Genomic DNA, 130,961 nt, shown 5'->3' with positions numbered 1-130,961 from the left:
TTTCTTTTGTGGGTGGTTGTGCGGCTCTCTTGTGGGTGTCNTTCNCCACCTTAACCCTTGCCATATTTGACCACTCGCCCTTTGTCCAAAACTGTGGTGGACCCGCGGCTTTTCTCCAATTTGTTGGCGAGAGTTTCACAAGAGACCAAATTTGGATCCGACATTCTTTCCGTGGAGGGTAAACTGTGGAACACAAAGTCTTTGGCATAAAGGTATTTAAAGATAGAACCCTCTTAATAGTTCATCAGGTTTGATTTAATCGGAATCTCTTGATTCCAGGTAAGGTTAGAGATTTTTGTTAGAAGGATTCCTTATTTTTTATGTGTACAATGACCAATTTTTAATTATATTTGTTTTGTCAAGGGTGGACTTCAGATATAGATGATGAGATGGTTATGATTCTCATCATGGATAGCTTATTAAAGGGATTTTTTGGATTATGATATGGATTGGTTAAGGAAAGCATGCCTCGGTTTAGGATACTTGAAACCATAATTATTTTTGTTTGTATTGGTGTAGGCTTCGGAGTTGGTAAAAATAGAGAATAGTTAATTTAGTTTATAAACTAAGGACTTATATATTTATAAAGGTTTGTAATATTAATCCATGTAACAATAAATTATAAACAAGCATGTGATAGAAAAGGGGAGAATTGATTTCGGCAAAATATGATTAAGTGATGACAAGATACGATGTACTAGTGACGGAGAGTTAAAGACGACACATAAATAGGTTTTGGGAGATGAAAAGATTAGATTATGTTTAATATTAGAGTAAGTTAAAGGTACAAGCTAAATTAACTTTGTATGTTAATTAACTAGTTCTTATAATAGGGATATTTACCATCTGTAGAGATAATCAATCAGTTTCAGTTTAAGTTTATGTTTATTAAAAATTTAATTGATCAGCTTTATTATACGCTTAGGGATATAATAGTTTGAGAGAAAAAGAAGTTCTTCTTCAGCAAAACACCAATAATTTACAATAAATTACATCTCTAGAAGATAGGTTAATAGAACTTAAAGAATCCTGGCACAAGATTGTGGATTCATCTCAATTATTCATTGTAAGTGAACACTAAGTTTATTTGGTTGGTTATCCTCATCAAATTCGGTTTTTAACCAATTACAAGCCCTGAATAAGGGACAGTTTAGGATAAAATAAAGAACAAAAAAAGGCACTTCAAAAATTTAAGTATTGCATTAATATATATTATATATAACTTATAGTATTTTATGAAAACCTTGAATCATTAAACTAAGGTCTTGTTTGAGGAATTATATAAATCATTTAAAATTATCATTAAGGTTTAATACCGTGCTTAAGCCCTAACTTTTTCTTCGATCATACTGAACAAGGTGACGATATCAGCAGAGAACTTTCTGATACCTTCAGCCAACTTTTCAGTAGCCATAGCATCTTCATTCATTTCGAATCTGAAAGAGGATTCATCGTTAATGAAGGTGACCTTTTCACCAGCTTCCTTCTTGGCGGATTCTGGGTCCAAGATTCTTGGGACTGGTTCGGTAGAGTTCATCAATTCATCCAATAAGTTTGGAGAGATGGTCAAGTAATCGACACCAGCCAAAGCCTTTAATTCAGCAGAGTTTCTGAAAGAAGCACCCATGACAATGGTGTTGTAACCGTACTTCTTGTAGTAGTTGTAGATAGCTCTGACAGATTGGACACCTGGGTCTTCTTCACCGGAGTAAGTCTTACCGGTCTTGGCCTTGTACCAGTCCATGATTCTACCAACGAAAGGAGAGATCAAAGTGACACCGGCTTCAGCACAAGCAACAGCTTGGGTGAAAGAGAACAATAAGGTTAAGTTACAGTGGATACCGTGTTCAGCTTCCAAGATCTTAGCAGCATGGATACCTTCCCAGGTAGAAGCGATTTTAATTAAGATTCTTTCCTTTGGAATACCTAAACTCTTGTACAAACCAATAATTTGCAAAGCCTTCTTGACAGTGGCATCGGTGTCGAAAGATAATCTGGCATCGACTTCAGTAGAGACTCTACCTGGGACGATCTTCAAAATTTCTTTACCGAATTCAACCAACAATCTGTCGACAGAGATTTCGACTTGTTCTTCGACGGTCTTACCGTGTTCCTTACCATAGGCAACAGCAACATCCATCAACTTGGCGTACTCTGGTTGCTTGGTAGCAGCCAAGATCAAAGATGGGTTGGTGGTAGAGTCTTGTGGGGTGAACTTAGCAATGGATTCGAAATCACCAGTGTCGGCGACAACGACGGTGTGGGTCTTCAATTCTTCCAAAGCGTTAGCGACCTTTTGTTTCTTTTGGTTGGCAGACATTGCGTGTATGTGTATAAAGTGTTTGTAGAGGGGGGGTTGGTTTGTAATATAAGAGTTTATTACTGGTTTTCTATTTCTATGAGAGAGAGAGAAATGAGAGAAAAAAAATTTAAGGGTAGAATATAAGAATAATTAAACAAGGGAAAAAAAAGATCTAGCAATTGGGATAAACAATAAGTCAATTGAACCATCCTTATATATATATATAATTTTTTTTTGGGTTCTAAAACGAAATCAAAAAAAATTCTGATTTGATTTGTAAAAATGAACAGAGAGAGAGAGAAAAAAAAACGGTGGTTATTAAAAAATTCCCTTTTCCCTATTCCTTGGTATTAGAATCCAAGTGAAGAATTGAGTTGAGTTGAAATTGTATAGTTGAAGCTAAGTCTGATTGAAGTTGAGTTTGATTGAAAGTTTGGACTGCGACTACATGAAATCGAGGAAAAGCGCAGACGCAGAGTAGAGTAGAGCAGAACAAAGCAAACGCAGATAGTTGGCCGTGAAAAATTTCGAAATTCGAAATTCGAAATCCCAAATCCCAAATCGAAACCGAAAACAAGACCAGGCCAAACCAAACCAAACCAAATCAAATCAAATCAAAGGAGGCAGAGAGATACCTCTGAAGGGAATATTCAGTTAATACCAAGTGGTTGTATTATAATGCTGGTGGGTTTGGTTGGATTTGGGATATAGGGAGAAGGAAGGGGTTGTTTGTGGAAGAGGAAGAGGAAGAGGAAAAGGAAAAGACGGTAAGAGAGAGAAGGAAAAAGGGAACTAAAAATGGGAAATGGGAGATTGGGAAATGGGCCATTATGGCATTGCATGCATGGCACGTAATATAGTGAGATTGGGAGGGAGTGTATGACGACACCGGGAACATAAAGCCCAGTGTATATGGATGGGAGGCAGCGAGTTATACAATTTTAGTAATTGCAGGATGGACTGCCACCCTTAAAGCTGTGAGCTTGTGTCTGGAGGGAGGGAGAGAGAGAGAGAGAGGTGTTTAACGTGTCATTTGATTAGAGAAGAGAAGAGTGTATATGGTGGTAGTTTATTGCATTAGGGAGATAGGAGATGGGATGGAACCGAAGGGAAATAAAATAAAACGAAACGAAACGAAATGGTGGTAGTTGGCTTGATTCTGCCTCCGTTAGTAATGTAATGTTGTGTTGTGTTTGTACACTGTGTGTGGACTTGATTTTTGATTTATAATATAACAACTAATGGCCAGTAAGCCAAAGTAAGAGCATTTTCAGTTGCAGTTGTGTGGACAAGTTTTCTTTTACACTAGTTGAAAATGGCCTGTAGTAGGTAAACCGTTAGTCACTTTGCCTTAATTTTTCCCTGAGGCGAGGGAACAAGGGGAGTCGATTCGGAGGGGATACGCAGGTAGTTTGAAACAGACAATTTGCTCTTGTTGGGAGTGAAGTGGAGTGAAGTGGAGTGAAACTGAAGTGAACTGACTGGGCGACGATTTCAGAAGAGGGCTACAGATCGAGAGATCTAGGGCTACAAACTTCTCTCTCTTGTTCTCTGGTGTTGGTCTTGACTTTCCGTGCATATGTGCAAGAGGGTACGGTGCGTTTTCTCGAAACCAGAATTACCGCATCGAGACAATACCACCACTGCTATTAATAATGCTGCGAATTACTACAAGCGCATGCATTAGTAAGGGGGGGAAGGAAAGAAATGCAAAACAAGCAGAGGCAGTGGCTGTTATTATGATAGAACACCACTTTTTGGTTTGCCTCTGTCTTGTCTCCCCGTGCTGATTGTTCTCTTCTCGTTGTTGTTGTTGTTTTTCGTTTTAAGGGCAGGCACATTGCCGGTGCCAGCTTTCTTGGTATCCCCGCTTCCTCCTCCGGTACTTCTTTGCACCTATCTCTGTCTCTGTCTCTGTCTCTGTCTCTTTGTCGTGTCTTGCCTTGCCGTGCCGTGCTTGTTTCGAAACCCAAATTTCCAGAGGTACTTGGATTGGTGTCTGCGTCTTTCTCTCAGGATGAGAGAAAGAACGAGCACACATTTCGAGGGCTTGTTCCCAGCGATCGAACCACCTCTACTCGCCGTCTTCGTCCGGCTAACCACACCCACATAATAGGGGTCACGCGTATACCCTATATCAGGGCGAACTATAACCCTAGGGGATGGGTCTTTGTTTGTTTGTTTGTTTGTTTGTTCGTGTGGCAGTAAAATTCACTGCTCGCTCTGGGACTCTCTGAGTGAACGGAATGGAATCGAGTTCAAGTTCAAGTTCAAGTTCGAGTCTCTCTCCTTGACACGGGGGAAAAAGGTCATAAACGGCATATGTGTAATAAACGTATGGTTCAGTAAGGGGGGCAGGCAAAAGAGAAGCACACACACACGCATACACAAAGGTTGACATACATGCGCAAAAAACTCAAAATATATCATTTTTTACTATATACCGCCGATTCAATCGAACAATTAACTGGAAAGACAAGACAAGAACAGAGACCAGGCCATATGCAAATGGAGTAATAAGTTACGATTCCACAAAAGACACACAAACAACTAAAATAAAATAAAATAAAATAAAAAAAAGATGAAAAAGAAATACCACGCACACACACGTCAATAAGAAAATTGTAATATTTCCAATTGTAACTGGAAAGGCTGGCCTAAAAGACTTCTTTTCCTTCTTTATGTTTCTATTGTATTCTATTCTGATCGCATCACATCACATCACATCACATCACATTATTTCATTGTTAACAATGTTAGGTCTTGATAAATATCACATCGTTGTTATAGTAGGTGGTTACCCTCGATCCTCCTCTCGACCTTTGGGCGCAATTTACAAATAGGTGCCATGATGAATTAGGGGTGTATCCCTAATTCATCATATCACACACATTCGTTAATGCTAATAATATTTATCTCTATTTAACTACATGTGTCTGTGGGACTAAAATCTAGCGTTGTCATACTTGCTTGCATAGTGGATAGGTGTCAGTAGTAATTGTGTTGGCCAAATGTTTAAAAATGTGAATTCTCTCTTGTTCAAATTGCTATTTGGACGATGGAATTCGGTTTCAATGGCGGATTCGAATATGGAACAAGGGAGTAATTATATTCATTTGCTTATCTGCGGTTACGACAAGAAAAATATAAATATTAAAAATTAAACAAAGGCTCGTAAATGGATTTATTCATTCATTCGGTAAATTATAAAAATCAACTTACCTTGCAAATACACACTCACGTGCTCACACATATTTTTGATTTATTTATTTCTCATTTTCCTACCACCTAAAAACCTATATACTTTTGTACGATCTTGGTATTTTGTATCACCAGTCAAGTGTTCGTTTTATTTTCACAGCTGGTCACGTGATATTGGCTGGTGAAGTAAAGTAGAGTAAAGATGGTGTGACCGGGTCACCTGACTGTTCAAGGTTGAGCTATCAGTAGGTAATTTTTTTAACACCAAGAGAGTGTGCTTGTGTACGTATGATAATTAATTTAAACGGGGGGTGAACATGTCTGTCATCCAAGATAAGCACCTCTCCAGAGATCGTATACGCTGCCATATCTTTTCCAAATCGGGTAAAGTCTTCGGAGAACGACAACCTCTGAACCAAGAGAGGAACCCCGTCTCTTTTCCTCCGCTGCCCCTTCTCTTCCCCTCTCCGCCGCTGCCCCCTACTTCCAGATATCTTCTAAATACATTTACATTGTCTACTTTTATCTCTCAATGTGTCTTGATTCTACCAAAACCGAAATAATTCTGTACTCTTTCTATGCCCAACCGTCTCTGCATGGTCTGCGCTATTTTTTTTGAACCAAACATGTCTATCTGAGTGAAAAAAAAGGATATCATATCATATCGATCCTACAAAATAAAATAAAACAAAATAAATACGCTCAGCTCAGATGGTTGGCCACATACCTGCCAGCGGACCGGAGACATGCACTACCTTACGTACGCATCTCCCATCTTCTCCCTGATCTTCTCTGTCACATGAGATGCTATTTTGCGGACTAAATGTACGGTGTACGGATTAATAACCCCTTTGTCTCCCAAATCCAGAGCTATACTTTTCCTAAACAGGTAAACAATATATATTCTGTCTCGTTTTTTCAAGCAAAAAAATTAAAATGTATTGTGTTCAATCAATGCCAATGAAATACAAAAAAAATAGCTAATACCCGTGCAGTCATTAGTCTGCATGTCTCCACCCACCGTTGTTTCCTCCCTTCCTCCGTTCTAGTTCTAGTTCTCTTCCTCGGTCAAGGGTAGCCAATTGCACACTGCCGCGCGCGTTTAGAGTCCAGACCGAGGTTTTCGTCGTCAGCTCTCGCTTCTTTTCTCTCGCCGAACTTTCTGTTGCCACCAAACATTACCCGCGCAGCTCTCGAGCACGCCGGCAGGGAGACCAGAAACAAAAGTGAATTAATTATATTCTTGGTATTTTTAAAACAAGGTAAAATGCGAGAGAAAAATAAGAAAAAAAGAAAAATTGTGATGGACAAGAAGTAAATTAAAAATAAACTAACTACGCTACATTGTCTGTTCAATCCCAATTTTAACTGAATTTAATTGATTTTAGATGAAATTAAAATTTCTTGGAAATACAGTCCTCCAAGGGTTTCTCTGCATCTGACATGTTATTTTTTTTCTTTTTCAATATATTTTTTCTACACATTTTTCAAAATTTTCATTTTAAATTTTGCAAGTGCACCTCTCTGTCTCTTTTCTTAAACGCTCCTTGTTTTTGTTTCGAATTTTCCATTTTCCATTTTTCATTTTCATTTTCATTTTATGATTTTTCTTCCTCTTTCCTTCCCCCATCTCTCTGGCAATCAATCTATCTGGCTATCTATCTATCTATCTATCTATCTTTCCGCTCTCATTACGTTACAATAAAATTCAAAACTATCAAAATTGATAGCATTATTAATAATACTTCATATATTAATTCGATTCGTCGTACTGACAGTTATCTCAAGTCTAACTTCTCCCTCTCCCTCTCTCTCTCCCTATCCCGATTACCCTTTACTCTCTACGCTATTTTTCTACATGTTATCTAGCTAGTTAACGTATTCCTAAAAGAACACTCTCACTACATCTACTACGTCTTCCCACTAACCGAAACTAAAAGTTTTCCTTTATTTCACTCTCCTTTTTCCCTTTTCGAACTTAATTTTATTATTGGCTATTAGTTAAACACATATATATTTTATTTTTCTCATCCCGTATCCCTACTCTTGCTTTCTCTCTATCTCTCCCCAAGTCTCTTCTCTCGTGTAATTTAAATTTACTATCCTTTCAAGATCTGTCCTACGTACTGCTCACTTAAAACTGTTATTACTTTCCCTTTTCTGTCCTATATTGGTTGGCCCTTTCATCTCTCTTCGGGCCTTATGCCAACAATAAGGTCGATTTTAATCATACACTACCTGAACTTCAACTTCAACTTAGTTTTAATTATACTTCTTTTTTTTTATTTAATTTTTTTTTTTAATTTAATTAATTAATTGAATTAATTTTGGTTTGGGTCTTCCTTAAATTGTAATATCCATTTATATATAAGTAACAGAGATATATTAATTAACTGGTCATTATGCCTTTCTCGTTCGTTTGGCAAGCCATCTCAAATTAAAATTATAAATATTGCTGGTTTTCTTGTCTTCATCTTCTCTAGATAGAACAGCGCATCATCGATCAAGCAACTACAAGTGTCTGGTACCCTTCCTATTGTCGATTCTAGAAAATTAAATTTATTTTTTTTAATTTTAACCAGCATTTTGTTTTGTCATAACTTATAACTTATAATTAATAATTCTAATACTAATTAATAATACCAATACTAATAATAATAATAATTTACCAGCAATGCTTTGTAACGAATACCATCAAACTCAATCTCAAGATTCAACTGTCATTTCCACCATTTTCAAGACCATATCGAACACAATTAAGCATTTGAGTAATGCCGCAAGAAACACAGCATCCTCAAACACAGTTATCGCAGATAATGAGTATATGCTATTGCAAGATTCTTCAAATTTGTCACTCTCAAACATAGAGGAGCCATTGGATAACCTAATTGCAGTGTTCATCATTTGGTTCATTGTTTTCTTCCTTCTATTATTTGTAATCATGTTGATCGTCATACTAATATTGAATTATAGAGAAGAAGAGCCATTATATGATGAAGAGAAACTATCAACAACAGCATACCAAGAAGAAAAGACCAATGATAATTGAATAGTTTCTAACACTGGTTTTTTTCCCTCTCAATTATTATTTTCCTAAGGCATCATCATAATATTTAACATTTGGCAGGTATACATTCATCTACCAATATTAATGATTTATTAATATATACACCATCCCGTTCATTCAAAATTTCATACTCATTTCTATATTTTAACGTTAATGTTTGCAAGGGTGGTCTCTCCCACGACAAGTCAAGTCAAGTCCAATCAAATCAAATCAAACTTTAAAATTGTTTGCAATGCAAGTTAATCATATTCAGTCATTTTTTCATTATATCATCTATTTAATATCTAATATCTAATTTTAATTTTTAATTATAATATTTAATTTCATCCAAACTATTAATTAATACTTCAATCTGTTCTGTTCTGTTCTACTCGGATATGACATAATCATCTAATTGTCTGAGAATGGGTATCTTGATCAGTAACAGTCCATACTTAAGTCCTACTCGATACATGAAAAGGTAGGGTAAGTGTAAGGGTTAGCACTCAAAACGTATTTCAGAGAGAAAAAAAGGGGGGCGGGTCAATATACTACTAGGAGAATGTGTTGTTCCCCCTTTCCCACGGTAGATTTGGGCGGCTAGTATCACGTGTTTACTAGAAGATTCATCCTTAGTTAAAACAGTAGAATCCTTTTAATGGTGGAACAACTTGCTACAATCTACATTTCTTGGCTCTTAAATGACACAAAGAAGAACATCATTGTTGCTGTTGCTGTTGCTACTGTTCTATCCTTGTTGTGGTCACATTTCTTTATCTCAATCGTATCTCAATCGTATCTAACCGCCCCTAGAAAATTTGAGGGAAGGAAACGAGTCAGGTTGGAGAGAAGAAAAGAAAGGGTCCATTGTCTGAATTGAATCTCAAAAATATTCGTCACTTTTAACTGCAAGTATTCAATATATATATATACATATAAAGGGGGAGGGGGTTTAGTTTCTTTCTTTGTCTCTTCTCCCTCTTTATCTCTCAACCCTCCTTCTCTTCATTAAGGTTTATGTATGTTTGCAACTCTAAGGGGAGATAAATCTTAGAAAAGAAGGAATATATATATTGTTCTGGGATTTTGTTTTGTATGTTTGAATATACGTTATATGTGTTACAAGAAGAATCAATGTTCTACTGTAGCTTTTCAATAATTATATTACGATCTGAAGACTAACTATACTGATAACCATATCTTCTTAGATGGGGGATGATTGGATTACGTACAGATTAAAAATGAAAAATAAGAATTGAGAATTGAGAAAAAAAGGGATGATTTAGTATATTTCCTTGGCGGCTAATATCTTCAGAGATAACACTACTATCTCTATGCGACGAATGGGGGGATTGTAGTTGACAGCAACAACAACAAAAAGGTTCTGACGTTATCAGAAGTTAAAGCGGTTACTAATTATACACCAAGTTTGTTCTGGTGAAATGTTACCCTGGATTTAGATCATGTGACTGGATTTACAATTTTTTGTTAGGTCACGTTTTTGAGCTTCTATGCTTTTTTTCTTTTTTTTGCCTTTTTGTCTCTTCACTTCTTAAGCACATCTAAACGGAGAGTCTCAAATTTATTGATCCAAAATTGATTATGTTTTTTTTTCACTCTCTATAGAGTAAAAGAAAAATAAAAGAATCTTTGCTTAAATTTTTGATCTCATCAATTATCATTGATCCATTTGTAAACATTACAATAAAGGGGAAAAAGAAGAGCTCTTTAACGTGGCAATCACTAAATAATATAAGATATAGTACAACTGCTACTGACATCAAGTAAATTAATTAAGATTGATCTAATAAGTTGAAACCTGTGTTACATATAATAAAAATTAAGATGTGTTAAAAGATGTCAAAGCAAATAAATAATAATAGTAAGAATAGTGCAAACACCGATGACGATTTCGAATTTTATCATGAATTTTCAAGAGAAAAAGTTAAAATTATAGTTCATATCATTACTGATGAATTAAAGACAAATGGTGTAAACGTTGAATACCTTTTTTTGCCATTTAGACCAGAACAAACAAATGAAAAATTATTAAAATTATTAAATAAATTATTCCCATTAGGTAATGAAAAAATTATCACTGATACGAAATCTATTAAAAAAACTATTTCGCATGCAGATTCTTTCACTTTATTTCAAGTCCTGAAATATATTTGGTGTAGATTACCCAATGGTGAAATTATTGGCTGGAAATCTTATTTAGAATTTAAAGCAAGGGAAAAATATGCAAACTATCCTCAAAAGGCTTTCTTGGAAATTATGCCAAAATGTTTATCATCCTCAAATCATGCTTCAATTGTATATGATTTCTTGGATTTAATAGTCACAATAGCATCAAATTCAAAAATTAATAAATTAAGTGCAAGAAAGATTTCAAAAATGTCAGCAATTTGGGCATTCAATAATAAAGAATTTCCAAGAAATCTTAGTGATGAAAACATAAATCTACCAGAATTTAACGATAATTCCATCCAAGATGGTTTCCAACAATGGATTCCAGCGTCAGATGCAATGTTTCATTTATTATTAGCCTTTTTGAAAAGTTTCTTACCGGATGATGCAAATGAAACTGATACATATAATAAACTGCCGCGTAATTTGAAAAGCTTACTGATAAATAATGAATATCCTCCAGTATTGAAATCAACTGCATACACTTCCGAAACAATATTAACTATTCCATTAGTTACATTATTCACAAATCAATTTTCCAGAAAACCTTGGGAATTATTAGAAAGATGTAATAATCTTTTGGATTTTAATGATCACAATTCTTTTGAAGCAAGGGAAGATTACGCTTTGTTGAAATCTTTGTTCAATAAAAAACATAATATAGAAGGAATAAGTAGAAAAATGTCACAAGAATCAAGAAGAATTATGAAGCTAATTCAAACCAAACATTCAACTTTCCAAGCAGGTTGGGGAAAAAGATCTTGCAGTCCAGATTCTTCAAAATCTTTGAAAGAAAACATTGAAGTTAGTAGGGTAGATATTGATGATTATTTTATATGGACTTGGCTATCTTCTTTATCAAACGAACAAACTTCTGAGAAAAAAAGACTATTTGGTAGATCATTAATAATTGAATTTGAATTCGACGGTTTGAAAAAATGGGTGGTGTTCCAAGAATGTGATATTAATTTAGTACCTAATTCTGAATCAACCAGAGGCAGATTTGAAGAAGAAGCTTCAATTCCTAATATAACTCCAGTTCAAATTATAGAACCAGAAACAAATTCAAATGATACAAACTTAATTCAACAACAGCGGGATGCATCGTCGTCTTCGGGCATCTCGAGTAATTCCAATAATAGTATGTATCATACTGTAATTAAAAAAGAAGCATTAAACAACAATAATAATAATAATCATAAAAATAATTTGCATGTATTAGAACAGAAAATTTCAAAATGGAACCCACTGAGTAAACTAAGGAAAGAAAGCAGTAATAATACCAGTTCAAGTAAAGAAGCAGGGTCTGGTTCTAACTCTTCTTTGGAGATACATGAACCTATAAAGAAGAAGGAGAAAGACAGTAATAAGACAAAGAATAAGCATAACAATAATGTTAACCCATATGTTGCAAACTCACTACCTGATAACAATGATAATATGCAGAATAAATCCCAAATTAATGTTGGTCAAACTTATAACAACAATATTGGCGATAGTTATAATCCCCCACTAAAGAACGAAAAGAGAAGTGATAGAGTTATTAGCCAATACAGCATGCTAAACCCAGAAAAATATCAGTTGCCTAATATTGAAAGAGATGAAGACGGGTTTAAAATCGATTTACCAGAAATTAATGATTATGATGAAATTTCGAGATTAGTTGTGGACCAGAAATTGAACTCAAATGCCAAGCCAAATAGTAATAGAAACTCTCCAAGGAAATCAAGATCACCTGAAAGAAATGGTTATCAGGTTCAAGAAAGTTATCAAACTACAGGACAAGATTCTAGGGTTGTTAATACTGCTCGTCCAAATACTATGGATGAGTTGAGTGTTATGGTTGAACAAATGATTGAAATTGAGAAGACAAATATTGAAGACAGTATCCCTATTTCGATCTCTAATGGTGAACCCTCAGGAGATGAATCTTATGGTTCTATAATGAAATTTGATCAATATAAGCCATCGGAACCTAAGAAGCTAGAAAGTTTGAGGAGTAAGAATTCAAGTACAAGTCTAAGTTCAAGGCCCTCTCCGCAACCTGTAGATACATATAATATCACTGGGCAGACAAATTCTTCTTTATCAGTGAACAACCCACAATACGTAACATCTGGAGAATCATCTGAATCTCCGGTTTCAAGATCACCTATAAGAAATGAAAGAGAAAGATCTCCTGTAGAGGGTGCTATTCGTGGATCTGCACAACAGAACACTAGTGGCTATTCGATATATTCTGATAACTCATCTAATCAATATTCAGGTCGTGGATATATTGACGGACAATCTCAACCTAACTCATTCACTAGTGATGATTACAGAAACCATTCACCAGAAAGAATGCCTCGTCAAAAGTCTCCTGTTAGGGCTGGTAGATACCAAGATCCGTATGTAAATGAAAGACAAGTGAACTATCAAGAGATACCAAACCTTCAAAATAATAGGAACCAAAATCAAATGGACGTCAACAGTAATAACCATAGAGAGACCTCTCCAGTGAGAAATGGGCAATTGAATAATCATGTACCTCAAGTCCCAAATGATACCAGAAAATTTCCTAGTGATCCTAGAGTAGCCAACCAACCATATAATAACGGTGAATCTAATTCTTCCAAAACTTATCTGAATGAAAGAGGAGATATCGAAAATAACAAATATGATGAGGGAAAGGGAAGGATTGATCACGTTCAACAGCAAGGATTTAATCAAGTTGGCCAACCTAGGGTAAATAAAGGACCAGTACAAAATCCTCCATCTGTGCCTGTGCCACAAATGAATGGTTATACTGGTAATACGGTAGGTGAAAGTCCTAGACAGACACAAGATACACGTCAAGCTATTCCGAATCAGAACTATCAAAATCAAGGTAGAACTCCAAACGTGGGGCCTCAACCAAATAATTTTGTACCTGGTGTAAATTCACAAATTCCAACTCAACCTTCTAGAAGTCCGCAACCTATAAACAATCCTCCAAGGCAACCTAACATGGGTAATCAACAATCGTATAATCCAAATATGATGCCTCAGGCAGATTACACACAGCAAAATTTTCAAAAGCAAGGATATCAGCAACAAGGTTTTCAACAGGCAGTACCAAATCACCATGGGCCTCCAAAAGGTTATCAACAACCTGGGCCAAAATATAATGTTCCTCAACAGGGAAATTATCAAAATGGAGGTTATCAGAAAGGCAGCTATCAGCAAGGAAATTACCCACAATCTCACAATGTACAAATGAAACCTCCTAATAACCGTCACAGTATGAACATGGCTGGAGCTATGCCAGGTCCACAGATGCAATTGAATGGAAGCCCTGGTTTTCCTAATAAAGGAGTGTCACCTCAAATGCACCCATCTCAGCAAGGAAATTTCAACCATCCAAGTGGCCCAGTGAGACAAAACCAGTTCCAACAAATGCACAATAATCCTCAAAGTGCTAACAATTTCGATGCTTACAATATTCCAAGTAATGCTAATGGTCACAACAAATTACACAGCAATAATATCAATAAAACCCAGGGTAGGAAACAGTTGTATAACGACATTAGAAGTGGTAATTTTGGAATTTAAATAATGTTACTTATTTATTTTAAATTTATCTATCTTTAATATGAGGCATGACTAGGTATATGACAAAAGGTAAAGGAGATTATATACTTCCTATTTTTATGAACAATTAAAGATCTCAAGACTTTAATGTTGTTTGATTTCTTGATTTTGTATTTTAATCTATGAGATATTGTTAGGGAGAATTATATATAATGAGATCAAGATTCCGGTATGATGTTCTCAAATGCAAAAAGCCGATGACATATTAAATAATTATGGTTGACTAAATTAAAACGAGGATGATTATGGATAGCGGCAATATCTTGCTAAATTTACAATTACAATTAATATAAATATATTAATAGGATTAAACATTAATTATTTATCTCCTTCGACGTTGTTTCTCTTTATGATTTTAAATAAGGAATTATTGTAAAATAAACCAATTAGTATTTTGAGACCTTTAAGCCCAAAAATAATAATCAAGTCTCAGTTTGGTATTAGAAGAAAGCTAATAATATTCTGGTGTTAAGTCAAATAAAACAGGAATAATATGAATGAACAACATTGTATTTAGTTCTTTAAAATTACTTCCAATATAATACCAATGATTATTTATTTAGATTTAATATTTAGATTTTTAAAATTCGTTTCGAGTAATAAAAGAAGTACAAATCATAAATTTGATAAATAAAAAAAACATCTGTAAAGTTGCACAATTGGTAAGATTATCAAAATGTTGAAGGTATATACGGGATTAACTATGTTTATCGATAAATAGCTATTCCAAATATCCAATTGGTATATTACTCTAGGCCTTGAAGTAGTAATGATCCAAAAATGAAAATCATAGACTTATGAATCAACTTGTAGAAATTATCAAGTGTCACAATTAAAAGAAGGTAGTTATCTTCAAGAGAGGACATGATGTGTAAATAAGAAAACGATTATGTATAAGTAATAATGCACCGTATTTATAAATTTATATACATTACCCAATTACATTTTAGCAATTTGTTGTTAAGGAACTGAACTAAATGATGATTAAACTATTTGGTGACTAAAGAGACATGATTGAAGAGACATTGGTATAGACAAATATTGAACTCTGGGGAAACAATGCATTCGATTGGTTAAATTATAGTTTTGATGTTCCTGCTATATTATGGATATGTTATATCATTAAGTTGGATTCACATCAGATGATGGTAATGTCACCAATTGGTGATGAGACTATTATAAAAGGAAGTTTCACCCTTGAAAACTATTTATAATTGCTAAATTCATGAATAATAAATCAAGTATGGAAATTGAATTCCTTTAAATACTTATCATCTATTATTGATAATTCATCTTTTCCAAGCCACCTTTTGTTTAGTTTCTTCAGTTTCCTACGAATCTGCGGCAGTCTTGATTCAAATAGATATATCCAAGGAATTTTGAATATTCAAACCAATTAGCTCACTATCTGTCATGTTATTGAACAATATCATAGTACGATATCGATTATTTTATATTTTTTAATAAGATATGTAATTTCAAGATCCCTAACCATATTGCACGTTAGTATGGCTTCCCTTAACCTACAATGAGAAATTTAGATAAAATCCTCATTATTGCTGGCATTTATTCCCAATCGAATTAATACAGTCTTATTATTTATCAAACTGATAGGAAATATATATTGAGTTTCTGACACGTCAATTATTACTAAGTTACTTTTAGTTATCCAAGTTGTCTAATTGAAATCAATCATTTTGTTTCATGGAAAAACTCAGGATCCATCAAGTACTCTATATCATATTATACTTACTCAAGCTATTGATTATCTAAATCGATTCGTCATACCTCCATGTACGATGACTAAATACTATGATACTATGTGTTTGAGAATGATTTGAAATCATTGCACAATTCCTTGAAACAAAATGTGTTTAATACCGTTCATGTTAATATCCCTTAGCAGAGATCACGAAATCATAACAAACTACGCCAAAATCCAATATTTCAAAACCCAAAGGGGTTTAATACTTGTGAGAAGGTGTGCTCTGTACCAAAATGGTTAAAATAAATCATCGACATTAATGATTAAAGTCCACGAAACTTCAATTCATGTATGTGATTAAAAAGACGTAATACAACATCATGAAAATCATTTTATCCTATAGTAAAGGGACCAACTAAAGAACGCTTCAAGTTGAAATTAGTGTTTTGGAAATATTCCATCCAAATGGTTTGGTCTGATCTAACTTAATCTAGTCTGATCTAATATAATCTAGTCTAATCTAGTCTAATCTGATCTGACACTCCAAATGTAACATGTGTTATTTAGTCATTGAATCAAGTTCAAACTATGCATCATCACCATCACACATATCCTTTTGTATGGCTTCGATGATTCTTCCTAAGTGAACGAAGTAGAGAAGGTTGGATCAAAACCCAAACGATTTCGTCATTTCTAGCAATTTATCATCAACCACCATCACATTAAGCTTTACCCAATCTCAAAAAAATTCCTGATCCAGTAAAAAAACCATGCAAACGCTTTTCTGTCCAAAACTTCACAGGCATGAACCCATCATCGATACTCATCACGCATACTAGAGCTAACGTTACAGCTGAATCGACCAAAGATCCAACCATTAATAAGAAATTGCGTTAAAAGATGATAAACTCAAGATCTAATAGTTCCAAAATTAGAACCTATAACCCACTCACTCATCGAAATTCGTTTCACCCTCATTAAGGAGAAATACAAGCACAGAGTTACAATATACCAATTACTGAAATTCAATGAAAGATCCTGGAAACACAGCGAGATTAAGAACTCAACTCAACCCAACCTTTCCAATATTCCTCAAAATAGAAGCAACAAGCAAGCAAGTAAGCAAGCCATTGGCGATGATATTACGTACTCAAGAGGAAAATAGCAGCAAAGTGGAATTTTAAATGAATTTGCTATTATTTTTAACAACTTAATCCATTCGAATAACGAACGCATAATGATACAAGGAAAGATAGAGAGATGCTTGCATTATTACCAACTAGGTCTTTTTCATTTTTATTCAGTTGAAAAGAGTTGCAGGGAAAGAGGGAAGGAAGAGCACTGGATTTCTTTTAATAGTATCCTCAAAAAGAGTTTTACCAGTAGTTTCGCATTGAATTCACATCGTCATAAAGAAAAAAAGAAGATCGTGGACAATTTTTCTCACAATGGTTGCTACAACTTATTTCGTTTCATAATCAGTTTTAAAATTTGTAAGACGTTTGCTTAATTTTACTTAGAAAACGTTGGGAATAGATAACTATTTTTAGAAAAAAAAAAAATACCTGTAGTTGTTGGGTCGAATTTGAAGTATACTTGAGGACTATTGACAAGCTAAGCATAACCTTCATGATACTACCTCCATCCCTTTCCATTTAAGGAGGGTCCTTTTTTACTCAAAAGGGGAATAAGAAAAGGTTTTTTTTTTCTTTCGATCTTTTGGTGAATGAATATAGGTCATATCCTTTCTTGTACGTGTGTTTCTTTTTATCTCTTTGAAATAAAGTTTTGGAGTTTGGCGTCTGTGTTGAGATGAGGAAACTGGCATTAAAGTTAAAGATCATATTGTTACCTGCATATATCCACACCCATGTCATCTTGAATGTTTCGTGTGTGTATCTTCCTTTGTTTTATCAGTTTGCGCTACAAATTCTTTTACTGAATGTCTTCGAACCGAATGTATGCTAAATTAAGAATGCTGGTACATGCCAACTGGAATTGGTTCTCATTTATTTTTTGATCTGACACCAGTTTAATAAAATTTTCGATAATAAAATGTTGCCATATATAATGGTATGGTATCTGTCACGATCTCTTGATAAGTTATTCCATTTTCATTACTTATTAAATATTGTTAAACTTTCTGTTCCGAATAAAGCAACATCCTGCTGTCAACTGATCCCGACTATCATTTAAATATTAATTATACATTAATTAATTGTTAGGGAACTAGATTTGGATATAGGCACAAAAAATAATGATTCAATTACTTCCTCTAATTTTTCTGCTAACTGCATTGTTTGATGCGGTCCTATCATCACCAATACCAAAATTAGGTGATGATTCAGTACAGTTTGTTCATGAACAAAATAAAAAACGTTATTTTGATTATGGTAACATGGGCGAGCCAATCCGTGGTGTTAACATCGGTGGTTGGTTAGTGTTAGAACCTTACATTACTCCAAGTATTTTCGAAGCCTTCCGCACAAATGATTATAACGACGACGGAATTCCTGTTGATGAATACCATTTCTGTAAGTGGTTAGGTTATGACGAAGCTCAAAATCGTTTGGTTGAACATTGGGACAGCTTTTACACTGAAGACGATTTTGCTAATGTTAAAAAATTAGGTTTCAATATGGTTAGAATTCCAATCGGTTATTGGGCTTTCGAAACTTTATCTTCTGATCCATACGTAACAGGGCTACAAGAAAGCTACTTGGACAAAGCTATTGGTTGGGCTTCCAACAATGGTTTAAAAGTCTGGGTTGATCTACATGGTGCTCCAGGTTCTCAAAATGGTTTTGATAACTCTGGTTTAAGAGGACAAATTGAATTTTTACAGGATGAAAACTTAAATGTCACAACCAAAGTCATCGATTATATTTTGAAAAAGTACTCTTGCGATGAATACTTAGACACTGTTATTGGTATCGAATTAATCAACGAACCTTTGGGTCCTGCTATTGATGTTAATAAGTTAAGAGATGATTATTATTTACCTGCATTTGACTACGCAAGAAACGATTTGAAAACTAATCAAGTTTTGGTTATCCATGATGCATTCGAGCCATATCACTTCTGGGATGATTTCTTAACTTTGACTAACAAAGAATGGGGTGTTGTCGTTGACCATCACCATTATCAAGTTTTTTCACCGGGTGAATTATCCACTACTATGGATCAAAAGATCAATATTGCATGTAACTGGGGGTCTGGTACCATTAGTGAATCTCATTGGACTGTTGCAGGTGAATTCTGTGCTGCATTGACCGATTGTACTAAATGGTTAAACGGTGTTGGTGTCGGTGCTCGTTATGACGGTAGTTATAATACAGCTGCCGGTGGCTCATACTACATTGGTTCATGTAGCAACAATGAAGATATTGACAGCTGGTCAGATGAAAGAAAGGCAAATACTAGAAAATACATTGAAGCTCAACTTGATGCATTTGAATTAAGACAAGGTTGGGTTTTCTGGTGTTTCAAGACAGAAAATAGTATTGAGTGGGATGCTCAGAAATTAGCATCTAATGGTTTATTACCACAGCCATTGACTGATAGACAATATCCAAACCAATGTGGTTTCAATTAATATATCACAAATCATATCTGAGTAATTGATACTCTTCATCACAAATTTTACCAATAATGCATTGTCTGGTTTTATTTTATTTTACCTCATTTTTTTACTTCATTAACGCATACATTTAAAATTTCTTTTTTTCACTACGTCATCATTTCCGATCCATTACATTTAAACAGAATAATGACATATCTGGGCAACTTATCGTTTTGCTAATTCATATTTTAATTACCCATAAACTTCAATTCTAAAAGGATACGTCCTTACATTGTCCAACGGTCAGCGTTGATAAAAGATGTTATAATTACATCAATTTCAAATAAACGCTAAGTTTTAAAGACGACGACGACAACAACAACAACAACAATAATAATAATATACATAAATTTGATAAATTTTTTACATAGATTTTATTTTAATATAAACGTATCATCGTTTTATCCAATTCATTACTTTGTTTACTGACGCCATTGAACTTAAATATGTGTGAGAATTTCTAGTTCAAATTTGAAACGTACCTTATGATTACGCTAGAGAGATCGGTTATTAACAATCCGAACGAGGTCTTGTTGGTAGAGAGAAACCATTGATTGATTGCTTGTTCAACCAAACTTGATTACAAATCAAAACTACAATCACTAAACAAATTAATTTGAGTTTCTTGAAACCAACACTTGTGCCTTTCAAATGATTACTAATTAGAATCTCGCTCCAAGCATATAAGAAGCAGTACTTTGGCAATACAATTAGATATATAGAAATTATAGAATATTATATCCCCCCTTTACTTGAATCTAAAAACAAACACACACACACACACACACAGTACAAGAACAAGACAATGCCAGCATTTTTGAAAAGATTAATTTTCCAAGTCGGTGATCAAGCCAGTGAAAGAACATACACATACACCTCAGTATCGAACGATGGCCATTATATTTCATTGAGACCATTGATCAGACCAAAGGACGACAAAGAAAGGGAATTCCCAGTGGAATGGGCGTTTGCAGGGTTGAACACAGACATCAGAGTTACCAAGATCGATGAATACACAGTTACACAAGACTTCAACTTTTGGATTGATATCAACAGATACTTAAAAGTACCAAACATTCATCAAGGTGAAGTTCATACCACTTGGAAGAGATGGGAATCTGAATGTCTTGAAGAAACCGGTACTGTGTATCCATTTGGACCTGACAAAGAAGGAGTGAACTTCATGGAGTTATGGCAACCATTGGACAGCAACCGAGTTGAAGATGTAGTGGCACCAATTGGAATGGACAATTCGAAAGACAGAAGCGTTGTTCTTAAGATTGATGATTCTAAATATGAAGGTTTAATGATAGTTGTTGGCAAATGGGCACAAGGGTTAATGACAAAGAAGGGTGAGTCTTCGACTGATGGAATCAATATGATCAGAAGTGTTGAGACCTCTACAAACAGTTACAAGACATTATTTAGTCAAGGTTCGAACGTTGATAAGTTTCCAAGCGCCTTCGAGAACTTATCGAAGGGAACCAAAGTCGACGTCAATGGATTTGAATGGGAGGTAATTGAATCAACATATTAGTGAAGAAGCCATTCCCCAGACTCTCGTAAGCTTATACAAACATATACATATATACATATAGATATATATACAAATTGAATAAGCAATAGTGGTATAAGTTAGTAGATGAATGAATAAGGTTGACCAAGAGTACAATAGGCCATCACCACACACGAACAACCACCACTGTCCCAAAAGGGAAAAAATTCGAAAAGACAAAAAAAATTTCGAATTCGAAAAAATTTCGAAAAATTTGGAAATTTCGAATTCGAATTTTTTGTCTTTTGTCTTTTGGGAGAGGAAGAAGAAGAAGGATTAGATGGGAAGTTGGGAAACAAAATACAGAATACAGTTTTAGAGGAGTTGTTTTAAGGATTTCGAAAGTGGGTTACGAAAGGGTAGGTTGTAGTTGTAGTTGTAGTTGTAATTGTAGTTGTAATTGTAGTTGTTGCAGGTGATTTGCTACTTTGTTCTTATCTTAAATCAATTCCACTAGTCTCTCTATTTTTATCTATCTGCTGGTGTGGAATACTTACATACTATACACACACACGCACTAAACACAATTGTATATATATATATTATTTATATATATCATTGATATTTCGGATAAGTTTTGAAGATTAAATAGACAAGACCAGAAGCTTCCATAGCGCTATTCTTTCTTTGCAGTTGATCTTTCTTAACATCTAGGGACAGAAACTGGAATACATATATATACATTGTATACATATACAGTAGATTAGGATAGAATTGAATTTACTACATTAAACAAAACAAAGCAAAAATTCATAATGGGAGACGTTTTTGTGTTCATCAGTGCAGTTGTGATCAACTGTATTAATCTATTTGGACAAGTCCATTTCACCATATTGTATGCTGATCTGGAAGCAGATTATATCAATCCAATCGAGTTATGTTCAAGAGTAAATAAACTAGTTACTCCTGAAGCTGCTATCCACACTTTGCTAACAATGTTGTTACTACTAAGTGGTAACTTCTTCACATTTTTGTTAAATTTACCATTGTTTGCCTATAACATCAAAAAATTCTATGAGAAAAACCAATTGCTTGATGCCACTGAAATTTTCAGAACTTTGAGCAAACACAAGAGAGAAAGTTTCTTGAAACTGGCATTCTACTTATTGATGTTCTTCGTCTACCTATACAAGATGATTATGTCTCTAATTGGTGAACCATAAATTCAGATTTAGTCCAAGATACATTCACATCCCCAAACACCAAATTAACCATCCATCATTACGGTAATTGATGGGGAAGGAGGGGAGGGATAACAAACACCATACAATAATCAAGCAAAATAATACAGTATTAAAATAGAACATTTAATAAACCATATAACCCATATATGTATTTGCTCTCATATACCTAAAGTAAATATATATATACATACATACATACATATATATATATATATATATATATATATATTGTAATTTAATTTTAATCTTTAATTTTACTGGAGTTCATCACTATGGCTGTGATTTTGTAATTGGGAAATGTGTGTAGGTTAGGTCAGCCTTTCACAACAATTCACAACGACGTAACAAACAATAAACTTCATGATGTCAATTTAACCTTGATAGATCGATTGCCTGTTTAATCTTATTAAAAAAACACACACACAAACACACAACCAACAAACCATATATCCATCGAACATGACACCACTATTCCACCCCCTTATATGGGATGGCATTGGGGGCTAGCCCATTGTTGCAATTAAACCAACCAACCATCCAACCATTATTAGCCAAAACGACGTTTACAGCAGTTGGTTGTTGATGTCTGCAGAGGTTTGCCTCGGTTTCATTCAAATACTTACCTGGTGGTGAACACTACTCACAAAGTCTCAGTTGTTATTCTTGTTCTTGTTGCTGCTACTGTTGCATCCATTCATTGGATTGGTCAGATAGAAAAAGGATGGATAGCTTGACAGCAGCGAGTTTGGTGGAATATCAACTCACAGTGTTCGATATGTCAACTGGCAACAGTAACTTGGAAGTCATTGTGTTAAAGGCGAGACAGATATTATGGTAGATGTCGTTTTCTTTTACAACTCCACCACCAATATACAGTCCATCCACCCCCTCAAGTGAGCTCAACTAAAGAGGCCTTGACACCATCGTTATTGTCATTGTCATCATCATTGGCATCGTCATCGTCATCAGCACCACCATCAGCACCACCCCGTATCACTCTCTTGAATTCCTCCTTTGAGGAAACCAGGTTGGTTATTTTAATGAGGTTCACTAGACTTCCAATGTGGTTGGCCTAATAGTAGGGTTAAACAAAGAGACAAACACACTCGAAAATGGAAGTGTCTGTTGTTGTCTGGACTCATTTTCATCCTCTCTTACTGGTTATGTTGCATCTATATTTCCTACCCTGCAGCCAGTATCACATAATAGGACAGAATAGCTAGATTTGGTGATGGAGTACAATACAATATAAAACTAACACCACCTACCACAGCTTGTTAAAATCGAATCCCCTTGTTTAATTAAAGGTTGAAGTTACAAATAATACTGACTTGACGAGATGTAGAGATAGATATACCGTTATATGCTTGCTTAGCGTTATTCTTAGTCTTTTTAATGTTCGATTAAAACACCACTGGCCACTACACTAACAACCACCAACTTGAGCTAACCCAATCACCCCCATCCCTCATAAGAGTTTCTTAGTTTCCATTGTCGAGGGGGTGGGGGGAGGTCTTGACTATATTGATTTCAGCATTTTAACTATTACATCCAATTCGATAATAGCACTCACTACTAATAAGTATCGATACCATGAAATACGATAATATCACCATAACGTACATTGCAATTACATTTTTGTCAGCCCTTTGTTTAACATTCTAATTGAAACCACTTCCATCTAACAATAATAGTTGTTTTCTATGTCTCTCTTTAATTAACCTCATTCCCTCTATCACATTCAACCTAAAGGGTTCTTTATATTCTCTTATTCATTAAAATAACATGGTACTTTTAATACCTTCAACTTAAAATTTATATATGTTTTGTTTTAATTTAAACAATGAAATGATAATATTGTGTGTATCATTGGGATTTTGGGTACTTTTGATTAATTACCTTAAATAAATTTGGTATATAAACAACAATAGTATCATCTACCATCAACTATTTACTAGACTAATTGTAAATTTAGTTAATTCTGCTTTGGTGAAATCTCTAATCTAAAGACAGGTTAGGCAAAATTAAGTTTAAGAACTGTTAGCTGGTACTGATTAATTAAATTAATATTTGGTTTACTTTCTTTCCTTTGATTTTTGATTTTGGATCGTTGATTTATTATTTATTTATATATTTATATTCAACAATTTAAAACATTTGTATGTTTCATACTACATAATATCCTTCTTCCCATCCCTCTCACATCTACCATCCACTTCAATAATATTACGAACAAGAACGATAACAAGTGCAATTCCAAGAAATAAGTTTTTAGTGAATAATCATAATCATAATGTCTGATGGAAACAGTACAATACCATTACCACCTTCTTCAACTATAGAAACTTCAAGTGAACCTCCAAGAACCCTTTGGATGGGCGACTTGGACCCATCGTTTGATGAGTCAACCATACAACAAATCTGGAAGTCTTTAGATAGATTAGTTACTGTTAAATTAATTAGAGCAAAGAAAAATCTATTAATACCTTGTTCTTCAACAATAAATGATTCATTTTCTAATTCCTCAAATTCATTATCACCAACCAATTCTTCAACAAGACTATCTTCAGCTGGTTCTTCAGCATCACCAACAACAGTATCCTCATCATCAGCAGAAAATAAATCTAATTCTATTACAAATAATTTGTCAACTGATCAAACAGAAGATGCTTCTATTACCTCTAATTTAGATGACGATACCAACGGTGGTAACCAAAACCTTCACAAGATTAATATTAATGGCGTCTCATTTATTGACCCTTCAACTGTGCAATTGCATCATGCTGGTTATTGTTTTGTAGAATTCCAAAATCAAGAAGATGCTCAGTATGCTTTATCTTTGAACTCAAACCCAATCCCAAATATCTTGTCTGATTCAAACAATCTATATACAAATCCTACTGGTAAGAGAAATTTTAGATTGAATTGGGCTTCTGGTGCAACTTTACAAAGTTCAATACCTGTTACTCCAGAATTCTCTTTATTTGTAGGTGATCTATCCCCTACAGCTACCGAAGCTGATCTATTATCTCTGTTCCAACAACAATATAGATCTGTTAAAACTGTCAGAGTCATGACTGATCCAATTACTGGCGCATCAAGGTGTTTTGGATTTATAAGGTTTGGTGACCAGGATGAAAGGAAAAGAGCCCTAAGTGAAATGAATGGTGTCTGGTGCCAAGGTAGACCTTTAAGAGTTGCCTATGCTACTCCAAGGAATAATAACAATATTATTTCAAATCAACAGAATACTGCTACCCAATTGTCTCATCACGGCAACAGTTACCATAACAATAGTCATAACAATGGTAACAATCGTTCAAGAAAAAATTCATCTTCCATATTAAATTATCAGAATAATTATACTGCTAATACTAATCATGGACAACCTCCACAATTATCCAAAAGCAATAGTCAAAACGAATTGGTATCTACTGTTTTCATTGGTGGCCTGTCACCCAAAATCAATGAGAGTCAAGTTAGGTCATTATTCAAGCCTTTTGGTAATATTGTGAATGTAAAACTTCCTCCTGGTAAAAATTGTGGATTTGTAAAATTTGAGAACAGAATAGATGCAGAAGCTGCAATCCAAGGGTTACAAGGCTTTATCGTTGCCGGAAATCCAATTAGATTATCATGGGGTAAAGCCTCTTCGATGACATCCGGAAATGCTAGTAATAATCACAATGTCAACGGAAACATAGATCAACTAAACAATCAGAACAATGTGAATTATCATGTCAAATCAAAACCACACTTTCAGTATCCTATGGCTAAATCTGTTCCACAACAACAGTATGTGTTATCAAACCAGCAATATCCTCAAGATGGAAGTTTTCCTTCCAATAATTATCGACACAATTTACAGCAGAATCAACAAATTCAACAAGAGTATTGGAGGAATTCTAATGGATTTGCTCAACAAACACAGAAACAACCTCCATTGCTACAACAACAATTGTTGCAACAGTCATTGCATTACCAAAACAATCCATCTGCTTTAAACCAAGTATCATATATGTACGATCCAAGCATGAACATGAATTACAGTTCATGATAATATATTGACCATTACAGTATAATAATAATAATATTATTATTATTATTTTACTAGCAATGAATGAGAGATTCCTACAAAAAAGTATACGTTTTCCTATCAACCTTTTACCACCATCTGCCTCTTCTCCACCAGTTGTTTCTACCCATTATTCCAAGTTTCAAATTGACTTTTAATTTAACTACTTTGGCATTTACCTATAGTTGGAGCAAGTATTGTTGTTGCTTTAACTAAGGTATCTTTACTTTCCCCAGCTTTTGTTTTCATTCTAATTATTCCAAATCTATTATGTTTCGTTTTTCCATTCCTTTAATCTAATATCAAACAAAACACTTCACCAATCAATTTTCCTTTTATAATTATAATCATCCTCATCCTCATCACCATTATTTTTTTTACTAATGTGTTAATATTCAAAACTCTTAATTTTAATCTCAACAAATGTTTCTAATTAATCCCTGTTATTTTAAGAATACATGATCCAAACAGTACATTCTCCATATATTCACCGACAAGTGGTATTTACATCTCCTCCAAATAATCATATCATAGTCTGTTTCTATTCTATTCTGACTTACTCTATTTTTTTATTCTATCATACCAAGGTTCCTTGGCACATTTTAGTTTTCTAAGTTTCCCCTCTTTTAATTTTAATTTACATTATTTAGTTACCTAAAGCTATAGCTTATCATCTGTTCTAATTCTTAAATATATATTCTTTTCAATCTGCTTTTCCATCAATTCATTTACTGTCATTATCATCGTCATCACCTTGTTGTATCGCTGTCTGGGCCTGATCTCTCGCTGCCTTTAAGTATTGGCTCCGAGCCTTTAAATTAACTATGACTAAAAAAATCCAGATCATTTATATAACAAGAACAAAACTGTTGCTAAAGATGCTTTAAGTGATGGTTAAAGGTGGTCAGAGGGTCCATTGAATGGAGTAGTTGCTAATATCGAGTGTTGTTGAAAGATTCTTCCAAAGAATGGTTTTGTCTTTACAACTGGCTCATAGATTAGAGGATAAAAATGTATTGCTAATTGGTGCAGGTGAAGTTGCCTTAACTAGATTGTTTAAGTTAGTACCGACAGGATGTAAAGTTACATTAATTGCTCCTGAGATCAATGCTGGTATTGTCGATAAGTTTTGTCCCTATATTCGGGATCTAGATATCGATTATGATGTTGAAGAAGAGATTATTGATCCAGAATGGGATTTATTTAAAGGGAAACATGCGTTTAAAGTTATAAAGAGTGAATTTAAAGAATCTCATTTATCAATGTATAAGATTGACCAAGACAGTGGTATTGCATTTATCATGACATGCATTCCAAACCCAGAATTAAGTGAATTTATATACCACAAATCAAAAGAATTATTTGGATCTCAACAAATGGTAAATGTTGCAGACAACCCACCGTTATGTGACTTCTACTTTGGTGCAAATTTGAACCTAGGCTCATCAATAGAATCAAATTCAACATTACAATTATTAATTTCATCAAACGGATCATCTCCAAGATTCACAGCATTAATCAAAAATGAGATTGAAAAACTGTTGAAAGACATAGACATCGAATCAAGTGTCAAAAAATTAGGACAACTCAGAACTGCAATAAGAAACAAATCAAACACTCAACAAGATCTAAAGTATAGAATGGAATGGATCAAAAACATGACAGACATATTCGGAACCCAACATTGTCACCAAATCAATATAAATCGTGTCGTAGACCTGTATGACACCATGTATAAAAACAATAAATCATTGGAGTTCCCTTCAAATAAAGAAATGATAGAACTTTACACTTCACCATCATCATAATCACATCCATCAAACTGTAAAGTATTAAATATAAACCATCATTAGTTAGTAGTATATACCATTTAATAGTTCTAATTGTTATTATTCATTACTGACATGATCTGACGGAAAGTATAAAAAGCGGAAGGATTTTAAAGGACTGGAAATCTTCTTTCCTTTCCTTTCCTTTCTATGACTTACTGGATAAGAACAAAATTTATTTTAAACAAGAATGGATGTATGTTTCATCTAGAGGCTATGATGCTTATGTATTCAAGGCAAACAGATGGTTGAAGTGCTGTTGTTTGGATATTTTTCTTGTTTTTGACAGCTTGATTCTTTATTTACAGACAGTGAAAAGTAGGATCGGCGGTTATTGTTTTTATTGGTGATTATTTGACTGAAACATATGGTTGGTTACTTTACTCTACTTTACAAGAACCGACGTGATTAAATTTACTCAACTTGACGATAGGGTATTGTGATAAAAATTGTCTCAATTTTTTATCTTTTTTTTTTATAGTTTGTTTTACTTATAAACATATTAATGAAAGAATAGCGATCATATCAGAATCTACGCATTTGCTGGTGACACCGTAACCTCAACAATAAGAGGTACTACTTCTATGAAACCTATTCACAGATTGTGGCAGTTTTGAATATCTCAATAAGACTCGCAAGAATCGTTATAAACACATTTTTTTACAAGAGCCTGTCCTCTCCTGGTGGTAGCCATTAACGCCTATACAACAATTTTGCGGTTCTGGTGGGTAAAGCTCTAGAGGTAATAACGATACATTACTCTCTTTACCCACTGGTTTAAGCTAAGTTAAAGTGGGTTGTAACATTTACGTTTGTCCCGCAATTTATTTTTATAGACCTTTCCTTTGAGACTGGTTGATATTATGTGGTTCATACACGTACGTACATGCTGAGTTGATGTTTTTTTTAAATACTGCCCTCTGTTTTCTGTTGGCTGCCACCATTTCAATCGTTCTAATTTGTTTGTTTGTTTGTCTGTGTCCGTCTGGTTTAACGAATGCACTGCACACACTCACTTCAGTTCGTTATTTGATGTGCTTTTTTGAGCTCAGCTCAGAGGAAGACAATTTAAACACATAGCTTTGTTTCTATGTGTTACGGCTGTCCGTCAAGACTAAGTAACATCCCCAATCCACTCCCGCCTTTTTTTTTTTTATCATACTTTATTGAAATTTTAATTCAAAATTGGTCTAATTTTTTGCTTACTTTCCTGATTGATTCAGTTTTGCTTTCTACGAGATGGTGCGTGAATGGCCAAGGGAAAATTTTTTTTCCCTCTTCGACTCGACTTTCCCAGCCAGCTGGCGAGTGTACGAAAATATAGCCCTTGGCTACGCTAACTTGCTATGATTTGATTTTATGGGATTAGAAAATTGATTAATGTGATCCTGAGCGAAAAACGTTTGCGAGCAAGCTGCGGGAAAGCATATGGTGAGGAATAGTAGTAGTAATAGTAATAATAATAATAATAATAATAATAATAATATCGATAACGAAAAAGATGATGGTACAAATTAATGGAACAAAAAAAAATCAACATTCAAAAATTTGATATTTATTCTTTACCCCATTATTTGTTAAAACTGTGACTAAATCAATTAGAAAAATTTTTAAGAAAAAGGAACATTATTTCGATTGTTGTCAAGTGAATAGGTTACTCCCATTTTATATATCTATAGTCCCCAAACCAGCAAGGCTTCATTTTAGAAGATTTGTTTGTATCCAAAAGAATAACTTTTTTTAAACAGATTGTTGAAGTTTATCCCTTATTCACCAAACAAAGAAAATATAGATAGATAATTTGTGTGGTTAACATTATAAGTTAATATAAAACTTTTTCTGATTTGAACTTAATCAAGAAGAAAAAAAACATGTCAACAAACATATCAAATAAAAACAGTATGTCAACTTCAGGTTCAAATAATAATACTAATAACAATAACAACAGCGGTTGTAGTAGCTCAAATTCTAGCCAGAGACATAACTCTATCGTCGAATTATTATCAACACCACCACAATTACCACATCAACATCATTTTAATAAATCACGTCAAAATTCTAATTTAAATGAATCAATGTCTGATTCTGGTGAAAGTGGTTTAAGAAGGGTCGATTCCTATTCTTCAAATGATTCTATTTCAATCTTATCAATCAACTCAGCCCACAACCATACAGATGTCGGTGATGTAATTATAAATAATGAATTGACCGCCTCTACAACTGCATCAACAGTCGGTTCTGGTAACTCAAATCAATTAACACAAACTACTTCCCAATGTATTTCATCTACCCATTCTCAAAAATGGCAACATATCCAATTAACTCAATTAATTGAACAAAACAAATTAATTACTGTCCAAGGGTCAATCTCAATTGAAGAAGCTTTCAATACATTAATGAAATATCATTTAACATCTTTGCCTGTTGAATCATATCCTGGTGATATGAATTGCTTCACATTTGATTACAATGATTTAAACTCTTATTTACTGCTAGTGTTAAATAAAATTACCGTTAATAACAGGGAAATTACACAAGACTGTCAGAATGGGAAACCTGTGCCAGTAGGTGAAATCATTAAATTGACTCCAAAGAATCCATTCTATAAACTTCCAGAAACAGAAAATTTATCCACTGTACTAGGTATTTTAGGTTCAGGAGTACACCGTGTTGCAATTACAAACACTGAAATGACAAAAATAAAGGGTATCCTATCTCAAAGACGTTTAATTAAATATTTATGGGATAATGCAAGATCATTTCCAAGTTTGGAACCATTGTTTAATTCCTCACTGCAAGAATTACAGATTGGCGTTCTAAATACTCACTCAAAACCTACCTCCAAACAATCAAGAGTAATCTCAATCCAAGGTGAAGAACCTTTAATAAATGCCCTTTATAAAATCCATGAAGAAAGAATATCCTCTATCGCAGTTGTTGATCATCAAAATAATTTAATTGGTAATATTTCAGTCACAGATGTCAAATATGTCACGAGAACTTCGCAATATCCATTGTTGCATAACACTTGTCGACACTTCATTTCTGTCATTTTGAATACTCGTGGTTTAGAAATGGGTAAAGATTCTTTCCCAATTTTCCATGTTTACCCAACAAGCTCATTGGCAAGAACCTTGGCAAAATTGGTTGCAACCAAATCTCACAGGTTATGGATTGTTCAACCTCCTGAACCATCTGACATCAACACTGGTAACACTTCAAACCCTGCCTCTAGCCATTCTCCTATGATGACAGCGGTTGATCATTCCCCATCTCAAACTCCAAACGTTTCACCAACCAACTTATTTGAAAAAGAATATAGAACTGGTAAATTGATTGGTGTAATCTCTTTAACAGATATCTTGAGTGTTCTAGCAAGAAAGCAAACTGATAATAAACAGGTTGATCCTTTGAGTGCAAGAAGACAGAGGGGTAGCGTTTCTATGTAATAATATCAGTATATAGTTTCATTACATGTATAGTTCATCATTATTGTCATTATTCAACATTTGATTTGATTTGGATAAATCAAATCAAATCAAGTCAAGTCAAATCAATCTATAAAGTGATAAATAAATAATCGTAAATACCTTCAAGTGATTTTAATCTTAATGAATTTTTTAGTTCTATCGTTACATAATATATCTAAATATAAATATATATTGGCATTAAATTGTATACTATTTCGAAACAGTTTATTCTTCTTCTTCCTTTTTAACTGTTTCATCTGTAAATAAGAATATTTTACCGCTAGAATTACCACCAGCAATCCAATTTCTTAATGGATGCCAACTTATAACTGCAGGGACTGTGGCAGTAGGTAAATGGGCTAATTGTTGACCTTGGCTATCGTAAATATCAATTGCTCGTTTCATATTTGCAATGGCAAAAACATCTTGATCTTGTTTAAACCTGGCCTTAAGAATACTAGTCCATCTACCACTCTGACAGTTATGTTTTAATGTCAATTTCGGTTGAAGATCATCAGGTAAATTGTCTGATCCAACATCAAACAATCTAATAGTATCATCATAACCGTTACAAACCAATGTGTTATCTGTTGGTGAATAAGATACAGCAGAAACACTTAATCTGGAATCATATACAGATACTATTTCACAACTATCATAATCCTCATATTGTGACCATTCAGGTTTTTTAACTAATTTCCTAATATCCCATATCTTTAAAGTTCTATCTAAGGAACCTGTCGCAATTTCATAAGGTCTATTTGGATTAATAGAGAATGAACCTATTTTTTTGTCAGATAATCTTCTTAGATTTGAGCTAATCTGTTCGCCAATTTTTTCTCTTAAATCAATATTTACAAATTCACCTGATAGTGTCGTCATTAAAAGAACGTTTGGATTTTCATAACTGAATTGGAAATCACTGATCCCCAATGGATCATCGTATTCGTTTCTGAGAGTCAAAATATCATTACTTTGTAAACTATTCAGATCTATTGATCTTAAAGATCCGTCATAGGATGCTGTTAATAATTTTGAAGTATCTGAAGTGAAACAATCAATTTTCCCTACATTTTTAGTGAAAAATTTCACTTTTGTAATATCTGGTTCAACCATTTGATCTTCTCCATTTTCAGATAATGGTTCATCTCTGACATTCCATAGACCTATATTACCAGATGTGTCACCTGCAACAATCAATTTTTTATCCAAAGAAGGATGGAAATATGTCGCTGTAATACGTTCATAAACTAATTTTATTTCATTTGGTTGGAAAACGTCATAAAGTTGAAGATCAAAATCATCTTGTAACTTTTGTAATTCTGGAGCTTTATTTTCCATTTGGCGTTTTCTAATCTCTTCAAAGAAATCACCAGAAGAGAAATTTTTATTGGCAAAAGATTTAAACTTCTCTATTAAATTCTCTTCTTTCTCATCTTTAATCAAATCGCTCAATTTCACATCACCAATAACCGGAGTGTCCTTTATCTCATCCACCAGTTCCTTATCATTAACAGAACTACCAGAAGTCCCATCCAAACTCATCTTCATCAATTGAGTGTCACTTACATTTGGTATCCCCACATTGTCAACTTTCTCACCTCTCAGACGCATCGATCTCCTAGTAGCCACAGGTGCAACCTTAGGAGAAGCACTCCTCCCTCTCGAAACACTAGGAGACTTCTTCTTCTTCACCACTGTACGATGAGTATCATCAACTCCTGCCTCTCTTTTTATCCTCGAAGCTGCACCTCCTAAATGCAATTTCTTCAAAAGATCATTATTACGTTTAATATTCTCTTGACGTCTCTTTTGAAACTCAGTTAACTCAACCATACTATAACAAAAACAGCACAATCACACAATCCCTTCAAATATATCCTACTGACCTTTATCCTAAACTCAAACCACTTCATCTCGTTGATCTAAGTTCACCTCATCTCATCTCATCATCATCCTTTTTATATCTTGATCTGTTTGAAGATACCTTCGAAGTAAAATTCCAAAAAATCCTTTACGCGTTTCGTGTATCGCTTTTTTCAGCACTTGTCAATGAATTTTTCACTTTTACAGCTATTTAAACTCTTACTAATAGTGAATGAACAGTTTAAGAAGTGTTGATTAAATGTTTTAAACTAACCTTTATCAGATCAACCATCACTTATCTGTGATCTATTTATTGATCGTAAGAAAGTGTGCTGTTGAATTTACTTTGATTTTCGTATGTCAAGCAATATTTTGTCTGTAGTGAATCCACCACCTCAAAGGGATTTAGACAATGAAGAGACTAAGGATTGTATTCCATGTCAAATTATGAGCACTATGTTCTCTATTGGGTTTGGTGCTTATTTGGTTTCTGGTAAACCATTTGAGTACACTGAGGTTGAACGTCGTAGGGGTGTGACGATGGCAGAGTTTGAGAAGAGAAATCCAAAATGGTGGAAAGGTTCTTTACGAGGACTAGGTGGTACTTTGATCATATTAGGATTTGTTAGAGGGACTGAAGGGTGGCTCTGGAATAAAGAGAAGGAATACAAAAAGTTTTAAGCCTTGTACATAGATAGATAGATTGATAAATAGAATTTGAACTTTTCTGTTTAGTGTCCCTTTTCTTCCAATAAAAAAACTCCTGAACATCTAGCAGGAACAACGATGAAATCATAAATCTAGAATTTGTATCAATATTTGTCTCTATATACAAACATACATACATAAATAGATACATACATACATTCATATAAGGATAATTATAATAATGTCATATACTACTTTAACCTGTATTTTATAAAAAATTTTGAACCAAATTTATTGCCTCGACTTGGTTACTCGAAATGTTGTTTTTATTCACCTCTTTGATACTGCAGCTGCAGCAGAACGTTCTAATTGTTTCTTCTCAAACTTCATCCTCTCGGTTTCTTCTTTCTTCAATTGCTTCTCTGATTTTATGTAATTCTTCATTTTTTTACACCAATGTTTAAATTCTTTATCATTTTCTGCTGATGAATACTTAGTAACAAAATCATGACATAACAATTCTTCTATCGATGATCTTTCTCTTTCATTTTTAACACAGCATCTATTCACAAAATCGGTGATTTCCCTTTTATACCTAGTTTCATCCAAATTCGATGGCAACCTTGGAGATGGTTCATTAACAATTCTCTGTAGTAAATCTAATATACCATCTGGAGTATCGTTAATACCACCTAATGGGAATTCACCAGTAACTAATTCTATAATCATCAAACCCAATGACCAAACGTCACCCTTTGTGGAGTATACATTACCTTGAATACGTTCTGGTGACATGTATGTAGAGGTACCGACAAAAGTGTCAGCTATTGAATTAACCATTTTCTTTGATACACCAAAATCACATATTTTCACCTGTCCTTTACTGTTAATCAGAACATTAGATGGTTTAATGTCTCTATGAATAATTTTATAATTCTTGTATAGGTAAGAAAGTGAGGTTAGAACTGCATACGATATCTTAGAAATCGCCAATTCATTAAACCATGATTTATCAGGAGATGCTTTATTCCTTTGACAAAAAGCTTTGTGTACTGATAGTATTTTATCTAACGAACCACAGTTCATATATTCTAATAGAATGACCAATTCATTATTCGATGACTGATCATAATATGCACCATAAAATTCAACTATATTTGGATGAGCCTTTACACTTCTCATAATCGTTAATTCTCTTAACAATTGATTTATTACTAATTCATTATTTGTCTCTACGGGTATCGTTTTCTTAGCAATAATTCTTGAATCTGGTACATGCAATGCCTTTATAACTGTACCTGAGTTACCTGAACCTATTTTCCCCAGTTGAACTAAATTCTGTAGTTCGATTTTGTTGTCATTAATATCCTTTTGATGTAGTAGTAAGGAATTTTTCAAATTCGATACTTTTTCTTCTGGAGTCGTTATAGAAGAATTATCATTTGTAGAACTGCTAGAAGAAATTGGATCAATGATTTCATTCTTTTGTATTATGACATTGTTACCGCTTATATTTATTCTGTTATTATCATTTGATGATATATCCAAGGTTAAATTTCGTTTGAAGTTTCTTCGCAGTGAAAAATTATTATTGTGATTTTTATTCTCATTATCATTATTATTATTATCTTTATTATTGGTCGTCCTCACATCACCGTCATTACTCTTAAAGTTGTCAACTTTGTTAATACTAATACTAATATTGTTGGCGATATTATCATCATCATTATCAATACTATTTGGTAATTTTAGTTCTACAACATGCCCAGTTTCATTTGCCTCATGACTATTATTTTCATTATTCGAAATATTAATAGTAGATTTATCCGGTATCGATGGTAATGGCATTTTCAAACTTGCATCGTTAAGTCTCAAGTGTTTCATGTTTCGTCTTTGAAGAGTCTTCTTCTGAAACAACGGTTGTTGTTGAGCCTGTATCTTTTGCATTGTCTCTCCTATTATTAAACAACCACTGCGTCTAGCGAAATAACAATTAAAATCTAAATTATATAAGCTTTTTTCTCTCGAAGTCTCAGTCACTGTCTTACTCCACAGGCAACTTGTATATTAACTATTTCACTACCAATAAACCCAACCCAAATGTATCCAAAACAATTCAATCTCTTGTACTTCTTGTTCCTATCAATACAAGATAAAGAAAGACTTAAGAACTAGTCCAAAAAAGCCAAAAAAAAAAAAAACTCAATAAATTTCTCGAAAAATAAAAAATTTATACCAACAATAAATGTTTCAATATATCCAATATTAAAACAACAAACGCAACTGTATCAGAAAACCTAACCCTTTAGTCTGTATCCCAAACTTCTCTCACAACCCAAACTCTTTAATCAAACAATTTCTGGTTCGAATTAGCTATTCAAATCTTCTTGGCCTTATTCTCCAAACCCAAAAGGAACCTTGTTATATGAAATCACACGAACAAACGAACTTATAAATACTTGAATCTAATCAACCTAATCAAATATACTAGCCATAAGCCTTCCTTCCACTATCTTGATGTCGAAACGTTTTAACATCAACTTTACTAACTGTCTATCTGGTTCGAAACTCGAAGTTCGAGATTCGAATTGTCTAAAGTTTCAGGTACTCTTTTAGGATATATTTTCAATGTCCTTCCTTCTTCCTTGGAAGATATAAGAAGAGTTGAAAAATGAAGGTCTTCCTTGTGTTGTGTCTGTACTTTGTTGTTGATCTAGCCAGAAAATGCGTCAAACAAGTTTATAGTTTGTAGTCAGTACCACTGAGCTATTGGGAATATTTTAAATTGTGGACCAGTTCCAGTTCCAGTTCCAGTTCAATGGATGGATAGATTCAATTGTAATTTCTTATTAAAAATTGATGATGTTCGCTACTATCTTTGTAATAAGATAAAATGGGAATCGATAGTTATCTTGGTCTGGTCTGTCAAGTTTACCTGACTACGATTCAATTCACAATTGATAGGCAGAGAGAGAGCTTAATCCAGTCTTATCACGAGAGTAGAGGGAAGAGGGAAGAGAGGTCTTTTTGGAAGCAAAAGCTTGGAGTTATAATTGTGTATTGTTGTCAGGTTTACTTGTCTCTTGCTCCTATCGATTGCTGTCACTACGGGATATCTTTTTTCTTGATTTTAAAACATTCTTGGACTGGTTCCCTTCCTTCGAGAGCTCTTTAAGGAGCTGTATGGAAGAATCTGGGTATCGAGATGCCATAAGAAGGGATTGGGATGGGACTGGAATCTATTTGATCCAGATTAGATTCCTAATTTGGAGTTATCTTCACAGTTTCTCTTCATTGAAATGGGATCTGTCCCTCCTTCTTCTCTTCTCCTGCTTCTAACTTTATTTGTTGGCATATAAGTCAGTCAGTCAATTCAAGAGGGCACTGATTATCTGTCTGTCTGTCTCTCTCTCCCTCTCTCTCTGAGATTGGTCAACTTGACAGTAATCAAAAACACAACACCTTAGAGACCCCGTTGTCAATTATAGAGTGGAAGTGACTCTATTTATGCTTTCGAGAAGTAATCTCTGCTTGATTCATCGCATTTGCAAATATGTACCTTCTTGATATTAAAGGGTGGGCGCCCAAACCTAAAGATCCAGGTTTCCTATAGATAACATCAACATACCTATTGTAATTCCCATCACACATTGACCCCACTACCCACCTTATCGGATTCAAGAACCCAATTCTGGCCAGTGTTCCTGACCATCTTCAACATCTTGATGATCTATCTCTTCTGTTTCTTATATCGAATGTTCCTCAAATCAAAAAACATCCTTTCCCTTGCAAACTAACTACTTTTAAGAAGCTTTAATATCAGATATTAAGAAGAATATGTTGATATTGTCCCAATACAGAGAGTCTATAATATCTTATCGGTTGGCAAGAAGGTCCATCCATTAGCTACTTTGTCTTTAGTTCATTGCTATTATCCACATCTCTTTCCAATCCAACGTACACTTTTAAATGATATTTGAGTTTGATATTGATCAACAGAGGAAATCTATCCAATTTGCCTCAACTTACTTAAAGGATAGACTACATGAACATTTTGGTGTTGATAAGTTCAAACCACGTACTTTGATTATCTGTGGTTCAGGTTTAGGTGGTATTTCAAATAGAATATCAAAGGATACTATCGAACCTTTAATTATATCTTATGCTGATATTCCAGGTTTCAAAGAAAGTACAGTGCCTGGCCATCATGGATCTATGGTCTTTGGTATGATGAACTCATCTCCAGTTGTCCTGATGAGTGGTAGATTACATGGTTATGAAGGTCATAATCTCTTTGAAACCACTTTCCCAATAAGGGTTCTTCATCATTTAAGCTCAGTAAAGAATTTGATTGTTACAAATGCTGCTGGTGGTGTTAATCCAGACTTTAAAGTATGTGATTTGATGTGTATTTATGATCATATAAATTTCCCAGGTCTTGCAGGAAACCATCCATTAAGAGGTCAAAATTTTGATGAATATGGTCCAAGATTTTTAGCATTAAGTGATGCTTATGATTTAGGCTTAAGGAAACTTTTATTCAAGAAACAAAAAGAATTGGGTATTGAAAGACCTATACATGAAGGTACTTATACCTTTGTTTCTGGTCCAACTTTCGAATCTAGGGCTGAAATCCGTATGATGCGTGTCATTGGCGGTGACGCTGTCGGTATGAGCACTGTTCCTGAGGTTATTGTCGCTAGACATTGTGGTTGGAAAGTATTGGCAATAAGTCTAATCACAAATGAATGTGTATCATCTTTACCTGCTAGTGCTCATGATCCAAATCCTGTCCCGATTGACAATGGTAAAGCCACTCATGATGAAGTCCTAGAAAATGGTAAAAAAGCATCACTAGATGTTGAAAGACTAGTTGAAGGTATCGTTGGTGAACTTTAATAAAATCATGAAGGGACATGCTTTCCCATATATATAATTGTGTAGATAGTTTAAATAAATAATAATATATTTAATAAGAATTAAACATAACTCTAACAAACTTAATGGATCTTCTTTCGTTTTTTCTTTGAAGATATCTATTATATTATATTATACAATAATTTATAATTTTAAGATTTTAACACATTTCAATTGACAGTTCTAGATAGATTAATGCATTTAATGGAACAAAAACTTGTCATCAGGTTAAATAAATTTTTCATTATTGTCCATTGATTTAAAGCTTCTGCAATATACGTATATATTGTTTGTAGTTTTGAATTTTTTTATCTTTTTTAATTTTTTGGTAACTCTTTTTACTAGTAATTTGCCAGATAAGAACCTTTCTGATGCGAAATTAAATTAAGAACGAACGATCTACTGAACTTCACCTGCAGATTCCCAAGTTCCTGCCAAATTTTCTTTCCATAAGGTAACCTTATTGTCACCACCGGAGATAGCCAAAATGTTACCTGACAAAGACCAACTAGCTCTCCATAAGACATCAGGATATTTATCTTGTTGTAGCAAAGTTTTCTTCCAAGGACCTTTATTATTTTCTTGTGTCCAGATGATACAAGTACGATCTTGAGAAACACTTGCGATGTATGAGCGCATCAAGATAGATGGAGACCAAGCAACATCTCTTACCCAATCTGAATGGCCTTCCAAAGTATCTTCAATGGTATAAGTTTGAGTCTCTGAATCATATTTCCAGATCTTCACTAAATTATCAGCACCACCGGTAACAAATCTACGTAATTGTTTTGGATTACCATTGTTATCTTCTACAGTAGCAGGGGCCCAACAGGCTGAGTTAACACCAATTGCATGAGCATCAATTAAAATTGGAGAGGTAGTACCATTCTCTTTAAATTCAACAATTGAAACTTTACCATCAGAAGAAGCAGCTAATAATAAAGCACCGTATTCATGTGGAGCCCATTGAACAGAATTAACAGATGCAGAGTGGACAGCGTGAACTGCAATTTGCTGCCATTTACCATTTTCTTCTTTCCAAATCAAAACTTTACCATCATAAGAACATGAAGCTAAGATAGTACCAAATTTTGGATGTGCCCAATCAACTCTCCAAACAGGACCTTCATGGCCCACTAAAGTTTCAACTAATTTATGAGATTCACCTTCGATTTCAAAAATCTTAATGGTTTTGTCTGAAGAACAAGTGGCCAAACGTTTACCGTAGTAATCCAAAACGGTATCATGTATTAAATCAACATGAGCATTAGCAATGGTAACCATTTTTATATTATATTATTCTTGATTTTAATTTTGGAACTATTTTTATACTGCAGTATTTGCCTTTTGTTCTTAAAGTATTATTTTTTGAACTTTAATATAATATAAAATAACGAAGTAATTCTGACTGATGAGTAAAATCTAATCAACCGCTTAGCCCACTCAATTGATTCTTTAAACCTCAACGATCACTCCCCAGATCTTGGTGTTTTAATTAACTGAACTAACCATTTTTTCAATTGAAATTAAATCAAAAATCGTTAACCTAACCCAAAGTTCAGTTTTTGAATTGATAATAATCTAAATTAAGTCACGTATAACGTGATTTAACTTCTTTAAATGATTAGGAATGATCACGTGATACAAACCCTAATGTGTACTGAACGAGTAGATGAATGTCAGCGGCAAAAATCACATGATCAAACAAGTTAAATAAACAATAACCTTTGTACTTCTTTCTGTTGCTTTAAAAGGGCCATATCCATTTTATTCAGCATCTTCTTACAAAGTAATAACTCAATACCTTTATAAATTCAAACTAAATTAACTTACTTCACTCCATTCCATCAGTAACTTAAGCCATCATGACCAACCAAAGTATACAAAAAGCTACTATTGAATTAACATAATATCATTTGAATTAACCAACTAAGACATATGTGTTTTTTGAACACTATCAATACCCTCGTCATTTATAGTAACTGCTGTTTAATCTTGTTGTCATAGGAGAAGATTGAAATCTTATTTGCTTATATACCTGTCTTCTATCTGCATTTTATGTCTTTATTAATAATTGAGGGAAGAATACTGGTAGCGTTGCGTTCTGTTCACTTGAATTAAAAGGAGGGTAACATTATTCTCTTTTAAAGCTTTAAAAGAGAATGATGAACGTTAACTAAACCTGGAAGGGTATGGACCCTAATTATTACATACAACTTACTTATTCAATTGAAAATATGGTTCGTGGTATTGTTCTTAATATATACTTTATCTATCTGTTTATCCATCTATCGTGATTATTTTTGGATAAGTGTTGAAGTTATTTTATGCATTCAAAAAAACATGAACAAATCGAAAAATGGGGACTATATCGATTTATGGAAAAGGAGTCATAAGGAAAGTTATTGAAAAAAAATCCAGATTCACCTGTTCACTCTTCATTGATATGAGCCGGTTCGGGTTGCTCAGCCCTAACATGTGCTCTTCCTTGGCGGATCGCTAACACAAATCTGATGACATATTGGATACATATTACCGTCACAATGATAAAGAGACTAGAGAATCTACCCAAAAATGCGGTCTCTGCAGATTGTTGCTGGGTATTTGAAGTAACTTTATCGACTTTATCCTTGGAAAGACTATCGCTACCTGAGTATCTGAATAAATTGATCAATTGTTTGTAGAATGGTAAGACCTTAACAATGCTTGATGACTGAGCACCGGCAATGGTAGTTTCTTCAGAACGGATTAGCCAATAATACCAGGATTTAATTTGCAGTTGCAGTAGACTGAATTTTACACCCCATAAAATATTAGGGTCAAATGTCAATGCTTCATCATAGAACCTCTTGGCAAGATGATAATCTTTCTCAACTCCTAATGCATTCTCATACATATATCCTAGATTCCATAATGCCATTGGAGAGTACTTCAATGCTGCAGATTGGTATGATGTTAATGCCCTAGGATAATCACCCATTTCAAAATATAAATTACCGGCAATTACACCTGCATCAATATTTAGTTGTCTAAAAGCTCTAGCATAATACGTCACTGCTAATCTTTTTCTTGTGGCTAACAATTCAGTAGATTTTCCATATAAATTTGGTTGCTTATACATGATATAAGCTGCTGAAACTTGAGCCGATTCATAACCTTGTTCGGCTGCTACAGCATATCCCCAAAGTGCTGATTCAGTGTCACCAAGTAATAGTCTGGCGTATGTATCCCTTAATCTGGGTGCCATCAACCAATCGTTGGATTCCACAAATAACTTATATACCAGAGCAGTATCTTCAATGTTATAGTTGTCATTAATACCATTTTCTAACATACTGGCAAATTCATAGGTAGATGGCAAATAACCTCTCATATGACCCTGTTGCATTAAAACCAGCGGGTTTCCTAGTTTCATCTCCGGATGTTCTATTGATAGTTTTGCCAATTGATAATCGGGCCCACCAGCACTTCCCCATTTGTTAAATATCTTTTTATAATATTGAACAGCCTTTGTAATATTACCATATTTGTACTGATGAATCAATCCTAAATCTTTATTCGTAGTTGTAAATATAGAGCTTAGGTTTTCCACAACTTGTAAAGAGCGATTCAAATATGTTTCAGCAGTATTTGCATCCGACGATGGTAAACCTTCACCAGTTAGATATATGTGGCCTAAAAGATCCACACATCTTCCATAAAAATGTGCCTGTAGATTATCCATCGAAGCTACACTTGAATCAAATTCTTCAAAAATAGATTCTAATAACAATCTTGCCATTTCCGGAGTCCTTCTAGTGTTGTATGTTCCTTTGAATAAATCCAATGCAGTGTAATAACTATCAACCAATTTATCCAACACATCGTCATCATTTGAACCTAGGACAGATTCATCTGAATTGAAAGATAAATAAACTTTCCCTTCGTTCATTTGAGTATAGTATATGGAGAACAAATCAGGTCTCTTTGAGGCTGATCTTTTGATTGAACTTGTGATCCTATTTAGACCTTCGCCTAATAAACCGCCATCCAAATCGGATACCCTAATATTATAGGATTCTAAAGGAGGGAATTCAATTGACCATTCTTCTGGAGTGAATCTTTCAAAAATATGTTCTGCCAATTGCCTATATAAAAACAAAGCTTTGCCACAATCTTTTGGTACATTCATCCCTACTAAATATCTATAAGCTAAAGCTTGTTTAGCTCTTAAATCACCTGAATCAGCTGCTTTCTCAAAAAATGCTAAACCCTTGGGTATATCTATTTCGGTTGTACCCAGCAAACCTGTTGTATAAAGTACACCCATATCAAATAATGCAGTTGCATTTTGATAATCTGTTAAATTATTAAACTTGTCCAAATAATGGAAACCTAAGGACTTATTATGTGGGAACCCATAATCACCATATAGATGGATTTGAGCCAACATATAAGTAGCATTTGGATTTTGATATTTATCACTAGAGATTACCAGATCATTATAAAAACTCGAATGTAGAGAATCAGGGTCCAAGGATGCCCAAAATTTATCAAATTCTTGTTTCTCTCTCTCTAAAGAATAACTCCTCCTTATATGCAATTGACACTCATCTAAAACAGTATTATTAACGTGGAAATAATCAGGCTGAAGCGTGTCTGAATACAAGTCAATTGTATTTGTGATATTATTCCATGGATCGACGTCAACTGCTAAAACCTTAATTAAATTAGCTAAAAAAATGCTATAAAGCCAAATAATCAACATATTGAACGCAGTCACTTATTCTTAACCAACTCCAAATAAACGCACCCAACTCAACTGCGACCACAACTGCGATTTCAATGAACTAACTCTATTAAAATGGTTATTATTTGTTGAAACATAATCAATCAATGTTTCCTTTGATATATAATGTTATAAGAAAGCGATTTTAAATAAAAGTCAAGTTTTTAAGAATCAGTAAATATAGACAAAGATTGACAAAGAACAGAGAGAAAACAGGTTACGGAGATCTACAAGTGTATAATAATGGATGATAATGGACCTATTCCCAAGGAGACTATTGCTAGATTGCTTGAAACCAGCTCATTTGAACATTCTAGCACACGTATAACTGAAGATGTTGTTGAAGGACTTCAGAAGTATATGGAACTATTTGTAAGAGAAGCTATTATGAGAAGCATTGAAACTAAAGCTAAACTAGAAGAAGAGAATAGTTTTACTGGTGTAAGAGTAGAGTTGACACATACAGACCTTGAAGAAATTGCAGGTTTACTCTTATTAGATATGAGTTGATGATACAACGAAGATTTGGCAACCACTGGATTGTTTTTAATGCAATCAATTGATCAGTAGTCTGTAATTTTTAGGAACTAGTATTGCTGGTGTGGACAGCATTGTTCGAATCGATGCCTTTAGTTTACCTTGAATATTGCAATTGTATTGTTTGATGCATTGTGAAGGTGAGTGTGGTTGTTATTATATGTCTTGGTTGGTCAGGTGGTTACAAAAATAAAAGTTACACGTGATTGAGTTGCAGTTATCGGGAAGATAATCCGATCCTGTGAACAGAAGAACCGTTAGTAATGGCATTGTTGAGGCTTATGATACATTCCTTAGAGGTTTCGATGGTCCCTTTGGTGTTACCATCACCAATTATTGGCCTTGTTGTCATAAAAATGTTTAAATTTGGTGTCATTTTTGCAGCTTTATTAAGAACACCTCATTTAAACTAACAAACGGGTGCAATTTAAATCAAGATGGTTGAATGAATTTATAAAATAAATGTGTCCCTTTGTACACATTTATTTTGTATATAAACAATGGAAGTTTCCCAATTGTAATTGTTTTTACATTCAAAAAAAAATATTTAGGTGCATTTCTTGGTCTTCTTTTTGAATTTGCAAACACATCTTATCGATCTCTGCTACAACAGAAAAGACAGCAAATTTAATAACGCCACATCGCAATGACATCCACTATACCTTCACCTACAGATGTTGGTGCATTAGCCAACAGGATCAATTTTGAAACAAGAGACTTCCATAATAAGGTCAGTGCCTTTATGGGGATCAGACTGGCGCTTGCATTGAAACATGGGTTTATATACAGAGAAGGGTTAGTCGTGTTCTACCATATCTTCAATACCATAGAGACAGAGATAGATTTGGTTTTAAACAACCAGGACGACTCTCAAATGAAACTTATATTATCAAGTTTCTATTTAGACGAGTTTAGAAGGAAGGATAAGATTTTGAAAGATTTGGAGTTATTGTATTATCCAGAATTTCAAAATGATAGGCCACAGTTATTAGAATTTATCAATTCAGATCGATTCACCAATGATTCAGAACAATTGCAAAACTTTGTTAAATATATACAGACGAACGCTACCGAAGATCCATGCACTCTACTAGCATATTGTCATGTTTTGTACTTGGCATTGTTTGCAGGTGGTAAAATAATGAAATCCAATGTGACGAAACACCTTGGAATTTTCCCTAAATTCGAACACTTGTCACACAAAGAGATCATTGCCAGGGGTACAAATTTTTACCAATTTACAGACTCAACAAATCCAGAGACCACAGACGTCAAATTGCGTTGGCTATACAAAAAAAATTACGAATTATCGACAAGAGATGAGCTCTTGGAACAACAAAAACTAACGGTAATCAAAACTTCAAAAGATGTTTTCGTAATGTTAGAAAACTGCATTGCAGAGGTAGGAACAAGAAATAGAAACGAATTAATGAACATATTCAGCTACAAGCTGTTTACATTCATCGTGGAAGAGTGGAAATACAATAGTTCGATATCACCATTCCTAAAGAAATCTCTAATGTTCATTCTCATTATAATCCAGTTCACATTAGCATCAGTCCTACTAAACAGATACATATAAAATAATTATAAGTAAAATAAAGTAATTCTACAAAATATAACTAATCTCTAATACATATTCTACCATCACTAACCATTTGCTGTCATCAAAGCTGACCATCAACCAGGTTAAAAGTTCCTCACCGTCATCTTAATTTAGAGGAATCACCTGACGTTACCCGGAGTTCATGAAGTTTCGTTTACTCGCTTTCCCATACAAAAGATTTCGAGCAAATTGAAGAACCTAACCAACATGCCAATACAATACTTAAAGACAATGGATCTGTTTTATAGCAGTCAGAAACATTGATTTGGCAGAGGTTTATATCAGTTAGGACCAGGCTAGACGTACAGTGGGTTTAGGACGTTATTTGGTTTATCATTGGTAAATTTAAAGGAATTTCCAGTGAACTTTTTTTGGTTTGGATTTAATTTTTCTCCTAAGAGATTATATTACAGACAGGGAAGACCTATACAGATCTAAGTTTACGAGACGACCTATACGTTGAGGAATATAAATTTATATATATACTAAGAGATAGATATTCTGGACTTTGGTTTAAAGATGTCTACTGCTGTGAAATTGCCTATGAGGCTTGGGGCGGGCAGTTATAGCCTGATACAGAAGAGATCTTTGATGGGTTTTGTTAGAAATGCTTTGGGTTTGGATCCTCCTCCTTCTCCAGACGACCCAACTCCAGAGAATAGATTCCATCCTTGGGATCAGTCACCTTGTGTCGACTTGCGTGAACGTGCTGCGAAGATTAGAACTTTGGCTAAATGTCCTGTCACTCACAAAGATATTAACTACACTTGTCCTTTATCTGGAATTCCAACTCATCATGACAAAGAAGCTTGGTTAATGGATAAAGATTACCATGAATCAAAGAGATATGAAATTTTGAAGAAGGTTAATATATATGAACATGATTTGAGAAGTGGGAGACCATTCCCTGAGTTTGATTTCCCTCAAGATCAAGATTACGATCGTTTGATTAATTTGACTAATTGGGATTTGTTCTTTTACACACGTTCTTTCTATTCAATGGATACAGAATTTCAATTAGCTGCTGTAACTAAGATGTTGAGTTACCCAATTACCATTGGTTCTTTGTTACATCAATTCTCGCCATATTCTTTGAATCCAAAGGGTCCTGTTACTTTGGAAGGTTTGAAATCTTTGGCCGCTCTTCGTTATACTCTATATCCGTATCAAAATAAATCACAAAATGTTAAAGTAAATACAAGGGATAGACCAATGAGGATTTTCATCTTGGGGGCTAGAGCAGAAGCTCAATTGCCAGGCCATGTTTGGAAACAATTCCAATATTTGTTCCCTGAACAAGAATTCGAAATCCATTTCATCGGTCCTGAATGTTACTTGAACAAAGAAAAGAACCAATATATCACATCATCTACTCCAATAGTTAAGAAAGTTGATGATACTTTGAAATTAGTTTTCCATCCTGACTACTTTCATGTTTTCCATGAAGCTCAAGATTTCTTCCCTTACGATCCATTTTTAGATGTTTTCTTTACTTTCCATCCTGGTTATGCTTACCCTGAGACTACAGAAATTTGGTTAGGTGAAACAATGAAAGCTTTGCTAGACACCAAATGTGCTATTTTCACTACTGGTTTCAGCAAACAAGATTTGTTACGTGATATTGATGTCGTCAAGAATAGGTATGGTAACGAATTAGATATGTTGATGGATCCAGTCAAGAATGTCTTTGGAAGCACCAAATGGGAATTAAATGATATGAATCCACAAGAAGTTTACCAATTCAATATGTATATTGCTGGTTTTAGGGGTAAGAGGTATCATGCAATTGAAGTTTAAATGGCATTTCCTTTAATATAAACAAATCTTAATGCTCTTTGTGCTCAGTACCTACAAGGATTTCTTCAATTACTATTAACATTCGATTAATGTGTTTATAAATACTTTTTAATATCATGTAAATAAATATCATAATGATATCGTATTCAATTTGAAAAATTCTGTAATGTTGATTAGAACTCCTTCATTCATTCTATTTTCCTTTCCTATTTCTGACATTGTTAGCCCTTCGAAACCAATGAGTTTACGGTAAAACAACATAAATAGGTAGAACATGAAATAGGAACAGCCTTACCATTCGATTGAAATTAATTTATCCATTATTAACATACGATATTAAATAATTCTAATATTTATTTTATTACATAATTGCATTGTAAAATAATACAAATTCCCTTTGACACTTTTCCCACCTTTGAGGATCGAAAAATATATAAGAACCTCTTTCACTCAACCCATCACCAGAGACTAACGGTTCTACCATTGGATCTTTAGTTAACCAAGCCTTTAACGTTTTGTGATAACGCCAATTACGTTTCCTTAACTCTAAATAAGTCAACTCTTGAATAACAGTACCTGGATGTTTATAAAAAAGATAAAAAAGAGTCTCATCTTGGAACAACGTCACACGTTGTTGATCGTTCTCTATCGAATTGAAAACAGGAGGTGTAACTTTAGACTGTAATACATTTGGAATATTTTTAAAAGATTCTGGGGTGAAAAATCTTGGTTCAACCTCACTCCTAGAGGTTTCTGCCCAAGGAGATTGAAACGTATCCAATATACGATACCTCTGATTGTCTCTAGGTATCCCCAAAGAATGTAACATTGACGACAAATCAGTACCAATTGTCATTGCATGATTATATTTTTTTGATAATTCTGTATCATCTTGCTTAATCAATGGGAGCAACGCTTCTAACCCAAATTTATCCATTTTAAACCCAAACAAGAAGTAAACCAACAACCTCAGACAACCTCAATCCAACAAGATAATCCACTTACCACCAATATAGATACCTTTGCCAATACAAATACCTTCCAATTGACATCGTTGCTTCATATACAAATTGTATATATATTTAAGCTTAAGCTAATTTTTTTTTCAATAGTGAAAAACTTCTTGATAATGAACCGTATAGCATCGAAAGATCAAAGAAAGGAACTAGTTATAAGAACAAGAGATGAGATGAGATGAGGATATTTGTTCGTTCAAGATGGTTTGTTGGTTTCTATAAGGTGAGTTAAGGTTAGTGCACGATGTTATCTCGTAGATTGAAACCTAATTTGTTAATTACAGGTACTCCTGGATGTGGGAAGTCTACTAGTTGTGAACTTCTTCAAAGAAGGTTATCAGATTACAAATATTATAATATATCTGATTTTGCTAAGGAGCATGATTGCTATGAAGGGTATGATGAGGATCGTAAGTCACATATTGTTGATGAGGACAAGTTGCTAGATGAATTGGAGCCGTTGTTGCGTGAAGGTGGCAGTATTGTCGATTGGCACGTTAATGATGTTTTCCCAGAGAGATTAATCGATTTAGTTGTTGTATTAAGATGTGATAATTCTATTTTGTACGATAGATTGCATGCCAGAAAGTATCATGATTCTAAAATCCAGGAGAATCTAGATGCTGAGATTATGGGTGTTGTTTTGCAAGACGCTCAAGAATCGTATGCTGAAGAAATTGTAGTCGAGTTACAAAGTGACACTACTGAACAAATGGAAGCAAACGTCGATAGAATAGTGGACTGGGTCGAATTATGGCTGAAACAACACAAGAAGGGTGTCACTAACGAACTGGAGGAGGGTGTGTCAAGTGATGATAACGAAAGTGATTAATATATATAACGTCATCATCCTTTGTTGTAACCTCATCGTCTAAATTATTTAAAAAAAAAGGACCCTCCCTCCAATCGTCAAGTTTTGGTGTCCTTTAAATTCTGTATAATATAATATAAATATAAAACATAAACCTGAAGGATATAAATCTATCGATATACCATTTTTCAATGGAATAAACAGGTTTCTAATCATTATAAACAATCAATTTATATATATAATTTGTTACTGTCTCTTTTTCTTATGTCTCTCTTTGTTCCTTATGTATGGCACCGTTCTCAGCTTATAAGCGATGCGATCGATGCTTTTAAAATATTGAAAAATTTTTCACTGATCTGATGAGATGAGTAGTTATAAAGATTGGTTTGGAAGGGATATAGGAGTCTAATTCGAGTTATACAGTGGTCTGTCATTGGTATTATAAGGTTCTGTACGGCTTGTTTTGTTTTTGAATATTGAAAATAGCATTGAAATTGGTTGAAAGAGGTTTTAATCGGTAGCGAAATTGCAGGAACTAGGTCAAAGCAAAGCAAAGGGCAATAAAAAAGAACATATATTTACCAAAAGGTGGAGAGCAATGTATTATATAGTGATAGAGACCGATACATTGCATAGTGTTGAGACACCTAAGGATCATACTCGAATTTCAAAGTTGTCATATCAATTTGTCGATGCAGAATCACTGGAATGCTATTATGGTAAAGATGAAGTTAAAGTTATCTCTATAGATGATGAGAGTGCAATTTCTTTTAAAGACATGATTAAACAATTGGATGAAGATATAAAGACAGTTGTGGGTGATGATGAATTTGTGTTTTGCTCGTTGAATTCTGTTTGGGACCTTCGTGTGACAATTCCAAGACAAGCTCGTGATGAAATTGTAACATTACCAGACTATCTTCAGGAGGTAAAAGTCTTCGACCTATGGAAAGAATTTAATAGATGGGCAAAGAATCATTCAGATACAGTCACTGTTAAGAAATCAAAGAATCTGAGAGATTTAGAAGAATTACTAAGAGTACTAGAGCTCACCGCTGAAAAAACGACAGTGGAGACAAAAGAAATAGAAGAAAACTCTGACAAAGAAGATGAAGTACACGCCAATACAGGTGCTGAAGAAAGCGGAAATGCTACCATAACTACCGCTGCTGATGACGATAATAATGAAGATGATTCAAAGGAAATGAAAGAAACTCCATTGGAGATTAATAGAGTAACTGAAATCTTGACTACCATCCACAAGAAATGTACTACCGAGGAAGATATAACACTGGTTTTAACAAAGCCATATGATTCTAATTCAGATTTTAAAGCGTTTAAAGAAGAGGCTTCAAAATTGTTATATATGAACAATCTACCTCCAGACACAACCCAGAGTGAATTAGAATCATGGTTTGCTCAATTTGGGTCTAAACCAGTAAGTTTTTGGACTGTTAAAAACATCGTTGAAGAAACTTCAAATGTTAATAACAATTGGAGTATGAATAACAGTCCATACGTAGAAGAACAAGATAGTATTTCAGGTTTTGTATCATTTCAATCGCATAAGGAAGCCACTGATGCTTTACTCCTAAATGGTCGTTCAATCTTATCTAACATGGCAAATACAAAGCAACCTAGAGTGGTTGAACATATTGTCGAGATCCAACCTTCTTCCGTGACAGTTTTAGAAAGAGTGCAAGATATTTCAGCACCATTCCCCCAAAGTAAGAATAAACCAAGACCTGGTGATTGGAATTGTATGTCATGTGGCTTTTCGAATTTTCAAAGAAGGACTGCGTGTTTTAGATGTTCATACCCTGCTGCTTCTAATAATTTAAATTCAAGAAAATATGTTAACAATTCAAATAATATGCATAATAATCCACTAAATGATAATGGATCAAACTTAAATATTTTGAACACCACGCCAAATCAATATAATTTTGCATTAGGTATGCAACATAATTCACAACCTCAAGGTCTACAAGCCAGGTCAAGTCCGATTAATGGCTCAACGGGATACATTGGTATGATGAACAACAACAACAACAATAATAATAATAATAATAGCAATGGCAACAATAATAACGGTAGCATGAATATTAATAATAGCATCAACAATAATAATTCATACAGATATAATAACAATAATCATAACGGTAATCGTTATAATAATCATCAAACAAATGGCAATAACAATAGTGGTTCTAATGTTCCATTCAGAGCTGGTGATTGGAAATGTATTGCATGCAGTTATCATAATTTTGCCAAAAATGTTGTATGTCTTCGTTGTGGTGGACCAAAAAGTCATATAAATTCAGGAGATATCAACTCTCCTACTATGAATAACTCTAATGGCCTGAATAATCGTCATTACTATAATAATAATAATAATAATAATAATAACAATAATAATAATAATAACAATAATAACAGTAGCAGTGGCAACTACAACAGTAACGCTTCCAAGAGTACTAATAACTACAATGGAATTGAACTACCGAATATGTCAGTGTCTACAGCTACAAGCAATGCCAGTTATAATAAGACTAGCCAAGGACTAGTTGGTAATGTTGTCGCAACTCATATCAACAACGGTAGTATCGATAGTGTTAATAATGATACTATGGTCCCTTTGAATTCTGCATAATGATGTTTTTATTTATATTGATGTCAATTTTGTTAATATGTTATACAAGTGAGTCGTTAAGATAAAATCTATATAAGATGGGTTATTAGTTTTAAATTGGTGTAATTTTATAAGGAACTAGTGGAATCTAGTTATTAAGTATTCAAATATTCAAATATTCGAAATGATATCTTAGATTATCTGTTTATGTCAGTATTAGCCTTGTCATAAATCCGTCTTATTAATATTACTTATATTTATATACATTTAGACATGTATTATCAATGTTTGGATAGAATTATTTGAAACTCAAGACGGTTCTTAAACAGTTACCGTGATGTAGCTCTTCGAAAGCATCATTAATTTCAACAAAAGGTCTTCTGTTTGTAATAAATTCATCAACTTTCAAACTACCATTTTGGTAATCTTTAATTAAACCACCCATTTCAGATCTACCTTTAATACCACCGAAGGCAGAACCTTTCCATACTCTACCAGTGACTAACTGAAATGGTCTAGTAGAGATTTCTTTACCGGCAGCAGCGACACCAATGATAATGGACTGACCCCAACCTTTATGACAAGCCTCTAAAGCATCTCTCATAACGTTGACGTTACCAGTACAATCAAAAGTAAAATCCAAACCACCATCAGTCATTTCAACTAATTTAGAAACAATATCTTGGCCTTCTGGCAACTCTGATGGATTAACGAAATCAGTTGCACCAAATTCTGCACTCCATTCTTTTTTGTCGTTGTTAATATCAACAACAATGATTTTTGAAGCACCTCTGGATTTAGCACCTTGAACTACCGATAACCCAACAGTACCAGCACCAAATACAGCAACAGTGTCACCCTTTTGGACATTTGCTGTCTTGATAGCTGCACCGTAACCGGTAGTGACACCACAACCTAATAGACAGACACTGTCTAATGGAGCTGTTGGATCAATTGCAACTACTGAAACGTCTGCTACAACAGTATATTCTGAAAATGTAGAACATCCCATGAAATGATACAAAGGTTCACCTTTCTTATTGTGAAATCTTGGTGTACCATCTGGCATCACACCTTTACCTTGAGTAGCTCTTACTGAACCACATAGATTAGTCTTACCAGATAGACAAAACTTACATTTACCACATTCTGCAGTGTACAACGCAACGACATGGTCACCAGGTTTGACAGTTGTTACGTTGTCACCTACAGATTCGACGATACCTGAACCTTCATGGCCTAAAACACATGGGAATAAACCTTCTGGATCGACACCTGATAAAGTGTAAGCATCTGTGTGACAAACTGCAGTGTTGATGATCTTAATACGAACTTCATGTGCCTTTGGTGGATCAACAACGATCTCTTCAACGACTAATGGTTTAGCTGCTTCATAAGCAACTGCTGCTTGACAAGTGATTGGTTTACCAACTGTAGACATGATTCCCAGATTTAGAGAGGTATGTGATGATGGATAGATGGGTTATGGGTTGTGTGGTAATGGAAGGTATCTGAGATATACACTTCTACAAGTACTTGATTTCATTGATATATTTATACAAGTGAGTGGGTTGTGTGAATGGGTGAGGGGGTGGAGACCCAACAATGTCAAGATGGAATTGAAACTAAATCATTGCTGCCATTGAGCAAGAGATTACATTAGTAATCATTGTTGAAGGTAAAATTGTACGGAATTAGTTGGAATTAAAATTGCGATTGCGAATGCGATTGCAATTGCAATTGGACTTGGATTTGTAGGTTCTGGGTTCCATGTCCTAGGTTCTAGGTTCTTGCGTTCTGGTACTTGGTTGGTTCCAGGTTCCAGGTTCTAGGTTCAGGTTACAGTGGTCTCATTGCCAAAAAAGAAAAAATTTTCTTGAAATTTCACTCATTCTTCTCTAGGTTCTTTCTCTTACTGGCAAAGCAATTTCTGTTCAGTTTTCAGTTCCGAATGTTCTTGTAGCATGAGTAGGAAGGGTTCTGTTACCTGTTGCGTTGTTATAGCTGCTTCCAGTAGTTTGCTCTGTTGTGCTCTGCTGTGCTTGGTTCTGCATGGTAGTTATTTCACCACCATACGATATTAATGGTAGCGCCAGGTCTATTTGTGGGACTAGCGTTTACAGTTTATAATGGATAGGAGATAGGTAAGTGTTTGTGTGTTAAGGAATATATCAATCGATCGATCCATCGAACCACAGTAATAGTATTTGGTTAGCTGGCACAGAGGTCTGTTGCATTGTCCTACTTTTAAACCACCATCAATCACATCAACCCATTGTCTCTTCTTCCACTGTGTAGAGAGACAGACACCTTCTAAACTATATCATGATGAACGACAGATGGCACACCAAAAATGAGAATTTATATCATTTTAGAGATATGTCTAATAAAACAAACCTAAAGATGATGATGATGATGATTTAACAAAGACACACTTGATTAATAACTTGGATATTCTTACAATTTGTAGTTGTTTAGAGTTGGCAACAACAAATTCTCTGGAGACTGTTCTGTTGTTGTGTCTGCTGAAATATTTGGTTTAGTTTGATTTAATTTAGTCTTAAAAAATTGGTTGGTCGTTTATACTGGTTTCTTCCCTTTAATCATTTGATATCGTTTGTTTTACAAAGACTATCCTTCATTCTCTGAATATTTAGTTCTGGTTTTGGTTCATTAGTGTTTCTGTGCTTCTTATTTTTTTCGATTGGATTCAGTTAATTGGCAACTTTATTTATTAATCCCCAGATATTATTCTGTTCCATTTTTGTTTGATTTCACAATGCTAAAGAATTTCGTCCCAAAGAGAACTGCTTTTGGTTTAACTCGTTTTTATCACCCAAATCCAAAGGAGTACGTTCCTCAGCTTACTTTACCACCTTTGCTATACGGCAAGGATTCAAAACAATATAAAATACTCTCTCATTCTCTAGATGTCTCGGTGCCAGAGTTTGGCTTTAATGAAAGGGCTATAGTTAACTCAATTAATCTATTGGGTTACCCATCTTCCATACTGTCAGTCATAGGCTCTTCAAATACTCCTTCGTTCTTACACTCTTCCACTGCTTTAATGGAATTGTTAAAATTCAATTTAGTAGCGAAGAGATACCAATTATCGGAGGATATACCTTTAGACACTCCTGTTGAGGAATTACCTTCTCTAGAAGATCTATTAATTAAGAGATTGAAAATGGACGTCCCGATCGGACCTCATCTATCTCAATTGATCGCTCAATTATCCATTCCAGGTCCTTTCTTGACTGACACTTCTTTGCCTGAATTACATAGATTAGCTGATGACATGATTTATTTCTCAAGTGAAAAAGATCATCCTGACTTTGCCTGGTACGCTAAAAGAATGGGAGTCTCAACCGCCTACATGTCAAGTAAATTATTCATGGCTCAAGATAGATCACCAGGATATGTCGATACTTTTGAATTTGCCAAAGATAAGTTAAAACGCATTATGAAATTAGGTGATTATTACAATAACGCCGAAGAATACGCTTGGTACGTTTTAATGAATTCTATTAACATGGCAAAATCAAAAGCTGCTAGAGGTTGATCCACCACTGGAAGCTGCCCCATCTCTGATCTCTTTTAATGTCCATTTCTCTTTATTTCTCCCCCCTCCAGTCCTGTTAATTTTAATGTGCTTTTTCTGAATTAAAGAAAATAAAATTTCTATTTCTTGCCATATATATATAATTTTGATGCTAATGCTACGAGAATACATACGTATATCTATATATATGAATACATATATTTAGGTAATAACATAATACTGGTTATTATTATTTTTTACTAATTATCGTCTTTTTATCTGTTAGTAAAATGCCGTCTCTTCTTTCATTCTTGCTTGTTTTCTATCTATTCTTCCACATCGTATATCTATGCTCCACCACGTCCCTTCATCAACTCATCCCTAAGCTTGTTCAATTCGGTTTGCTTGCTCTTTATATTATCCTCACATTTCTTAATCTCTGCTTCAATAAATTCCAATCTTTTCTCTACATTAGAACGAGCTTCAAATTGTTCAACAGGTAATAAAACGTTACCTGTCAACTTATAAACTTGGGTGTCTTCTTTCAACCCTTCAAACTCTTCATTGACAATCTTGTTCTCTTGTAATTGAGTCTCTAACTGTCTTCTAGCAACAATCACTTCCTCTAATTCACCTTGAATCTTTTGATACTTATTAGCTAAATCAGACATCTTGTAATATCTTGAAATTCTTCAAATCTTTTCACTCAAAACTTCAACAATCAACAGAATAATCAATTAGTTCACTAGAGCAGTCTCTGATGTCCCACTTATATAACAAATCAATTGAAATATGTATCAAACAGCTGCTCATTAAAGTGCTTTCACATCATCATCTTAATTTTTTAAAGTATTGAAAAATTAATTATCTTAACAGAGCTTAAAAATTTAAAAATCATCAATCTATAAGCACTATTAATTTAAAGGGAAGCAGAGTTATTTTTGGATAAAAGTATCATAATCACACTTCGAGACTGCTGTGATACGTTATTAATACTCTAAGATGCTGGTATGTTTTATTATAGAAGTTTAACTCTTAATTTTTACTTTGAAGATACGAATAATTACTAACTAGCTTTATTTTAACACTTAAATTTGGTTGTTTAAAATTAATTGAATAGTTTAAACAATGGAATGAATTTGTAGCTCCAAGACATGAATTGGATTCCCCAATCATTGCAAGAAATGATGATTCATTACAATTATTGAGCTTGCCTGAAGTTCACATGCCAGAAACAGATTTGTCAAAATATAAAAATGTGGTATTGACTACAAAGATTATGGATCCTTTATTCCCATCAAAATTACTATCCGCTGAAAAGATTGCAGATATTACAACTACTTTAAAAATAGATGAATCACAGGATGTAGGTGAATCAGAAAATCATTCTTGGGATTATGAAGAAAATTTCCCTAATGAAGTCGGATTTAAAAGAGACTCTAATAATCGAAGATTATTGTCTTTCTCATCCCCAATATTTGCATTTAAAGATACGATAATTATTATGATTGAAGAAAATTTTATTAAGATGTCGGCGATCTTCAGTAACGTCATTGCTGAGCAAGTCATAAATCATCTATTGATCAATGGTAATCCAGATTTAAACTTTATAGCTATTGGTACATCTGATAGAATACTTAACATTAAAAAATTAACACAAGACCATTGCTCATTAGAGCCACCTGAATTTGTCACAGGATTTATTGGCAGTATCCTAACTCAATTAATCTCTAAAGAAGTCAATGTCTTTACAGGTATATTAGCTCCTAGTGAAGGTCCGATAGGATTTGAGAAAATGACACTAGATGTGATAAAAGAATTGATTGATATTTGCCAGGAACTTTTAGATATCAAAAGTACAGAATATTCAGTCGATTGTCAGCGTATGTGGAGATTAGATGGTGCAGCCATTGGAGCTCAATCCGGTTTATATATATAATTTATAAGTAGCATTAAAATTTCTTCAAGCATTTGTCAGGTGCATAACTGAGTTTAAATATAACAATATAATATTTTAATATAAAATGAACACTTAGTGCAATATAAGTGAAAATGGGAAAAAATCTAGATCTTTATAAATCCCAATCCACTATTATCTAAATATACAGTAAATAAAATTATGATGATGGTTTTATGGATGTAGAAATCATTTTTGTTTATTATTTTTTTTTGATACTAATCTATCAGAATCGAGATGAAATTTTATTAGAATTTGATTGTTTAATCCTTCTTCTTTTTATCTTTTTTTTCTTTCTTGTCCTTTTTGTCCTTCTTTTCTTTCTTTTCCTTCTTCTCTTTCTTATCTTTCTTCTCTTTCTTATCCTTCTTTTCCTTCTTCTTTTCTTTCTTGTCTTCTTCTTCATCATCACTATCTTCTTCTAACTTTCTCTTCTTAGATGGTTTGCTAGATTCAACTGGTTCTTCAGTAGCTGGCTTGTCCTTATTGTATAGTTCCATAGCTTCATGGATAGCAACTTCGTTCTTCAAAGTTGGTGTACCAGTAGCATAGAATTCTAATCTTTGTTCGACTTGTTTCTTCAAGACAGCACCGAAAACACTAGTTGGTTCATCTGAATAGTTATCGATTCTAGAGGCCATCGAACACTTGTTAGCCAAGTATCTGGAGATTCTACCCTTGTTCTTAGCAGAAGCCTTAGAGATGAAACCACTGTGATAAATTAAACCATATTTTGGAGTGTTACCCTTGGTTTTCAAAGCTCTAAACAAAGCTTTTTCAGCACCTAAGATTTGGACGGTAGAAGCAGCTTGTTTAGATAAGTTGGTCAAAGAACCAGCGTGAGAGATCAATCTAGCACCAATAACTTCACCGATCAATTCAGATAAGTTAGGAGCGACAGTGTGCATCTTTTCACACAAGTAATCGTATAATTGTTTTCTGTAATCAGCTAAAGAAACGACTCTTTGAGCAAAGATACAGACGTTGTCCATATCAGTTTCGGATAAATCTTGACCCATGGAGATACGAGCGTTATCGATGACTCTTTCGGCGACACCAGCATCGTTGTCCAAGATAGCGGATAAATCATGTAAAGAATCTTCATTTAAAGAAGCCTTATCTTTAATGAATAAAACCAATTGAGCAAACTTGTAGTTGTCTGGAACCAATTTTGCCAATTCAGGGAAGTGCCAACCGTACCATTCTTTAACTCTCATAGCAAAAGTGTTGATATCTTTGTCTAATTGATCCAACAAAGCAATAGCTTGAATGATATGGTTATCGTTCTTTTGGACGGAGAACTTAACTTTAGCTCTTGAGTAAGCGTGACCCAAACCCAATTGAGCTCTTTCTAAATCACCGGATTGTAAACCTTTCAATAGTTTTTCACCATGCAATCTAACACCACGGATCAAATCTTGAGCTAATTCATTTGAGATACAGTCAACGTATGGGAAAACTTCTTTGATGGAAGGACCCAAGTTCTTATCAGAAATAGCCATAACAACAGATTTTTTCTCAGAACCTTTTGGTAAGTTCAAGTCCAAGACGGCTTTCAAGCTGTCGGAGACCAAACCTTCAGAGATGTCGTTAGCATTTTCCAAAGCTTCAGCAGCACCTTTGAAAGGAGCAAAAGAGACTAATTCGACCAACTTAGTGAATGAGCCGAATTCATTGATCTGTTGTTGAACTTCTTGTAATCTAGATCCAATATCGTCTTGTTGCAACTTGACCTTGAAAACAGCGTAACCAGTTGGTTCTTCAAATAATAAGTATTCGATTGGAGCCATTTTTTCTTATTGTTATTATAGTATTTTGTGTCTGTCTCTAATATATAGATATAATATGAGAATAGGCACCCACTTTCAAACTAACTTAATCTATCTGTTACTGAAAGAAAAATAAAAGTAAATATTCAATCCAAAAACAATGTAAAGATATCTTTGTCGAATCTGAAGTAATGTAAGATACACTAGTAATCGATCCAGAAGAGAATATTAAATATATATATCTATATCTATATATACCTGGTTTTGTCCGACAACTTTGAAGCAAAATACCTGATAGAAAGCGACTAGAGTAACTAAAATATAGAATGTTATTAGAGATACACTAATATCAATTGATCAGACTAACTATGTTATTGAATTAATTAGTTCACTATCCATCAAACTGTAATAGTAATAACTACCATTAGCATAACCATAACCATAACCAAAATCAAAATCTTGATGAAATTTTTCAGACCTCATCGCATTTCAAAATTTTAATTGATAGATGAGTTTTCGAATTTTTCAAATCTTTTTGGCCTGAGGTTGTCGAAGTGGAGCAAGACGAAGACGAAGAAGAATTGTAAAAAAAAAAATTTTCTTTATCTCTTCACCGGCAGTTTGTGTGGAGCTTTCTTCGCAAGCCAGTGCGAGATGGATTTTTCATTTTTTTGAACTTTTTGAATTATTTTCACGTTTCTTTTTGTGCTTTGAGCAGAAGCAAAAAAAATTTTTTTTAAAAAAAGAAAAGCGAAAAATTTTCGTTTTGTCTCATCGTTTTGTACGTGGATGGGATGGTATTGTTCGTGGATGGTGATCCTCGATGAGGATAAAAGTGGGAAAATGGGTTTTACCGGACACGACCATGGTTATGTGCTGTTCCTGGGAGATTCTGCCGGACACACTCCGATTTTTTGTCGTTTTGGTGCGTGCCAGACAACTTCCCCCTCCTCCCTCCGGCAATGCGCTACTACAATGCGCTGCTTCTCTCCCTCTTCCTTCAGCATTGTACCCTTAATGCACATACATATGACAAACTGACAACCTGCTAAACTACAATGACTAAAATTTAAACTCATCTATTCTAATCCATCTATCTATAAAACTATATATATATAACGATATTTATATATTTATAGAAGTGACTGGATACTACGGTATACTTTATTGTTGTTGTTACTGACTGCATCGACTGCCATCACCCTCATAGTAAAATATATCCACTTATCATTAAGTGGTATCTAAATCCTCGATTTAAAACTACTCCAAGACCACTCTGCTTGCTCATCTCTCTTACACTAATGTTGAACAGAAGAAGAAAATACATTTCTGAAAGTATGCTGAATAGCGAAACTCTGGTGGCTTATTCTTTTGCTGCTTCAGGCTTCACCAATTTAGAAAATGACCATTTTATTGTGTCACTGTCTCACTCTCAAGGTTTCGCCTGGAATCAAGATCTATTTGCTTCTCAATATCAACAAATGTGTAAAGTAGTCTACGATGGGCATAATGATAACATGGATAAATTGTTGGATTATATTAAATTGAAAACTGAAGAAGTAAAAAACTCCTCTACTCCAATTGAAAATACCAATCGTGAAAATGATCTGAAAAACTTCTATCATGAAAATGATAATACATCAAGTGATGTTATCGATTGTGCAATTGAAGATGATTCAAAGTCATTGGAAAGTAATGAAGTAGATACCAGACACCGTAGAAGATCAAATTCTTTCTTGATTTCAAAGATAAGGGCAGAAGTAACAAGGCCCAGAAGGAAATCAGGAAGAAGTGTGAGTTTCGTTTCAGATTCAAAAAATGGGAATTATTCTAGAAATAAAATAACTGAAATAGATATCAATGGTGAATCAAAGGAAAATTTGAAATATAAATGGTTAGCTTCTAAAAAGTAACTTTCCCCAAACTAAATATATAAAAATGGTTCCACCAATTGAAAAAAAAATACTTTAATGAATGCTCTGATATACAATTATCGAATAATATACACTTATTTGATCCTTAATGATTATACAAATTTTTAATTTATACAAATATCTATATTCTAATTTAATTTGATTTAATTTAATTTAATTTGACTCAATTAAAATTTCTTATGACTATCTTTTACATTTTCCCTCAGTCATCACCTTCATCGTCACCTTCCTCTTCATCTTCGTCGTCCCCTTTATCATCAACAGTAATAACAGTATCAGGGTTATCATTCTTGACATATTTTCTTGATATTCTAGAACTCTTACCAACTTTTTGAGCTTCACCTCTTGCTTGTTGTTTTAATGCAGTTAATTCATCAGAAAAAACTTTACGAACAGTTCTATTGGTAAAAACATCCCATAGTTTTAACCCTGTGTTAACACCACCGATAACCAAATGGCCCGCAGTTTCCATATCTGGAGCAAATGAAGAGGTTAAAACATTACCAGCATCAAAATCTCTAGACAGAACCATATTTGGACCCTTACCATTGGAAGTAGATTCAACTGGGAATTTCCACAATTTAACTGCTTTTTCACCCATTGCACCAGTACTCATCATGCCTGGAATAAACTTGTTACAATTCAATGTTGAGATACCAGCATCGTGTGCCTTTAATGTCCATACTGGTTTAGAACCTTCATTGTTTCTAATATCAAATGAGTATACATTACCAGAGTCTGTACCACACAGTATCAAGTTTTCACTTGCAAATGTGGCAGCTTCAATTTCTTCACCACCCATAACACTCCAATATTTAGACATATTACTTTCATCTGAAATTCTAACATCAGTTAATGCCAAACGACTGTCATAACCACCAGTTAACAAAATTGAACCATGAGACATGTGCCATTCAGAAGCTGAAACATTTTTGTTACTGTGAATTGATGCAATAGAACGAGCTGCTGTACCAGAGTTCAGATCCCAAAGCTTAACTGTATGATCAGCGGAAGTAGATGCTAAAACGGAACGGAAATGCTTATTATGTGCTAAAGATAAAACGGCATCGGTATGGTGAGTTGTGATATGTTGTTTACCACCCTTTGATTTCTTCTTCTTCTTACTAGATAAACTTGCCATAGAATTTTCCAATGGTTCTCCCAAAATCATATCTGGGAAAGCCTTTTCAATACAATCCAAATTCCAAATCTCGATATTTGGATCGAAAGTACCAATGGCAGCAAAATTAGCTGCATTGTCGGAGTCAGAACCTGGTCTGTAGTTCAACCATTCGACACATAATGGGAACGCTGGCAACATTAAATCATGATGAATATATAAAGAACTGTCACGAACAAAACCACGAGCAACATCTGGGTCTTGTTCATCACCTTGTTCAGCTGGAATTTCCTCACTGTGGAAACCAGCACCATCATCATAAACATATACATCCAAATAAGAAATATCGTCCTCAGTTCTTGTTGCTAAAATCATATTATCAGTTGGATAAACTTGCAATTCTCCCTTTTCTTCATTTGTATCTTGTTCAGTTGGCAGAGAAATATATGCATCTTCACCATTCTCACCTTCATGGAATTTAACATCTTCATTTGCTAAACCTGGAAACATAGCGGCTTCAACACCTTTACTACCAGATTCCTCTTCATCATAGTTTTCTAAATCATATTCTTTCAAATCGTCATCGATATCAATTTGATCTTTCAAACCATTAGTATTAACGTCTTCAGTAGCGATATCTTCATCAGCTTCTTCACCAGCTTGTTCTTCGTCGATATCAGCTTTGGCATCGTCAATATTCAATTTAGCTAATTGGTTAATTCTTTCCATTTCTTCATCATCTAGCTCGTATTTTTCTGGAAACTCAGAGGCAAATCCTCTTGGAACCCAACAAGTTGCTGAAATCATTGCTTATATACTTTAACTTGATGTAACTATTAGAGTGTCCTTCCAGATCGGTTTATAAATAGCAATCTAAACCTGTTATAACATCAATTTCAACTGCCTGATTTCTTCTATCTCATCTCATCTCATCTCATCTCATCTCATCTCATCTCATCGAAATTTCATAATTTTTCACTGAAGAAAATTTTTTAGTATGTCGTATTTAATGAGTTCCGATTTGATAGTTATAAGTGGAAAGATACCTATTAATATATGAAACTTTAATGTTGAAACACCTTTAAACTATAAAGACAAGTATATAGAAGTTATAAGGAGATATCCTGGTCCAGTTTGATTCGGGTTTGCTCATTTTTGTATTGCTTGAAGGTTACCTGGATATTTTATAAGGTTTTGAAACTCAAAGATTAGCCATGTCAGACGAACAAAAGAAATTAGAAGATCTTTTAAAGCAGTTACAGTTAAACAACGGTAATGGTCCTAAGATTAATGCTGAACCTGTGAGGGGAACTAATGATTTTAAATTTTGGAAAACGCAACCTGTGACGAGTTTGGAGGAAGAAGTTACTGAAGAAGGTCCAATTGATAAACCTAAGAAACCAGAAGATATTTCTGATAAGACGTTACCAATGTTGGCCGAGTTTGAATGGACTACAGTTGATATTGAAGATAACGAACAGTTAGAAGACGTTTTTGTACTATTGAATGAAAATTATGTCGAAGATCGTGATTCAGAATTCAGATTTAATTACACAAAAGAGTTCTTCAAATGGGCGTTGAAATGTCCAGGTTGGAATAAAGATTGGAATGTTGGTGTTAGAGTTAAGAACACTGGTAAGTTAATTGCATTTATTTCCGCAATTCCAGTCACTCTTAGAGTTAGATCTAATATTATAAAATCCGTAGAGATCAATTTCTTGTGTGTTCACAAACAACTAAGAGCTAAAAGATTAGCTCCAGTATTGATTAAAGAAATCACAAGAAGAGTCAACAAAACTGATATTTGGCAAGCATTATATACTGGTGGAGCAATTTTACCTTCTCCAATTGCAACTTGTAGATACACCCATCGTCCATTAAATTGGAATAAATTATGTGACGTTGGTTTTACCGCATTGCCAAGTAACTCTACCAATGCCGAAATGGTAGCCAAATATACTTTACCAAAAGTTACTGCCACACCAGGTTTAAGAGTAATGGAGGAAAAAGATATTGAAGAAACTTTGAGATTGTTTAACAGATATCAAGAAAGATTTGAGCTAGTTCAGAATTTTACAAAGGAAGAATTCCATCATTGGTTTTTAGGTGGCTTGGATTCTACCTCTTCAAAAGATAGCAACGTTATTTATTCCTACGTTATAGAGGATAAAGATGGAAAAATTACCGATTTCTTCTCCTTCTACTCTTTACCATTCTCTATTTTGAATCATAGTGTGCATAAAGATCTTGGTATTGGTTACCTATTTTACTATGCATCCGACGCTGATTTCAACTATGCTGAGAGATATAACGAAGAAGCAACATCTAAATTGAAAAAAAGGTTAGATTTAATCATAAGAGATGCATGTATATTAGCTAATAACTCCAAAATGGATGTGTTCAACGCTTTGACATCACAAGATAATGCATTATTTTTAGATGATTTGAAATTTGGTTCTGGTGATGGTTTCTTAAATTTCTACTTATTTAATTACAAAGCTTTCCCAATCCACGGTGGTCTCCTGTCCAACAAATCCAACGATGTAGAAAAACGTAGTAACCTAGGTATAGTAATGTTGTAAGACTTTCAAAAGAAAGATATATACATACATATTTAACTATTTTTAGAACTTAAAAGTGAATGACACCCCCCATATATCATCAAGCCTCGAAAGAATGAAATCAAAATCAAAATTTAATTACATTGCCTGAATCGTTATAATAAACAACCACAATTGCAACATTCAATCATAGGACTAAGCCCTTCCATTCGATTATTTTTTAAATTTTTCTACTTTCTACATACTTAATTTCTATATTTTTCTAAATTGTGTCTGGAATCTCGAACCGGCCTTCCATCGTTTTTAAAGGATTCATCGCGAAAAATAACCAGCTTGCTGGTCAAGTGATTATTCAAATGGATATTTTGTTCAGCAGGCTTGGCAAAATTAATCAAGGTGGCAGGTATTGCATATTTTAAAAGATGATAGATGAATGAGTTTTGTAGTTGATGTAAGTTTGTCTTTAAGGCAAGGAAGGAGCTTGGGTAATGACAAATAAAGGGTCCTAGTAATTTTTTTTATGGGTGTAAAGAATTGAGATGGCGATGATTATTTACTTCTTTTGTAGATTTTTAATTAAGCTAGGCTTAATAATTTCAAAATTGCCTTAAACTTGAATTTTTAAATGTAATGTTAAAAGTTAAAAAATAAATATATAAATACTGGATATATTTGTAAAAAGACAATTAGTTTCTTGGAAAAGTTTATTTCTATTTTATTTTACTTTAATTCTAAAATTTATGAATAGACCATCCAACAAAAGATCTAATCTATTGACTTTAATCTTCTAGTTTAAACATTTACCAACCTCATCACTTTTTATAAATACAATGAAATTTTCTACATCTGTTTTGTTAGCCAGTTCTATTGCTTTAAGCAATGCTGCTTCTGATGTCGTTTCTTCCAACACTAAGACATTGAACAACAATTTGGTTGCTGCCAGTGCAGTCGAAGGTTCAGCTGCTGTTGCTTCAGCTGCTGTCTCTGGTACTACTACAACTGAACAATATGCCATAAAGCCAAGTACTACCGTTACTACTACCGATTACTTAGGTAGAACTACTACTCAAGCATTGTGGTATATTCCAGAAGCCAACTCTGCTAAGGCTGTCACTACTACTTCTAAAACTTCTTCCAAAGCTCTTGAAACCGAATCTGCTGAAGTTACTGAATCTTCTGAATCTGCTGAATCTGCTGAAGCCACTGAAACTTCTGAAACTGCTGAAACTGCTGAAACTATTGCTTCTCAACCAACTACTACCTCTAGCACATCCACCATTTTATGGTGGACCCCATCTACTTCAACTACTTCTACTGGTAGCACAGACACCGAATCCACTAGTCCTACTACTTCTACCACTTTATGGTGGACTCCATCCACTTCATCCACCTCTACTGACAACAAAGATACTGCTTCCACCACTTCTACTAGAAACTGGGATGAAGCTATTACTACTGTTACCACTACTGACGCTGACGGTTCCTTAACTACATCTAAAGTATGGTGGTTGCCATCTACTAGCTCCAATTCTGGTGCTTCATCCAACAGCGTTAGCGTTTCATTATCCACTTCTACCTCATACAGCAAATACAAGACCACATACACCACCACCAGTGGCTCTGAAATCAAAACCATCACCACCTCCTATAGTTCTGCATACGCCAGAGTATTGTCATCTAACAGCACTATTAGCGTTTACAAAAACGATACTAATGCAGCTGGTAGATTAGAAGTTGGTTTGGGTGCTGGTGCAGTCGCATTAGTTGCCTTGATCTTATAAGATTTTTAAAATAAGAGAAGATAAGATAAAGGAAAACCAAAAGAAAAAGAAAACAACAAAATAAGTATTAAGCATTTCATTCACTATTCATTAGTTTACAATCTAAACTATTTAAATTTCATTTATAACACATTTTATAAGGCATTTTATGTACAATAGACAGTTTATTTAATAAAACAATCCATTAATTACTGACACTTTAACATTATTAGAAACATCAATTTTATTCACCTTATACGAATATATCCATTTATTTCCTGAAATGGTCGTTTTTTAGTTTTTTTCAATCAATTTTCCTCCTTGGGCCAACCTCCCTTCTCTTCCCCTATGGATGGGAGATAGAGAGGGAGATATATAGATGTAGATATAGATATAGATATTTATTTGTATATTTTTTCAGTATGTACGGGAATAAGACGAAGAAATGTGCATGGAAAGTAGTGTATAGATCTTAGTTTATGAACAGAAAAGTGACAAATTTCAATTTCAAATCTCTTGGATATAAGAACCACTTGATTCTGAATTAGCATCAACTGTTCACCTCCAAAGTATAGTGCTTAATCCAGACCAAAGTGTTTTATTCGTGATTGTGTTTGCAGGGAAGAAGATCTTTGTTCTCGAATAACGTTTTAAAAAATTTGTTTCATCATATTTTTTTCAAGTAAATTTGTGAATTGATTAAAGAATGGTACTTTGGCAAAAGAATGCACACAGCTACCCCTATGATTTCAATGCGGTATCGTTAGCCTTTTTCAATCGATATCCAAATCCGTATGCCAACCATGTAAGATCTATTGATACATTAAGTCGAGAAATCGATCATGAAGGTAATTTGAGAAGTGTTCGACTCATTAAAAAGACAGGAAAGATGCCAAGATGGGTTAAACCTGTGTTGGGAGGTATTAGTGATTCATGGATCATTGAGTATTCTGTAGTTGATTCAGCTAGACAGACGTTAAAGACGTATACCAAGAATCTTGATCATACCAAGATATTGCAAATTGAAGAGTATACCGATTACGAGTATGATTTTAACAATAGTAGTACGAAGGTCAATAGTCGAGTCAAGTTTACAAGTGCATTTCATCTTGGTATCAAGGACAGGATTGAGAATTGGTCGAGGAGTAAATTTGAAGAAAATATCAATAAGAGTCGATTAGGAATGTCATTTGTGATGCAAAGGACCCAGACGAGAGACAGGTTGAATTGAATAGATATATCTCGATGGATCTATCTGTATATTCTCACAATACTGGAAAAATATGGGGTGGAGTGGAATGAAATGGAATAGAATGAAATCAAAAGAAGAAATAAGGGAAATAGACGCAGAGACATGTGGTAATGATGCTTAATCGCAATGAATCTCTCTCTATTCAAAAATGGGGCAGGCACAGGTATATGTATATATGTATATAAAAAGACAAGAACGTGACTAGCGATATAGTAGTAAATAGACAAATTTACCCAGCCATATGTAAATAATCATAAAAGTATTTGACACTCACTAACCACGAACAAGAACAACGGTTTTGGAACGCAACACTCCAATCCAAACCTTATCTTATACAAGGGCTAAAAACGAATTAAAACAGGAAAACATAAAACAGCAACTAACTTATCGATCAGTCACCTAACAGTTGTCCGATTTGTTCCGCAGTTGAACCCTACCTACTGCTTCCTGTCTCCGGACAAAACTTTCCTTATCGGAAGCAAATTTGAACCTGATTGGCCAAACCACCACCCCGATCCGAGAACTGCTTCGAAATGACTGCCTGATAAGATTTATACATCAACATGTTAGCGTTATCAGAATAGAAAAACGTCAAAATTAACACATACCTACATACAAGAGCCACAAAACAACAGCAATAGTAGAACTACCCTCTCTGTCTTTTGTGAGAGTTACCGCAAGCGATATAGAAGTACAGAGCTACGCTACCATTTCCAAAGACGTCCTCTCTATTTCTGCGCACGGAAAACTTGCCATACGTGGGCGCCTCTGCGATACGACCTCGTTCAAGATATTTCTGCGTACGAATGGTCTTCTGTCTCTCTCTGTGTCTATCGTTTCTTCAAGGTCAAGGTCAAGGCCAAGGCCAAGTTCGGGTATTGTCTCGGTATCCCCTTCTTGCTCCTTGGCTTTGTCCCCTTCCTTCCCCTCTCCAGTCTCTCAATCTCTAGAAAGTGCTCTGAACCGAATTGCAATGAGATATGCATGTTGTGTCCACGGCTGTGCATCACTGCACACGATTCAGTTGCGAAGAGACTCTGGTTTCTGTTCCGTATGCCATTTCTGAATCACAGATGCATGGGGGACATCGGCGCACCAAGATACACACAGAGACAAGGAAGAGCAAACCAAAACAGAGCAAAAACTATTCAGAGATGAAGCTGTAGCAAACAAAAGATTAAATAAAAAAGGGGAATTCACCACAACATGAAAGACAACTATTCCTTCGCAGTGCAGAGAGCACCGAACAGCACAGTTAGGCGTATTACATACATACATACATACTAAAAGGTGGTTTCTCACTATACTTCGGTTTAGTTTTGACAGAGTACAGCGGAATTCGTTCTTCTCTTCAACTCAAATCAAACTCTGCTGCTACACACCAGAGCATATATTATAGTATTAGTTAGTACCTTGCGGCAGAAAGCTAATCAATCTTCTGTTGATTTGGGCTTTTGGATACCCATCCATGGCTTACATCTATACAAACTATACATATTAATATATATACATTTATATATATACTTTGTATATATATAAATATAGTTATTCAGTTATATAGTTATATCGATACCTTTCTCTCTTCCAAAACTTAATTTGATTTCGGTCTTTTCTCCCATTTCTTTTCTTTTCTTTTGTCTTTATCTTCTTCTGTGCGTTTCACCGTCTGTGTTATTTTAAAGTTTCTTAATTGCTGTTAATTACTGTTTGTTAATATATAAAAAGGGAGTGAGCTTAGACCCACTTTCAGATTCTCGGTCTCTCTATCTCTAAATATATACACTTGTTTGGATCGCAAAACAAACCCAAAATCACAAGATATTAAATATATATATATATATATATTATAGTATATCATTACTATACTATACTATACTATACTATACGATACGATACTGCAATATATATTATATCGAAATATTCAATACTACAAATCTGTCTTCTATCGTGAATTCTATACACTTGAGCCTGGTTATATACTTACTTAGTGTTACACTCATTCATCTTTAAGTGGTAAGGCCTGTCCTAGATACCTTTGTACTATTCTTTCTCATTTTCAGTATACTTTGATCTGTATTTACCGTTGCATTACATTACATTACATTTTATTTTTTTTATTTCTATTTTTATCAACAGTAAAGTACACATCCCTCATCATCTCCTTTTCACTATTCCTATCACTCAACTCAAAACTCAAATCTCAGAACTGACTGTTTTATCATCATCATTTATTCATTTATTTACTTATTTATTTACATCTTCATTACCACTCTAGGATTTACAAAACAGGAATTACCCGCACTTGAGTTTCTAGATTTTTTTCCAGGTTTTCGAATTTGTTTCATTTTATTTTTTTTGAATTTTTTTGAATTTTGAATTCTTCATTCGCCTTTAATTTGGATTTTTCGAATTTTTCAATTTTTCGAACTTTTTATCCTTTTTTATTTTTGTGGTTTTTCATTTTTGCAAAAGGCTCGGCGGTTACTTATCCATCTACACCGCTCTCCTTTAACTAAACTAATCTAAGCTAGATTAAACAAGAAATACAAGAACTAGAACTAGAACAACTACAATTACAACTACAACTACAACTACAACTACAATTACAATTACAATTACAACTGCAACAACACCATGACTGTACTTTCTTCAGAACCTTTTGATCCCTTACAGGAGTCCTATGAAGGTGGTGCTCCAATGCAACTAGACTCATCGGTATCCCACAACAATGTATCATGGTCAAACGTTATCCCTGATAAAGTAGGTTTATACGACCCAGATTATGAAAAAGATGCATGTGGTGTGGGTTTCGTATCAAATATCAAAGGCTTGCAATCCCATAAAATTGTAGCAGATGCAAGATTCTTATTATGCAACATGACACATAGAGGTGCTGTCTCTTCAGATGGCAACGGTGACGGTGCCGGTATTTTGGTGGGCATCCCTCACGAATTCATGAAAAGAGAATTCAAGTTGGATCTCGGTATAGACATTCCAGAAAGAGGTAGCTACGCAGTGGGGAATGTATTCTTTAAAAAAGATGCCCCAAACACTTACCTATGCGCAAGCAAAAAAATCTTCGAAGATATGGCTTCTCAATTGAACTTGAAAGTCTTGGGTTGGAGAAAAGTTCCTTGTGATTCAAGCATTTTGGGTCAAGTTGCATTATCTCGTGAACCTACCATACTACAACCTTTGGTGGTCACAAATGACATCGATTTTTCTTCTTCCTCTTTGGATTTTCAAACTTCCCTATATTTATTGAGAAAAAGAGCAACTTCATCCATAGGAATCTCAAATGGGTTTTACGTTTGTTCTTTGAGTAATACAACTATCGTATACAAGGGTCAATTGACCCCGGCACAAGTATACAATTATTACCCAGATTTGACTAACGCCTACTTCAAATCCCACATGGCTTTGGTACACTCAAGATTCTCCACAAATACTTTCCCATCTTGGGATAGAGCTCAACCTCTAAGATGGTTGGCTCACAATGGTGAAATTAACACTTTGAGAGGTAACAAAAATTGGATGAGAGCAAGAGAAGGTGTCATGTTCTCAGAAACATTTAAAGAAAAAATCGATCAACTATACCCAATTATTGAAGAAGGTGGCTCGGATTCCGCCGCTTTAGATAACGTATTGGAATTGTTAACCATTAACGGTGTACTTTCTTTACCAGAGGCTATCATGTTATTAGTACCAGAAGCTTACCATAAAGATATGGATTCAAACTTAAAAGCCTGGTTCGACTGGGCTGCTTGCTTAATGGAGCCTTGGGATGGTCCTGCATTGTTGACTTTCACAGACGGTCGTTACATTGGTGCTATGCTAGACAGAAATGGTTTGAGACCATGTCGTTACTATGTAACCAATGATGATCGTGTTATTTGTGCTTCTGAAGTTGGTGTCATTCCAATAGAAAACTCTCTAGTGGTCCAAAAAGGTAAATTGAAGCCAGGTGATCTATTCTTAGTCGATACCCAAGTTGGTGAGATTGTTGATACTAAAAAATTAAAATTACAATTTTCCAAAAAGAAGGACTTTAAATCTTGGTTATCTAAAGTTATCAAATTAGAGGATATATTAGAAAAACTAACCGATGTTATTCCTACACAATTTTTGAGCGACAATGAGCTAACCGATTCCTTGAAGGTCAATTCGGATCCACGTTTGTTAGCTAATGGTTACACTTTTGAACAAGTTTCAATGTTATTGACCCCGATGGCTCTGACCGGTAAAGAAGCCTTAGGTTCAATGGGTAATGACGCTCCATTGGCATGCTTAAATGAAGATCCTGTATTAGTTTATGATTATTTCAGGCAGTTATTTGCACAAGTCACTAATCCACCAATTGATCCTATTCGTGAAGCTAACGTTATGTCTTTAGAGTGTTATGTAGGTCCTCAAGGTAATTTACTAGAGATGAACTCCTCACAATGTAACAGATTGTTTTTAAAGTCTCCTATTTTACATTGGAATGAATTCAGTGCAATTAAAAATATTGAAAAAGTTCATCCATCTTGGCAAATTGGTAACATCGATATCACTTTTGACAAATCATTAGGTTTATTAGGTTACACTGACACAATCGAGCGTATTACCCAAGAGGCTACTGATTATTTGGATGAGGGTAAAAAAATCATTGTCATATCAGATAGAAGCTTGGGACCAAACCGTGTTGCTATTTCTTCTCTAATTGCAGTAGGTGCCATTCATCACCACTTAGTAAGAAATAAACAACGTTCTCATGTTGCATTAATTTTAGAAACTGCTGAAGCAAAGGAAATCCACCATTTCTGTGTTTTGTTAGGTTATGGTTGTGATGGTATCTTCCCGTACTTGGCAATGGAAACCTTGGTCAGAATGAATAACGAAGGTTTAGTTCGTAATGTAGAAAATGACAATAAGGACATTGATAACAGAACTTTATTAGAAAATTACAAACATGCTATCGATAGTGGTATTTTGAAAGTTATGTCAAAGATGGGTATATCCACCTTGGCTTCTTACAAAGGTGCCCAAATTTTTGAAGCCCTAGGTTTAGATAACTCAGTAGTTGATTTATGTTTTGCTGGTACTGCTTCAAGAATTAAGGGTGTTACTTTTGAATACATTGCTCAAGATGCCTTTTCTTTACATGAAAGAGGTTGGCCATCTAGAAGCATCATTTCTAAATCTATTAATTTACCTGAAAGTGGTGAATATCACTTCAGAGATGGTGGTTACAAACATATTAATGAACCAACCGCAATTGCATCACTACAAGACTCTGTAAGAAATAAAAATGAAGATGCTTGGGCTATGTACGTTAGAAAGGAAATGGAAGCAATCAGAGATTGTACTTTAAGAGGTCTATTAGAACTAGATTTTGAGAATTCTTCCCCAATTCCATTAGAACAAGTTGAGCCTTGGACTGAAATTGCAAGAAGATTTGCAACTGGTGCCATGTCTTATGGTTCTATTTCTATGGAAGCTCATTCTACTTTAGCAATTGCTATGAACCGTTTGGGTGCCAAATCAAATTGTGGTGAAGGTGGTGAAGATGCTGAGCGTTCTATCGTCAGTCCAAATGGTGACACAATGAGATCTGCAATTAAGCAAGTTGCCTCTGCAAGGTTTGGTGTCACATCCTTCTATTTATCAGACGCTGATGAAATCCAAATTAAGGTTGCTCAAGGTGCTAAGCCTGGTGAAGGTGGTGAATTACCTGCTCATAAGGTGTCTAAAGAAATTGCCAAGACAAGACATTCAACACCATATGTAGGTTTAATTTCGCCTCCACCACATCATGATATTTATTCTATTGAAGATTTGAAACAATTAATTTATGATTTGAAGTGTTCTAACCCAAGAGCCGGTATTTCTGTGAAATTAGTCTCAGAAGTTGGTGTTGGTATTGTTGCTTCTGGTGTCGCTAAAGCAAAAGCTGATCATATTTTAGTTTCTGGTCATGATGGTGGTACTGGTGCTGCTAGATGGACTAGTGTTAAATATGCTGGTTTGCCATGGGAATTAGGTCTTGCAGAAACTCATCAAACTTTGGTCTTAAATGATTTAAGACGTAATGTAATTGTTCAAACTGATGGTCAATTAAGAACTGGTTTTGATATTGCCGTTGCTGTTCTACTTGGTGCCGAATCATTTACCTTGGCAACTATTCCTTTAATCGCTATGGGTTGTGTTATGTTGAGAAGATGTCACTTAAACTCTTGTGCTGTTGGTATTGCTACTCAAGATCCGTACCTAAGATCTAAATTTAAGGGTCAACCAGAACATGTTATTAACTTTTTCTACTATTTAATTCAAGACTTAAGAAAGATAATGGCTAAACTAGGTTACCGTACTATTGATGAAATGGTTGGTCACTCTGAAAAGTTAAGAAAGAGAGAAGATGTAAGCACAAAAGCTATCAATATTGATTTATCTCCAATTCTTACCGCTGCTCATACCATTCGTCCGGGTGTTCCTACAAGATTTACAAAGAAACAAGATATGAAATTACATACTCGTTTAGATAACAAATTGATTGACGAATCCGAAGTCACCTTAGATCGTGGCCTACCTGTTAATATTGATGCGTCAATTATTAACACTGATCGTGCTTTAGGTGCTACGTTGTCTTATAGAGTTTCAAAGAAATTTGGTGAAAATGGTTTACCAAGAGATACTATTGTAGTTAACATTTCTGGATCTGCTGGTCAATCATTTGGTGCATTTTTAGCTTCTGGTGTAACCTTCATTTTGGATGGTGACGCGAACGATTATGTCGGTAAAGGTTTATCTGGTGGTATAATTGTTATTAGACCACCTGCCACTTCAAATTACAGAAGTGATGAAAACGTTATCGTTGGTAACACATGTTTCTATGGTGCTACATCTGGTAAGGCATTTATTTCTGGTAGTGCGGGTGAACGGTTTGCTGTTCGTAATTCAGGTGCTACTATTGTCATTGAAAGAATTAAAGGTAATAATGCCTTTGAATATATGACTGGTGGTAGAGCTGTTGTTCTATCTCAAATGGAATCGTTAAATGCATTCTCAGGTGCTACTGGTGGTATTGCTTACTGTTTGACTTCTGACTACGATGATTTTGAGGGTAAGATCAATAAAGAAACGGTATGCCTAGAAACTTTGAAGGACCCAGTCGAAATTGCATTTGTTAAGAATCTAATTCAAGAGCACTATAACTTTACTAAATCGAAATTGGCTTCTAAAATCTTGAATAACTTCAACCATTACTTAAAAGATTTTGTTAAGGTTATTCCAACCGATTACAAGAAGGTGTTAGAAAAAGAAGCAGAAGAAAAGGTTAAAGAAAAACAGTTGAAGACTGCTGAATTTTTGAAAAGATTCGAAAGATCTCCAAATGAAAATATCGTTGATGCCACTAATGGTGAAATTGACGAAATTCTATCTGCTAAACAAAAGAAGTATACCGTTTCTCACAAGTCAACCTTACATGAACCTAAACTATTAGATCTTGAAGATTCTGTCCCTGATGCTAAGCAACTAGAAAAGAATGTTGAAAAAGTCGAAAAGGTTCGTGGTTTCATGAAGTACAAGGTTCGTCATGAAGCTTACAGAAAACCTTCATCTAGAACCAAGGATTGGAAAGAAATATCCGATTCTATAACAAAGAAAGATGCCAAATATCAAACTGCAAGATGTATGGATTGTGGTACTCCATTCTGTTTATCTGATACAGGTTGTCCAATTTCCAATATTATTCCTAAGTTCAACGAACTGGTATTCAAAAACCAGTGGAAGTTGGCCTTAGATAAGTTATCTGAAACAAATAACTTCCCTGAATTTACAGGTAGAGTTTGTCCAGCTCCTTGTCAAGGTGCTTGTACTTTAGGTATTATTGAAGATCCTGTTGGGATTAAATCTGTCGAAAGGTTGATTATCGACAACGCATTTAAAGAAGGATGGATTAAGCCATGTCCACCTGAAGTTCGTACCAATCGCTCAATTGCTATCATTGGTTCTGGTCCTGCAGGTTTAGCTTGTGCTGACCAATTAAATAAGGCAGGTCATAATGTAACTGTATATGAGAGGGCTGATCGTTGTGGTGGTTTACTAATGTATGGTATTCCAAATATGAAATTAGATAAATCCATCGTTCAACGTCGTGTTGATTTATTGGCTGCTGAAGGTATTAATTTTGTTGTTAACACTGAAATTGGTAAAGATATAACCACGGATCAACTAAAGCAACAATATGATTCTGTAGTTTATGCAATTGGTTCTACAATTCCAAGGGATTTGAATATTAAAGGTCGTGAGTTGAAGAATATCGATTTTGCAATGACTTTATTGAAATCTAACACAGAAGCATTATTGAACCAAGACTTAGAAACTATTCGTAAGACTATCGAAGGTAAGAAGGTAGTTGTAATTGGTGGTGGTGATACCGGTAATGATTGTTTGGGTACTGCTGTTAGACATGGAGCTTCATCAGTATTGAACTTTGAATTATTACCTCAACCTCCAAAGGAACGTGCTAAGGATAATCCTTGGCCACAATGGCCTCGTGTTATGAGGGTTGACTATGGTCATGCTGAAGTCAAAGAACATTATGGTAGGGATCCACGTGAATATTGTATCTTATCTAAGGAATTTATTGGGAATGAAGAAGGTGAAGTAACTGCTATTAAGACTGTTCGTGTCGAATGGAAGAAATCTGAAAGTGGTGTTTGGCAAATGATTGAATTACCTGGATCTGAGGAAATTATCGAGGCTGACATTGTTTTATTATCTATGGGTTTCGTTGGACCGGAATTATTCGATGATCCAAATGTAGCAAAGACTAAGAGAGGTACTATTGCCACTATCAATGATTCATCGTATTTGATCGAGGATAATGTTTTTGCTACTGGTGATTGTAGAAGAGGTCAATCATTAATTGTTTGGGCTATCCAAGAAGGTAGAAAATGTGCTGCATCAATTGATCAACATTTGATGGGAAATACATACTTGCCAAGTAATGGTGGTATTGTTAAACGTGATTTCAATTTATTGGAAGAACTAGCATCAAAAATCAATTAGGAAAAAGAAATTATAATTATTTGTACAATATTATTGTAAATTATTTATTTATTATTTATTTATGTATGTATTCACTTATTTATTTATTAATGTTTAAACATGTAATTTTATTCGTTTAAATTAATGGAACAGAGTAATGAAATTTTAGAGTACAATATATATTAAATATTACTTATTAGAGGATGACTAAAATAAAATAAAATGCAAAAGACTTGTTGGATGGGCGTTTAATAATCATGAAATTTTAGTTAATAGTTTTTGAGTTGTCATTAAGAGAATACATTTAAGAAAGAATACCATTTCTTTTTCTTTTTCTTGTTTTTACTTTCATTAGCAGATTTTCTACTATTCGAAGGAGATAGAATATTACCAGCTCCACCTCTACCGATGACAATAGTAGGAGGTTGCCTATCAGTGTTGCTAGTTCTACTAGAAGATCTTGAAGTTACAGATTTTGACAATTTTGGCATTTGTGGATTACTCATACTTTTTGACCGTATATTCGAGATTGGAGCATTTAAACTATCATCATTATTAAGTTGTAAGGGCGTGATCCCATGTTCTTCCATCAAAGCACTATCTACTTCAATTTCATCTTCAAATTCCAAGATTTCATCAACATCTTGTGCACGTCTTGTTAATTTTGGATCAACATTTTTCCTCATGTTACCTGCACCACCTCTACCAGTACTGTAGACCGGTTGGATAATACTTGGGGTTTGAGAACCTTGAGGAATAATTTTGGAGATGCTTTAGAATCCGATTTGTGAATGTTTCCAACACCACCTCTCCCTGTCGAGATAGAATACTGTCCAGTCATAATTTAATTATGTTATTAAGAATAATGTTTTGTGTATATTTCTAGCAAAGTGTTTTGCAGGATATCCCACGAATGTAATTTCTTATCAATTTTTAAGTTGGTGGGTGTCTCAAACTCAACCTGCTTTTAATAGCCCTATAGTATATCTATCTATTCCTTCTATTTGCCTTTCAGTTAACACTGATTGCTTCCTTTCCACTAGCTTAAGCTGAAAAATAATTTTATCTGAAAAGGACTACTACCACTGACCAGTATACTGGGGATCACAGAACCAACAAAGGTATAGAATTCTTTAATCCTGATGCAATGATATCTACTAAATCCAACCATAACTATATCCATGAGTTCATATTTTCAATTTATATATACATATATATATATATGAATTATAAATCGAAGATGTTAATTACTATGCATCATAATCAAGAAGCGGTATCCTGGAGTGGCAGTTATAAGAAAACTCAGCTGGACCTGCAGTCTGAGTAATAAGGTTAAAGAAAAATTCAAAATTTCAAGTCAAAAGCAGTACAGTGGTAATATCCACACACTTTGACATAAAATAATACCAAAAACGCTGTTAGTCTCCTAAACTAAAGAAACTGAATACGAACAAAGAAGTGAAGCTGAAGTCTCTTCCAATAAATTATGACGACTACTACCACCACCACCAAAGCTTTTTTTGCAAATTGCATGACCTCTCGATCATTCATTTAACAGCTTTGCAATAATACAATGACCCAGGTTCTTGGAAAGCCTTGCGCATAGAATAGCAACTATCGCATAGCAGACATATGGTATTAGTACCATTAGTATTTAGTTACAATGACCGTTGGTTGTCCATTGCGTTGTATAATGGTTAAGATGTATTTGGTGGTTGCTTAAAAGTTTGCTTGCTGTAGAGGGAAAGAGGAGGGGGGGGGGGACAATTGGGCAGCGAACTGGATGGGTCGACGGTAGTGGGGGGAGGAAGAGAGAGGGAGAGGAAAAAGAAACGGCAGCAGTTGATATTTTGTTCTTTTGGTGTTATTTTCGGCAGTTTGCATATTTCCCGTATTAGGAAACTGAGACAGTTGGGCAGCAACTGTGAACATACTGCAGTACAGATCTGGTCGACCTACATTCTCAGCAAAAAAAAAAATAAAAAACACAAAAAGAAAAATTTACACAACAAAAGAACACGTGAATATGTTGCACGTGCATACGTCAAAGGTGATAGTATTCTAAGTAATTTCAGTTAAAGGTTCTTCTCTAGGTATTTTTTCTTTGATTTGGAGAAAGATGAAGAATAACCACACAGAGAACAAGGGAAGGGAAAGGAAGACACAGCATATTCAAGTGTGTACTCGGTTTCTTTCCCTTCCGTTTTATCTCTGGTACATCCGCGGCTAAGAGAAAATGAATGTATTTATGTAACATACCTGAAAAGCAAAGTTGGACGATTTACATCTTGTTTCAAAAAATTGGATGATTTTATTATTTGGTGTAAAAAGGAGGATACACTAGGAGAGATGATTACAGTTTCCTACATTCTTGAATAAAAGTAAAGTTGGGAATGTTTCACCGTTTCTTTTGTTTCTGTTTTTGTGTCAGATAATAAACTAATTTAAGTTAAACTTGAAATTTTTTTATTTTTATTTTTGTGTCTCTTACATGATAAGAACAAACGTCAGAAAAGAAAAGAAAAGAAAAATTACAGTACAGAAGAATGCATTAAGAATTTTTAATACTTTTAATAAATACAATTGTGTCCGATGCATCCCCTTATGTATCACCTCAGATGACTTATGAAGCAGCTGTTAATGTCATTAGCCTATTTCTCATGAAACTACGGATTCATTTAAGACTCTCTCTCTCTCTCTATATATATATGCTGATACAAACGCCTTTTTGTTACTATAGTTATTCCGAATTCGGATCGTTTTCTATATTATTAGTCCAATCACGTCATTATAATCCTCTTCCCTCTTCCCTCTCTCTGTATCTCCAGGAATCATATTATATAAATTATATTTATCAACATTTGGAACTTTTTCCGTGCTCTTTTACAATGAGTGATTTATTATTCGATTTTTTGAAAATTACTTGACTCTTAAACCTTAGATTTTAACTGGTCAAGACGCAAGCGTGGATCCCTCCTTTCCCTACCGTAAACTAGATTCGCATACCAATCTTCCGAACAAGACAAAACAAGACAATACATTACAAAGAGAAAACGACTAACAAGCATTCCAAGAAACTTTGATGTGGAGATACAGAAATCATAATACATTCAATTACACAGAACAAATTACATCATTGTTCCATTAACTAATTTTACATATATATCGGGGCAACAATTGTCACTTAAAGCTTTCCTTGAATCATTGTCAATCTTCAATTTTTGCTTTATTTAAATGTGGGAATATCCATTGTGCCTTATTTTTTCTTTATCATTTGAATCTTACTCATATCAACTGATAAAGTCTGTATCGATATGTTCAAATTGAACAGAAATTCTATTTATAGAGGTAGTTTGCTATTGAAGCATTTGAAAAATCAACCAAAGAACAAATTATGTCCGCCCAGGTTTTACGCAACGAGCAATCAACCATTGAAAGCCAATAAACCGAATTCTAAATACTGGGAATTAATCAACTACACTATTATAGCCTTTGTTGGTATTGCTGCGGTGAAATTAATCATTAGCAAAGAACCAAAAATTGAAAAAACAGTTACTGTATATAACAGTTTTAATAACGATGGTTCAACATTGTCCTTATCAGATTTGAAGTCACCCGAATACTGTACTGATCCAAAAAAATTAAAAGAGGTTGTTAGTCAATTAAAACAAATTTTAGATAACGATGCAAACCATTATTCTCAAACAAAATCCGAATTAGATGATCATTCTGATACTTATTTCAATACCCACCATCCTGACAAAAACCAAAGACCATTTATTATATTATATCCAAGAACCACTGAAGATGTTTCAAAAATAATGAAATTGTGCCATGATAATGAAGTACCAGTTATCCCTTATTCTGGTGGTACTTCATTAGAAGGTCATTACTTACCAACAAGACCCAATTGCTGTGTTGTCATTGATGTATCAAAATATATGAGCAGAATTGTAACTTTACATAAGGATGATCTAGATGTTGTTGTACAAGCTGGTTTACCTTGGGAAGATTTAAATGCTTATCTGAATGAAAATGGTTTATTATTAGGTATCGATCCAGGTCCAGGTGCTCAAATTGGTGGTTGTATCGCTGATTCTTGTTCCGGTACAAATGCTTACAAGTATGGTACTATGAAGGAAAATATTGTTAATGTAACTATGGTCTTACCAGATGGCACTGTCGTCAAAACTAAGCGTAGACCAAGAAAGTCCAGCGCTGGTTACAACTTAAATGGTTTAATTGTCGGTTCTGAAGGTACTTTAGGTATTGTTACTGAAGCCACTTTAAAATGTCATGTCAAACCAGCAATCGAAACTGTTGCCGTTGTCTCATTCCCAAGCGTTGGTCATGCAGCTGCATGTGCATCCAATATTACACAATCTGGTATTCAATTAAATGCAATGGAACTGTTAGATAATGATATGATGAAGTTGATTAATGTAAGTGGCAGTACGTTCAGATCTGATTGGCCTGAATTCCCAACTATGTTCTTTAAAATTGGTGGCAGAAATCAGGTTATTGTAGATGAATTGATTTCAGAAGTGCAAACAATTGCTCAGAAACATCAATGTAAAAAATTCGAGTTTGCCAACGATGATGATGAAAAGGTTGAATTATGGCAAGCGAGAAAGGTAGCGTTGTGGACAGTCATAGACTCAGGTAAGGCAATCAATAAAAATGCAAACGTTTGGACTACAGACGTTGCCGTCCCATTATCTAAATTCGCTGATGTTATCGAAGCCACCAAACTAGACTTGAAAGAAACCAATTTGTTGAACGCTATTGTAGGCCATGCTGGTGATGGTAATTTCCATTCATTAATTGTCTACAATGGTGAGGAAGAAAGAGCAAAATGTGAAGATGTTGTTGCCAAAATGGTAAGACGTGCCTTGGAAAACGATGGTACATGTACAGGTGAACATGGTGTTGGTGTAGGAAAAAGAGACTATTTAACTGAAGAATTAGATGAAAACACTATTGATTTAATGAGAAATATCAAGCTTGCCATTGACCCTAAAAGAATCATGAATCCAGATAAAATATTCAAGATAGACCCTAACGAACCTCATTTGTATAAATAATTTGATTGAAAGAATGTGCCATATTATGTACATTTGAATATATTTTTTTGACATAAGTCAACACATATTAAAAATTTAAATAAGATGATAAATATTCATATAAACAGGAGGGCGATAGATGCATTATGCTTTTATATAGTTGTAAATTTCTTGCTGAGTTTCCTGACGACAACAGAATTATGCTTTATATTTCATATGAGAATAATAGAATGTTAGTACAAGATCATGGATACATTATTACAGATTCATTGAAAAGAGAAAAAATGTAAGATATAATTATTCTTGAATGTTTTCAATCTTATTTTTTCTCTCAATGATTTCCAAATAATTACCTGGAACATATCCAATCTGTCCACTTTTAGTTCTAACTTTCCACCATTCAGAATCATTACCAGAAGGATCCTTTTTACTAATAATGGCCATTAATTCCCCTTTTTTTAACATTACTTCAACATTTGGATTTTCTGGAGTAAAATCAAACATTGCTCTTGCAAAGATTAGCTTAGAGAAATCAATAGAATCTGTCAAATTCTTCTTTTGGTTTATTTCAATTTTGGCAATTAATTTATTCAAAACAAATGGAAAACCAACTGCAGAGATAATGAAGAATAAAAATGGTTTCCAAGCAATCCTTGGTCTTTTACCCTGTTGATTATTCCCAGACTGAAATTTTTCAAATTCATCTACCATTAATCTTGATTTACTATTTAGTAATCTTTTAGATGTTGGAGGTAGACCCAATTTTCCTTTTGTAATTACGTATAATATTTTCTTGAGAAATTTCATTACAGTAAAGATGCCAAGTGCTGATCCTAAAACATCTTTTAAGTACCTAAATTGTTCAGCTATCGAAATCAATGTAAAGAATGAATTGTGAGTAGCCATATAAGTAGATTCTAACATTTGAGCAAAACCAGCTACGGCTCCTATTAAACTTTCAATAAGTTGGAAAGTAGCCTGTGTAGAGCTCCCTACATTGTTATTACCCATATTATTTGGATACATCCCACCATAACCTCCACCATACATGGATCCAAATCCTGACCCATACATGGATCCAAATCCGTTTCCAGCACCCATACTATAAGGGAACCCATAACTATTCCCAGCATATGATCTATTCATACCATCCATTGAAGAATAACTCTGATTATTATCAAACACAGAGTTTATTCCACTATTACCAGATAATGGTTTTGGTATTTCAGGAGGTGATTCATTATTATAACCATTAGCATTATCCACTAAATCTGCGCCAAATATCACTGTTGGATCTCCAGAAGTAGAACTAGCACTGCCTGTAGGTAAAAGAATATCTGCAAAATCATTTGAACCAGAATTTTGACCTCCCCATGATGCTGGCTGATAATTTGAAGCGCTAATTGAAGACATTTAAATAAAATATGCTTTTTCCTTCCACCCTTTGGACTCAAAGAGATGTATAAATTTCCCTCAGAATAACAATAAACAATCACTGAATACTTCTAAAACTACTTCAATCAATAATCTTTGGGACCTAGCCATAAAAGAACTTCTTAAACCCATCATTGTTTCAACTTGTTCCTTTAAATAATCATCTTTCCAATTTTTATTTCAGCTTTTTTTACATGTTTGATCTCTTCTTAGCTATGGCGAATACGAACGTCATAATTAAGGATGATTAAAATCGATGAGGTTGAAGTCAATACAAGGTGACTTAACTCTGATTGACACGATAATTAAGTCTATTAGGAGCTATATATATGCATATATATATATGTAATTGTATATCGAATGGTATTTATATGATGGCATTAATTATTTTGAATGTTTTTGGTTTTGATTGTTTCCTTTCTAAACTGGTTAGGAACGGTAGAAAGGATAATTGTTCATAGAATATGTTTACAACGTTAAAGTTTATTATTATTATTATTATTATTATTATTATTGTTATTGTTATTATTATTACAGTAGTTTATTTTTCAAATTGTAGATTTAGATGAAATCCTACTTTCTTTTTTGATCCGATCGTTGATTCTCTTTTAAGTGATTTATGACGTTCTAATGTATTTTCACTATCTTTGGTGATGAATGTTATATTTGACATGTCGTTTAAGTCATTTATTCTGCTTAAATTCTCTAATAACTCTTCTTCATCTTCTAATTCTTCGTCTTCATCATTCTCATCATCCTCATCTAGTTCGGATGATGATGATCCTGAAGATGCAGAGTCTTGGATTCTTTGTAAGTCAGCGTCAGAAATACGTGATATTCTAGTTCTTACAGAGCTTGTTTCGTCAATATTACCGTATTGATTGTTATTATTGCTGCTGTTATGATGTACACTTATCGAAGAGTGCATATCTACTAGTTTGTTCATCATTGATCTATAACGGTCAATTTTTTTCTCTAATCTATCAACTTTATTTTGCATATTTTTCTTCTTATGATGTCTTACATGGTATCCATCTGAATTTGGAGACATAGCCTTTTCTGTCTTTTCTGTTACCAATAGTGAATGAATTAGTTTTTCATTTTGTAATTTCAATTCTCCTATCTCTAATTCTAGTCTTTTGATTCTCAATTCATTTTTAATTGATTCATCACTTTCTGATTTAGATGGTGCAGGAAATCTTGGTGATTGTTGATGTAATTGAACTGTTTGCTGCTGTTGAAGTTGATTGTACCAGTCAATTTCGAAGTCAGTAGATGCGGATGAAATAAAACTATATCTATTACCTTTGTTATTTAATTGAACAAACCCATTTCTATCAGTTGGCAAACAGTCGACATTAATCTCTTGTGGGATGTCATCGAATTCCATTTGATTAATGTTTCCAGCTGAGCCATGTGAGACAATTCTGTTGTTTTGTTTAGATGCTTGGGTAACTGGTATTTCTTGCTGTATTTTTTGTTCCAGCTTTAAAGGTTCTGGTTCAATGTTATTACTGATATTATCATTTAAAGTAGATCCACTTAATGTACTATCAGTGTTTGATACGTTACGAAACTTTTCTGTCCTTTCATCTTGAAATTTCCTGCTTGACATTTCTGGAATTTCTTTGGTTTGATACCTTTGTTTTTGAACATTTATCTGCTCTAAGGTTTCCTTTATAGTCATTCTCGATTGGAATGGATTTGCCTCGCTATTGCTGGGTGGGGGAATGCTGTTATTATTTTGGTTACTGGATGTCTTCTGTTGATTATTTGATTGTGACATATTTTTTGTATTTTTAGATGAATGCTTCATTAAGGTTGATAGCAATGGTAATGCTGATGCTTGTGGTGCTGCAATATATTCTGGTTTTAACATTTTTGGAGCAATATTGTTCATTAACGGAAATCTGATTGGAGAAGTTGATCTGAAAGTGTCTGAATTTCTCCTCTGACTTGAACGCCCAGTTCTTGTCATTTCGTTCAATTTCGATAATGATGTTCTGTAAACTGATGAATTTCCAACAGGGTCCAATTTCAATTTTGTGGGTGACAATAGTAATTGTTGAATATTGTTTTTACTATCATCCAAATAGAATGACATTGGGGACATCATTGGAGATTGAGGATCTGGTTTAAACGTTGGTGAATACATTTTTGATTAAGCCCCCAAAAGAGAAAATAAAGTACAATTAATAACAGTTGACTCTAAGCTTAGAATAAATTGAGTAGAATTAGCAAATGAAATAAAGCAAAGTGAATGAATAGTAGTTGGTTATCAGCTTGAATGATCAATAAAACAATTGAAAAGAGAATATATTATGTCTTGCCTATCCCTACTAGTATGATATTACCAGCACTTGTCAGTTTTGATCACCTATCAGTATTAATATATAAATCCAATTGGAATGGTTCCAATATATGTGATTTTGGTATTCTTAGGAAAAGAGCTTAAAACTAAACTTTCTAAAATTCCAAGAGTTGAAACTGTTAACTAAATTTTTGCTCAATGAATTTTTAGCAAACAAAGCAAACCAAAGCTAAAAATAAAATGTTAAAAAGCTTTAGAAGTAGTATCAGCTAAAATTCATCCAATGAAGTGCAAAGTGAAAGTTTTGCAAAATCTGAGGAACGATACAACTACTGTTCCAACACCTTTCGAAATATCGAATTAGAGTTCACTAACTCATCTTTGATTTGGATCAATATTTACCAATGTTGTTGACATTTGCTCGAATCGGTATAATACCTCATTGGGCATTCTTACTGATTTATTTACGAATTACTGTATTCGGAACAGTCATGTCCCAAAACGGAAACAACCATATTGGTCTCACTGTGCCATAGTAACAAATCAATAAACCTTGAATAAGAGATATAATGAGATCTTTGGTAATACCACTAATGATGGATACGACAACTTTGGATGATATGTGATTTAAATGCCACCTTTAGTTTCTCCTTTTGCTAATCAACTTCCAAGTTTTTTGTTTCATTCTCCACAATGTTTAGTATACCAACCGAAAGTATATGTATTTAACTCAAACAAAATGAGAGAATTGATCGACGGCACCTTAGAATGGGGATCTCTTCATATTATTTCTTGTAAATATTACCGTTAAACATAGTTTCAAACCTCGTTCTGACCTTTGTTTAATATTATTTAATTCTGCATTCCATAAAATAAACCTATGGCTATATTAACCTTTAGCTGATTAAGCCATTTCTCCACCTCTATCATTTACATCAAGTCAGCAACTAGTTTAACTACAGCTTCACATCAATAATAACAGTATTTAGACGTTACTTACTCTATCACGGTCTCTTGTTAATTTATACTATCCCAAAGAATCGTAAATCATTCTTGTTAAATGACTCCTAATAATAATTCGTTGAGAAAGAACAAGAATAATAACAACAAGGATACTTTGTAAACCATGGAAATGATTGATGTTATATAGCAAGTGTGATTTAGATATTTACAAGGACAGTAATGATTACTAGTTGTTTGTTGTTGCTGCCCTTAAGGGCTTTGTTCATTTTATGGCACTTTCTTTACGTTAACTGACATCGTTAATTAGTTATTGGGAGGCTATAGACAGTTTCATGAAAGATTTGGGTCCAAAACTGTGATTATAGACTAGATTACAAGAGTTGATAAACTGTCAATTAATTGATGGATAACTAGCTCCATGATCAGTGATGTTTTCTGGTTTAGAAAGTTTTTGGTATATTATCACTAATCTCCTACTATGTTGTACGGATTTTTCTGAGACCAGCAGGGTAATGATTCAATCAATTACGGTGAAAATTTAGACAATAATCGACTCAACAACGACGCTTTAACCTCGAACGTTTGCAAATGAACAAACCACTTTCGATTACGGTTCAAGTTTTACTCATTTAACTTACAATTCTATGACGAATTAAGCTCTTTTGAGATGAGTTTAGTACAATTTAAGTTTATCTGGAACTTATTGAAACGGATTATTAAGAGAATTTTACTATTGAAGCTTAAAAGTTTTCAATAAGTGGATTCTTTTGGTATACATTATTTTAAGTGAAACACTACAGATAGTTGTTACGAGGTTATTTCTTATTGAAGTTCTGGTCTCTGTATCTTTACATCTAGAAGGTGCAAAACTTTAATCTTCATATAATAGAAGCTAGTTATATAGGAGGTAAGCTTTTATAAAGTTTTGAATTATATTGCTGCTTTTTTTTCAATTGAAATTTAGATAGACTCATCACAGAAATAACTAATATATCGATATTACCATGATGAACAGCATCTTATTGACAAGTAGGTCTTGTCAACCTGCTTTGAAATTGCAATTAAGTACTTTTAAGCATTCAAAGGTATTGTCATCAACTTTAAGTAGACTACATTCTCAATTAAAATTGGATGAATTACAAACTGATAATACTCCAGATTATGTTAGATTGATATTACGATCATCTGTTTATGATGTTATGGATGAGTCACCAATAAGCTATGGTGTTGGTTTATCTTCAAAATTAAATACCAACGTTCAATTAAAAAGAGAAGATTTGTTGCCTGTTTTCTCTTTCAAGTTGCGTGGTGCTTACAATATGATGGCAAAACTTGACGATTCTCAAAAGAACCAAGGTGTCATTGCCTGTTCTGCTGGTAATCATGCTCAAGGTATTGCTTATGCTGCCAAACATTTAAATATCCCTGCTACTATCGTCATGCCGGTCTCTACACCTTCAATCAAGTATCAAAATGTTTCCAGATTAGGTTCTCAAGTAGTATTATATGGTAATGATTTCGATGAAGCCAAAGCTGAATGTGCTAGGTTAGCTGAAGAACGTGGCTTAACCAATATCCCTCCTTTTGATCATCCCTATGTTATTGCTGGCCAAGGTACCGTCGCAATGGAAATTTTAAGACAGGTTCACAAAGCCAACAAGATTGGTGCTGTTTTCGTTCCAGTTGGCGGTGGTGGTTTAATTGCCGGTGTTGGTGCTTATTTGAAGAGAATTGCTCCACATATCAAAATTATTGGTGTTGAAACTTTTGATGCAAATTGTTTGTACACTTCATTACAAAGCGGTAAAAGAGTACCATTATCATCTGTAGGCACTTTTGCTGATGGTACTGCAGTTCGTTTAATTGGTGAAGAAACCTTCAGAGTTTGCCAAGAAGTCGTCGATGAAGTCGTTTTAGTTAATACCGATGAAATTTGTGCTGCTGTTAAAGATGTATTTGAAGACACCAGAAGTATTGTTGAACCATCTGGTGCTTTGTCCGTAGCAGGTATGAAGAAATATGTATCTACATTACATCCTGAAATTGATCACTCCAAACACACCTATGTTCCAATTTTGTCAGGTGCCAACATGAATTTTGATAGATTAAGATTTGTATCTGAACGTGCTGTTTTAGGTGAAGGTAAGGAAGTCTTTATGTTAGTTACAATCCCAGATGTCCCAGGTTCATTCAAGAAATTACAGAATGTTATCCATCCTAGATCAGTCACTGAATTTTCCTATCGTTACAATGAACATCGTCACGAGTCAACTAGTGAAGTACCAAAGGCATATATTTATACTTCATTTAGTGTAGTTGACCGTGAAAAGGAAATTAAACAAGTTATGCAACAAATCCATGCATTAGGTTTTGAAGCTGTAGATATTTCTGAAAATGAAATGGCTAAATCTCATGGTAGATACTTAGTAGGTGGTGCATCTAAAGTTCCAAACGAAAGAATCATAGCCTTTGAATTCCCAGAGAGACCAGGTGCACTAACTAAGTTTTTAAGTGGTTTAAGTGAATCATGGAATTTAACATTATTCCATTACAGAAACCATGGTGCTGATATTGGTAAGATCTTAGCCGGTATTTCAGTGCCACCAAGAGAAAACTTGACTTTCCAAAAATTTTTGGAAGATCTAGGATACAAATACCATGATGAAACAGATAACATGGTTTACCAAAAATTCTTAAAATTCTAAAAGGGATTCGACTATTAATTTATGATCCGATTCCAAAATTAATATCGTCATTACAACATATATTCTATTTTCGAGTAAAGTTTGATATCGATGATATAAACGTTATTTCTATTTAACCTCTGAGAGGCTGATCTTTGACCATTATGTATATAAGAAACCTGCTGGTAAGCGATATGGATACATAAAGAGAAATATGTACAGTAATATGAAAATTTGTGAATCATGGTGTAATTTTAACATTCAATATTGGCTTTTAAAAAAAAAAAGATAACCGAAATGTCTGTAGTTTAATTTTTCTTTTTTTTCGAATTCACCAGATCTTAGGATCAAATTTACATACTTCTTCCAGCATTGATTAATTTAATATAATCCTAAATTTATAAATACAAAGGTTTTTCGATGGAAGACAATATATTAATGAAATTAATCAATTCTTTTATTTAAAACCTAGAAACTTTTAAAAAATACTTCTTTTTTTACTTCTATTAAAAATATGTGGATTAAATCTACTTGAAATATGTACGATTATATATAGATAAAAGCAGAAAGCAAAAAATTGAGAGGTAGAGAGAAAAGAAAGGATTTTGTATTGACTAAACCAATGATGGCCAGCAATCATTGACCTGTAAATCTATATCAGACCAAGATTATGCAATTACTTCAAAAAAAAAATCTAAAAATCATATTTTAGAATAACATCACAGTGCAATTGCATTCTTGTTAAAACCACACCACCATACTAAAGTTTCTCAATAACTCACAATTTAAGCTTTCGAATAATTAATCAATTGATGTTTCTTGTATTTAAAAAGCTTTGCTGGTAACTTTAGCAATTACGTGTAAAGCAACTACAGAAAAGATGAAACCAACAGCTAAAAATAAAACAACCAAAGGATCAACTCTCAAACCATTGGCTTCTTCAGAATAGATTTTAAAGATGGAACTACCTTCGTTACTTGGAGTAGCCTTAGATTGTTTATCCTTAGCTGATTGAGCTTGTCTTCTTTTCTGTAAAGTACGTTGACCACCTGGAGGAGTTGACATTATAGCAATTGTTGAGATACACACTGTATTTAAACTGATTCAAAAGAAATAGGATCAAAAACAAATACACAATTAGAAAACATATTTTTTAGATACCAATTACAATTAAACAATTAACTTATCTTTTAAACGTTATTATTAAACTGCCACATCAATCAAAATCGTTTCGAATTTTTCACTTTTCTTACGCTGGATCAAAATTTGTCCATATTGTGACTTTTATTATATATGGTGATTTAAGTGATAGATAGATAAATCTAGGTGCTCTAGAGTTAACATTTGAACTTAGTTCATAATTCTGCATGTTGAAAGCGTTATAGTGATTATGTTGATAGAATATATAGCAAATGTTATTCTTTGATGGTAATAAACGGTTCAAAATTGATTAATTTTGCTTATTTGGTTAATATAAAAAGTAGTATTACCCGGATATCCGAAATCTATATTCAAATTTAAGGGAAGCATCTCCCTCAATGAATAAACTTACTTATTAGGCACTATAAAAGTATACAATCATAGATTTAGTTTCAATTAGAGGTTACTATTAGATTAATAAAAGATTTTTTGATCGGTTATTGACGATAAACATTAGAGGTTACGTTTCTGTGTTCCCCGAACTCGATAATTATGATTTTAAGAGATTTTGCACAATTTTTGCTTGCCTTCCCTAATTTAAATGTCAATCAAGATTCTTTTGGACTAGAACCTTATTCGAATGATAAATGTCCAATTGATATCCCATTGACGTGTCGAAATCAGACCACTATTGGCGATACATGTTGCTTTGAATACCCTGGAGGAGTTTTTCTGCAAACTCAATTTTGGAATTATAGACCATCTAAAAAAGATTTAGATAGAGATGGTATTGAAAATGAATTAGGTCCTTTGGAATCATTCACTATCCATGGATTATGGCCTGATAACTGCGATGGTGGATTTGAACAATTCTGTAGATCAGATTTAGCCATTGATGATGTAGATTATTTATTGCGTTCAGATCAATTTAACAACAAAACCAATTTGGATATTTCAGGAGAGGAATTACTATTTGAATTGAATAAGTTGTGGAAGAGTAATAATGGGAATCACGAGTCCCTTTGGATTCATGAGTTTAACAAACACGGTACTTGTATCAAAACTATTAGACCTGACTGTTATTCTCGTTGGGGTCAATTAGATTCAAGTAATGATGAGGACAAGAAACAGGCAGTCTATGATTATTTTAGAATTGCTTACAAGTTATTCAAGAAACTGGACACTTTTGAATTCTTAAAAGAAAGCGGAATTGTTCCAAGTGTTAATAAAACATATACGAGAGAAGAAATACAAAAGGCTTTGCAGAAGAAATTTAATGGGAACAATGTTTACATTGGCTGTGACAATAGAAATGCCTTGAATGAGATTTGGTATTTCAACTTATTAAAGGGATCATTATTATCGGAAGAATTCATTCCTATACCATCATTCAAAAGTTTCGGTAGATGCAAAGCGGATGGAATTAAATTTTATCCCAAGGGTCATATTCCAACGACAGGTGGGGGAGGAGGAGGTGGAAATAATGATGGTCCCTCTATGAGAGGTATTATAAGATTAAGTGGTTATGAGGGTCATTTGATAAGGAATGGACATTGGACAATCAAAGGTACAGAGGCTAATTTTCAATTGATGAAAGCACCTTTTGGTAGTTATTATTTAAAATCTCGTAATGGTTACTGCACTGTCGCCGATTCTAATTTATTAGTTTGCAATAAAAACAGAAATACTGCTGGTCAGTTTGAATATGATGATAAAACTGGTTACTTGAGTTACTCAGAAAATTTGAATTGGTCCTCAAATGAATATCCTCGTGGTAACAAACAAAGTTTAGTTTATCATGGTGCAAGTGACAACAAATACCAATTTAAATTGAAATTTATTAAAATTTAGGTAATTTTACATTTTTTCTTTAGGTAATCTATATTTTATTAATTGCGAATTTTTTATGTACTATTTAGGGTTTGATAACTGTATTAGTCTAGTGGTGCTATCTTCCATTGTGGAATAACTCTGGTATGAATATGAATTATTGATATTATTCATATTTGAACTATTAGAATACGAACTATGGCTTGAACTAGATGGTGCAGTTAAGGAATGTGTTCGCCAGGCCGATCTTTTTGGGATATTTTCAATTTCTGTCGTCGAATAATTTGAACGATTAGTATCAAATATATCATTACCAGGATATTCACCATATGGTTGTTTACTTCCTCTCATATTTAACTCTACTTGTCTAATATGTGCCTCCAATCTGTGAATTTTGGATTGTAATTCATAGCTCATAGATCGTTGAACCTGAAGATCTTGGCTGAGATCCCTGATCATTGCACGCTGTTCTTGTATAATGTTCTTCATTGACCTTACTTCATTTACCAAAATCAAGGTATCTGTTATGGTTTCTTTCCCCAAAGGAGCTGGAGTATTTTCAACAGTATTTGTTGTAACTCTACTACTTCTCAACTCTCTTCGTAGCTTCTCGTCAATATCTGATGGTCTAGTAGGTTTGGGCGGTTTTTGTTTTGGAATAGAGGGAACTTTAAATTCTTCTGTATTTGCAGGCGATTGTTTCATCATAACTAACTTCTGTAGATTTTTCTTAGATTCTAAATATTGCTTTCTAATATTTTGTAGAGTATCATCCACTTCTTGTCTATCAAAAAACTCTTTTGTTAAAGATATTTCATCCATTTTGATCAACTTTCAAATTTTAAATAATGTCCTATGATCTTATATACAAATAAACAAAATAATCAATTGCGTCTATACCAAATGACAATACATGAAATATAGATGTTAACACTCTTCAATCAATAGCTATCCCAATGATGAATGTTATTGATATAATAGTTACTTGTAGTTATAAATATCTATATGTGTACAAAAGTCGCGTTAACATTCAAATCTTTAAAATTTCGCGTATCAAACTTAAGGATGATGATGATAGTAATAATGATAAATATGAATTAGATTACTATCAAGATTATTAATATATAAGTATCTATTAGTTTATTTATGAGTATGCTTTGTGGAATTGGTTTGTTTAAGATGATGGTGTAGGTGTGATAGATAAGAAAATTTGTAGACTTTCCATTAATTTTCTGTCAATAGTATTCAAAAATTCTTGATAACGTGTAGTGCCTAGATGAGATTCTAAAAATTGTAAAGTTTGCGAAATGAATTCTTTTAAACTAATACCATGGACAGCGTCGTTATTTTTTTGTAATTCGTGTTGTCTAAACTGTTCTGGAGTCAATTGATAAAATTCTAAAGATTGATCAGTAATAATATCATTTAAATGATACTTTTCACAGTCACCACCATTAGTTTCATTAATTTCTTCCAACATGTCAACCCACAAGGCCACGATTGTTGAGAATTCTTTTAGGATTGAGACTGAACCTGTGCGGAGAAGACTGGATAAACCGAGAATATGGACTTTTTTAATCTTTGGATCAAACAAATCTCTAAAACAGAGAACCCAACTATTAATTAACTTGGTTAGCATTTGATCAAATGGTAGGTCGCTAGAGATAAGTTTGCGTTCCTCCATTGGTAACATCATATTTTGCTGCATTGGTGGTAACTGGGAATGATATAACGTCATAAATTCCATTAAACCATTTGGATTGATATATGCAATTCTAGCAATAATTTGTAATAATTGACCACATTGATAGTTGGATAATGATTCTTCTAAAAAGATAGAATTGAAAATTGTACTTAAGATTGATGTATCATAGAATTTTTGAAGCAATATAGTTTCATAGCTAGATTCACTGTTCAGAATCAAAATTTCCCAGATTTCAAGCATCAAATAAAATGAATCATCTCTTAATTTCAACAATATCTTAGTAAGATGAGAAAAAATTTCCATAAGAGGTTCTGAATTAAAAAAATCCTGTGCATTTATTATTAAAGCATAACTCTTAACAATTTCTAATAATGTAGGTAGAATTTCAGTGTGAGTATCTACACCATATGCTAAAAGTGGTAATGCTTCAATAAATCTTGGGTCTAGCTTTTGGTCCTTTTCAGAATAATTTTGTAATAAATAACTCCAAAGCTCGAAACCATCTTCATTTAATAATTGGTAATTGGCTGATGATGGATCGCAAGATGTTCCAAAAATTGGAATAGTGATATCCCAAGTCAAATACGATTGTGCACCCAATGATGAGACCAAATGTTTTAATAATCTTAATAACCCATTAGACAAGATACCTTCGGATAAATTGTTTGTTGAAACTTCCCATAATTCTGGAACAACATGTAATATCTCAATTAATAATTCTCTACTAACTAATGGTTTAGTTTGGATGATAATATCACTCATTGTATTCAAAACATATAATCTAGTTTCTGTTAATGATACTGAAGGAAGTATCTTTCTTAGTAGATATGATACTATATCTTTCAAATATGGTTGGAAAGTTTTCTTGTTGAAATTCCAGTCACCAACCATAGTTCTTATTGATTGAACTACAGTCAACAATACAACTTTGTCAGACTCTTTAGCAAGAATAGAACCAAAGAGTTCGTAACATAGCTTCTTACTATCTTCTGAACATTTTACTATCGACCACTCATTTATAATCAATGCTACCCTTCTCCTAATAATCTTTAATTGATCTGAAGGTGTTGACTCATTGGTTGCTTCAGGCAAGAATACTTGAACTAATAGTCTATCAAAATCAACCATTTCACTAATTGAAGCAGCACCAAGTTGGAAACTAGAATAAATAGCATCCTTCATTAAAAAATCATCAAGTGAATTTGGTAATTGTGCAGCTTCATTTTCAATCTTATTTAGAAGATATGGAGCCAAAATTGTAGAGAATGTATTTATTAAATCTTGAAAGAAGTTTTCAGCACATGGTCTAATTTGATATTCGTAACTGGTAATCATTTGTTCATTAATCCATTCTTCTGGGTCCATGAACCAACTTTCTAACTCTGAGGGTCTCAACTTTAAGTACCACTTCATTAGAGTATCAACTAAATTTTTGATTAATTGTTCGTTCAAAAATTCTATGTTTAACTTGTTGATAGCAGCTTCTATGTTTGCTTTGTCACCACGTTCCTTTAAAGTAATTGCTCCTTTTTTATAGATGAAATTGATTACTCTTTTCAATATCAATATGCCCCTGATGACAGTTTGTTCCCAAAAATCACCTGTAACTTCTGAATTTTCATTATACACATCACTAGCCCTTTCAAATAAAATCTTCGTATATGTGATCAAAATTTGACTAGAACATGGAAGTAAAATAAAATTTGCAGGTAATCCAGTAATTAAATTATGATATAATTTTCCATAACATCTTATAAATTTTTCGTAAAGATCGAATTTTCTGAAATTATCATAATTGTGCATTAATAACTCGAAATGATTAATAGTTAATCCCATAAATTCGCATACTGATTCATCCTTTGGTGGTTTTTCATATCCTTCTACCACAATTCTTCTTAGAACTTTTAAAGATATGTATGAAACTTGCAATTTTGTCATGATGGTATCATCGACACTTGAAGTGGAGGTCCACTTGTTAAAATTTTGTAAATAAACCCTAACTATTGAATTAAAGATCAATGGAACTTTTGACTGCATAGCTGGTCTGCATCTTCCAATTCGGGCTGCACCTAAAATTTTCATAATTTGATTAATATGTAATAAAATATTGTATATCTTTACATCATTTCTTAATACAGTTTCATTTGATAGCAGTGATTCCAATTGTTCAAATAAATTTGGCCAATCAACAGGAAAATCAAGTCTAGCAATTTTAGCAGCAGCCTGTGAATTTTGTATAGCTAGCTGATTATTTTGTTCGTCTATCAACTCAAATAAACGTGCTCTAATGGAAGCTTTTTCATCCTTCTTAATAGCATTAGTTCTAGAGGATCTCCAAAATTTTTCTATACCATTTTTAAATTGAATTACTGCCATCCATCTAATTTGTAATGAATTTGATAGATCCAGATATATGGTTTGCAATAGATAATGGTAGCCAGGCTGAATTTCCCATTCTTTTAACTGTTGTTCTGCCAATTTTTGAACATCAGAGCCAATATTTTTAGGATCACTTACTTGTTCCAATACTTGTTTTAAATTCAATTCACTTAGACTGGACATTGATAAATTGATATAATCGAACTTGTTCCTATTTCATAGACCTAAACGTATAGAAAAAATCGTGATAATGACAAAAAAAACAATTATCTGTCGTAACCAATTAAAATGAATCCCAAATAGCAAACTCCTCTAACTAAGAATAAATTCAGATAAATTTTTCAAAAAATACAGACTTAAAGAACGATTTGTCTGGTACTATAGAGTTTCAATATTCAGGTTATCCTTAAGTAATCGATACGCTGATGGGTTTCAGTACTACTGATACTAACGGATTCTTAATTTTCTAAAAATATGAGAATCTATCAATAGTCTAGAATTAAAATTGATATAATACAGAGGGTCTAGAGGTCTGTAATATCGTTCAATCGACATCAATTCAAAAGCTCTTGAATTCGATGATGCTTTCTTTTATATATCAGTTAAGATGGGATATAGTAAATTTAAAGGTTCGTTCACAATTACAAACATACCTTAAGTATAAGGAGGGTAACTGATGACAATATATTACTTATAAAGAAAGACCTTAATTTATTTAATACCGGAATCACTCCCAATGAACAGTATCATCATATTCTGGTACATATCCTATTTAATTTGTTAGAAGTTAGATAAAATACCTTATATAATTGTTATTTAACACCATTTCCTTGTTAGAAATTAGAAGGAATAAGTTAATTTGAAAGACTGTAAGAAATAAATGTCACAGCGGTATAGCTAAAGAATTGGAATTCAATTGTTGCATAAGTTGTGATAATATGGATATCATATTTTGTGATTCTATTAGCAGAATATATTATTTTGACATTTTGTATGACTTTGGTGTCAAAAAATATTTTTCTGCTACATATTTTGCAAGATTCTATTTACATTCTTTGCACATGACAAAGTTGCTACTGATAAATAATAACTACAAAGATTTGAATCAAAAGACACAATTCAATAGATAGGTTGTGTGATTCAACTGGTATCTTTTTTCCTAAATTCAATCTCAGCCATGGATGTTCATTTGTAGCACAACCAGTTTCTCAAGCCTTTGTACATATATTGGCTACTTTTTTTTGTTTATCACATATATTTATGATATAAGTTTAATGAAAAGGACATGTAGGTTTGCAACGATCAACTAAATACATATGTAAATTGTTTCAATGTAGTTGGATAATGTAAAGTTACTGATTTACGTATGTTATTGGCTAATCTGTGTCTAGAACACTACACGCTGACTAGGTTATCCATGCAAACCCTATATGGATAATGTCCGAATTGGGAAATATCATCACTAGGGTTTGTACCAATCGTCAATAATGAAGAAAGTTCCAATATGTAATTACAAGCCCTAATGCTTTAGTGAATTGAGGTCATTGAAATTTAAAAGTCGATTCAACTATAATATAAGAATAACGTTGGATCAACAACATGAAGTTTTAAGGCATTATAAGGATATTAATAGGTAGTTTGAGAGTGTCGACTGAATTCGTTAGTAGTTTTGTGCAGTTCTCATTTATTTCCATTTAATTTGGTTGGTTTCTTCTGGTGATTTCAAAAATTGTATCATATCCTTTGCCTACTCTTCTTTGTCTCCTTTGAATCACCTTCATTAGAAGTTAAAAGTTACTTATTCAATAAGAATATTAGGTCAAGAGGGGCACATTTATGTGATTTAGAAAGTGTCGTATGTATATTTTTAATTGAAGAAATTAATAGAAGAGGACATTAAAAATAGGATTGAGTATATTGAAAGTTTTGGATTTGGTTTTTTAACATTTTCCTAATTGCCGTAATTCTAACTAGATTAATTAAACGATTCCATCCAATTGATATACAATCCTGCGGTGGGAAATGACATTTAGGGTTAATGTTCCTTTTACAAAGGGAACTGATGATCTTTCCGGTTTTCCAGTTGAAATCCAGACAGCATTGTCTTCGTTGAGTCTGCTAGATAATATATCAAATCAATTATTGGTAATGTTATTATCAGATACGTTCACTCCAGATATGTATTCCATACTTTCAGAGCCAAACACATTTTTAGATACACCATCGATAAAGACATTTCATAAATTGTTAAAATTATTCAAGTATCTGTTAGAGTTTTATAATGTTGATTTTTTACTAAACGTATGTGATTTAGTTCCAGGTATGTGGTATCCTGATTCACCTGTGCTGAATATAATGAAAAAATATGAATCCTATATTATCTCTACTGTTAGAAAAACGAATTTAACAGTTTACCTTTTATCTTATATTGGTTGCATTCATGCACCTCTAAATCAGCTACAAGAAAAGTTTTTTGATATTTTTCTACCAAATACAATGTTTTCGAATTCTTTGTTAAATACAAATGAACAATTGCTGAGATCTCAATGGTTACTTTACTTAGATATGAAGACTCAGGTTTATATAAATAGTCTGAAAACTTTGAAAAGATCTGATACTTACAAGGAAAATAATGATTTGATAGAAAACAATGATAGACATAATTTATTAAACTCAATTTTTTCCAAAGCTTTTGCTAATGAATTGGTTTTAAGAAGAACACGTACTACAGCAGACCAAACTTTGATAACACGCTATGAAACAGAATTTGCCCAAAGGCATAATACAAGAAAAGAAGATTTATACACATATACAAGTTTACTGAAATTAAAACAAGATCACAGCGAAGAATCATTTATAAGAAGTGTATTTGATTACGCAAGCAAAAACATGTCATTAATAATATGGGGTACTAAACATCGTAATAGTAAATCACCTTTGTATACGGCAGAATCCAGAGATTTTGAACCACAGATTTTATTTGCAACTGACGCTAAACTATTGTTTGATGTTTTACTCGCTGTTAATAATTCGCATCCACGATACGTTACTCCCGATTTAGATAACCATGTCTATGACTCTGATTTAGTTATTGATACTTTTCATCAAAATACCAGGAGACATCGCCCAAATAATAATGTGCTTGAACATTCATTATCTGTAGGCACTTCAAAAGATATTGCAGACGCTGCATTAAATGTAAATAACAGTTCGACCACAAGGAAAAATAGAACAAAACGGACTTGGTCTAAAATGGAAGAAGATGCATTGATAGAAGGTTTGAAATCATTTGGTCCCTCATGGTCAAAAATTTTGAATTTATATGGTGCTGGTGGGAAATATACTGAAATTTTGAAAAATAGAACTCAGGTCCAATTAAAGGATAAAGCTAGAAACTGGAAACTACAATGTTTAAAAAATGGTACTCCACTACCAAGTTATCTACTAAGGGTTACTGGCAGTATTGAAAGAGCTACAAAATCACACCGCAAGAATCATATAAATGTACATAGCACATCAGCGCGTTCTAACAACAATAACATCAACAATCATAGTATTTCTCAGCAAAACACAAATGTAACAAGATCTTTGGGGTCTCAAACCACTACCGAGTTATTTGGAGCCAGTACTAATAATTCAAATGAGATCGGTGGATTTGATCCAAACTTAACTTCAGGCATATAAGTCATTTCAATTTTATATTTGGAATGACTCTTTATTTATAGATATTTAAACTTCAGTTGAGTTCATATGTAATGTACTTTAGTATCTATGTATGATTGTAATATTAAAAAAAATGAATTGAACGATAAAATTGATGTTAATGCATATAATTAATTTTAAATAAATACTATATTTTAATTGTTTAATTTAGACATAAAGTCGGTTATTTCTTCCAACAAATCGTTTGGAAATTGGCTTACATCCATTTTAAATGTTTCATTTATTGGGTTGTTGTTTAGTTCGCTCTTTATAGCAGGGTGTTGTAAAACCTTATCCACAATTTCTGAGACAACATCTTCGTCCATTGTAGGGAGTTTTTTTAACCATTTACTCACAGCAACAACATTATATTCTTCAGTTGTTTCTTGAGATATTGCGTGCGATATATCAAAATGCATTTTTAATTTATCCTGAAGCTCAGGTATATGGACTGGTACTTTGATATTAAAATCAATGGCATATTCAGCATATGAAAAGATCAATTTGTGGTTTAAAGAAAATTGACCACCATTGAATATAAATTGACAAGCTATTTTACAATCAAATTGACCCCAACCTTCTTCCTCTAACCGAAATGGAGGATTTTTAAAACTTCTAATAGGATTTGTAAAACTTGAATGCAAGTAGTAAGCACAAGACTGTATTATATCCGCTGTAACTTCCTTACCATTCTTATCCAACATGCATACCTCAAATGACCACCTTCGAAGTGGGAAACCTTCAATACACTCATCTGCTATCTTATCTTGTCTAGTTTTAACTCTTATTGTTACATTTATAAATGGCTAGATGATATAATGATTAATGTTAGTAATTTTGATGCAGGAACTAGAGATGTATATTTTCAAAACAAAAAACTAATAAAACGTATTTCGAATTATTTCAATTTGACAAGTAATACATACAATATCTGCCATGTCTATCTTTCTACTCAATTGGACATGTCTATTATGATTATAGCATCTTCATTAATTATCATTTGATCAATAATTCGTGAATTTATCTTTTACATCACATCGGCTTTTAAACCATTGAAGCTTTAACAATTAGAGAATCAAATTTAAGTTTAACCATATATAGTCAAACAAAAATGATGTAAATTTGGATATTACATTGTACAATTACAAATTTATATATTGACAGTTTATATATCAGGTGTGTTTCTATATATCATCTGAAGTTGAAGGGATGAGAGTGGGTGAGCTAAAGGGCCTGCTTTGCTTATTCGGTATTCTTCGTAATATACTCCCATAAACTTTTCAATAGACCTTCAGGGAGACTAAATAAATCTATAACAAATTCTCCATCTTCCACATTGTTTACAACATCCATTTCTGGTGTTCTATTATCTGTAATCATTTGTACAATTGTTACCAGATCATCTTCTTTCAATTTAGTTAAACTGAATGCTAATTGTTGAATGTCAACCGAACCTTTAACTGTTGGTGTTACAGAAGCTTTACCCTTCTTAGGTTTTGGTTCAGTTGTTGATGTGGTAGATTCATTTTTCCTTTTAGTTGGAGGTTCTTCAACATGTCCACTTTTGGCTAATTCGGTTCTTAATAACGGTTTATTTAAAGGCACTTGAATAACATGGTCAACCTGGTACTCTTCTTTTATGAAATTTAAATCATGCACTACCTTTCTTTCACCACCCTTCTCTAATAAAAATAAACTGATGTTCAAAGCAAATCCACCCCAACCTTGTTCTTCGATTTTAAAAGGTGGTTCAGTGAATGTCCTATTTGGATTAGCAAAAGTTGGATGTAAATGATAAACTACCTTATCGAAAAGAGTAGCTGTGATTTCTTTACCATCAGCATCCAAAACAAATATTTCGATTGCCCATTTCCTCATAGGAAAATTCTCCACTGGTGGAAGATCTGGTAATACATGTTGAGTAGTTTTTATACGTACTGTCCTCTTAGTTGTCTATTGAAACAGTAATAGAAGAAATTAATTGATAGTTAGTATAAAAAGATTAGACAAACAAGATAAAAAAAATTCCAAAAAATATCATACGGCTACCATTATGTAAATATCAAACGTGAATTGATTCAATACTGTCCTCTTTGGACTATTAATGCTAATTAAAACAAGCTTAATAACAATAAAATACTCTTGTTTTATTCATCTTCACTTTTTTAATATAGTTAATGCGCCTCGTGTTTTAACGTCCCAATTGATATCTCACGTGAACCAAACAAAAATACCAACTATAACAATATCACAGTTAAATACCTGATGTACCTATATTATTACATTAAGTTGAAAGGTAAATTTTTTTAAAATAGTATACAACATTTCAGTACAGTTATAGTGCAACTCCAAAAACCTCTTTTGAGAAGCCGTTAATTTTTCTAGTATCAATTATATATTATCGATATATGAGAAGTTTAATTCAATAACTAATCATGTAATTACTAACAATCAGATTATTGATTGTTTGCAAAACTGTAGAACATTCTAGAAAGAAAATAAAAAGAATATTATTGGTAAATTACCAATGAACTAAAATACTTGAGTGAGAGTGAAAGGAATTGTTAGAATAAATGATTAGTAATTATAAGATTGTGAGATCGAAGATTAAACGTATAATTACGGACACTAATCCCAAGATTAGGATCATTTGATTTCCAAGATTACCTTTACATATTTATATTATTATTTTATATTATATATAAAATCCTCACGGAGAAATATAATTAAATAAATATGTCACCTATTAAAAATGATCAACAATTTCAACATTTAACCCACTGTACTTCTTAGAAAATAACAAATTTTAAATAAATTACACAATTGTTTTAAATTACAAATGTGGATAATTGGCCATTAATAGTAAACCAAGTATTTCGATAAAACGTTTCATGTCAGATGGTCAATTAGCAATTAACAAGGCGCCATAGTTACTAATACTGAAAATATTTTGTAATTTCTTAGACACTAGATGTAGCCACACTAAGGTATACAATTATTAAAATAAATTTGTGTAGAGAATTATGTTGTGATTTTTCTACCGAATCATTCATAGTAATAGATTCTTTATTTATTTCCAAGGACATTCTTAATAAGTTGATATTGATCCGGTGTATTAAAGTATATAATATACACATGGGAATATAATTAACATGACAAGTGTCGATTAAGATCTTGTCATTTCTTATATAAAGTGTTGGAAAGGTTTTCAACGTCAGTAATAACACTTTCGTGTAAAGTAACATTTCTTTATCCTATATGAATAATGTCGTAATACTGTATTATTTCAAGGTTACATCGTACGAACCTTGATAATGTCGGGATGTAATTCGTTACAATAAATGGTGTCATATTATCAATATTGCTATTTAAAGAGATCATTGTACATTATTGTATATTATTGTATATTATTTAGTATCTTACTTTGTACATAAAAGAATATAGAAATTTATTATTATTAACAAGTATATTTACTTTAACCTACAGATCGCCACCCTTAAGATCCTATAGAATAAACGCCTACCAGCCTTCATTCTAACGTATACTAAATTCAATATACAACTAAATAATAATAAAGGCCAAATAATACAATACGTTTATATCACGTGTTACCTCATAATTCTGACAGATATATAATATAATAGCTTATTCTACATAACGTATTGTATTGATTACTATTCTACACGACATTGTCCTGAAGAATAATAGTCTCATTAAATAAAATATAACCGGTACAAACAATACAAATCATGATCACATCTTGTTGAATTATATATCTCTATCTTCTTTAAAAATCAACGTTGCCGCTTCAGTAGCTCAGTCGGAAGAGCGTCAGTCTCATAATCTGAAGGTCGAGAGTTCGAACCTCCCCTGGAGCATTTTGTTTTTAAAAATTATATTTTTTTGTATGAGAAACTATTTCAATGTTCAATTAATAATTTCAATAGAGTTTTTATTATTAAATATATAGCAGAGTGACCAATTTGTAGTATATTGATTTATAAAAATACATAGTTACATTCAAATAATTCTAACATTATTCTTTAATAAAATACCTGTACCCAAACACTTTCCTAATTGGGTAATAGTCACGTGAAATATTTAATTTCATAGTCTTCGCAATATTTTTCATCATTAGAAACTTTGAAAATATTGTTTTCTTTTATTTAAAAGATACATACAATAATATATATACAAATAACATTAACTTTTTATTAAAGTTCTTGAATCAAAGGGCTAAAGATTGCATTGACGTAGATTAGAGGTCGTGTGCTTGGAATTGAGAAACTTGGACATATAATAGATAATTTTCCAAGCGAATTTATACTTATCTATGTCATTTACCAATCAAATCAGTCACTTCGTGACGCAATGCAACGATGCTAATTCATCAATACAGACTAAGCATTCAGCATTATCTGAAATATGTGATATTATTGAGTTGCTGAATATGTCTGAAGATTATGAAGGATTCCTTACTGCTGTTATACCCGTATTAATAAAAGAATTGGAAAATATTCCAATTTCATTTAATGGTAACTCACCGGAACAGAAGTTAAGAAACTTAATATTGGATGTCTTAAATAGATGTCCAATGAATCAATTATTCGAACCTCATGTAATTAATATTTTAGATATTCTTTTAAGAATGTTACCTGATGAAAATGAAGAAAATGGTATTCTCTGTATGAAAGTTTTAACCGCATTATTTAAATCATATAAATCTTTGTTACAAGAGAAAGTTGAACAATTTATTCAAATTGTTTTCCAGGTTTATCAAAACACTCCCGAATTGGTAAAACAGACATTTGATGAAGACGCTGCTGATGAGAATATTCTTTCCGCTGATGAAGATAATAATGATGATCAGTTTATTTCTGATAATATAGATCAGTCTCAAACACAAAATACAAATGAATTGAGAAATGAAGGTTCAATTTCTCCTAAAAATCCTCAAAGAGGTAAAAAATTAAAAGGTACAATGGAATCTTTTAAAATTTTGGCTGAATGCCCAATCACAATGGTAACCTTATATTCTTCGTATAAACAATTAATTACAAGCTCGTTGCCAGAATTTTCACCTTTAGTGATGAATTTATTAACTATTCAGGTAGAACAACAAATGAAAGCCCGTGAAGAAGCTGAAGTTTCTGGTAAAAGATATACCCAGGTTTCACCAAATATAAAGAATAGAGCAGCCTTCTGTGAATTTGTTTTAGCACAAATTAAAGCAATATCATTTTTAGCATATGTATTCATTCGTGGATATGCTTCAGAGTTTTTACGACGTTATATAGATTTTGTTCCCGATCTAATTATAAGATTGTTACAAGATTGTCCGTCAGAATTATCATCGGCAAGAAAAGAATTACTCCACGCGACAAGACATATTTTGTCAACAAATTACAAAAAATTGTTCCTACCAAAGTTATCCTATTTATTCGACGAGAATGTGCTAATTGGATCTGGTTTTACCGCCCATGAAACTCTAAGACCTTTGGCGTATAGTACAGTAGCTGATTTCATTCACAATGTTAGAGCAGAGTTGCAGCTCAACGATATAGAAAAAACAATTACTATGTATTCAGGTTATCTTTTAGATCAATCGCTGGCATTAACTGTGCAAATAATGAGTGCCAAATTATTACTGAATCTGGTCGAAAGAATATTGAAATTAGGTAAAGAAAATCCAAAGGATGCTCCAAGAGCTAAAAAATTGTTAATGATAATCATTGACGTTTATATGAATAGATGTAAACTTTTGAATAGGCAATACGACACAATTATGAAATACCATAAAAAATATGAAGATTCTAAAACCGACAAGGCTACGCAATTAAAAGAAGCCAACTCTATGGATAATAAAACTTCAGAAGAGTTCATGCAAAAATTATTTGCTATTGAGACGCTAAATCAAAATAATGATATCACTGAAATCGGAAAGATTTCAGAAACTAAGAAGGAAGATAACATAGCCGAAGATGCAAAGATGGAAATTGATACAGAATTGCATTCAGAATTAGATTTATTCGATCTTAAAAATTATGCACCTATTTTACTCTCTCCACCCCCATCTAATGACCCTATTAAAGATGCATTTTACTTATATCGTACTTTGATGTCGTTTTTGAAAACAATAATTCATGATTTAAAGGTGTTTAATCCTCCGCCAAATGAGTATACAGTTGCCAATCCAAAACTTTGGGCATCTGTCTCTAGAGTTTTTTCATATGAAGAAGTATTGGTATTTAAACAATTATTCCATGAATGTATTATTGGATTAAGATATTTTTCAAGTAGTGATAGTAAAACAAAAGCTACAACCAAGAGACATTTTGATATTACTATGCCAAGTTTACCTGTTTCTGCCACCAAAGATGGACGTGAATTGATGGATTATTTGGCTATTATTTTTATGCAAATGGACAGTGCAACTTTTAATGAAATTGTCGAATCTGAAATAAATTTTATGTATGAGTCCATGTTAGAGGATTCGGCTTTATTATATGTCGCACAATCTTTTTTAACAAGCGAAATAACATCACCTAATTTTGCTGGAATACTACTAAGATTTCTAAAATCAAAATTAAAGGACTTAGGAAACATTGATTTCAATCAATCAAATGTTTTAATTCGTCTATTCAAATTGTCCTTTATGTCTGTTAATTTGTTCCCAAATATTAATGAAATTGTACTATTACCGCATTTAAATGACTTAATTTTAGATTCTGTGGAGTATTCTACAACTGCAGAGGAGCCTTTAGTCTACTTTTATTTAATCAGAACATTATTCAGAAGTATTGGTGGTGGTAGATTTGAGAATCTTTATAGATCTATTAAACCGATTCTTCAATTTTTATTACAATCTCTTAATGAAATGATAATGACTGCACGCCTACCACATGAGCGCGAGCTTTACGTTGAATTGTGTATTACTGTCCCAGTGAGACTAAGCGTCTTGGCTCCATATTTGCCATACTTAATGAAACCTTTAGTTTATGCTCTTCAAGGATACCCTGATTTAATATCTCAAGGTTTACGAACAATGGAGTTATGTATTGATAATTTAACTGCAGAATATTTTGATCCGATTATAGAACCTGTTATTGAGGATGTAATGAAGGCTTTATTTAATTTGTTGAAACCACAACCATTCAACCATACAATTAGTCACACCGCAGTAAGAATATTAGGTAAATTGGGTGGAAGGAACCGTCGTTACTTGAAACCGCCATCTGACTTGAAAACTAAAGAAGAATTGGATGTTGAAGTCAATGCATTATTCAAAATAATGGGTATAACTGATGATGTTCCTCTATCTATAACACCAGGTGTACAATCTGCATTGGAATTGTTAGAAGACTATAGAATCGAACTTTATTATAAGAAATGTGCTTATAAGTATCTAAAGTCAGTTTTACTGTTATTCTTAAAATCGTCTACGGATTTTCCAGAAAATTATAGTTCTTTAGTAGAAGTTGCTGCAAAAATACCTTTAATTAAAAATACAGAAACTACAACAGATTTTGAGATTGAACCAGCTACAGATATTGTCGAATTTACAAATCAAGAGAAATTATTTGTTAGATTGTTGGAATCTGTTTTCTTTGCCACTTCTATTAGTGACTTAAAAGATGATGCCATTAAACTACTAAATCGTTTAATAGATCATTTTTGTCTTCTACAAGTCAATACAACTGTATTGGAAAAAAGAAGTGGAAATAACATTTTTAACATTGATATCAAGCAGCCAGAAGTTACAATCAATTCCAAAGTTCTGATTGAAGCAATCTCATATGGTTTGTCAAGTTACGTTATAGACATAAGGGAGGCAGCGATTAATGCTATCAAAAGAATATATGATGATAGTTTGTTGATATACGGTGAAGATCTTTACTTGAGTCATTCATTTATTTTTGATTTATTAAAACAATGTATACATCATTGTTATGAGGAAGCATTTTATGAAAAGCGTGCCGGTGTTTTAGGTATCAAAGCATTGATAGAAGACATAAGTCTGACCTCAGAATTTTTACAAAAATATCGATTTGAATTAGTAGATGGTTTACTGTTTGTTTTAAAGGACACGCCATCCGAAGCTCCATTAGTCATTGTTTCGGACGCTGAAAAGTTATTACTAACAATACTTGAAAAGACTTGTAGTGATATTAAGCAAGAAGATTTGAATTCGAAGTCATTACAAAACACTTTAACAGATATTGTCTGTGAATTGAGCAACTCTAATTCAAATGTAAGAAAAGCATGTCAGCAATGTTTGGGCCGTATTTCAAAAATTACGAATATTTCCACTGTAAAATTAATGGAACATTCAAAGAGCTTCCTGTTGTCACCTATTTTTGCAAAGCCATTAAGAGCTTTGCCCTTTGCAATGCAAATTGGTAATGTAGATGCTATCACATATTGTTTAGGGTTACCTGACACATTCCTAACTTTTGATGAAGAACTATTTAGACTTTTGCAAGAAGCTATTGTATTAGCTGACGCAGAAGATGAATCACTATCTTCTATCCAAAGAGCGTCTGAATATAGAACCTCAGAACAACTTGTCCAATTGAGAGTTTCATGCATTAAATTATTAGCAATTTCGTTAAAAAATGAAAAATTTGCCTCTGCACAACAAGGAAACGTTAGAATTAGAATTTTAGCAGTGTTTTTTAAACTGATGTTAAAGAATTCCCCTGAAATTATTGAAACGACATATCAAGCATTGAAGGACGTGCTAGCAGAAAATTCGAAATTACCAAAGGAGTTATTGCAAAATGGTCTAAAACCAATGCTGATGAACTTATCAGATCATCAAAAGTTGACAGTTCATGGTTTAGAATCTTTATCCAGATTATTAGAATTGTTGATAGCTTATTTTAAGGTAGAAATAGGTAAAAAATTGTTAGACCATTTGAGTGCTTGGTGTAAATTTGAGGTTTTAGATACTATATTTTCCCAAGATATCACAGATCAAACTCCGACGAAGATTATTTCCAGCATTATTAATATATTTCACTTACTTCCTCCTCAAGCTGATATGTTTTTAAACGATTTAATATTAAAGGTGATGTTGTTGGAAAGAAAACTGAGATTGCAGTTGGATTCACCTTTCCGTATCCCGTTAGCAAGATATTTAAACAGATTCCACGTTACTGTTACTGAGTATTTCAAAAAGAATATGGCACTAAGACAATTAACTTTATTCATGTGTAGTATTATTCAAAAATCAGAAGCACACGACTTAGCTGATGATTTTGAGAAGGAAATGATCAATTTTTATGATTATTATATTTCTAAAATCCCAGGAAACGAAGTTAGAGTTGTAAGCTTTTTTACTAACATGATTGATCTATTTGATACCATGTATAAGATTAAGGGAGATGAATGGCTACGTGGTCAAAAGGATATGGTACTTAAATTACAAGATATGTTAAGCTTGACTATCTCTACCATACGAGACAATGAATTTTATATTGATAAGTTGCAGTTTTCTCAAGCAATTGAGAAATTCCAAATCATTTATTTGAAATATCTAGAGCTTGATGGTTGTGATATTAATCTATTGATTAACTTTATTGACTTCACTTTGGGTAATGATATGAAAATCTCCTTTTATTTTGAAATGTTTATTTACAATAACATTGTTAAAGAAAAAGATGCTTTGAAGCAAGATAAATATTTATCAGCTTCTGTAAAGTTTATTTTAAGTGACCGTTATATTGATTCTAGGGTATTTATTCTTCAAAATATTGTGAATTCCATTTTTATTTATGAGAACTATCACGAAGGTTCTATTGAGAAGTATTTCAAGAATAATCAGCGTCCAGATTGGTTAGAATTGATTGAAAATAAGATATGGAATTCAAATAACCAAGCGCTAATAACAGCAAATACAAGAAAGCAAGATATGTTCCGCTTCGAATTACTTCAGATTTCAGCTGTTTTCATTAGATGGGCTCATCAACATATTGCAGATGGTAGAAAAAGCGTGATAAAGTTTATCTGGAATTTTATAAAAATTGAAGATACCTTAATCAAACTTTCTGCTTATTTGGTAACTTCCTGTTTTATCTCCAAATTTGATTTCCCATTGAAAGTTGTTACTCAAGTCTTTGTTGCCCTTCTAAGGAGTCCCCAAGCCGAAGCAAAGTATGTGGTTAGACATTCTTTGGATATTTTAGCACCTGTGATCCATGATAGGATGATTACGGCGGGTACTCCAGGTGCATGGGTGAACTGGGTTAAAAGAGTTATTTTTGAAAATAATTCTGGTCAAAACAATGCCTTATACCGCTTTTTATTGAACCATCCTGATTTATTCTTCAATTCAAGGGATATTTTCAGTCTAAATATAATCCATCATATGAATAAAATAACGTTCATGCCTAATCCAAACCCTGATAATCATACATTAGCAATTGATTTGGCTGCTATGATTTTAACTTGGGAAGAAATGGCATTAAAGAAATTAGACTCGAAGACTGATCAAGATGGAGATATAAAGATGGAAGCAAACATAAATGAAAACGGTGAAACGGAAACTGTTAGAACAGACACATATGTTATTCCAATGCATATACGTGAAATGTACATTGCATTCCTGATAAGATACATATGCGCAAGTAACCATAGAGCATCAGAAACAGAATTAGGCATCAAAGCATTAAACATTTTGTCCAAATTATTATCAGAGGATCATTGGTCTGATGTGAACGTCAAATTGAATTATTTCAAGAAATTTTTAAACTATCAAGATTTAGGCTCTGAAAATATTTTACACTATTGTATGAATGCTTTAGATGTATTGTATGTGTTGTTTTCGAATAGAAGTGCAGAGTGGATAATGGAAAATTTGGTCACAATTCAAAGTTTATTGGATAAATGTCTACGTGCAGATCATCATGATATTCAGGAAGTTCTTCAAAAAGTTCTTGGGTTAATACTAAAAGCTATAAAACAAAAAGAAATAATTATTGATACTGAAGAAGAATCTGTTGGTAAAGCCTTTATCGATACGTTAATTTCTATAATTGGTCAGGATCTACAGGATACCTCGTCGATTGCGGCAGGTGTCATGTTAGAATGGACTTTATTCATGACCTTCCCTCATAGTGTTGAACCTTTACTAAGTAACACTATGAAAGTATTCAGCAAACTATGTAAAGATGATTTAAGCACATCTCAACCTAAGGATGCTGCTGCCATGGAAGAAGCAAAAATCACGACTAAGTTATTAGAAAAGGTACTGTGTTTACTGTCAATTAAAGTTTCTTCATTAGGAGATTCAAGAAGACCATTCTTATCAACAGTTGCCTTATTAATTGACCGTTCTATGAATCAAAACTTCTTAAGAAAAATCATTTTAATAACAAAGAAGTGGGTTTTTGATAATGAAGTTTTCCCCACTGTAAAGGAAAAGGCAGCAATTCTAACAAAGATGTTAGCTTTTGAAGTCAGAGGTGAACCATCATTATCAAAAATGTTCTATGAAATTATTCTAGAATTATTTGATCAGAAACACTTTAATAATACCGAAATTACAGTTCGTATGGAACAACCATTTTTAGTAGGTACTAGGGTCCAAGATGTTGCAATCAGAAAAAAATTCATGAGTATCCTAGATAACAGTTTAGAACGTGATGCCAAAGAAAGACTTTATTATATTATTCGTGATCAAAATTGGGAATTTATTGCAGATTATCCATGGTTAAATCAAGCTTTACAGTTGTTATACGGCTCTTTTGAAAATGACCACGAACTTGTATTAACTAACACTTTTAACTTAACATCACCTTCTAATTTGGCTAATCATATACCAAAGGATATTGAAATTCCATCAGAACCTTCTAATAAGTCCTTGACTGAATTTATTGATAGTCATAAAGCACAATTGAAAGAAATGTGTAAAATCGCATCAAGAGATGTTCTGGAGCCTTTGACTGAATTGTTCTACCAAGATACTAAAACTATTCACAAAGCTTGGGTTAACTTGTTTCCTCAGGTGTACAAATGTATTCCAAGAAATGAAAAATATGGTTTTGTTCGTTCTTTGATATCCTTGTTATCAAAGAATTACCACACAAAACAATTATCGTCAAGAATGAATGTTATTACAATGTTATTGGACTCTATTAGTTTGGTGGAGTCATTGGAATTACCACCACATTTAGTGAAGTATCTGGCAATTTCATATAATTCTTGGTACCAATCAATGAAAATTCTGGAGTCCATTCAAACTAATACGTCAATTGATAACACAAAGATTTTAGAAGCAAATGAAGACGCCCTTTTGGAATTATATTTGAATTTGCAAGAAGAAGATATGTTCTATGGATTGTGGAGAAGAAGAGCTAAGTACACTGAAACTAATATAGCTCTTTCCTTTGAACAACTTGGTATTTGGGACAAGGCTCAACAACTATATGAGGTTGCTCAAGTTAAGGCCCGTAGCGGTACATTACCTTATTCGGAATCTGAATATTCCTTATGGGAAGATAATTGGATTATTTGTGCTGAAAAGCTTCAACATTGGGATATTTTAACAGAATTGGCCAAACATGAAGGGTTTACTGATTTATTACTTGAATGTGGTTGGAGAGTTGCTGACTGGAGTGCCGATCGCGAAGCATTAGAACAATCTGTTAAAAGTGTTATGGATGTTCCTACACCTCGTAGACAAATTTTTGAAACTTTCTTGGTACTACAAGGTTTTGCCGATAATAGAAATGGTGATCAAGATGTCAAACGTTTGTGTGATGAAGGTATTCAACTAAGTTTACATAAATGGTCATCCTTGCCCGAACGGTTCACTCCTGCACATAAGTGGCTATTACATGGCTTCCAACAATACATTGAATTTTGGAGGCTACGCAATTGTATGCAAATCTTCACACTACCACTGTTCAAAATCTAGACTCTAAAGCCCAAGAAATTAAACGTGTTCTACAAGCTTGGAGGGATCGTTTGCCTAATATTTGGGATGATGTCAACATGTGGAATGATTTAGTAACCTGGAGACAACATACTTTCCAAGTTATTAACAATGCATACCTACCTCTCATTCCATCATTACAACAAGCAAATGGTAACAATAACATTAATACACATGCCTACAGAGGTTACCATGAAATAGCCTGGGTAATTAACAGGTTTGCTCATGTTGCTAGGAGACATAATATGCCAGAAGTATGTATCAGTCAACTGGCTAAAATCTATACCTTACCAAATATTGAAATCCAAGAAGCATTTCTAAAACTAAGAGAACAGGCTAAGTGTCATTACCAAAATATGAATGAACTAACAACAGGTTTGGATGTTATTAGTAATACAAACTTAGTTTATTTCGGTACCGTTCAAAAGGCAGAGTTCTTCACTTTAAAGGGTATGTTCTTATCCAAGCTGAGAGCACATGATGAGGCTAATCAGGCTTTTGCAACAGCTGTTCAAATCGACTTGAACTTGGCAAAGGCTTGGGCACAATGGGGTTTCTTCAATGATAGAAGGCTATCAGAGGAGCCTTCAAATATTTCTTTTGCAAGCAATGCCATAAGTTGTTACTTGCAAGCAGCTGGTTTATATAAAAAATCAAAGACAAGAAAATTGCTTTGTAGAATACTGTGGTTGATAAGTTTGGATGATCCATCAGGATCTCTATCTAATGCATTTGAATCATTCCGTGGTGAAGTCCCTGTTTGGTACTGGATCATGTTTATTCCGCAGTTGTTAACCTCACTATCCCATAAGGAAGCAAATATGGTACGTCAAATATTAATCCGAATTGCAAAGAGTTATCCACAGGCCTTGCATTTCCAGTTACGTACTACGAAGGAGGATTTTGCTGTTATTCAAAGGCAAACGCAAGCTGTTGTTGGAGATAAAACTGAAGCAGCTAATCGTAATGGTACAGAAGAAAATAGTTCTCGTCAACCATGGGAGTACTTGCAAGAATTGAATAATATTTTGAAGACAGCTTACCCATTATTGGCATTATCTTTGGAATCACTGGTTGCCCAAATAAATGAAAGATTTAAGACGACTACAGATGAGGATTTATTCAGATTGATCAATGTCTTATTGTTTGATGCAACTTTCAATTATAACCGCTTACCATTGCCAAGAGGAAATAGAAGTTTACCAGCAAATACAGAGGCCAACTTGGTTAGATTTTCAGAAACTTTATTAGCTCCGCACATTCGCCCTAAATTTAATGCGGACTTTATTGACAGCAAGCCTGATTTTGAAACATATATTAAAAGGCTGAGATATTGGCGTAGACGTATTCAAAATAAATTAGACAGAGCTCCAAAGGTCGAATATTTAGAAAGATTGTGTCCTCACTTGAGTAATTTCCACCATCAAAAATTTGAAGATATCGAAATTCCGGGACAATATCTGTTGAATAAAGACACTAATATTCACTTTATAAAAATTGCAAGATTTTTACCAAAAGTTGATTTTGTTCGTGGTACTCACTCTTCATATAGAAGAATCACTATTCGTGGACATGATGGTAGTATACACCCATTTGCAGTGCAATACCCTGCTGTTAGGCATTCCAGAAGGGAAGAAAGAATGTTCCAATTATTTAGATTGTTTAATGAAACATTATCTAAGAATGTTGAAACAAGGCGTCGTGATATACAATTCTCTTTACCAATTGCAGTACCATTATCCCCTCAAGTTCGTATTATGAATGATAGTGAATCATTTATAACTATGCATCAAATATATGACGAATATTGTTCAAGAAAATCATTAGAGCCTGATGCTATTCAAGATTATGTATTAGAACAATTAAACTTTGCCCATGATAAGGCTCTTCCAACCCCTGATATTACAGTGGTTAAGGTTGAAATTTTCAGTTCAATTCAATCATTGTTCCTACCTACAACTGTATTAAAGGATTACTTTACGTCTTTATTTACACAATTTGAAGATTTCTGGTTATTTAGGAAACAATTTACTTCTCATTATTCTTCATTTGTATTCATGACATACATAATGATGATTAATAATCGTACTCCACATAAGATTCATATTGATAGAAAATCTGGTAATGTTTTTACTTTGGAAATGTTGCCTTCGAGGTATCCGTACGAAAGAATTAAACCACTGTTATCGAATCAAGAAATTAGCTTACCAGCAGATGCACCAATTTTCCACAATAATGAACCTGTTCCATTTAGATTGACTCCAAACATACAAAAGTTAATTGGTGATTCAGCTCTAGAAGGTATCTTTGCCGTTCATATATTTGCTATCTCAAAGGCCTTAATGGAGCCAGATAATGAATTAAGTACTTATTTGACATTATTCATTAGAGATGAAATCATTTCATGGTACAGTAACTTACATAGGCCAATCGTGGAAAACCCACAATTGTGTGAAATGGTTCAAACGAATGTTGATTTAATTATTAGAAAAGTAGCACAATTGAGCCATATAAGTTCCACACCAACTGTTACTACTCAATTCATACTTGATTGTATTAGCTCGGCAGTTAACCCAAGAAACCTGGCAAAGACAGATGTCACATACATGGCATGGTTTTAGAAGGTTGTGCATATAACATTACTTCACAAATTTTGTATTTTATAAATATCTTTCTATAGAATAATATTATCATTTATCTTAAACAAATGTATAGAACATTCTAAATATATATATATACATGGGGGTTATGCTAATGAATTTATTTTGGTTTTAAATATTGATATAATTGTTTCTCTAACTTTATTATTGGATTAGAAGATAGTTTTACGCCGACAGTAATCCAAACGCTATAGGATCCCATTAGATTGGCCATCATGATGTCAGTGAACAATCTGTCACCAACAATAGCAATTTCTTCGGGACTTTGGATTAAATTTTTACTTTTGAAATGGTTTAATATTTCCTCTTGACAGCCAGGTTTCTTTGTTGAATGTCTTAATACAGAAACACCAGTTGATTCTTCTAAAAGCAATGCTTCTTTATAACCAACGTCATCGCTGGAACCAGCAGAGTTGCTGACAATGAGTAATGCCTCTGGTGGGTAGTGTTTTTTAAATTGTTCCCATTTGTCACTATACTCATTCCAAACTTTATTCTCATGAGGGTATGCAAAACAATTGTCTTTATCAAATACAATTGCCTTGATTGAAGGATCAAGTGGAACAGGAATCTGATTGAACGTGGGTACAGCTAACTGAGGTACACATAGTTTAGGATTATAAAGCAATCTAAATATATTTAAAGTAGCACTAATATTCATGACGAATTAATACTAAACTATCCAAGCAATAGTTCTAGGTCCTTTTGGTCTGGCAATTTATTCCTTTTTTTATGTTATCTTGATGAAAGTACGGTTGCAAGCAATTGAACGCTCTTAAAACCCAAATTAAAGTTCAGAATTATACTTCTGGGTATTGTTAGAGACTATTCCGATGATCTTGGCGCTTGCTAACTGGCCCTTTCAAAGCAAATATCCAATATTTAACAGATCTAGTTACTCTTAAATTCGATCTTTTACAGAGCTTCTGTTTTGTTTTCAATATTTTTCCTTTTCCGAACGGTTTAATAGAATATATAATTACCCGGATAACTCCGCCTCATATATTATACAAGTATTATACCAATCGCTCAGTAATACCCTCTAAATCAAGCAAATATTATAACAAACCCATACCATAATCCACCTCGAACTTCATCCAACTTGAATGGGTTAAATACATGGAATTCACGTATGTATCTTCAACAAATTGTCGATTTTTAATGGTTCATTTCGACATTGTCTTAAAGCCTTCGAAATCAAAATATCGAAATCGAAATGAAAAAAAAAATAACAATCATCGAGAAGAAAGTTGATCTTGAAGAAGTTTTAAAGATTGGCTGGTTAAAGGAGGTTTAATCGAAGTTCTGAAGGTTTGAGACGTTGCTGTTCAGTTATAAAGAGGTCATTAGTCTTTTACAGTTAGATAGTTCTTCAAGTTCTCGAAATTTTGTGGTTTTATAATTGACCTAGACTTTTGAATCTTAACGATTAACAATAATCCTCGTTGATCTTAGATCTTACACTATCGCTAAGGGAGGGAAAAGGAATAGATATTGTTATATCTAATATATTTTTCTGTTGTTTAAAGGTTCCTCTTAGGGTGAGTTTTACCGGCAGGATTTGGGCTAACTAATAGTCATTTGTTTTGCTTGAATTTATTTTTTACATTCGTTTGATTGTGTTTAACTGAGCACTGTAATTTTAGTTTGTGTTATTTTAGTTCAATTTCATTTTGTTTTATTAATTTGAATACTCGTGGGATACGTTCATTATCTCTCTGGTAATTGTGTAGTTTTCGTTTTAGTTCTCCTTTTCATTTCGTTATTAATTTTTTTTTTGCCCAACTGTTCTATTAGTTTGGACATTTTCAATTCCAGGGGAAATAATTAGATTTGGGTATCAATTATGACTGCTAGTGTAAAAGAAGGAGCCCATTCAGAGGTCCTTGATAAGAGACGTGTGAATACTAAATTGGGTCAAAAAATAACTGCAAATAGCTTATCCTCGGATGCTAATTCAAGTATGAATAGTAAAAGATTAGGTTTGGGTATTGCAAGAAGACCGGGTGATAATCTTCTGGCATCTATATCGGACAATTATGGAGGAAAGTATGAGGTAAGTGGTGAAAATATGACTGAATTACCACAACCAAGAGGTCTTTTCATACATAGGAACGATCGCCCAATTTCTGATGATTCCATAGTTACAAAAAATTCAGAACTTTTCTCTTCAGGTTTTTCAGATGATAACAATTCGGGTGCATCATCTGTAGAGACTGATGAATTATCTTCAGAAGGTGGGATCAATCTAGGTCTGAATAACTTAACTGTTGGACCTATAGCATCCGATGAACATAATATGGACGGTTCATTTATCTCCGATAACTTTGAAGAATCATTCATCTCTACCGATAGTGTTTCGACGTTACACATCCCAAATGAAAATAGAAATCATGACAAATCATTCTCTTATGAAAATGGTCCACAGAGTAGAGCACATAAAATGATTTCTACTAATACAACTTCAAGTACAATAAATGCGAATAATATGAAAAGTACGGGTACTCTTCCGCCATTTAGGCCAAGATCTAATTCTTATTCTTCAAAACATCTAGGCACCTCTACATTATATGATCATTCTAACAGTACCTCGGCCATATTACCGAATAAGCAACATTATTTGACGCCCTCTCAGAGATACCGTATGCGTAAGGAGAGAAATGATACTTCATTAAGAAATTCAATCAGGAAAAAAGAAAGATTTTATGATGAACAAGAACCAAATATGGAATTACAGGAAGGTGATATAGATGATTCATTAATTTGGAATATACCGATGGCTTCTTTCTCTACTAATTCATTTTTGATGTCTTCGGGGGATCCAAAGCATGTCAGATCGCATCAATCTAAACCTCAACCAAGATTTCCTCAAAGACATAATTTTGGATCAGTACCTCATTTTCAACCTCCATTGATGTCATCTGCACTTGATTTCAAGGCTATGCCAACTTCTCCTGTTCCTGGGATAGATTCTACTTCCGATCTACAATTCATAAGGGAAACTACTGAAAATTTATCATCAGTTTATTTACAATCCTCTAATCGTCTGTCCAGGTCTAAACTACTCGAACGTACAGACTCTGCGGAAGTGTTACCTATTGAATTCAAAGAAGCGAGTGAAAAAGGTATGGAGGATCTAATACTTGTGTCTGAAGATAAGCTTGATGTTGTCAGTCATTCAAGACCAAGTTGGTTACCTCCAAAGGATCCCGAAGAAAAGAAATTGCATGAAAATCAAATATCTAAAAGTATGAGCATTGCATCTTTTGAACAACTGGATAGGAATAAAGAATCTGAAGAACGACATATTCAAGATGAAACTAACAGACAAAAATATGTTCTGTTATTAGATAGAGGTGTAACACGGAACTCCTCTATTCAAAGTTTAAAGAAAATGATATGGGAGACACCATTAACTGTTGATACAAGATGGTCGATATATGATCAACTACTACAAAGTGATGTTAGATTAATATCAGAACAATACATCGAATCATTTGAACAAATCATGCAAGTGCTGAATAAAATGGAATTCCCAAGAAACAAAGAAACTGAAATAGAGAAATTAATTGATAATAGCATAAAAAACAAAATAAGTGGTAAACAGAATATATCAAATGATTTACTATTAATGCTTCAATTGAAATCTATCTCTCATCAAGGTTTGATTCCTGGTGATGAACTATTATTCCATCATTTTCTAACTGATCCTTCTACGAATCAATCGCTTCAGCACGTTTGGGAATTAGTAAACTTGATTCAATTGACATGTTTTAATGATTTCACTAAGGAAAAGTATGATATTAAGATAGTTGAACCACGAGGTGTAGTCTCAAAATATCTATCTCAAGATGATAGTTTTAAAAGTGAATTTAATACATCATGCTTAAATTCTACTACATGGTGGAATATATTAGAACGTGTTGATCATAATCTATTCATGTGGATAATGGATATAATTGTAGTTGCTAACAGTCAATGTTTTAAAAATTATCCAATTAATAGAGAAAAGTTCAAAAATAAATCATGGGAGTATTACAAATCAAAAAAAGTTATTGTTGAATACAAAGTTTTAGCTTCATTTGCACTTAATGTTCTTTTAAATTATCATTTCGGTTTCAATGATTTGATTTCAATAACGACATTAGAAGATAAATCATTCTGCATTCCTATGCCATTAGATAATCTATTCGACGAAGGATATATCAACAATGTATTCATAAGGAAATGGTTGCATTATTACAAGAAATTTTAAAGCTTATTCAATTAATGTAAATATAAATTGGATATCTTATCTTACCTGGTTTTCCATTTCAGAAAGTTTTCCAAAATCATACTTCGATAGTATTTTTATTAAGAGACTTCCTCCATATGATAAGAACCAGTTCGAAATTTTAAAAGGGTTAAAAAAAAAAGAGTTATTGTTAATGTTAATGTTAGTCATGGATATATAGTTATTTTACTTCGTTCATAGTTTTTATAGATTGTTTTAATGGAAATTACAATTACATCATCATCTATATCTTGACTCCTTATGTCATATACTTTACGTATTTTGATCTTTTCTACGTCATTTCTTAATGACATCGTATCATTTCTTGCTATTAAAACTAAAGAGGTTGCTAGTTATGACTTTTAAATGCACTTCAAATTAGTTTAATAATTCGAAGCATATAGATTGTACTTGATCAAAAAAAGGTATATAAGTTATATTGTAGTCTCTGAGCAACATTTGAAGGTATACTATTGCCCAGGTTCTTATTATTTCTGAACTTTTTGTATTGAACCATATAAATTTGTTGGTTAGGTTTTAAAAAGATAACGAAGCAGATAGATAAACTTCGAAATTTATTGATCGTTTTAATAACAAGATATGTCCTGTAAGGAAACTTTATGGCCTGAAATATCAGAGCTCACTGGGACAGTATCCTTCCTAGCGTCTTTTGTTTCTTTGATGCCTCAAATTATTGAAACATATAGAGATAAAACAGTGGAAGGTCTATCGCCATATTTTTTATTAGCATGGTTATTAGGTGATATAACATCGATAATTGGAGCTACATTGACTAATCAATTAACGTTTCAGATTCTTTTGGCAATCTATTTCTTAGCTAATGATCTAGTGGTGTGTTTACAGTACTATTACTATGGTGTGCTTCATGAAAATAAGTTGGCTACAGTTAGTCATGAATCTAAACCTATATTAGCTTCATCAGATATATTGCAAGATGGAGATTCTGAAAATATTGATACTGACAGCCTTTTTCAGAGAATAAGAACAAATGGCAGTGAGAGATCTAGAATAATGGCAGCTAGTGCGTTATTACTTTCAACACAAGTCAGTGCAGCTGAAGCATTCCCATTCTTTAGTCAAGATTCAAATACTAGCATTGCACCAATCCCAATACCTGGTAAAGGTCCACATGATCATGAAATTGGTGTTTTGATGTCATGGTTGGGTGCCTTTTTTTACGTTGGTGCAAGATTGCCACAGTTGATTAAAAATTATAGAAGAAAATCTACAGATGGTATTTCACCAACTTTATTTGCCATGACACTACTGAGTAATATAACATACAATATAAGCATCTTCACGAGTTGTAATTTTTTTGATTCAGACGATAAACATGAATTCATCATGAATGCAATGCCATTCATATTCGGTAGTGCAGGTACAGTTGCATTTGATATGATTTATTTCTATCAGCATTATGTTTTATACTCAAGTGATATGAAACTAAGAGAGCTTGAACGAGAATTGTTCAATGAAGATTTAATTCAAGGGGAATCAGAAACAAGCCCATTGTTACAACAAGATCAACAGCAATAATAGCAAGTGGGTTTTTTCATGCATTTACCTCTACCGGTATCCAACACCAAGTCGTGTTATTAATTTAATAATAGAAATCAATCATTGTAAACCTAATTAATCAGGGAAAATAAATATCTATGCATTTAATTCAATAGATTTACTAGGTTTCTCTCATTCATTTTACTGTCCTATCAACCAATATACTATTAAAAAATTACTTCAAGTTTTGATAAGTCTATTTTATAATTCGAATTAAACCAATAGTTGAAATTGAATCACATCATCAGACATCTATATAATGTTCATTGAATATGATACATAGGTATATAAGTATATTAATCAATTCAGACTGAGAGTTTAACTCATTACCTAAATAAACTGCTTCTTGAAGTGTGGGCCATTAACGAAGGCGTGAAACGTTTTAGCCTATAGGATAATTAAGGTAAGAAGAAATAGATGTTGCTAAAGCCAAACATGGCCAACTAAATGATCTTTAAATGCTTGTAAATGGATGGGCATTGGCGATTGAACATTAGTCTCCTTTGATTTGTACTGTTTATAATTCACTACTAAACGGCGAGGTTAGTCTAATCTCTTAGCTATAGTTGTATATCAATATAAGTTAATATAATATAGCATTTTAAATAGATAGCAGAGCATACAGTTGATAAGATTAGCTGCTCCACAAGGCAAGAAAGCAAGGTAAAAGTAATGAGTACAAGGAAATTAAATATGTTGACACCTGAACCAATTCATTTATTAGAGGAAGGTGGTGATAATTCAGAAGAATTTGTTGTTGATGAGGGATGCCAAGTGCAGCGAATATATGTAGGGGATGGTAGTATAACTACCTCTGATGAAGCAAAGTTCACGATTTGGAAGGTTACTACAGAGTTGATAGTTCACAAGGTTGAACCTGTTCGTGTTAGTATCCCTCTTGAGATTGTTTCTTATAGAAGGTATAGTGAATTTGATCAACTAAGGGCAGAGATCATTTCGAAAATAGGAAAGAATGTACAAGTGCCTGAGCTACCACCAAAGGTATATTGGTATGACTACTGGAGATTCAGTAAGATCAATTTAAATAGACATTGGTTGAATAAAAGGAGACAAGGTTTGGACAATTTCATTAATAAGATAATCAAGAACAAGGATATAATGGAATCTTGTGCTAAAGAGGTCAATGAATTCCTTGGGGTTTCAAGCGATGTATCCACAAGAACCAATTCAGAATGAATACTAGTTTCTCATAATATTTATGGTTCTAAAGTGTAAATGAGTTTGATCTTTTTAGAAAGGTCAATTGAAAATCCTAATAACAAATTAGGTAGAATTGCTATATCGAATGTTAAAATTGGGAATTTCTTATTAAATGAGAAAATAGAAAGTATTACAATCTAAGAGCCCAGGAACTCATGTAACCGGAATTAGGCAGGTCCTCTTTTCCTCAATTGAAAGAGAACTATTTCTTAAGTGGGAATGGTTCCATTCTGGTTCAAAACGGTGGATTACCAATTCCATATGGAACTTCAACGGTATCACCAATTAATAAACAGATCTACATTCATGATCAACGATTTATATCAAACGCAACAGGTGTGTGTATGTATGTGTATGTGTATGTGTATGTGTATGTGTGTCTTTATTATTATTATTATTATTATTATCCTCATCATCAATAGCATCTACTCCCAGTGACCTTAAAAGAAACATGACACGTGACCTACCTGCTTGAGTATCCACCAAAAAAGAGGTTAACTATTGTATAAGAGAAGTAGACCTAACTTAAGATTGATAATCTCCGTTGATACAAACGTTTACTTACATGCATGCATGCATGGTATATCTATCCCACTCTAAATTGGACAAACCCTTCACAGAAAACAACCAAGAAAAAATATTTACACAAGCCTTCTGTCGACAAATCGATTCTTATTCCTCCATCCTGTGAAAAGAAATAACAGCATTACGCCCTCTCTGTCTCTGTCCCTGTACAAAGAAGAAACCTTCATTCGAACTAAACTGTTATCATAATTCTTTACAGGACTGGACAGCAAAGGCTCAGGTCTACAATCAATTTCATCACAAAAATATACTAGAAACAAGAACAAAAAACAAAAAAGCAAAAAAAGAACCTAGACTAAACTAATTAATAAGATTTCAATCACATCTCACTGCTCTTCACTCTCTTATCCTACACTTCAGCTACCAATGACAAAAAAAACCTCTAATGCATCGAACTATGTTTCCATAATAAAAGCATCTAAAATATTCGAATATTGGTTCTTATAGGCAGCCAGCCCGGATGTTGTACGAAACGGAAACTCTATTAATAATACAGTGAAGAGAAGAGGAAGAGGAAGAGGTTAAGTCCAGAACTGGTAATAAGTTTTGTAATTTGGAAACTTTAACTTTGACAATTTCCCATCAATATTTGGTGAGAAAGTGGTGCAATTAGTAAACCTTGTGATGGATTCTATATGGCTAGAATTCGTATCTGGTACTCGATTGGATCAAGAAAAGTATATATAAGGAAAGAAGCTTATTTGAAGTTGGTGATAATAATTTTTTTTTAATGAATTTCGAGATGGGTTAAGGTTTCTTTTTATTTCGTACTATTAAATATTTTTGTTGTATAAATTTTCACTAGAAGTGGAAGATATTATAGTATAGAAGAATAACTGTCATCCTCTAAAGGTTAAAAGTTTTTTGATTTTATAGTTTTAAAGTTCTACAACAAATTTATATAGATTGTACCCATCATTTCACGGTTTAATCTAATTCAAACGTCGTCATTGCATATATTTAAAAGAATGGTTCACAACAAGGTTACTATCATTGGTTCTGGTCCAGCTGCTCATACTGCTGCCATTTACTTGGCTAGAGCTGAACTTCCACCAACTTTATATGAAGGTATGTTTGCCAACGGTATTGCAGCTGGTGGCCAATTGACTACCACTACTGAAATCGAAAACTTCCCAGGTTTCCCAGATGCTTTGACCGGTAGTGAATTGGTTGAAAGAATGAAGGAACAATCCGTTAAGTTCGGTACTAAAGTTATTACCGAAACCATCTCTAAAGTTGATTTATCTTCAAGACCATTCAAGCTATGGACTGAATTCAACGAAGACGCTGAACCAGTTACTACTGATGCTTTAATTATTGCCACTGGTGCTTCTGCTAAGAGAATGCATATCCCAGGTGAAGACAGTTACTGGCAAAAGGGTATCTCAGCTTGTGCTGTTTGTGATGGTGCCGTCCCAATCTTTAGAGAAAAACCATTAGCTGTTATTGGTGGTGGTGACTCCGCTTGTGAAGAAGCTGAGTTCTTAACTAAATACGGTTCTAAAGTCTTTATGTTGGTTAGAAAGGATCATTTGAGAGCTTCTACCATCATGCAAAGACGTGTTGAAAGAAACGAAAAAATTGAAATTTTATACAATACCGTTGCTTTAGAAGCTCAAGGTGATGGTAAATTACTACAATCCTTAAAGATTAAAAATGTCAATACCAATGAAGAATCAGAATTGCCAGTCAACGGTTTGTTCTACGCTATTGGTCACACTCCAGCTACTTCAATTGTTAAAGGTCAAGTTGATCAAGATGACGTTGGTTACATTAAGACTGTCCCAGGTACTTCATTGACTTCAGTTCCAGGCTTTTTTGCTGCCGGTGATGTTCAAGATTCCAGATACAGACAAGCTATTACTTCAGCCGGTTCTGGTTGTATGGCTGCTTTGGATGCTGAAAAATATTTGGCTGAATTGGAATAAATTAATTAAATAATAAAAACTACATGTATAAAGTGAACTAATTAGCTTTCAGATTTTGTAATGATAAAACTCATATCTCATTAATATTAATAATATAAAATTGATATTTTAAATTAACTATCTTATTATTCCTATATAGTAGTATAACCATAATCTAACTAGTACAACACAATTTGAGTTTTTTTCCTTCAACGAAAAAATCAAAATTGGTGACATTTATCACTACAAAAATTTAAAATATATATTCAAAGATATATTTCGATAATAAAAGATAATATTAATTGAATCAGCTCAACCTTTATCTCATGAATTTAACGCTTTTTTAATTGCAAATTTTTAACTTGTTCCTCTAATTTTTTGACCTTTGATTGTATGTCCTCTAAATCATTATTTAATCTAACTCTTTCATTAACAATATTTTGTTCCCATTGTCTAAATCTTTGTTCTTCTGCCTTGACTTGTTCTGTGAAGTATTTCTTTAATGCATTTTCTTCTTCCTTAAAGTGTGGATTACTGGATAATAATTTTCTTGCTGGGGTATTTATTGGAATAGAGGAATCTTTGTTCTCTTCATTACTGTTCCCTAATCTTAAAGCTCTGTATGCTTCGTAATGGACCTCTTCTGTCGATAAAATCAAATCCAACAGATTAGTTCTTAATAATAAACTTCTTAATTTACGGAAATCACAGTGTGAATCGTTTTCGATTTCAACCAAACCCCAAGGGTATTTTCTGGCAATTACTTGGACACCTTTATCATTGGTGAATCTTTCCTCTGAACCAACAATAGCAAATGGCATTGATTCGATTAATTGACGGGCATGTTCGATGGCAGCGCTGTTATCTTCAGTAGCACTACCATTAGATAAGATACTTTCGTCAATTGGAGGTGTGAAAATACGAATTTCTTGAGTTTCAATAACTTGTCTAATTCTCAATTTAAAAGTGGATAATTCCTGTTGTGTTAAAGTATCGGTCTTGGCAATTACAGGAATTAAGTTTGCACGAGTTGAGATTTTCTTCATAGTTTCAATATCCAAAGGTTTTAAACCATGACCAGTTGGTTTTATGAAATATAGTACGGCATGGACTCTTAAATCGAACTTAATTTTACGGAATGGTTGTTGTTCTTGACGCATGTAAGAATCGTGTTGATCGTCGATGAAATCGATGATTCTTTGCCATGATTTATTGTTGTTTACATTATCACCAAAACCTGGTGTATCGATGACATTGACTCTTAATTTAAAGTTTTTTTCTTCTAGAACAGCACGAGTAATATCAATATCAATAGTCTTCTTAATTGGACCATTATTACGACGAGGCTCTTGGTGTTTTAAAGTAGTTTGAAATAAAGTATTGATGAAAGTGGTTTTACCTAAACCACTTTCACCACAAACCATGATAGTGAAATGGTCACCTTTTTCATTGACAATTTTATAACGTTGGTTTGGTAAGTTTGAAATACCAACGCTATTAGTTGGAACAGCAACTGCAGCAGTACTCATTGTAATACGGAGAATGTTTGGATACTGTTATTAACTAAGTGAAATATTATTCTTCCTTGTCACCCAGAAAGTTAAAAATCGATTGTTGGATAAGGAATAGTGAATATAAATAACAATTATAATATGATGCTTTCACAATACGTTTGTTAAATGCACGTAAAAAAAACAATCTTTAAGTTTATTAAAGTTACACGTTAAAAGGCTTAATTTAAGAAATTCGAAAAAAACAAAAACAAAAACAAAAACCCACACAGCTAATAAACCAAAAGATAACTATACTTCAGTAATGGTATATATAACAAATCAATCCTTTCCAATGATTCAAAAAATTGTATTGATTAATTGATATGATGTATTGTTGTCTCAACTTATCTCTCACCAAATCAAACTTTGAGATAAAAGCTAATTTTTGTTGACAGTTCGAAATCAAAGATGTATCTAAATTGTATCAATTTTCTCGATAAAATGAATGGATGAATATATCTGAACCTGATCCAGAACAACCAAACAGAGAGTCTTTTCAGGCTAGATTTCGCTAATAAGAATAGGAACAAAAAGAAAAAATCTGAAAAATAATGTGATAATTCGACCCAATGATCACAGTTAATCACTTGTAGCACAATAGGGAAACTACCGTGAAACTTTTCCAATTGAAAAACTGAAAAACTGAAAAAAAATTCGAAAGTAATAATGATACCAAATCTTAAGCTCTCTCCTACTCGTACTCTTACTCTTTGCCTTATTTAAACTAAAACTTTCGAGAACGAATCTGCTACCTTTGTTTCCTGATCCAGTAAAAAAACTATAAACAAACAAAAATAATAAAAAGTAGTGGTCACGTGATGGGATATGTTGTGCGGGTAAATAAATGTATCGTTTTCAACGCCTATGTTACCCTGATCAGATTTCAAAACAGAATGGAAACCTCCAATTAGCCGCTGAGGATATACTAGTGGGTATAATTAGATATATTTGGCTTTTGTTTTTTTAATGTGGAAGCAATAACAGCTATGTCCTTGTTGCTTCTTTCAACTTTAATATATCAATCGGTCTAGTCTCTTGAGAGAATCCTGGGTTGAGGACCAAAATAATGAGAGCACAGTCTTTTAACCTCAAACTACAAAACAATCCTTGGTTACCTAAAAATCTTGATCAATAAACAATCAAACACACACACACATATATATATATATATGTATGAAACTTGAAAAGAAAATATTATCAAAACCACCAAGTACTCAGTCCAACTAATTTAACAAAGGTAAACATAAATAAACATATTGTCAGTACCTGTTGCCTTTATTATCTTTATTCCCATCGATTTTGTAACAAGAGAAAGTTACCATTTCAATTTCCGGAGTGTTTTTTGAATTTAAGGTCCCTTTTATATATAAAACTTCTTGATGGTGAATCTTTAATTTTAAGGAAGACGAGTCCCGTTTTAAGTTTGGTCAAAGAGCAGATGGAACTAGGTTTGGGCTGGTATTCTAAATGATGTCCTTTTTGTTGATATTATATATGTTCTAATCTTTCTTTGCTGATAATGGCAAGAAAAAAGAAAATAGTATGGGGGTCAGAACTATTGAGAGTTTAACTATATGATGGGGACAGCAAAGCAAGAAGATTTTACTGACAGTTTGGTTCAGATAGACTCTGCTACTGAATTGGTATTTATTGTTGAGCTTATTTTGACCACTAGAGCAGGATATCCCACCACATTCAAAAATACTTAGTGGTTATCCAGTTGGGTATAGTCATTATGATTAGGTTGGTCACGTGATGATTTCGATTTTTCTCTGACTCTTTTACGCTATAGCATTGGGTAAATCGAGATTAAAAACTAAAACTGTATCTGACATTGATTAAAGAGAAAATTGTTACAGGAGATTCGTTTGCAGTATCACAATTGGAATAGCATTCATTACATAAACAAGGCCAGATTGGAGTTTATCGGTGGTTCCATTGTTTCTTCTCTCCTCCCCCACAACTATACATAGCTCTTTTATCTTCTAAATTATGGCGGATGTTCTAGAATGGTTTAGGGATAATACAGACGTCAGTGTTCATGACGGTGTGTCAGTGGAACATTCAGACCCTAATGATGAAGTTAAGGGATTCGGTTTGTTTTTAGACAAGAATTCCATATCTCTAAATGAAGATCTAATAGAATTATTGAGAATTCCAAAAAAACATACTTATAATATAGATACGATTTTGGAACTAATAAACGATGAAACCAATTACTCTTCGAATGAACAATATGAGATCACCACAAGTGCAATTAAAGAATATTTCTCAAATTTTACAGTTTATTTGGAAAATGCAAATGTTCTCATGTATATTTTAAATGAAAATAATATATTGGCATTTTATTTTATTCTATTTGAATTACTGATTGAAAATGGTTATGAATTACCAAAAGTAATTACTTTTTATTTACAAAATGTACTGATGACTACTTCTGTTTTCCATAAAGATATAGTGGAATCAAATTTGATGTTAGAATATTTTGGGCATTATGGTACTCCAATTATTTTGAATGATGTTATCGGTTATTTCAATTATTATTTTGACAATATAGAAAATATTAAGAAAATTACAAAAGATACTATCAAACAATTATATTTTGCAATCTTATCCCGATGTTTGGAGATTCCAGAAGAAATTAGATCAAGTCCAACCTCAGTTTCAGCTAACAAGAGTAGTGATGATGGTGGCGACGACAATGACGATGACGATGATGATGATGATGATGACCTTGATGAGGAAGGAAATGGAGATGATTTTGTGGTCAATTCTACTCTAGTGCCACTCCTTGATTTTTGTAATCATTCGAATGATCTTCAAAATGCACACTTTGATGTGGATAGATTCACTGGAGATGTATTATTAATGATAGATTTGAAGAAATATAAAAATTTACACGCTAAAAAGATCCATAAAGATACGAAGTTCGAAATTTACATCAGTTATTCTCCAAAAGAAGAAATATTTACATTCTTAAATTCTTATGGTTTTATTCCTGATTCGAAAGTGCATGGCTGTCAATATTATAACTTATCCCTGGATAGAAACTTTCTGAAAACGTTCAAGCTATCTAATGGTTTACAGTTAGGTTTGTTTTACAAATGGTTTTCAATAAAACCAATTATCCAGCTTGTAAAGGAGGAAGATCAATGGAATATATATGATGGGGTACCATGGGAACGAAATCCTCAATTTCTAGAAACTATTTTGCCATTCGTTTCAATTAATGCAAATAAAAATCAAGTAGTGTGGAGTTATAATGAAAAAAGTTCGAAGTCATTTGCATATATGCACCAAATAATAAATGATGGTTCTAAGGATGATCTCGGCGATCTTGTTTCTGCATACAGGGACTTTATATTTTTGAAAGAAAATGATTTATATGTAGATAGAATAGGTTTGCCTCAGTTAGCATGGACATTGGAGACTACAATTCAACCAGCAGATGAAATAGTTTCGGAAATTTTGGCTACAAAAATCAAGTCAAGACCATCCTTAAGAGAATCCATGGATCAAATTTTGATAGATGGTATAGTTAACGTCGATACGCGGTTCTCTTTCTTATCATTTTTAAACGATTATGCTAAATGGAGAATTCAAAAATTGCAAGATTGTAAAATAAAGATTTCACCTAGTAGTAATCCAATATTACAATATATTAATTTTGAATCATCAGTTTTAAAACAATTACAAAAAAATATTCAAATGAATTATACA

The 130,961-nt window shown here is 33.3% G+C and overlaps 50 protein-coding genes, 1 non-coding gene and 1 further gene across 51 annotated transcripts, besides 2 other annotated features; 32 read left to right on the top strand and 20 right to left on the bottom strand.

Annotated features, from left to right (window-relative positions):
• Positions 1–1,321: 1,321 nt before the first annotated feature.
• On the bottom strand, positions 1,322–2,320 carry Kpol_530p51 (transaldolase; the record flags this gene model as incomplete). Its single annotated transcript, XM_001644889.1, has 1 exon — positions 1,322–2,320. One exon carries the CDS (start codon positions 2,318–2,320, stop codon positions 1,322–1,324), a length of 999 nt encoding a protein of 332 aa, XP_001644939.1.
• Positions 2,321–10,406: 8,086 nt separating this feature from the next.
• On the top strand, positions 10,407–14,312 carry Kpol_530p50 (uncharacterized protein; the record flags this gene model as incomplete). The annotated part of the gene is made up of 1 exon (XM_001644888.1): positions 10,407–14,312. The coding sequence occupies one exon, from the start codon at positions 10,407–10,409 to the stop codon at positions 14,310–14,312; it is 3,906 nt and encodes a 1,301-aa protein (XP_001644938.1).
• Positions 14,313–18,313: 4,001 nt separating this feature from the next.
• Kpol_530p49 (glycoside hydrolase family 5 protein) lies at positions 18,314–19,651 on the top strand (the record flags this gene model as incomplete). Its single annotated transcript, XM_001644887.1, has 1 exon — positions 18,314–19,651. The coding sequence occupies one exon, from the start codon at positions 18,314–18,316 to the stop codon at positions 19,649–19,651; it is 1,338 nt and encodes a 445-aa protein (XP_001644937.1).
• An 832-nt stretch (positions 19,652–20,483) lies between these two features.
• HRI1 (Hri1p) lies at positions 20,484–21,215 on the top strand (the record flags this gene model as incomplete). Its single annotated transcript, XM_001644886.1, has 1 exon — positions 20,484–21,215. The coding sequence occupies one exon, from the start codon at positions 20,484–20,486 to the stop codon at positions 21,213–21,215; it is 732 nt and encodes a 243-aa protein (XP_001644936.1).
• A 773-nt stretch (positions 21,216–21,988) lies between these two features.
• On the top strand, positions 21,989–22,396 carry Kpol_530p47 (cornichon family protein; the record flags this gene model as incomplete). The annotated part of the gene is made up of 1 exon (XM_001644885.1): positions 21,989–22,396. One exon carries the CDS (start codon positions 21,989–21,991, stop codon positions 22,394–22,396), a length of 408 nt encoding a protein of 135 aa, XP_001644935.1.
• Positions 22,397–24,710: 2,314 nt separating this feature from the next.
• NGR1 (Ngr1p) lies at positions 24,711–26,474 on the top strand (the record flags this gene model as incomplete). The annotated part of the gene is made up of 1 exon (XM_001644884.1): positions 24,711–26,474. One exon carries the CDS (start codon positions 24,711–24,713, stop codon positions 26,472–26,474), a length of 1,764 nt encoding a protein of 587 aa, XP_001644934.1.
• Positions 26,475–27,460: 986 nt separating this feature from the next.
• On the top strand, positions 27,461–28,300 carry MET8 (bifunctional precorrin-2 dehydrogenase/sirohydrochlorin ferrochelatase MET8; the record flags this gene model as incomplete). Its single annotated transcript, XM_001644883.1, has 1 exon — positions 27,461–28,300. One exon carries the CDS (start codon positions 27,461–27,463, stop codon positions 28,298–28,300), a length of 840 nt encoding a protein of 279 aa, XP_001644933.1.
• A 1,892-nt stretch (positions 28,301–30,192) lies between these two features.
• Positions 30,193–31,770, top strand: SDS24 (Sds24p; the record flags this gene model as incomplete). Its single annotated transcript, XM_001644882.1, has 1 exon — positions 30,193–31,770. One exon carries the CDS (start codon positions 30,193–30,195, stop codon positions 31,768–31,770), a length of 1,578 nt encoding a protein of 525 aa, XP_001644932.1.
• A 246-nt stretch (positions 31,771–32,016) lies between these two features.
• Positions 32,017–33,627, bottom strand: CMR1 (Cmr1p; the record flags this gene model as incomplete). Its single annotated transcript, XM_001644881.1, has 1 exon — positions 32,017–33,627. One exon carries the CDS (start codon positions 33,625–33,627, stop codon positions 32,017–32,019), a length of 1,611 nt encoding a protein of 536 aa, XP_001644931.1.
• A 387-nt stretch (positions 33,628–34,014) lies between these two features.
• Positions 34,015–34,338, top strand: DMO2 (Dmo2p; the record flags this gene model as incomplete). Its single annotated transcript, XM_001644880.1, has 1 exon — positions 34,015–34,338. The coding sequence occupies one exon, from the start codon at positions 34,015–34,017 to the stop codon at positions 34,336–34,338; it is 324 nt and encodes a 107-aa protein (XP_001644930.1).
• A 297-nt stretch (positions 34,339–34,635) lies between these two features.
• Positions 34,636–36,252, bottom strand: STE7 (mitogen-activated protein kinase kinase STE7; the record flags this gene model as incomplete). Its single annotated transcript, XM_001644879.1, has 1 exon — positions 34,636–36,252. One exon carries the CDS (start codon positions 36,250–36,252, stop codon positions 34,636–34,638), a length of 1,617 nt encoding a protein of 538 aa, XP_001644929.1.
• Positions 36,253–38,274: 2,022 nt separating this feature from the next.
• Positions 38,275–39,204, top strand: PNP1 (purine-nucleoside phosphorylase; the record flags this gene model as incomplete). The annotated part of the gene is made up of 1 exon (XM_001644878.1): positions 38,275–39,204. The coding sequence occupies one exon, from the start codon at positions 38,275–38,277 to the stop codon at positions 39,202–39,204; it is 930 nt and encodes a 309-aa protein (XP_001644928.1).
• A 417-nt stretch (positions 39,205–39,621) lies between these two features.
• On the bottom strand, positions 39,622–40,506 carry SEC13 (GTPase-activating protein SEC13; the record flags this gene model as incomplete). Its single annotated transcript, XM_001644877.1, has 1 exon — positions 39,622–40,506. The coding sequence occupies one exon, from the start codon at positions 40,504–40,506 to the stop codon at positions 39,622–39,624; it is 885 nt and encodes a 294-aa protein (XP_001644927.1).
• A 1,147-nt stretch (positions 40,507–41,653) lies between these two features.
• On the bottom strand, positions 41,654–43,969 carry Kpol_530p38 (tetratricopeptide repeat protein; the record flags this gene model as incomplete). Its single annotated transcript, XM_001644876.1, has 1 exon — positions 41,654–43,969. One exon carries the CDS (start codon positions 43,967–43,969, stop codon positions 41,654–41,656), a length of 2,316 nt encoding a protein of 771 aa, XP_001644926.1.
• A 264-nt stretch (positions 43,970–44,233) lies between these two features.
• On the top strand, positions 44,234–44,500 carry MHF2 (Mhf2p; the record flags this gene model as incomplete). The annotated part of the gene is made up of 1 exon (XM_001644875.1): positions 44,234–44,500. One exon carries the CDS (start codon positions 44,234–44,236, stop codon positions 44,498–44,500), a length of 267 nt encoding a protein of 88 aa, XP_001644925.1.
• Positions 44,501–45,173: 673 nt separating this feature from the next.
• On the top strand, positions 45,174–46,109 carry HMX1 (Hmx1p; the record flags this gene model as incomplete). Its single annotated transcript, XM_001644874.1, has 1 exon — positions 45,174–46,109. The coding sequence occupies one exon, from the start codon at positions 45,174–45,176 to the stop codon at positions 46,107–46,109; it is 936 nt and encodes a 311-aa protein (XP_001644924.1).
• Positions 46,110–46,652: 543 nt separating this feature from the next.
• Positions 46,653–47,930, top strand: MSS51 (Mss51p; the record flags this gene model as incomplete). Its single annotated transcript, XM_001644873.1, has 1 exon — positions 46,653–47,930. One exon carries the CDS (start codon positions 46,653–46,655, stop codon positions 47,928–47,930), a length of 1,278 nt encoding a protein of 425 aa, XP_001644923.1.
• Positions 47,931–48,291: 361 nt separating this feature from the next.
• Positions 48,292–48,867, bottom strand: CDC36 (CCR4-NOT core subunit CDC36; the record flags this gene model as incomplete). Its single annotated transcript, XM_001644872.1, has 1 exon — positions 48,292–48,867. One exon carries the CDS (start codon positions 48,865–48,867, stop codon positions 48,292–48,294), a length of 576 nt encoding a protein of 191 aa, XP_001644922.1.
• Positions 48,868–49,190: 323 nt separating this feature from the next.
• Positions 49,191–49,778, top strand: FAP7 (nucleoside-triphosphatase; the record flags this gene model as incomplete). Its single annotated transcript, XM_001644871.1, has 1 exon — positions 49,191–49,778. One exon carries the CDS (start codon positions 49,191–49,193, stop codon positions 49,776–49,778), a length of 588 nt encoding a protein of 195 aa, XP_001644921.1.
• Positions 49,779–50,355: 577 nt separating this feature from the next.
• On the top strand, positions 50,356–52,410 carry NRP1 (Nrp1p; the record flags this gene model as incomplete). Its single annotated transcript, XM_001644870.1, has 1 exon — positions 50,356–52,410. One exon carries the CDS (start codon positions 50,356–50,358, stop codon positions 52,408–52,410), a length of 2,055 nt encoding a protein of 684 aa, XP_001644920.1.
• A 277-nt stretch (positions 52,411–52,687) lies between these two features.
• Positions 52,688–53,830, bottom strand: SFA1 (bifunctional alcohol dehydrogenase/S-(hydroxymethyl)glutathione dehydrogenase; the record flags this gene model as incomplete). Its single annotated transcript, XM_001644869.1, has 1 exon — positions 52,688–53,830. One exon carries the CDS (start codon positions 53,828–53,830, stop codon positions 52,688–52,690), a length of 1,143 nt encoding a protein of 380 aa, XP_001644919.1.
• A 1,338-nt stretch (positions 53,831–55,168) lies between these two features.
• COQ9 (ubiquinone biosynthesis protein COQ9) lies at positions 55,169–55,951 on the top strand (the record flags this gene model as incomplete). Its single annotated transcript, XM_001644868.1, has 1 exon — positions 55,169–55,951. One exon carries the CDS (start codon positions 55,169–55,171, stop codon positions 55,949–55,951), a length of 783 nt encoding a protein of 260 aa, XP_001644918.1.
• A 326-nt stretch (positions 55,952–56,277) lies between these two features.
• On the bottom strand, positions 56,278–56,601 carry YKE2 (tubulin-binding prefolding complex subunit YKE2; the record flags this gene model as incomplete). Its single annotated transcript, XM_001644867.1, has 1 exon — positions 56,278–56,601. One exon carries the CDS (start codon positions 56,599–56,601, stop codon positions 56,278–56,280), a length of 324 nt encoding a protein of 107 aa, XP_001644917.1.
• A 331-nt stretch (positions 56,602–56,932) lies between these two features.
• PBA1 (Pba1p) lies at positions 56,933–57,869 on the top strand (the record flags this gene model as incomplete). Its single annotated transcript, XM_001644866.1, has 2 exons — positions 56,933–56,938; positions 57,051–57,869. 2 exons carry the CDS (start codon positions 56,933–56,935, stop codon positions 57,867–57,869), a joined length of 825 nt encoding a protein of 274 aa, XP_001644916.1.
• A 281-nt stretch (positions 57,870–58,150) lies between these two features.
• NOP56 (snoRNP complex protein NOP56) lies at positions 58,151–59,677 on the bottom strand (the record flags this gene model as incomplete). The annotated part of the gene is made up of 1 exon (XM_001644865.1): positions 58,151–59,677. The coding sequence occupies one exon, from the start codon at positions 59,675–59,677 to the stop codon at positions 58,151–58,153; it is 1,527 nt and encodes a 508-aa protein (XP_001644915.1).
• A 1,280-nt stretch (positions 59,678–60,957) lies between these two features.
• On the top strand, positions 60,958–61,569 carry UGX2 (Ugx2p; the record flags this gene model as incomplete). Its single annotated transcript, XM_001644864.1, has 1 exon — positions 60,958–61,569. One exon carries the CDS (start codon positions 60,958–60,960, stop codon positions 61,567–61,569), a length of 612 nt encoding a protein of 203 aa, XP_001644914.1.
• A 223-nt stretch (positions 61,570–61,792) lies between these two features.
• PWP1 (rRNA-processing protein PWP1) lies at positions 61,793–63,517 on the bottom strand (the record flags this gene model as incomplete). Its single annotated transcript, XM_001644863.1, has 1 exon — positions 61,793–63,517. One exon carries the CDS (start codon positions 63,515–63,517, stop codon positions 61,793–61,795), a length of 1,725 nt encoding a protein of 574 aa, XP_001644913.1.
• A 407-nt stretch (positions 63,518–63,924) lies between these two features.
• Positions 63,925–65,292, top strand: NMT1 (glycylpeptide N-tetradecanoyltransferase NMT1; the record flags this gene model as incomplete). The annotated part of the gene is made up of 1 exon (XM_001644862.1): positions 63,925–65,292. The coding sequence occupies one exon, from the start codon at positions 63,925–63,927 to the stop codon at positions 65,290–65,292; it is 1,368 nt and encodes a 455-aa protein (XP_001644912.1).
• Positions 65,293–66,101: 809 nt separating this feature from the next.
• On the top strand, positions 66,102–67,052 carry NCW2 (Ncw2p; the record flags this gene model as incomplete). The annotated part of the gene is made up of 1 exon (XM_001644861.1): positions 66,102–67,052. One exon carries the CDS (start codon positions 66,102–66,104, stop codon positions 67,050–67,052), a length of 951 nt encoding a protein of 316 aa, XP_001644911.1.
• A 685-nt stretch (positions 67,053–67,737) lies between these two features.
• On the top strand, positions 67,738–68,262 carry UPS1 (Ups1p; the record flags this gene model as incomplete). The annotated part of the gene is made up of 1 exon (XM_001644860.1): positions 67,738–68,262. The coding sequence occupies one exon, from the start codon at positions 67,738–67,740 to the stop codon at positions 68,260–68,262; it is 525 nt and encodes a 174-aa protein (XP_001644910.1).
• A 2,655-nt stretch (positions 68,263–70,917) lies between these two features.
• Positions 70,918–77,337, top strand: GLT1 (glutamate synthase (NADH); the record flags this gene model as incomplete). The annotated part of the gene is made up of 1 exon (XM_001644859.1): positions 70,918–77,337. One exon carries the CDS (start codon positions 70,918–70,920, stop codon positions 77,335–77,337), a length of 6,420 nt encoding a protein of 2,139 aa, XP_001644909.1.
• Positions 77,338–77,606: 269 nt separating this feature from the next.
• On the bottom strand, positions 77,607–78,002 carry PAR32 (Par32p; the record flags this gene model as incomplete). The annotated part of the gene is made up of 1 exon (XM_001644858.1): positions 77,607–78,002. One exon carries the CDS (start codon positions 78,000–78,002, stop codon positions 77,607–77,609), a length of 396 nt encoding a protein of 131 aa, XP_001644908.1.
• A 2,628-nt stretch (positions 78,003–80,630) lies between these two features.
• DLD1 (D-lactate dehydrogenase) lies at positions 80,631–82,400 on the top strand (the record flags this gene model as incomplete). Its single annotated transcript, XM_001644857.1, has 1 exon — positions 80,631–82,400. The coding sequence occupies one exon, from the start codon at positions 80,631–80,633 to the stop codon at positions 82,398–82,400; it is 1,770 nt and encodes a 589-aa protein (XP_001644907.1).
• A 276-nt stretch (positions 82,401–82,676) lies between these two features.
• Positions 82,677–83,792, bottom strand: PEX13 (peroxin PEX13; the record flags this gene model as incomplete). The annotated part of the gene is made up of 1 exon (XM_001644856.1): positions 82,677–83,792. One exon carries the CDS (start codon positions 83,790–83,792, stop codon positions 82,677–82,679), a length of 1,116 nt encoding a protein of 371 aa, XP_001644906.1.
• Positions 83,793–84,354: 562 nt separating this feature from the next.
• MMR1 (Mmr1p) lies at positions 84,355–85,968 on the bottom strand (the record flags this gene model as incomplete). Its single annotated transcript, XM_001644855.1, has 1 exon — positions 84,355–85,968. One exon carries the CDS (start codon positions 85,966–85,968, stop codon positions 84,355–84,357), a length of 1,614 nt encoding a protein of 537 aa, XP_001644905.1.
• Positions 85,969–88,091: 2,123 nt separating this feature from the next.
• On the top strand, positions 88,092–89,792 carry ILV1 (threonine ammonia-lyase ILV1; the record flags this gene model as incomplete). The annotated part of the gene is made up of 1 exon (XM_001644854.1): positions 88,092–89,792. One exon carries the CDS (start codon positions 88,092–88,094, stop codon positions 89,790–89,792), a length of 1,701 nt encoding a protein of 566 aa, XP_001644904.1.
• An 804-nt stretch (positions 89,793–90,596) lies between these two features.
• On the bottom strand, positions 90,597–90,836 carry Kpol_530p15 (SEC61-beta family protein; the record flags this gene model as incomplete). Its single annotated transcript, XM_001644853.1, has 1 exon — positions 90,597–90,836. The coding sequence occupies one exon, from the start codon at positions 90,834–90,836 to the stop codon at positions 90,597–90,599; it is 240 nt and encodes a 79-aa protein (XP_001644903.1).
• Positions 90,837–91,463: 627 nt separating this feature from the next.
• On the top strand, positions 91,464–92,762 carry RNY1 (ribonuclease T2; the record flags this gene model as incomplete). Its single annotated transcript, XM_001644852.1, has 1 exon — positions 91,464–92,762. One exon carries the CDS (start codon positions 91,464–91,466, stop codon positions 92,760–92,762), a length of 1,299 nt encoding a protein of 432 aa, XP_001644902.1.
• A 60-nt stretch (positions 92,763–92,822) lies between these two features.
• SPC29 (Spc29p) lies at positions 92,823–93,563 on the bottom strand (the record flags this gene model as incomplete). The annotated part of the gene is made up of 1 exon (XM_001644851.1): positions 92,823–93,563. One exon carries the CDS (start codon positions 93,561–93,563, stop codon positions 92,823–92,825), a length of 741 nt encoding a protein of 246 aa, XP_001644901.1.
• A 352-nt stretch (positions 93,564–93,915) lies between these two features.
• KAP120 (karyopherin KAP120) lies at positions 93,916–97,008 on the bottom strand (the record flags this gene model as incomplete). Its single annotated transcript, XM_001644850.1, has 1 exon — positions 93,916–97,008. The coding sequence occupies one exon, from the start codon at positions 97,006–97,008 to the stop codon at positions 93,916–93,918; it is 3,093 nt and encodes a 1,030-aa protein (XP_001644900.1).
• Positions 97,009–98,847: 1,839 nt separating this feature from the next.
• On the top strand, positions 98,848–100,509 carry Kpol_530p11 (telomere repeat binding factor family protein; the record flags this gene model as incomplete). Its single annotated transcript, XM_001644849.1, has 1 exon — positions 98,848–100,509. One exon carries the CDS (start codon positions 98,848–98,850, stop codon positions 100,507–100,509), a length of 1,662 nt encoding a protein of 553 aa, XP_001644899.1.
• Positions 100,510–100,682: 173 nt separating this feature from the next.
• Positions 100,683–101,465, bottom strand: SAS5 (Sas5p; the record flags this gene model as incomplete). Its single annotated transcript, XM_001644848.1, has 2 exons — positions 100,683–101,333; positions 101,454–101,465. The coding sequence occupies 2 exons, from the start codon at positions 101,463–101,465 to the stop codon at positions 100,683–100,685; spliced, it is 663 nt and encodes a 220-aa protein (XP_001644898.1).
• A 304-nt stretch (positions 101,466–101,769) lies between these two features.
• Positions 101,770–102,579, bottom strand: Kpol_530p9 (uncharacterized protein; the record flags this gene model as incomplete). The annotated part of the gene is made up of 2 exons (XM_001644847.1): positions 101,770–102,480; positions 102,571–102,579. The coding sequence occupies 2 exons, from the start codon at positions 102,577–102,579 to the stop codon at positions 101,770–101,772; spliced, it is 720 nt and encodes a 239-aa protein (XP_001644897.1).
• Positions 102,580–104,332: 1,753 nt separating this feature from the next.
• Kpol_530trna1 lies at positions 104,333–104,405 on the top strand. The gene has a single exon. It is a non-coding gene; the product is annotated as a tRNA-Met (tRNA).
• Positions 104,406–104,860: 455 nt separating this feature from the next.
• Positions 104,861–113,443: a sequence feature (similar to hypothetical protein; correction of possible frameshift sequencing error~similar to Saccharomyces cerevisiae TRA1 (YHR099W)).
• Kpol_530p8 lies at positions 104,861–116,085 on the top strand (the record flags this gene model as incomplete).
• Positions 113,446–116,085: a sequence feature (similar to hypothetical protein; correction of possible frameshift sequencing error~similar to Saccharomyces cerevisiae TRA1 (YHR099W)).
• Positions 116,086–116,224: 139 nt separating this feature from the next.
• GEP4 (phosphatidylglycerophosphatase) lies at positions 116,225–116,785 on the bottom strand (the record flags this gene model as incomplete). The annotated part of the gene is made up of 1 exon (XM_001644846.1): positions 116,225–116,785. The coding sequence occupies one exon, from the start codon at positions 116,783–116,785 to the stop codon at positions 116,225–116,227; it is 561 nt and encodes a 186-aa protein (XP_001644896.1).
• A 1,185-nt stretch (positions 116,786–117,970) lies between these two features.
• Positions 117,971–120,379, top strand: Kpol_530p6 (uncharacterized protein; the record flags this gene model as incomplete). The annotated part of the gene is made up of 1 exon (XM_001644845.1): positions 117,971–120,379. One exon carries the CDS (start codon positions 117,971–117,973, stop codon positions 120,377–120,379), a length of 2,409 nt encoding a protein of 802 aa, XP_001644895.1.
• A 618-nt stretch (positions 120,380–120,997) lies between these two features.
• Kpol_530p5 (PQ-loop repeat-containing protein) lies at positions 120,998–121,954 on the top strand (the record flags this gene model as incomplete). Its single annotated transcript, XM_001644844.1, has 1 exon — positions 120,998–121,954. One exon carries the CDS (start codon positions 120,998–121,000, stop codon positions 121,952–121,954), a length of 957 nt encoding a protein of 318 aa, XP_001644894.1.
• Positions 121,955–122,647: 693 nt separating this feature from the next.
• On the top strand, positions 122,648–123,172 carry YPT35 (Ypt35p; the record flags this gene model as incomplete). Its single annotated transcript, XM_001644843.1, has 1 exon — positions 122,648–123,172. One exon carries the CDS (start codon positions 122,648–122,650, stop codon positions 123,170–123,172), a length of 525 nt encoding a protein of 174 aa, XP_001644893.1.
• Positions 123,173–124,749: 1,577 nt separating this feature from the next.
• Kpol_530p3 (thioredoxin-disulfide reductase) lies at positions 124,750–125,709 on the top strand (the record flags this gene model as incomplete). Its single annotated transcript, XM_001644842.1, has 1 exon — positions 124,750–125,709. The coding sequence occupies one exon, from the start codon at positions 124,750–124,752 to the stop codon at positions 125,707–125,709; it is 960 nt and encodes a 319-aa protein (XP_001644892.1).
• Positions 125,710–126,020: 311 nt separating this feature from the next.
• On the bottom strand, positions 126,021–127,217 carry CDC12 (septin CDC12; the record flags this gene model as incomplete). Its single annotated transcript, XM_001644841.1, has 1 exon — positions 126,021–127,217. The coding sequence occupies one exon, from the start codon at positions 127,215–127,217 to the stop codon at positions 126,021–126,023; it is 1,197 nt and encodes a 398-aa protein (XP_001644891.1).
• A 2,016-nt stretch (positions 127,218–129,233) lies between these two features.
• On the top strand, positions 129,234–130,961 carry CTM1 (cytochrome c lysine N-methyltransferase; the record flags this gene model as incomplete). The annotated part of the gene is made up of 1 exon (XM_001644840.1): positions 129,234–130,961. A coding segment is annotated over one exon (1,728 nt), but the record flags the coding sequence as incomplete, so codon positions are not given.

This window comes from Vanderwaltozyma polyspora, genomic scaffold, assembly GCF_000150035.1.
Source record: "Vanderwaltozyma polyspora DSM 70294 KpolScaffold530 genomic scaffold, whole genome shotgun sequence".
Taxonomy (NCBI): Eukaryota; Fungi; Ascomycota; class Saccharomycetes; order Saccharomycetales; family Saccharomycetaceae; genus Vanderwaltozyma; species Vanderwaltozyma polyspora.
This window is presented reverse-complemented; position numbering and strand designations above follow the sequence as displayed.